The sequence below is a fragment of the Chroicocephalus ridibundus genome, chromosome 9, assembly GCF_963924245.1.
Source record: "Chroicocephalus ridibundus chromosome 9, bChrRid1.1, whole genome shotgun sequence".
Lineage (NCBI taxonomy): Eukaryota > Metazoa > Chordata > Aves > Charadriiformes > Laridae > Chroicocephalus > Chroicocephalus ridibundus.
In genome coordinates, this window is record NC_086292.1 from 21,187,505 (window position 1) to 21,320,497 (window position 132,993).

Here is a 132,993-nt window from a genome sequence, read left to right on the forward strand (position 1 = left end):
GCATCATGAAAATGAAATGTAGACGCCTATACACGCACTTCAAAAAAGCTAAACAGCCTCATTTTTTTCTTTTTTAAAGAGCAGAGGAAGGTTTCAGTAACTGCACCAGAACAGGGTATGTTTTACTAAGCCCATTGCTGTAATGAGAGCAGATGAATAATGGTTATTTCCACGCGACAGCTATAATTCGTAAGTTAATATAAAATGGGTTAGAGATCAGACAGCAGTTACTGGTCATCTAAGGACTCAAAACATCCGTGTCCCCATACTGACCATTTCACCTTCAAAACCCATGGCTTTGAAGCCATGAGTGGACAAGATCTTCCCCTACAGTTTAAAAACCTCCCAAAGAGCCCTGTGAGTCACCGGAAAACCACAATAAAATTAAGACAATTAAACCCAAGTATTTTGTCACCTACTTTCTGGCTAGGGCTTATACCACCTTTAAACTGATACATGCTCATAACAATTTGTATTTAACTTACAGCCTGGTGGCTTTCTCTAGAAGTGCAAAGCCAAAAGACAGCTTGCAGCTTTTCCTTAGTCAAAAAAATAACACGGCAGAAAATGCTTTCCAAGAGCTTACGTCCAGATTCTCTGCAAACAGCACAAATCTCAGATCTGGGGCCAGCAAAAATGTTTCGATGTAGAAGACTTCAGAGATGAGCCGGGTAGTTGGCTCTTAGGGAAGTGCAGCAGCAGCAAATCTCACAGGTGCCCACGGATGGGAAAACAACCACAGCCAAACTGCTTTCAAACCACCACTCGGGTATGAAGTCAGGCAGGATACTGCCCACCCGGGCTCGTTCCTGTAGCACGTAAATAAAGCGCATCCTTAAAATTCACTTTATTTATACTCAAACGTACAGCCCATGACAGCCCACGGTAATTGCCTTTGCCGTGACAGCATCCACCTATTTTGAAGAAACGAGACCAAAACTCAAGCTGCCTTGTTTTAGGTAGGAAACGCTGTGCAGCAATAGAGTGCATCCACCACAAAGACTTGAATTAGGAATGATACCAAATTTGAACAAATGGGGCCTATTACAAAAACCAAACCAAGTTCTCTGATGGTAAGTGCACGAGAATGACTGGTTTTACTTTTATGGCTTTGGCTCTAGACTACGGACAAGCTTCAGAAACTTGCTTAACCCAGATGCTACTTTTTAGCTCACTAATAGTCACAGTAAAAGCAGAGAACACACAGTAAATACAATTTTACAACTCATTTTACTTTGCCTCTTGTGAAAGGCATATTTATTTATCTGGCAAATTTTCCTGCTGGGAATTTTAAGCCAATTGTAGCTCCAAATTCTCTCAGGAATTCGTTTCCCTTTGAACATGTAAAATTCAAAAGCAGTTTCAGCCAACAGTTCTCTTTTATTTAAAGCATCCCATAAAAAATCCCAAACTTTAAATGTAAGATTTAATAGGAAGAACTCTTAAACAGAGCAGCACCAATTTCAATATGAGCATGAAATCTGGTGCTCTTGAGCCAGCAGATAACAAGCCACAAGCTGGTTTCTCTAATGGCAGTTCTGTAGTTTCCTCCCTCTGTGAAGGAACAGAAAGAAAATGAGTACTTTGGTGGCAGGAGGGGAAAACATCTGGGAGGCTGAGTTGCCATCAAGAGCATACCTGAACCTCACTTGAAACAAACTTTAGTGTAGCCAGCTCCTCCTGGTACACTAATGCTTGTCTCTCTTTATTATTAAAGTTGTGTAAAGCCTCACTTTTATGCCACAGGCGCTGTGCAAAAGCTGTCGCCCAGTACTCATCCCAGCTCAGCCAGGCGATCTGTCCCACACTTCAGTAACCTGGAAGGAACAACTACACGTAGAGGTGAGACTTTAAATCCTCAGACCAAAGATTACATTTTGGAAAGGATATTAAACGTTAACTACAATTACCTGGTATCTGTATGACTGCAAAAAGATATGGAGTCATTTTAGATCTTGTTAAATTGCAGGCTTAGACATTGAAAAGCAGCTTCCAGTGATGAATGTTTCCATATGCCAGTTAATAAGCTTTGAGTATTTCACCCATTAATCTGAGCGAACATCCCTTACTCATCTCCAGCAGGGTCAGTAGCGCGGCCATTTGAATGACGTGGCTGCAGGGACTCTCTGCTCAGCTTCAAGCGCAAGTCAAGATTTTGGGGAGCTTCTTTAAAACCTTGACATTCCCGAGAGAAGAATGGCTGCAAGCTTATAACCGAAGAGGCTGTTAAAATCCTCCATCTCATGTAATCCAGCATTTAAACCCAAACTCTGCAGAGCAGGAAGAAAGGCTTCACCTTGAAGAATCACCCATCCCCAAGCCCAGCAGATTCACAGCTAAACTCCCCAACAAGCTGCACGTGATCTTCAAGGGATGGAGAACAATGAGATGTGTGTTTCAGAGGGCTAAAAGAAGGAAAAGGTTTTCATAGAATGTTAATGGGTTTTTTTTTTCTTTGATAGAAAGTAATGGTTTGCCCAGCAAAAAATATTTTGGGGAAAGTTAGAGTAAGCGCAGAGCTGAGGCACAGGTAATGGCTTCAGAAACCCCTGTCCATCCTACAGCCATGGATTCGTGTGACCTACCAGTCCTTCTGCTCACATAAGCCATCTGTGGCCAGAGTCACAGCCAAACTGCTTATAAACAATATAAAACTTGAGAGTTATCAACTGGTCAAACTAATGTGATCTGCATCCAAGTAGAGAAGGCCTAATTAACAAGAAAGGAAACAAATGAGCTCGAGTTGTGCAGTTTTATTTGAACAAAAACCAGTGTCGATATTTTTAATAAAGTCTACATTACACTAAATGCATGTACATTTGTAAGAAGAAATCTTAGTTGTAAAGAAGGTGCAGGATAATATGTACAATCATAGTTAAGTTAAAAAAATTCACATTTTATATAGATTTACTTGACAGTCCTATGCTTTCGTGGTATATAAATGGTAACCAAAAGGGGTAACAAAAAAATATAATCACAAAGAATTTCAGCTGGAGGACCGTATAATGCACTCATTTTTCATATAAACTAGTTCACAGAATTTTTATTTGTCCTAAATCAAATTTTGGATATAATTTTTGCATTATTAGAATCAGCATGTTCAATGAGTATACTGATGTAAACATTTTTCCAATGGTGCCATTTCCTTCCATAAAAAAAAAAAAAAAAACAAAAAAACCCTGTATTTTATGCTGTAATCTGCTCTTCAGCTTTTACAAATTGGAATAATTACACAGGATGTTTTTCAATACATGGTAAAAATTATCAAACAGCAAGGGAGATATGTTCAAAAGACACTTTGAAGCTTTTCAGTCCACTTTCACAACACTGTAAATCTTACTTACAAACCAGAAGCAGGCAAAAAATCCAATAGTCCCTAAAATGAGAAAGTGAAAATGGTTAGTTTATCTTCCAGTTTGCTTCGAGAGAAAAATCTAACGAGTACTTCCCAGCAGGACAGAATATAACATTGTAATCCAGCTAACTATCCAGAATAACAGCACTTGTTAAATTTAACACCACACATTCATCCCTGGGCTAAGTTATTGATTTAGAGCAAAGATGACTTTTAGGACTGCGTTGCTTGATGTACATTTAAACTGCTGAAGGTGATGCTACTGACACCACTAGCAGGCACACAAGCACCATTTAAGAAACTGTTATACAAACAAAAAGTCAACACCTACCTGGCTTTTTTAGGTCTACAATAGTTCCCAGCCACCTATGAATTATGCCACAAAACAAGGCCTTGGGAAGAATCACCTGGCCCAGTTTTCTGTTCATCATGCTCTATTTATACTCAAGAACAGGGAACTTCTTCCTCTCTCTATCCCATTACTTTCTTTCGCTAAAGCAACGCTGTGAGCGCTGTAGCAGTTGGGAGCAAGCATCAAATGGAACTAGCAGTGACACAAACCAAAACACATCGTTTTGTGTAACGTGTATTCAAGCTGCGGATTTTCTTGTCACAGGTCACTACAGATAATAAAAACAGACACTAGTTTGGGCAACTGAACAGATTCATGAACAAAGAAATCTAAAGGCTGTTAATCACACAGACACCGTCTCAAGTGCTAAAAAAAGCCCCTGAGCCACAGCTGACGGGAGGCTGGGAGAAAATACCAGTATATGCTTGCCCTGTTCACATCCGCCTTCCTGGGAGTACTGCCTTTAGGGTGCATAGGTAGCAGACCTGTGTCTGGTTGGGTATAGCCTTCCTCATTTTCTTACCAATCCAGTTCTTTAGTCATCCAACCCAACAGTAGTAGGAAAAAAAGCCCAAAACCAAACACCAGAAGTACCTTCTGGAGGCACTCTGGACCACTCATCAAGTCCTGTGGCTCGAGTTAGCCCGGAGCAGAGTAAGACAATAGAGAGAGGAGATTACACCGGATGAGATTAGTCTATAGCAATTTTCTGGTTTTAAGCTGAAGAACAAATCTGTAATTTTCACCTCACAGTCAGTATTATGGGGCAACTGCAAAGACATTGCCATCACATTTATTTTTAAGTTATTTAAGAACTTAGTATGCAAGGAGACATTGAGACTCATACAATTAGTTAAGTCTTAAGACTCCAAGAGAAGTTCCTCGTGCTTTTACCCAGAAGTAAACTGCCATACGGATGTTAAGTCTTACCAACTGAAAAAAGGGAAGGTCTCATTTTCAGTTGAATTCGCTCTCAAAGACCCAGCAACACGCCAGCCCTGTGCCAGCCACACTACAGGCACTTGCAAGATCACGCACTCCACTCCTCTGGTGTTCCATTCATCCTTTTCTGCTTGTACAGCCCATGTTTAACCTCAGCTCCCATTTTTTTTTTCCACCATTTCATTGTGAGTGGTTTACTAACAAGAAGGTTCTTTATTAAGCACTTGTCTTTTCTACATTCATCCCATTTCTGTCTTGCAGCCCACATCTACGCATTTGATAAGTGAGGAACCCGTCTTTGGCTGCTTATTATCTATATGCCAATTCTTGTGTTCTTTGTGCTACCATGTATATTTGCAGTTAAAGGCTTTTTGACAGCCTACTATTATATGCCACAGATTACCCTTTCCCTCCAAGTTTGCAGTTATCATCCTCTGAAACAGTAGGAGATGGCAGATTTACTGCCGTTGATAAGAGATCAGACACCAACCACAGAAGGAATTTAATTCCTTTGTAGGCTTGACATCGCTAAGTCTTTGCAGCTTATGGTCAATTCTCACTCCTTCCTACTGTGTCCAATACTCCAAGATCAGCATTGTTACTCTAAGACTTACTCTCATGGTTTTTTCCTAATAATGGTTCTCAGCATCTAGTTGTTTTTATAATATAGCCCACTTTGAGCCTTTTATGGCCTTGGAAGTGATGTTTCTTCCAAATGTTTAACAGATGAGATAACTTAAAAAAAAAACCAAACAAAACAAAACCTATCTGCTGTTCTAGAACAAAATTGTAACATCATAACAAAAACATATAACTTTAACACAAGAATGAGATTTTCCACAGTTTTCTGAACATGCCATAACTTAATATGGGAACATACTCTAAATCCCCAGTATTTTCCTCCAATCCTTGTCACTGAATCTTTCTGATACACTAGCTTTCTATAAAACATGGCCTCATTCAGAGCAGAATCTGAAGACTTCACACTGTGAACAAGCATTTCATCTATAAACAGATTTTCACAGGTTTCTGTAACATCGATTTTCAACTTCCCTCCTAAAAAAAAGTCTGTTTAGCAAATCAAAGACCAAGTACCCCCTGCTCCTTTTTTAAACTTTATCAGAAATCTTGCCAATGTACTGGAACTAGAGTAAGATTATGTTTTCTAACACAAGCAGTAACTGGTAATGTTTGTCAGACACCAGGTTTTAACCATGAACTTAGAAGCTCAGGAGAGAAAGGCTAGACTCATCACCAAGATACCGATAATTAGGCCTTACCGGTACTGTAATTTCTTCTTCTCTCCCATGAATACATTTATACTACAAATTCCAGGTGTGGATAGCTCTATGGACCAGAAACTTCAAATAAGAACATCAAACTAAGGACCTCATCATCTGTCAAAATTACCTCTTCCAAATAGTACACTTAACACTCAAAGATCAGAATGGTTTAAAGGTGCTGGCAGAACCACAACTAGGTTGAAAATCCACCTCAAGAATCCAGCTGCAGATTAAAACTGAGAATTAATCACAGCAAATCAATCAGGCGTTTTTTGTGCTCTCATTTATTATTTTTTTTTTTTTTTTTAAGTAACATGGGCCAAACACTCAAGACTAGGAACTTCCAATAGCTCAGGTCGGGACAGAGTTGTGTTGATATTACAAAATCAGTATTAACAGACAGAAATGAGTGTAAGTTAAGGGCACGTTACTTATAAGCTGCTTTAATTGTACAGCTGGTTTACCTACAGGATTGCTTACGGTACTGCAGCAAAAACCTTTAGGTTTTTTTTGAAGAACGTAATCAACACAGTGCTTGGTTCCACTGAACTCAGAGGTTTTTCCACCTCAGACCTGGGCGTGCCTGTGATTCCACGAACCGCTAAGAAGCCCACAAAAGGTAATTCAGTCAAAAAGCTTCCCATTTTCTATACAGGAGTAAATATCCCAACCAGAACAAAGCAAAGGAATAACGACTGGGGAAGAATAACAACTCTGAACTAGTTTGGCTTGTTTGAAAATTCTAGCTAGAATATGTTTTCTACATTTCAGCCCATTTCACAACTTTGTCACTTGTTCCAAATTTTAGCACTTTATCCAGAAAAGCATCAACATACTGGATCTTTACGCCAGTGCTGACAAGTATAACAGGTCCTCAGATTCCCCTTTCAAGTATTTTGACTAAAGCCAATCTTAAAATGCAGGTAAGTGCATCATCAGTTTTCTGTAACTGTAGTTCTACCCAGTAAAATTGCCATTATTAGTTGCACTAGTTAAAATACAACCTTGCCACCTCAAGTAGCATGGCTTGAAACGTATTTTCTTTAAAAGCATACTCAGCTTTTCAATCTTGAGCATTTTTCTAAGCTCATCTTGCACCACAATGACAATCATCCCTTACATAAAATATGCTTCTCATTAGAACAGTAGGACTATTTAGGTAAGCTTTAGATAAGACCACCCTGGGATCTGGCTTATATTTGTTTCTTTCAAAACATGTTCAAACTGAAACCAAAGTTTTGCAGCGCTGTCTAGAAGGAGCACTCCTCCTCCGCTTACTGCTTTGCTGACAGACGTCAACGAACACAATGTGACAGGATACGGACAACTGATTTTTTTTTAAACCGTTAAAAAAAAATAATCTAACAGTACTTAAGTACTAAGTACTTAAAAAAAACCCAAAAAATCCACAAAAACCTCAAAACCCCCCAAAAACTTACCCCCCCTACTAGTTCAAATAGTTGAGACCTCTAAAATTGTTTTCCAATTGACCTAAACTCCTTTCCATTGTAAGTTTTATTTTACAGCTTTTATATGCACATCTCTATCAAACAACACAGCACAAAGATACCAAGCCTGACACCAATTCCTCCGATGAGACTGGAAAATCCGTTTGTTTGTTTTAATCAAATTTTATAGACTAGTTTTGTGGCTAATGTTTACTTTAACCAATCCTAACCACTCACCAGCTTAAATGAAATGAAAAGTCATCCGAACTGCACGCATTTCAGAACTTATTCTTGTGGAGTAGACCTTTAATTTTCTTTAAGTGGATGATCTTCGTATTTTAAGATTCTGCCTTTCTAATAAGCCCTACTAGTCTAGGAAACTGATGCCACCCTAGTGCACCGCAGCCCACTGTACATCCCTGATCATCCCAGGGAGCTACAGCTAAAAGATGGTTTTTGTGGGAGCTGTTTAAAATTCAAGAGCCCAGTTGTGAAGACGTCTCAAGTCATTTCTCTAGCCAAGCACCAAAATATGTCCGATATATCCATTTATACTTACTAGGGAGACACTGACACTACAGTTTTTTATCTTTTTGTCTTCCAGTTTATATACTGTGGAATACTCTGGCCTGCAATATATATGCTACCACTCGCTAACACTCAGCAACTGCTGTCTTATACACAGAAAGAAGATCTTAGACACAGAAAGCTAGCATCCAATTGGGTAAGGGAAAGTTATTAGTAAACTAGTTTAAATTCAAAATTAAAAACAAGGATTATTGCACAGAATAATACCAAAATACGTTAAGCTGACTGTTGTGCTCAATGCGTTTCTTCTAGCTTTATTGTTTAATGAAGAAAAAATAATTCAAAGCACGAACAGATTGTAAGAAAGCAAATAGAAAAGCACTCTGCACTTGGCTGATACTTCTTATGTACCTTAAAAGCTCTCTGTATCATACTGGTTTCAATCACCGCACAGTGGTGGGTGCTTCAGAATCTCGGATTCTAAACACAATCTACCCAGAAGATCAAAACTCAATTTTGAAAATGGCATTAATTCACAAGTGAAAATGATGTTCAAAAATAGAGGTCACTGTAAAGCAACATGCTTTGACTACGTTCAGAATTTTTTCGTCTCCCAGCATAAAATGCATGTAGTCACGTAGCTACCCCCATTCAACCACACTTATTATTTCTTGAAAGATTAGCTGCACTTTGTACCTTAAAATAAAATTGTCTTGTTTGGGTGTGCACATTAATTGTTAGATTTCACCGATCAGATTATATTAGTCGTTGTTGCCATACAAGCATTCAGTTCCTATTTACTTATTCATTATGATCTCTTTTGTGATGCCCACAGTAACACAACACACGCCACGTAGGAGGTATTAGCGCTGCCCTTTATATTTCTGTCACAGCTGCTGAGACCTAATAAGCAAGAACAGAGAAAACCAAAATACCTAGTGCTAACTTAAGTGGAAGAGATCAAGGTCCCATTTTGGGTACACACATACAGGAAGGCGGCTACTAATGCAAACAGTGTGGAAAGTTAGGTTAGCAAAACCCCTCACCTCCATAAACTTCTGAAGGACCGAACTCTTATTTTCCAAAGCAAGCGCTGTAACGTAGTATTTTACAAAACAAAGCAAAGTTAGGTGTCTTCTGCTTGAGTCATCTATCTAGAACAGCTTACATCTCAGCCCAAATATCAAACTAACTACAGAAAAGAAATTTATCACAGCATTTTATATTAGCAAGGATTTATTACACACTCCATATACTTATTATACCCATTACCTGTCTAGTGACTAGCTCTTCTATTAAACTTTAAAAAAAAAAAAAAACACCAACCAAACAAAAAAAAGGACCATATAGTAGCTTTCCTCATGAGCTATAAATGCACCACAGCGATCACTGTTGTGGTTCTATTTCAAAAAGTAAAGGAAAAAAAAAAGGAAAAAAAGACTGCAAAAGTAACAGCAGCACAGTTTATTATTGTACTTTCAGGGCCTCACTGGCCTCCACATCAAGAACTCCAGGATCAGCACATCTGAAGCTTTTAATACGATTTCAGCAGCTGCCATGACAATTTCAATTATCATTCTATATATGAAAGGGATATTTTTAATTCTACCAATTTGCATCTTGTAAGTGAAATTGAAATTGGCAGAATAGCAACTAACCTATGCTAAAACCCAGACACACATTAACATATTGCTTCAGTTTAAAAGTAATTAAAACAATTTAGATTATAGTTTGGGGTTTTTTTTTAAATATATATATAGATATATATTACAGCGAAAATCTGGAGCTTGTCTGTTTTGCCAGGATTTAAGCAGGGATTTAACTGGCAATATGCCAACTTTTTTGTTTGCCTTCTAATAATTAAAAATTAGAAGAATTAAATCCTCCTTTTTTTTTTTTACTCCTTTTTAAATTATTTTTTACTTTCTTTTGAAGAGACACAGGTCTAAATAACAAACAACAATAAAAATCTAGCAATAAGTGACAGTTAATGTTACTAAATATAATTTCTACAGAGTAATTGCTTTGTTCAAACACATACAGTATTTTTTTTTCAGTGTTTTATTACGAGCAGTGCTTTTTTTGCCTTGTATCAACCAGTATTAGAGGCAATAAAGATGAAAGAGGTCCTTCTCACTGCTGAACTGACAAACTTCAAGTCTGATGCTAAGACTTACTTTCTTATTTTACTTATTAACACTTACTTATTTTAGACACTCTTTTTTTAACTGCATCAAGGGAGTCTAGTGATGCATTTCATAAGGCCAACACAAAGTAATTACAGCAGGTCTCAATAATCAAGCAGAAATTGTCAAGAAGTAATAATACGAACCATCATGCCATCCACCAATGCCATGCCATTACAAATCTTTGGAATGAATGTAAAGGTTGGTTTGATGAACAACCCATTATACGTGAACTAGCATTTTCTCCAGTTCTACCACTCTAGTACTTCACGATGCTAAGCAGAGTGGGACATAAAAGATCTGACTTCATGTGTTAAAACTACATACACAACAGCAGCAGTACGATGAACACCAATATAAAATGCTCCTGGCTATTTTTAAGGGCCAGTACCCCTCAAAGAACTTCTAATTTCACCTAACGCACAGTAAATCTGGCACAGATTTCTCACCAAATCAACCCTGAAATTACAGTTTGAGTCAAGTGATTATGAACATTAGAGGAATCCTGTGGAAGACACTTAGTCTGCACGAGTAACACGAGAAAAGCTGGACTACTGAAAATGGAGAGCCATATTTCAAATAGGTTCCTCCAGTTGAGGTAGGTTCTTGTCATTAAGAAGTGGTGCTTAATGAGCAGGTAAGACCACCTCTAACAGTACTCAAACTCTCTATTGTCAACATTCACTTCCTTCCCAGCATCAACCTGCTTCACTTGCTAATAGTGAAAGCGGAAAACATCTTTTATTCTCCGTACACAGAGCGTAATTATCTCTGACTATAGAACTTCCAGAACCAATTACGAAATCCAAAATCAAGTTAAACACCTGACATCAAAGTGAACATGAATGGCACTTCAAAAATATAATGGTTTGAACTCACTGATAATACAATATACAATAAAGGAAAACTAATTATCCTATAAAATGTAATTTAAAGTCAGGAAAAAATCCCTAAAGAATACCTTACTGTGATGTGTGGTGTCACAAACCATAGAAGTAACACTGCCTAAAGAGTCATAAATTGTATTTAATGTTTCAGATAGTCTAAGTTTCACCTAATGTTTCTCATTTCAAAAATGGAAACCCCTGCATTCATTTTAGTTTGAAGACTGTACTTACCTGTGAAAAGGAAAAAAATCAAGACCATGATCATTGTGTAACCGAAGTATAAAATGGTGCTAGCGGTTCCTGTTATCTGGAGTTTAGAAAAGAAGTAATGAACTGCATAGATAAAGAGATAAACTGCTGTAAAGCTGCTGGTCAGGAATGATCGCCACCACCAATGATAATCCTGAAAGAACCAATAAACCATTCAGGAAGAGATACCACATAGACAAAAGAATATAAATAAGCTGGTTAAAAAAAATAACATTGTCTTAGGAAATACATTTAATTCTCCAAAATTTATCTCAAAAAAAGAAAAATTCCAACATATTACATAGCTTTTTTCTTTCTCAAAGTCAGCTGTATTGCTTCCACTATGAACATGAAATTATTCTAAGATTATGGCTGTTTATTTTTGCTTATCTGCTGCAAATGGTGGATTTTGAAGCAAAAGGCACATTCCAGAAGAGTGGCTGAGATAGGCATGCCAAGGGCTGACAATACAATCCATTCGTAGTGTCCAGCACATCACAGTATATCGAATACCACAACTCTATTTCGAACATCTTCCAGCTAAAAGTGGTATCTACATCAAAACTCTGCTCTTTACCTCTGCGCACAGATGGAAGTAGCACAGCAAAACCGTAGCTTCCGAACACGTAATTAGAAGAATTATAAAAACTAGGAACAGGAATCCAAACATGTAATACATCTGGTGAGACCTAAAATAAAAATAAAAAATAAAAACAAGAGTCTCATTTTTGGTTGAAGTTCTCAGTTAATGTACAGTGTCACACTGCCAGATGCTAAGCAAATCAAGAAAAACAAACAACAAAAAAACCCCAAACCCAAAAACCCCACACCACTGGGGTAACTTTGTCTATACCACTATTGGCCAATTCATAAGAAGTTTTCTTTACTTGAATGTAGTCTATAAATATGCATTCATTTAAGCTAGCAGTAATAAAACCACTGCTTTACAGAGCAATGCTCAAAGTCTTCAATTATGCTTCCCCTGAAATTAGCATCTATAAACCTTCACAGAGAACCTTTATGCACAATTTCCACCAGATTTTATCACTTCACGTCTCCGTTGAGAGGACCTTTAGCTTCCCTGACTCCCGCCTCACCTGTACTCTTCCCTAGTTACAATACCCACTTCCCTCCTCCCACTGCAGCCAAGTTTTCCAGGAGTCTGCATCTCCTCGCTACACCCAACCAGATGCTCTTCACTCCCAGACCAAACCTGACTCCAAGCCAAGGGCTCAGCAAACACGAAAACACTCACGAAAATAAATGCAAGGGAAATAATGTTGTTTACTTTTAATCTGGTCTTTCAGATAAGGAAAGTAACCAAATCAACTTTATAAAGTGATGGTGACAAATAATGCAGTATAAGATTTGACAGAGGGAGCACCGCTTGCACATTCCCTCCGTGCTTCCCTTCCGTAGGATAAACAATTCAGGAATTCAGTAATTTCAACTACAAAAGCCCAGAGCATACCTGTTTGTCAGCCAACTATGTTTTTCAGCATAGCTACATTACATGGTTTCTACTTTTGTTGAGGACTAACGTGAAAGGGTAACGTATCTAATATATTTGCATTAAAGAATTGATTTAGAAAACTGTTCTGTAAGAAAACTCAACATAAACAGAGGATACCTTATAAACCTGGCACCTTCAGATTAATCTTTTCCATTAGACAACAATATATTACACGTTTCATGTTTACATTGTGAAAGCTAAGAAAGATTGCACTGCTTTAATTTTCCATGCACCTGCTTGACTAGGTTTTGACAAGATTTAGGAGTGGTGTAGATGTTTCACCGGGCGTGGAGCCTTTGTTTTGCAGAAAGTGGAATCTCAAAATCTTGACCTGATTCTGATTTAACAGCTGAAACTGCTAGATCATATTAGTTTCATAAATCATAATATAGTTACCCAAGGGATTAAGCTCCACCTAACCACAACAGCATGAAAACAAGTTTGTGCTGTTCAGAGCCAGAAAGATAAAACAAGAAAACCGGACTCTAATTTTACACTTTGCAGTTGTCACGAAGAACAACTCGGTTTTTTAAATTCTAAGCACAGGAATAAACATACAGCTTCTGGAAATTCCACAAAAGTCTGCAAGAAGATAAAAATTTTTAAAAATTGGTTTATTCCTTATATATTCCTTATATTAATTGGTTTGGGATGTTCAAACTTACTGTTTGTTTATTATCAAACCACCATAAATAGAACAACAGCAACAAAAATTATACTCACCAAATGCTATTCAGAATGAAAAAAAGCTGAATAAAAATACAGCCAAAGGGCAAGATACCACCCATTATGATACCGGGCAACGGCTTTGTGAAAAAGGACTGTTCTGGAATTTGGCGAGGAATCTGGTTTGTACGAACTGGATGTTCAATAGGCTTTGGAAGAAATTAATATAATTAAAAGATAAGTTGTTACATCATAAATAAGATTACTTTTCCATAATATTAGCATCTAAAGATTTGAGGAGTATAACTTTATTTTCATCCATAAGCCATCACAAGTTACCAAACCAAAAAACTAAAAAATTGATACCCATTCTTAGGAAAAAACCACACATGCTTTAGGCATTCCCACTACTGGTCAGTAAGCAAGTCAGAACATGAAGGAAAGAAATCTGTTCAGTTCTTAATAACCAGCGCCCCCCAACCCCAACCCCGCCCCGCCCCCCCCCCCCCCCCAAAAAAAAAAACCCAACAAACAAACAATCACCTTTTTCTCAATTGTCTGGCATTTTTTCAAACTAGTAAAGTACAAATTGCAGTACTTCTGAAGTACTGCTTCAAAAATGAAACTGCTGAGGTATTGCTGCCATGCAAAAGGCAAGCAAGACCTCCAAGAGCACTATTAAATTTTCATTCTAATGAATGGACAGGAAAAAAAAAAGTTTAGCATGACATTACAAACATATATTCAATTTCAAAAAATCACAAAACATCAGTTTACTGTCACAGGGCCAGAGATGTTTCAATCCAACCAGAGTTTGTATGCTTAGGGATTCAGTGACTCAACTACAGAGGAGTGGTGTGTTTCAAACCTGTATTCATTGAGCCCTACCTTCTCTTTGAAGCCAAAATATGCACCAACAAAGGTTAGTGGGACTGAAATTCCAAACCACATAGCTAGGATAGCAACCAAGGTGCCAAAAGGGATGGCGGCTGAGGATCCTTTCACCCACAGAATGAGATTCATAATGAAGAAATCAGCAAAGACAATTCTGAAAAAGAGATCAGAAAAGATACTAAAATATTCAGGAAAGAATAAATACCAGTTAGAATGAAAAACCATAAACCAGTTAAAAGTCTGTATCAGAAAAAATATCTTATCTTCTTGCAATCTTTCATTCCTTAACAGCCCTAGTTACTTTCAGGAATAGTGCAGTTAATGTAAAAATGCTTGCAACATCCAACGCTTCTAACGCAAGCATCTATGGTAGAGACATTGAAATAAAGACTCTGGCACATAAAACCAAAGAGTAACAGAAATATTCCATTGTAAAAATCTATACAAAGAATGCAAAAAGATAAAATGAATGAAAAACTCCTCTTATCTGAATCACCATTCCTATTATTTGCCATTTGCCAAATGGCAAAAGGTATTGCCATTTAATACCTTTATTTAGGTCCTTTATAATCAGTAAATTCCCTCTGAAAAAACTGCGACAGCAAAATCTCCTGTTTAGGAAGCCAGACAACAAACATAGACCCTGCTGCAGCACGTGTCACTGCAACATGGCAGAAGGGTAGATTAAAGGGGGCTCTTCCCTACAACAAGAATCTTTGTATTAACAACCTCATGGAGTTACAGAGTCAAGTTGCCCACACCTTCAGAGAATTTAAATAAAGACTGCATCAGTCATGTCTCCAGACCTGCTCTTCCCCCCCCTCAGTTGAGCGCATCTGCCTGATGTTGTAAACATCCTGGGAAAACACTAGAAAACAACTCCGAGACATACAATGAAGATTTCAAACATCACATTCTGAAAGCAAAGCAAAACATACTGCAAAGGAATCCCATACAAAAGCCTGCTTCAGTTGCCGTTATTCATGGATTCAGAGATGCATCCCGGAAAATTCAGCCTCAGGAAGGGCCCCTGCCAAGTGCAACATTGTCTGTGTTTTGTTAAAAAAGTGCTCCTAAGGCAGAATTTAAACTGCCCTGAAGTGGACATGCATCCTCCACTGTATTTAATCTAAAAAGGAGGGAGGATGACAGCAATAGACAGGCTCCATTTTTCCTAGGAGAGGCCTTACACTTGCCAAAACTGTTTGGGGGAAGACACTTATTAAGTAAGCACACCCAAGCAAGCCTTGGTGCGAGCACCTTGTTGAACGAAAAATAGAAATCAAATCCATATTAGAAGTCTTGCTAATCTTTATCATCTGCCCAAGCTCATAACACAGACCCCACTTACCCGCTCCAAAGTTAGAAAAACATACTGCAAATAAGAACTCCCATCAGTCTACCGAGACTATGATGGCCTCAGGCTGTTTATGATATTATGCAAATTCACCAAACTAGCATAGCATAATCGAGACATCTGTTCCTATTCTACCATCCCCAATCATTTTACTTCCTCTGCGAAACTTAATTTATTTGGGAGTTTAAATGATCAGCACGATATTTCTTCCACTGATAAATATTTTCTTCTCTGTCAAGATAGTATCTAAATGACAGCAGGGAAACTGAAGCACATTCTGTTTAGAAATAACATTTCCTCATAGAAACACTACACTCAGTTGCTATCGAATGCATTACATTTCATTTGATGAAATTCTACTATACTCAAAACCAAATCATGTTTATTCGTTCTAGGCTTTTTTAGGGGGGGAAATACCCTAAGAAATTATTTATAACCTTTTCCTCAACCTTTGCCAAGGACATTTGTCAAAGGGTAGCAACTAAGAAATAAGCAAGACTTGCAGTTTTATTCCCTTTCTTCGTTGACCTCATTCTCATGGAAGGTCTTGAGAGCTATGAGAAAAGGAAAGGCAGGAGAGCCATCACCCTTCCCAAGCATGACAGCATCGGCCATAGTATGGTGCATGCTACAGCCATACCTGAAACCGGACGCTACCCACATTTATATAAAAATTATAATCCATTTAAGAGAATCTCTGCATTATTCTCACCCAGAAGCATACTAAACATCTACTGTTTAGTATAGCAGTATATAGCTATTTGCTTAAAGAAAAAATTTCTAAATTATATTTCCTGTGTCCTTTCCAGTAACACGGTTAGAAGACAACACCGAGCCTCTAATTAAGGTAAGAGAGGCTCTGCCTAAAGGGCTGTCTCCCCCTGTTTACAGAAGAGCACTACAGACACTTCAAAGTTACCACAAACGCACGTACTTCCTAACAAAGTGACTATTACCAGTTAAGACAGGATTACCTGGAACACACTGAATGCTGTGGTACCGAATTGGAGTTACCCCACCACTGTGCCTCATGTTCTGGAGCAGTGATTCTCAAAGGCTGTGTGACACTACCTTGCAGAAAAGTCACATCATTCCTCCTGTGCTCTCAAGCTGATTACAAAACTAGATGCTACGGAGCTGTGTTCTAGAGCACTAGGCTCTAGCTCCTCAGAATTCACTTTTCTTTATATTCAGACAGGCAACATACAAAAGAAACCACAATTTGGAGAACAAAGAAAATGATCCCACAAACAAGCATCATAACAATTAACTTTTTCCCCCCACACTCCTTCCCACCTCAGATTCATTTATACTTAAAAATAAAGGAAAGAATGAGGAGAAATGCTACTAACCCAGGGCAAAGCAGAGCTGTAAGCAAAACATTCGTCTTCCACTTCTCGCCTCTAAATGCTGACGGGGAAAAAACGAAAAACAATTTCAACTTCAAGACTTTTTCCAACTGTTTTGCAGTATGGCAGCAAGAAGCAGATTTGTTGGTTGAGACACCAGCTCCAGTCTGAGGTTTATATTAAGCCCAGCAATTCTTGAATTTAACCTGCTGTGTCACATTAAATAAAAGCATGTACTTACTTTTGTACATTCTAGCAGACACGTAACCAGCTGGAGTTCCCAGTAAGACCCACAATACAACCGCACAGGTCATCAAAGCACCACGGTTAGCAGGAGAAAGAAAACCAAGACAAGCTAGGACTAAAGAGACAAAAAGATTTAGTCATTTGTGGACACGTGTCAAAATTCCCCTGCAACACATATCACTGTACAGGTTTATCCCTTTCACTACGAGATATTTAAATGAAGACTATGTGCATAAGCTCTCACATATCCTCATCACATGATCATAGCCCTAACGTCACCGTTTCAATTCATGATAATGCATTATTTCCACCTCATCTTTTAAATAAAAAGTTTCTCGTAGCCAAAAGACTGAAAAATAAAATGTCACGAAGAGACAAACAATGAACCTGAACCAAATTTCAGGTTGAAAATGTCTGCTTCCAAAATCCTATAGTTCTGCTGCAAACACACATGGACAATACTTACACATTCTAAGTAAGAAGGGACATCTAATATGTGGCATAAGGGACATCTGAGAACAGCAGGTCTGGAGAAGCCGAAAACTTTAACAGAGCTAAGGGTTTTTTGTTGGGGAGGAAGTCGTCGGGATTTTTAGGTTCGGTTTTGGTGCTTTTTTTTTTTTTTTTTTAAAGGCAGAAGTCAGTGTGAAGACAGAAGATCACTTGCTTGAAATTCCACAAAAGGCTCTTAGCCACCAGGATGAACAACACTGTATGCAAGAATGTGCTATCTTAAAAATAAGCCTCTTTAATAGAAGACGGCTGCCTGCGTCCCAACTAATTGCAGAGGCCAACCCAGAGATATTCTCAGAAAGGGAGTCTGTCAGTGATCTCCAGTGGGAAGTTTTGTTTTTAAACAGAAAAAGGATTTTTTTCCCCCCAACAATTTTTTTTCTACACTACACTAGTTGCACAGGAAATTATTGCAGTTAAGTAAGTTACAAAGAGCTGTGATCAACACTGAAAGACAAGCCCACCAAGAAAATTCTATTAATATTATAGCATCATGTAATAAACAGAAAGAAAGCAGCTCCTCTATGAAAAATAAAAAAAAATCTGAATCAAACCTGGAAAGCAGAATTTAAAAGATATCTTCTGTAATAAATATCAGTAGACTTCCCAATTCTACTGTACAGTAAGAAAAGGAATGGCGATATACTTTACAGATAATGTATAATAAAACACCAACTCATGACAGGTTACAGCATCACACGTGTATACATCTATTTATGGTAGGCTCTCATTATCTCAGCGTTGTGTCAGTATTATTTCACTGGCATGCATTCTTGCTCTTATTTCTGCATGGCTGCAGGCTGTTGTGTCAAATGTATTAGATAGAAAGTGTTCTGAGAACATTAAAGCTTTGATTACATGTCTTTGAACTTGCATTACTGGATCCTTGGATAATTTACACCACGACAAACTGTTTTTGTTTGGGGTTTTTTTTTGTTTGGTTTTTTTTTGTTTTTTTTTTTTTTTTTAAAAAATAAACTTGTAAGAAGGAAGCTTCATTTCTGCAATCACGAAGAATCTGAATTAGCCCAGATACCACAACGCTTTGAACAACTCTGCTTACAACAGCATTACTGAAGATATTTAGATTATTATTATGAAACAGCATTATTTTCTTTTACTAAAGGACGGACTTCATTTCCAAAAGACGGCTTCTATCATTTGTTTAATAATATTGCATCTCTCAGACTACTGCACTACAAATACATCAACTTAATAAAGTTACTTACATAAAGTAATAAATGTCATAATGAAGATTTGCGTTCCTTGGCCCAAGAAGACAGACAGTAACATTCCCTTCCTTGGGGGTCTAAACACATCTCCATGAACCAGCTTCCAGCCAAATTCCTCTTGGGCATCTTCCTGTATAAAATCAACAATGTCTTTAGCAAAGATACATAATGCATCAGTGAATTAACACAAACAAGATGCAAAATACGTATTTAAAGTTTGATTAACTTCCAGTTTAGATCCAAAGACAGACTAATTGCATCTGATTCATCACGCATTGATTTTATAACCCCCTAATGGTTCAGTGAAAGAAAAAGGCAGGATTTATCAAGAAAATCCTCATCTCTCAAAGCAAGAAAAAACAAAACGTAATTATCCAAACCACATAACTTCATTCGAAATTTAAACTAAAACAAAGCATTCCATTTAATTTAACTTGGATTATAGCATTTCAGTCTAGTTCACGCATTTATCTTTTCTTGCTTCCATTACAAAGCACATCCCTCTCAATGACAATACTGGAAGAGAATGAAATGGTCCCTGAACTCCAGAAGAAAACCTGCTCCCTAGAATTACTAGGGGCAAGTACCAACACTCTTTGTCCCTCTGTCAGGGGTGAATGGATGGGTGGATGGATGGATGGCACAGGGGGGGAACCACAAAAATCCAACCCCTGAAGAAGACCACTCTCGTCTTCACAAAGTTAAAAGCTACAGGTTTCATTCAACCCAGGAATACCGAGTTTAGTTCAACGGACTGCTTACCACTAGAATTGTAGCACACACAAAATAGGGTAAGAAAATATACAGACCAAACTGGCAAATGACACAGAGAGCCTTAACTTGTGACAGATTATGTAGTTATATTTTTTTTTTTTGCTGAAAGATTATCTTTGTCTTTCCCATACTAATACCTCTGCTTGCATTTGTTGGCTAGAAATTACTCTCAGAAGTCTGATATACAAAAATTGAAAACTATTAAACACAAGATAACACTTGGATAAAAAAAAGAAAAAAAAATCCCAAAAAAACCCACAACACAAAGCCATGCCTGCAAAGAAAATGATTCCAGGTATCTAAGTATAATTCCAATGTATCAGTGCTCTGTACAGAAAGGTTTGTTTGGCTAAAGAAGGACGAAGACCACGCTTTCTTATAAGTTGTCACAATTAGTTCAAGTTCAGATGATGAGAAACTTCTTGAGGTACGACAGAAGAAAGACTTTTCCCAGGTAGCTGTAAGTAAGGAATGAAACTATTGAAAAGGTTTTTGCAAATCGTTACCTGTTTTCAAAATGGTGAACACCAAGCAGAAATAAATGCTTAGTACTTTAGTTCCTGACAGAACAAGGAAAATGTGCAAATTTGGAATGGCTGTTTTTAGATTTCTTATCAAAACCTAATCTGGCAAACACACTCAGAAGACCCCCTCTGGTTTTAATACAAGTTTTAAAACATACAGCTACATGGTAAATATCTTGGTTTAAGAAAAATAAAAAGAAACCAAGCTTGGCAGATTGAGTCCCCTGATTTATATCTTGTATGGGCCTACAGGCCAGAGTGTTCACCTCAAAGCTTGATTTTTAATAAAAACTTTCCCTTACAAGCCACTTAGTTATGAGTCAGAGTATTTTCCAGACTTTTCTTTAAAGAATTCAGCAGTATTTTACATTGCTAACCTTTACCATTCAAAGATGAAAATAAGAATTGTACAATTAATCAAAGTAGGAAGCTACACTTTATAGTTATAAAAAAAATAATTGAGGAAGATCTACAAAGATACTTTTGAATCTTGGCCAACATGCTAAAAATTACTGTAAGATTTTAAAAAAAAGTTTATAAACAAAGCCTCAAACCTCCAGTTTCATTTATGTGCCTGTAAGACCCAAGACAGGATTCCAAGATCTTTTATATGAATAAAGCATATTCTGTGGCAGAAGTAGGTGATACTGAACATGCTTCTTTTACATCATTCTGTCTTCAGGCTTCACCTTGGCTCTCACTACCAGCTAGGCAAATAAATAATACCATTTTGTAAACATGAACACAGAGACAACCCCACACATGCTCCTTAAAGATGTAACTGTAACACAACAAAAGTTCTGCTAATGCTTTTTTAAAGAATGTCAATTTTCACAGGGGTAACATGATCAATGCAACATTTATAATGAAAGCCTTGTAGGTATAAGTACCAAATTGTATGAATTTACCAGTGTTGCGTAATTCTCAAAGAAAAATATGTTACACATTTGTTACCAAACCCCAACTACCTAGTAATTACTGCACACCTGTAGTAATCCTCATCTGATCCATTCATTTCGTCTGTTTCTCAAAATACTCGTAACACAGATGCAAGTCCCCTACACTCAAGCAGACATGATCAAATAGATTTAAAAAAAAAAAAAAAAAAAAGAGACAAGAGTTTTGCCTCTCACTGTTGAAAAGATATTGACACGAATTCTCTTAAGTTCAGCTCAGGAATTTTCTCCTAATCACAAGACGCTAAAAGTAATCTAATGATTTCTAAACACTCCATTAATGCATGTCTCACTAAATCTACACCACACTAAAAGCCAGTTGGTATTAACTGAATATTAAATGCGCACACGAAGACCACAATCACTGGCTTGTGCATCTGTTTCTCTTCCAGTAGAATCACCAGCATTCTCTAAGAGTGAGATACTAATTTACTTCACCGCAGCTTCTTCAGCCCAGGTCCTCTTTTGCACAATTATTTCACACCTTTTTAAATCGGCTCCTTGAACTGCAACAGATCTTTAAGTCTCTTACAACTGGCAAGAAAATAAAAAATTGTGCTTTTTTTGTAAGTCACACCTATCCCTGCTGTTATGCATAAAAACCAATCAAGCTTCTACAAGTCTTGCTCTTTATCACATTAGGAATGACCAACTAATAAAGACAAGACAGTATAAGATATTGAACATAATTTAATTGAGAGATCAAACAGGAGCTTCACAAAAACAATCAGTTAAAGGATGTGAAAAATTCTTCCACTTTAATTACTGTCTGGATTTGCATTAACAGAAGATATTAAATATCAAAAACACAAAGAAGAATAAAAGTACTTTCAGATGTTTTAGTTAAAATATGAAACATTTTTGTGCATTTTGAAGTATTTCTTTATCCAGACAGACAGCACCAACAGTGAAAATGCAAACCTTTGTAGTATCTGACATTATTTCTCATCTTTGACGTGCAGATACCACTTTTACCAATAAGAAAGAGAAATTTTTACTCAGCCTTTCACTCACAATCAACTGGTCGTCTTTTTAACTTACAATCAGTTACATTCTCTTCCACCAAGACTCGCTACCCACTATAGGGACCTGCTCCTTTCCCATTTTAAGGAGTACATACTTCAAAAGAACTCACAACAGGTTCAGTCGAACGGCAACCAGCTCCAGTCACTACGTTAAGTCAGACAAACCAGCCTCAGATTGACACAGTGATCATCAGGAGAATTCAAATAAATAAATAAGTAGATCATTTATACACACACCAAGTAGTTCTAACGTATCTAGAGATCAGAAGTTGTGTTGCACATGAATTGCAATATTATGATTTCCTAACTGGAGACAAAGTACACAATTCTACCACACTTTCTAGCCACAGACAAAAGGCAACATCCATTTGCATTAGTCTATGTTAATCAGAATCCCTACCATAACATTTAGCATGACAACTACTGAACCTCAAACTAATTTCACTCCATTTTGATGCTTTTTGCAATAATCATCTGATACAGCGTTGTTTGTTTTTTTTTTTTAAATACTCTGCTTTATGAAGTTGCATAGCATCACACTTCTCATGAAATTCAGACCACAAATTTTCCAAACTTCACAAGTCACATGCGAGCACACTTGCTTTCTGGCCAAGCTATACTACAAACTACTATAAAGAAATACCACCTTGGAACTGGAAAAGTTACAGCAATTGAGCTTCCTAAAGCAGCATCATTACAACGGGGACAATACTTGGCTGCAGTGGTTTTAAGTCTGATCTCTTCAAGAGGGGAGAAAACCATTATCAACAAAAGTACACAAGTTTGGTTGTTCAGGCTATAAAACATGTTTTTAGTGAGAAAATATGCCAGAGTGGGTAGCAAAGTCTTTGCTTCTGTGCTACAGATGCCTCTGCAACAGATACAGCGCAGGTCCCGTGCTAAGGCCACATAATGTGACTTAAAACAGGGCTGCATTGACAAAGGTATCTTATATATAATCACAGGTTGCTGGAGTCAAAGAATCCCTCAATGGTTGATGCCAGAAGGGACATCTGGAGGTCCTCTTGTCCAAACCTCCTGCTCAAGCAGGGCCACCTAAAGCAGGCTACCCAGAACCACGTCGAGATGGCTTTTTAATATCTCCAAGGATGGAGATTTCATAAATAACACATCAGCTGCTTAAACCAGTGTCATACCACCAGCTACACGTCCCGACTGAGTCCACAATACAACCACAGGACTCAGGAGCAACAGCCACATCTTGATGGTGAACAAACGCCAGAATACTTTTCAATGTCTGCACCACGTCTTGTGGTTGTTGGTATATCATGAAAGCATTTATTAGGAAAAAAAAAAAAAAAAAAAAAAGAGAGGCTTTCCTTGGTCCCTTGAACAAAGGGACTTATATTTCAGATTTGAGTTTGCTCACTACCAAAAAGTTTCTGCGAATCACTCCACATACTTCTAAAACCTAAAGCTGTCCTTGCATATTACAAGTTCACCAAATGATGCTAGAAAAGTAAGACCATCACATCTGCCCGTGTATTCCTGCTGTCAGAAAAGATGAAATAGCAATAAAGCTATTTTTAACCCCCAGATACTTTACCATGTATCAAATTCCTGGTAGTTATACACCTCTTTAGACTGTATTCAAAACTAATCAATAGACATCACTATGGCCAGAATAACATGCTCATGTAAAAACTGTAAATATTACTCACAGAAGAGTCCATCTGGTTGTATCTTGCAATATCTTTATGAAGAGTCCTCAGGATGATCATAGCCACCATGCCAGATAAGAAGAGAACAATTACGAGGGAATTCATTATACTGTAGATAAAGAAAAAGTCAAACTTTCAATCCATTTATTCAGGGTTCAGGACATGCACTCCAACTCATACCACATGTACAGCTCAACTCCGAGGAACAGCCTTAGATATTCAGACCTTTTAGTATTTTCCCACCCACAGAAGATAAACTGTTTTAAGTTGTGTACCTTTATGATTTCTTAGGAGACAGAAGTGAGAAGAATAATATTTTATGATATATCGTTAATTCTCAAGACGGTTACAGATTGCTTTTATTTTCCTCCTTATATAGCTTAGAAGTAATTTCCCTAGTGAAACAGCTTTTAAAGCAGACTATCAACCAATGAAATCTACATGCCGTTTAATATTTTGTAGAGACACATTTAATCAGATTAGCCTTTTCAAACGCTTCATGCTGCAAAACATTAACATTCCAACATAAATTATGTAATTACTTGATATCATTTGCGTGGCACAGAGGGAAGAGCTTTTAATATACATCTTTTACTCATAAAAAAAAGCTGCTCTTTTTACTGTAAGCAGCTGCTGAGTACAAAACATGCAGTACACATGTACCTCTCGCTTGGCTGTTAGAGAAAGCCAGACAGTAACCATAAGAACACTGCAGAGCAGCAACATCTCATAAATTCTACAGAATACAGATGATAAAGTGAAATGATGGAAGCTGCTTTCCTTTCGGATGCTAACGGTGCATACCTTTGGTGAAATGCAATACTACAGTTGCTCCCAAGAGATGGAAGACTGATAAAAGTTACTTCACATATGAAAACAAGGAAGTTTTCTTGCCTGAAAACTAACAGACTTTGTTCTACCCACAGCAGAAGTCATATATCCCTAGAAGCACAAATAAGAACTCTTTGTACTCACCTGCAAGGTTATTCACTGAATAAATGCAAATCTTACCTAAACCACTGGATGTTTGTATGTGGCATGGACTCCAAAATATAGTCCCATCTGGAAGCCCACTTAATATTATTCTTTTCCTATAAAGAAATTAAATAGCAATTAATAGAAACAAGTACACATTTGTCGCAGTCTCCGAGAAGGAATAAAGCACAGCAAATCTCTCCCATAAACCTTCCATTCAGCATTAATATCTAAGCTTGGTATCAACCCTGGATGTCAGACCTCCCTCTTGCATTAATTCTTTTTCTCTCTTGAGCCTCTCAAAGAATATCTTGTTTATTGAAATCTGCTATATCCACATCTTCTACCTTCAACTGAAGCTTCACTAAGCCTCATCTTTCCATGATTCGGTATGTAGCTGCCTGCAGCTCCCAAATGCATGCTGAAAAAATAATCATGCCATCAGTACAAGATACTCCCAGCAGAGCACACTGATCTTGAAACTTAAACTTTGTTAAACATACTCTGTGTTTCTAGCTTCCCCTGGAATTTTTCTCTCTCATCATCTTTAATGTATTTAGCACGGGCTTCCTCACTCCCTGCCATAACGCTGCCTGATACAGGCTATTTTCCACTCTGATTCCTGGCAGACAACTTTCATTTCCAGACATCCCCGTAAAGGATATAACAAAGAGAAATCATCCAGCAACTTCCACCTTTGAAAGATGCTTCCATTCTCTTTATGTCCTTCTCTAAATGCCTCATGTGAGAGCTGTACAAGTGATGATTCTTTCTGACCCCAAAGCCTTGTCCTCTACAGCTTGTCTCATGCCACGTACGTCTGCTGTCCTGCTGCTAAATGCTACCTCCCAACTGGCATGAAGCTCTGCTGAACTTTTTCATTTATCCACCAGGTGGTAAGTTTGTACAATTAATTCTCAAAATTTAGACTATGTTTCCAGCCTAGAATTTTCAAGTTCCGATTCATGTTCTGGATGAAGAACACGTAACAATGAAGACCCGCACCAACACAACAAAGCAGCTGAAATGGCCCTAAGCTGCTCTTTATCAGCCCCATCAGTACTTGATCACAGTAGTTCACAGCTGATTGGGACAGAGTTTCAGAAGCTGGTTCTAAAGTGTGGTACTTGCGTACTAAACTGCTCACATTTTTGTATGCTTGTGTATTACACATTAGAGGCACGATTGTGTATACTTTTCATACACAGAGCTAAATACCTCGCCCATTTCAATCAATTAAAGCAGAGACCATAGCTTTCTCATCAGAAGTCACCTGCCATATTAGAAAGGACCATAAAACAGTTACACATTTTACTAGTTTATGTATTCAGGCTTATTGAAACTAATGTTCTCCTATTTAAAGATACTTTACCCTGATTAATACTCCCCATTTAAGTTATTTTGAAACTACCGATAAGAAATACAATGCATCAGGTATTATTTCAAATCAAGGCTAACAAATAAGCGAGAAAATAAGTAGTTTGGAAGCGTCTGGCAATTGAGACATGCCGAGTGCCATCTGCTGGAAGCGCTCCGACACAGGGCAGCTAAGCCTCACCTGCTCCACGCCTGAGAAAAAAAGAGTAGGTAACCCAAATGTGTAACACATTGCGTGAATAACCAAAGCTCACATTGCAATTCTAAATTGCCATTTATCATCAAGATTTAAACACAAATGTTAATAGACAGGAGGCTCATTCATGTAGTAAAATTAGAGAGTCTAAGGAGGACTGGGTATCTCAGGGGAAAAGTAACAGGATACAGAGCCTTGCACCTCAAGGTCACCAGTTCAAATCAAATTCAATTTGGTAGGATGAAAGCTGTTACCATATGACGGCTGCTTGACTGCCTGCACAACATAAGCTGGTGGTCTCAAGCCAAATCTTGTAAGATTGGTGCCTTCCACCAGAAAAACAACCATGCTTTTGGGACAGACTGGAACCAAGGTACCAAGGTTTGAAGCAGCCTGAATCAACTTATTCTCACCCCCACAGGGGGCTCACTTTCTGTGCTGGGGTAAAGACCCAGTTGCAAGAAAGCCTAATTTCCTCCTGTAAGTCATAACAGGCTGAATAAAGCATTAAAGTAAACAAAGATAAATGGACACCTACTCAAAAAAGCTAGTGAATAAAATAAAAACAACACGAAATCAGACAAAATCTGCAACTTCACTAGAAAAAACAGCTTTACTGTATGCTAAAATTACCATTTAACATAGAAGAGTCTCCAAATATAATATAAACATTTCTTCAACATGAGACTCAGTACCCTGACTGAACTCTGAAAAAAACAGAGCATACCTCAAGGAAAACAACTCTTGTAGTTATTCAACCTACTACTTTTCTATTGGCAATAAAACAGGGCAAAAAAGACTTTATTTATACGTTCCAAGTGTCACTTACACTACAGTAATGGAAAAGTAGTAGGTTTTGGGAAAACTGCTTCACACGACCATCCTTACAGAATTTACACTGCTTTAAGCCAGTTATGGCTGTTAGCAAATTATCCAGGTGTTTTAATTTCATCCTTTGGGCCAATTACCTATCCATGTAACAGATTCAATACTTACTTCAAATGTCACAGAGTAAGTGTAGATCAAATTCAGTTTACTGGTGAATTCTCCAGGAATCTCCATCGGTGGCCCTTCACAACTTAAGTTGTTCTCATCTGTATGTTTGTAGCTAAGGGGAAAAAAAAATAATAAAGTTGCATATGACCTACAGGATGAATTTTCACAAATTCTTTTCTAAGGTAATGAAAACAAGTTTTTATTTAAAAAAAAAAAACCAACAAACAACCAAGGAGAGCTATGTGTATCATTTTGTACCAGCTATTCAACTTCTCTGAGAACCTGCTTTTCTGTTCTTCTACCAACAAAGGTCGAAGATCTTAAAATATATTATTATTTATGTTTGTAGATAGAGATAACATGAGAAAAATAAAATCGCATACATAGTTAGATGTTATTATTCAGAACTTGGATCTTGGATCACTACCCTACATTCAACCAATATTTGTTCACACTTCTAGGCGTTTGAGAACATTGTAAACAAAGTTGTTTGCTAAGCATATGGGAGACGAGAACTGCAGAACTCTGAAAGGTCATGAGATGTGGTTTTACCCCACCCACTTTTCTGCCATGATCAGAATGAAGTCCTAGTCCTAAGCTAAAATACTGCTTGTTTAACAGGGCTGCAAAGTCTAGAAATCTATGCCTGGTAAGATGCTAAGTTTTAACACAAAATACCCTTTCTCTGCCATCATGCCTCCCCTCCACATTTAAACAAGACTGCATTACTGGTGAGGGACTCACCCTCAGCATGCGCTCGTCAGTAAGGAAGACAGAGAATTTCTTCACAGTTTCCCAGGGGTTCTCGCCTACCCTCAAGTTTCATAAGGGTGCTTACTTTATTTTTTTTTTGGTGGATTTGGGAGTGTCTTATTTTTTTTATTACTTTTTTTTCTTTTTTTTTTTTTTTTACGCTGGGACAAAAGAAGTGGCTGTGGGAACCTTTCCATTCCTATACAACTAGTCTAATTTCACCTCTTGTCAGTCTCGTGTACTCTGAAAAATATAGAGCAACTCAAAACAACATTCTAAAGTCCAAATACGCAAACTCTTCCCCGCAGTACCTTAGAAATACTGCAGCTATAGAAGCACCAAGTCAAAGAAACCTTAAGGTTTGCTTGAATTCACTCCTGTGAACCTCTTCTAACACTGAAAAATAGCTTCCCTCTCACACCCTCTTGGGCAAGTTGTATTTATCCAATTTAGATATGTAATTCCACCTTATATGTATTATTATACATCAACAACTAAGTCAAGCCACAAGATAATAAAAACTTTCATGAAAGGCCTAGGGTGCTCCAACCACAATTACCCCCCAACAGGAGAACTTCAAGGTTGAAGCAAACCACCCAGCAAATAACCAGGTCAGAGAATGACACAATTAAGGTTATGTGCAACCTAACTGTGCCCCCTTGTGGTCTGCGTTACTGGTGAAAAGGCAAATTCTCATTTTTCAACCATTTAGGATGCAACTGATAAAGCTTTAATCAAAAATGGAGAAGCTTGGTAGAATCTTCTTGCTACCATATCAGAGTAGAGGTAAGTGGAAGGAATAAACTTGCATTGCAAGTATAATTCACTAAAAATACACTACACCATTGCAACAGAAAAAACAAATATACACAAGTCCTGTTGTACCATACATGTCTATATGTCTTGAGAAACTGTGGTAGCACAATTTAAGAATGTGCTTAATCTCTGCAGAAAAGAAGGAAGAGTTTAGCTAAAAAGAAGCAACCTACTTTGTAATTTTATAAATGGACTGCAGTTTTCAAATATAGATAAGCATGAACTGTGCATGAACAGACTTGAAAAGAGGCCAAAGTAATTGCTTCAGTCTGTTTCTGACCTCTGAATTGCTGCATGTCCTCTCTGGTCAACACAGAAACACAGAAGCTACTCCTTAAGAAAATAAGTTTGTCTTAGAAAATTAGTTATCGCATTCTGCTGTTCTGAATACCAGTATTAACCTAATATTTCACCTATACCTCAGTGTCCAGACTAACACAGGAAAAAGTACACCTGTACAAATACTCTACATTCACACAAATTACATTTGGGAGGCAACACAGCAACAATAAGAAAGATGACATGGGCAACTGTTACTCAGTTAAAGGATGTTTTTCCGTGTATCTGAAAACGTGTCTTTTAAAAGAAAGTAATGCACACACAGATGCAAATCAATAAAAACATGAGAAAACTTTAACTGCTTGTGTCAGGTTCTAAGAGCCTGCATAAGCAATTTTTCCATCAGGAGGGACTCTGGAGAACATTTTAAAAGCAAAGTTAAATGACATTTACAGTCGTGGAACTCCTCTTTGTAAATATAGTTCCAGCCATGAACCAGTATACTGAAAGGTTTATCAGAACTCAAAATAACCAGTTCCTCAGAACTTACTGACACCAAATATCATTTCTAAGTTTGCAACTACTGTTAGGACTCCCTAGCACTAAAACTTGGTGCTTTAATGCACAATTACCTTTGCGGTCTCAGTCTTGCCATCACCAGTCTTGCACCAGGCCAGTTTTCATCCTTCCCACTATGGTACATGATTGTTATGTCAACGTGGTTGAAGAGGTAGAAAGTGTTCTTCTTGTTAAACTCGGACTACAAAATATCATCAAGAGATTGAGAAACTTCTCCAACACGAGAGGGCGCAAGCAGTCAAGAACTTTAAAATGAGACTACTGTCCCATGAAGGAGCAAGGAAGAAAGGGAAATACTTCAACATTAACTTTTTTTAACATACCTGTATAAAATATTTATATGTTTTTCTATATATTATATTATATAAATACGACCTACATAATAAAGCATCATATCTGTGCTACTAGTAAAATTTAAACGTATTTGGCACCATTTTTGTATTTATCACAAAAAGCTGCCAAAACAAGGTCAAAGATGTACTTATTTGAGGTACAAGTAATTCAGATTCACCATTCCACCCTCCCCCGCCCCGCGGCCCAGTCTTCCTGGTAGACACTCTAGCTACCAAAGCTTACAAACCAGGTTCTGCTTCAAAAACCTACCTTTCACTTTCAGTAGCTATTCTGCTTTGTCATCCCTATCCTTTGAGAATCTGGAATTATAAAGAACTATATAAAGCTCAGATGATACCAGAGTCAACTAAGTTGACCTGGATTTCCTTTTCTCCTCAACACTGTCATTGTTTAAAAAACTTTAATTTGAATTAGGGGACCAGGTTGTCAGACTTGCTAGTTGAATTTCCAAGTAAGAAAAATTGTTTATTATTTATTTATTGTGTATGGCAATTGGAAAATTGGCTAATATACAACTTCTGGCCCCACCCAGCAAAATATGAAGGTGTCTTACATTAAATTTGTCTGGATTCCTCTTTCACTATAATCAAGGTTCCCATCAGGAGAAGACCAGAATCATACCTGTGTCATACTATAACCCCACCTTTAGGTAACTCTTTCCTCTATTTCCAAAGTAACAGCTGAAGTAATAACATAGCTTATCAACTGCATAAATGCAAGGATGAACCATGCTGTGCCACTGCATGATAACAACCCCTTTCCTGCACCCATTTTTAAAGAGATAATTACGTCTGCTGGAATAGGTATTTGGGTATACTTCTAAAAGATCATGACATTCCCCAACTCAGCCCCAACCCAGGTTATAGTCATATCCATGGTGCTACATACTTATTTCCCCATGTAACAATCACCCTGCTAGTGCTATGCCATGCAACATTCTCATCACAATTAGAATCTACAGACTAAAACTGACACTAGGTGTGACAGGTACATTGGCAGAGCATCCACACCACAGCCAGCACACAGGATTTGCACAGCACTTCACGGATACACACTACAAGCTCCCTAAGCACTAGGAAATTCAACATTGCTGGCTATGTATGGTGGCCCCTGCCTAAAAAAAAACAAAAACCACCAACCAACTTTTCATCCAAGCTGCTGATTTTGCTACAACAGTCTTCTGTGTACCAGACAGCTTCCAACTCAACTTACATCAGTATCAATTTAACATAAAACCAACCTCGCATACAAAGTAATAAAGCTGGACAAATAACTGGAACAAGTAATTTAATTCACAGACCTAGACTACTATTTTCAATAGTCTAGGGAGTAACCGAGTTGGAAGGTGACTGCAGACAGAGTAAACTCAATGTTCAGGATAAATGCATCACTTCCAAGTAGCATCAGACCTGCTGAACACAAATAAAGTGACTGCACTGCATACAAGCAGTAAGTCACACTGCAGAGAGCTCTCTCCTCACCGAGAGGAGCGTGGTCCTTCACCCCAGGAGGGATAAAATTGTCTTACTATTATCCGTTACTGTACTAGTTCACCATGGAACTCCCAGGATAACTGACACATTTCAAATTGTTGTCAATATAATACTTTCCGTGTCACAGCTGTGTTTGTTATCTTCCAGCCATCTGGGAAAATCCTGACACATTTAACTTGTAAACTGTGCTAGACATAACTTTTGCAACTAGAACATACCGCTCATTTCTAGGTCTTCACTAGAAAGCTTCTATCTGAAATCGATAAAAGAAGGTGTTGCACACAAATACAACACGGACAAAAAATGAATGAGTAAAAGGATGGATACACACGAAGTTTCGGAACAAAACCATCAGCTTTCCACGGCTTTTAGACACCAATACAACTGTTTCATAGCTTTATATTGGTCAAAAGCTCTATATGAACATTTTTTTTGGACAACTGTACCAGTGAGATACTGCATACAGAAGCAGCATTCAGCTTTGTCAGTGCCCACATTCTGAACATTAACGGCGTTTACAAGGGCATCTGTTCTTTCTCAGGAAAAAAAAAAGATTAAAAATAAAACTGTAAATGAAATTACAACTGGTATATCAAAGAAAAAAGTTCAACCACTTACATTTATAACACAAGCATCTTTAACTCTACCATCTGGAGTAACAAAACATCCTATTGGAAATCCTGGATTACAGTACTTTTGTCCATCTTCCACATCATAGCACCACGTTACAGGCATGTTATCGATAATCCTAGACAGAAATCATCAAAGAACATGTCCTCAGAAAGGGATGCACCTTATTTCACACTGACATTTAACATTCATGTAATGCACATCGTTTTCAGTAGCACATACAAGATGCACAGTAGAAGACAACCATCACATCAAAGAATGAAGAAAGCAACCACTTAGAACATAGATAAAAATATAAAAAGCTAGCAAAAAAAACCCCAAAAAACCAGCCTCAAGCGCTCATCTCAGCTTACCAGTGATGCTGATAATTCAACTGCATTCCTTTCTTCAAAAAAGCCAGTTTGCTTTTATCAGCACTGTTTCCTGGGTCATATGATCTTGTACAAACCTTCTTGCATGTTTCTTGCTTTTTAAAAGTGAACTGTTAAAAAAAGCACACAGAAGAGTAATTTCAGTTTTGCTTCAAAAATCTTTTAGTCTTTTTTTCACGTAAACCTGACTTTGAGATACTTCACTTCCTTGCTCTAAGTTTCTAAAGCCAGAATTTCCCATACAACAGCTTTAACTTAAATGCCAAGATTTATGTATACCCAGCACCAGTAATGCCCTTTCACATTGCTAAAAAACTCTTCAATAGCCCAGATAAACTACCTCCACATAAACCCTGAGGATTGAAGCAGAAAAGGTATTGCTTTTTTCTTCTAGCAGTCTGTTTTATCGTCTCATTATCATTTCATCATCTGCTAAACCAGACTTTTAACTACACTTTTTTTTTTAATGTTTCATTTTAATTTTAGCTATGCTTCCCCCCATGGCAACTAAGTTTTAAGACAAGGCTGGCAAAAATGCAACAAGCTGCACAGCATCTATGTTTCAAGTGCAGACACCACCTAACACAAACATGCTTACATTTGTATATCAAACTTTTATTCCAACACAGTTCAGATTTACCTGTAAGCTAATGTACCTAAAACATGACTGAAAATTCTAACATTATCAAGGCCTGAGTGTTAACCAACAGCAGAGTATTTTCTAATTACTGCAGTGCACAGTCATTTCAAACTAGTAATTATTATAATACTTTATCTATTCAATGGATATCCAGCGCAAATGACCCATCATGCTAGTTTCTTGTAGCCAGCGGTTGTAACACTTAAAATTATGTTATCTCAGAGAGTCAAAGAAAGAGACTTCTAGGAGCACTTTACGCAAGGGAGGTAGCATCACCTCCTCAAAACTACTATGAAAAGATGTGACTAGGTCCTGAATGACTGAGCAGCAGCAGACTCAAACTCTGCTGCCTCTTTTTCTCACTGGGATTTGGATTATTTAGCAACCCTCACACACAAACATAGCCCAGGTTTCAGTTTCACCAGCAAATCCCAGTCTGGAAATTGCACTTGAACAGCATAGAGCTTTCAAGCATTAAGAGCCAGTGTTTGACCACATCTCCTTAATTACTAATCATTTTCCCAAGTTGACTGGGCAGCTTTTTAGAGATGCTACATTTGATCATTGCTAATGCAGGGCGTGAGACAGAAAAACATTACATACCTAATCTACAAAATACTTCCATACATTTATTTTACAGAAGATTTCAAGCAACATGCACCAACAATGAAAAACGCAGGTTTAGACAACAGATGTTAAGTGTGTACAAGCAGGGAAAAGATGAAAGTCAGCTCCAACTTGGCTTCCCCTTCCCACTCTGGAAGTTGCTCAATAGTACAATCAAGTATACGAAACAGTTCCTGAACCTGGGGAAGGGAGTGGGAGGGTTTTTGTTTTTCTTACATAAACAGTACAAAGATTATACTAAAAAATAAATAAATAAAAATATTCACGCAATCATCAAGTCTTCAGCTAGGTCTATAGATTACAGCCATCAGAATGACAGCTATCAAATTTAAACAGGAACAACTTCAAGGGATAAAATAACCTTATACGGAGACGATGCTATTCTCTCTCCAAACAGCACTTGTCCAAGATTTTCTGATGGTCTTTTCTCTTCTGTATCTTGACAGAAGTCAAAACTGGAAAAAAAAGTGGAAAAGATAAAGATTACCTTTAATTTTTAATTAACATATAACTGCAAATATCAGCCTAAAACAATTTCTTAAGTTATGTCCTTAACGTGGTAGTTTTCATGCTTCTTCTGGTGGGTCAGCTACTGTTAGTAAAAATTTGAGTGCCTTTGCAAAGAAATTTGGCAGGGATTATATAGAAACATTGCTATTTTGGTATCAATTTCAACCAAGATATATCACAGCTGAAGCATCTTTAACAAAATGCACGATACCTAGTCCAAGCACCCTTTCCAAATGGCAATTTAAACAAACAATAGAACGTTTCATATTAAGAAAAAGAGGATGCTACAGACTGTCCATTTCTCTTGTAAAAAAGTTTCAGAAAAATAACTACACCCCTTCCCTAAATGAGTCTTTACAAATAGTATTTAATGTGAAACATGTTCCAAAGAAGCTCAGTGGTTTTAATATTAATGTGCCACACTGCCAGATGGCATTCACCAATTCTTTTCAATTACATACAGTCTGAAACAGCTCGATATGGGAGAGAGAATGTAACCATTCCGGATCTTTGTTATTTAAACACAGGTAGCAGTATGTTATAAAAAAAAAAAAAAATCACTTATCTTCAGTAAATAACAGCAGTCCTAAACTAACCGGATTCCATAAAGTTTAATGCAAATAGAGACACTGTGGGTGTTTCAAGCTAGTCTCTGTTCTTGCTGCTAGTGTTGCACTGTACAGGGTAAGACCTGCAACACCTGCAAGTTTCTCTTTTCTGCATGCCCAACAGCAAGACTGCAAATCATATCGTGTATTATTGCTTAGTAGGCCTATAAATATCTGCAAAAGCAGGTAATGCTTTTCACAGACAAGAATCAAAATGAAAAATCAAGAATTAGATACAGAGCTTCACTGGAAAAAGGAAAAATAACAGTGACGCTTCTTCCAATTTCTTTTAGTTGCCAGAAACAAGAAACACAAAGCTCTCGTCTTCCTAGTTTTGACTAACAGGAAGAACTTTCAAACATATCAAAGTCAACACTAAATCGAGTACTCAGCTCAAAAAAATGCACCCAATAGAAAGCCAGCAGCCTTGTCTTCAACAATAACTGAGGACAGTCAGGAGGCACAGGTGTGGCCTTCATCCTTTCCACCCTCGTGTATTTCATTCCTGTTGCTGGGCACTGGATTTACTCTTCCATCTCTACATCCAAAATACTGCTTAAGAGAAACACTGGTACCCTATCAGGAGCAGCATCACTGCACTGAGAACAGAAAACAGGCTTCCCAGACGCCCCCAGAAGTCTGCTGCCATGTACTTACGCATCATACTCGTACGGCAGAACCGATTCCACCGAGTCCAGTCTGTTCACGAAGAGCTCGATGAGTGACTGAAACAGGCAAGGGCAGGGGGAGGAAAAGGATGAAAATACAGACTTGCAAAACCAAACGTGCGGCCGACACGAACCGCATGGCTAGCTGGCGAGGGCTGTCACAAGTTTGGGAGCTTGCTACCCCACGGGTGAGTTACCACAGACTTCTGACAGGCCCCGACCGCCGCCGCGGCGCTGGGCCACGCCGGGGCCGCCCTCCCTCGCCAGCGCCGCCGCCACAGGAGGCTGCAGCGAGGAACCAAGCACCGGCGAAGGACCCTCCCGGCGCTGACTGGAAAGTCCAGCGGGGAAAAGGGGGGGTTTTCGCCATAATAAAACACCGGGCGCACCGAGGGAAGAGAGCCAGGGGTGGCTGACTTCCCGGAGCAAAGGTTGCCGCCTGAGGGAGACCGCCCGGGGCCCGCCCGGAGCGGGCCGGGGGACACTCGGCTGTGCCCCCCCGCCCCGCCGCGGGGCTCGCCCCGCTGGGGGTTTCCGCGGTGAGGAAAGCGGGGGGGGGAGACCGCCCGCGTCGGGCCCTCCCGTGAGGGCTCTCACCTTGCAGCCCTCGGTCTCCTCGCCCTCCTCACAGAAGCTGACGGGCGCCAAGCCGGGCAGGTAGAAGGCAGTGCAGAGAGGTACCACCAGCAAGAGACCGGCCGTCAGCAGCCTCATCTTCCAGCCTGAAGGGGCGAAGGCACCATGAGCCCAGGAAGCAACCCGAACTCCCCAGACCAGCGCCTTGCGGAGACGGCCTCGGCCCAGCAGCGGCGGCAGCGTCACACCCGCCCCGGGGCCGCGGCGCCTGCGCGGTGAGGGGGTGAAGCGCTGGGCGCCATCTTGAGGCAGGGCACGCTGAGGCCGACGGCCCTTCTCCTCACGGAGGCCGCCGCTGGCTGCAGGAGGTTTGGGCGGGCCGTCGCCTCCCTCTCGGCGGGGAGGTGCTTTCTCTTCTTGCGTTCCACGTTCACCTCAGACCTTTTTCCCAAAGTCCCCTGTGATGACTCATACCATAACCTCTTTTCAGGCCCTGTCCCCCAGCAGAGAAAGACTTAGATTTTACTCGCTCAGAAATTAGGGGTGGAAATCCAAGATTTTGTATTGCAACCTTTATTTGCAATCCCATGACTTTCAAGAATTCTATTTGACGATTTTTTGGTGGCTGGTTCAGCAGCTTGTGATGTTTGCAGCCAACAATGGTGGGATGCGCACCAGTCCATGGTGTCCCGTGGCTCCTTGCCACCACAAGGCAGCCACAGCGGTGCAACAAATGTGATGCCAAGCTCCAGGCTCGCTTGTTGAGGTGGCAATGGCGGGAGCAGCACTCAGGGACAGCTGCAAAACCTGTCTGAGAAGCAGGGTAAGTACAAGTGATGGCTGCAAGCCAAGCTCTGTGCTACCATGGCAAGACAGATACTGCTGCCTAAGGCGTTGTACTAAAGCCGTTGCTGTCAGTACTGGGTAGACACCACCTCCATCTTCCTCTCTGTATTTCCCGTTCACGCAAGCTGTTGCTACTCTGGTTTCCAACCTGTGACGTTACATTTGTATTACCCCTGCAAAACCCCCATGTCCAACAATTTTACCTAACTCATCAATCAGTAGTGAGTTGCCCTTACTGTAGGACAGCACCAGGGAAAAGGAGAAAGAACAAAGGGTGCGTAATAGTTGTTTGTCTTGTGTCTTTTCAGCTGAGCCTGGAAAATGTGAGTTGTCATTTCAGGCAGCTATAGCTATGTCTTAGGGGCCTGCGATCCACTTTGTATTGCTAAACTGAAAGGAGACACAATTAGATCCCAAATAGGTGATTTGGGAAAAGCACGTTACGGAGTTCCAGTTTAGAAAGGCTGACAAAGTCAGTGCCAGAAACAATTGTTTTGTGCTGCTTTTATCCACTGTAGTCTGAGTTTTACAGAGGAAAAATGCTGAATTTCTATAAATACCTATCAAGTGACAGCTGCCTAGAAAATTGCTCTTTGTCATGAAAGTATTAAACTGATCTTTTCAGTTATTAGTTTTTGACTATGCATCTAAAGGGAATTACATTCCTTTTTTATTCATTCTGAATGAGTCTTATGTGATCAGGTTATTTATGTATTCATTAGTCCTTATCCCCCAGCTCTCCTGAACCCTTTATCCAGTTTAAACCCGAAGTATGATGAACTTGGTAAAAGGCCAATATGTTTGATGAAAATACGCAGCGTGGTACAAAGGGGATTCAAAGTACTGCCCTGTGTATGAACAGGCTTGTAGTATAAATTCAACTACATTGTTAAACATTGGAGGATCCACTCAAAAGAGTGACATTTTAGGTGAAAGCTACAAAAATTTTTTCATAAAATATTACCATCATGGAATGTTTTCCACCTGTCCCATCTAGTAGGCTCGTTTTTATGGTTATTGGTGAAAAGGCACAAAGTGATGAGTTTGTATCTATGCAGGTTTGTAAGTAACGTAATTAATTGCATTTCTTCTGCTTTTAAAAACGTAAGGAAAATTTTCTAAACTGTGATAATGCAAGGGCAGGTATATCTATGCTAATTACATAGAAACGGTCTTCTGTGTAAAGGTTGGTGGAGTTTTCCTCCTGTTTGTTTCCCCATTTATCCCATCTAAGTCTGTTTCCTATTATGTAGGTGCCAGTATTAGGACTTCTTGTTACTATCTAAATTTCCTACCAGAAAATTAAAAGTTGAGAGATCATTTGCAAAAGATACTGTCATGGCTTTCAGCCTTGAACTTCCTACTGAATGAAGCATAGGAGGGATTCTTTTCCATTCAGACTGCAGTTTCTTCCCTGAAGTCTTCTGTAGTTTTTCTACAAAAATTCAAACTTACAAAAAAGAAAAAAAAATGAGAGGAAGGGGAAGAATTACATATCCTCTAGTCCTCTAGGAAAAAGGTCTGACTTACTGAACTTGGAGCAAGACCATACATAAACTATGTAGTGGAATATAGTAAAATGCTGTTCCAGTTTGCAATGTAGACAGAATGCAGGTTTTGATAAGAAGCCTGATCATATCTTCTAGGACAAAGGATAGAAGAATTTGGCCCTAATACAATTACAGCAGTTATGTTCAACCACTGTTTCAAATGTAATTATGTTCATGCTAATGCCACCTAGCTACACACACAGTACATGTTAACAGAATGTTAATAAAATGAAGCCTGGAGTTACCAATAAAATATTATACTCTTCTAATTAGAGGAGCAAAAAGGGACTTTAGTTTCTATTTGCTTATCTTTCCAATTATCTGGGAGGCAGTCAGCAAATACACTACTATAGATCATAGAAGCACACAGAGACTTCGCATGTAGACGGAGACTATTTTAGCATGTTTCTTACAGGACTAACTATTCGCTTTAGTTTTCCCTATCTGTTCCAGGGAAGACTCTGAGGTTGAAATTCTTCTGCACTGAAACTAGAAATGGAACCTTTTTTTCATATGATAATTGGATGAGTGTCTAGCTATGCCATTCTCCAGCAACCGCATTGTTATCATATGCAGTGCCCTCCCACTTCGTTACCCTTTTCCCATGCACAGTAACAGCATCCAGGAACTCTTAGCATCTACGCTGGAAAGGTGATCATCTTTAAATACGTACTACAGTCTAGAGAAGTGTTTGAGAGCTACCTTCTTTTGTGTTCTCAATAGATCTGTGAGGTAGTCTGAAGCAATGTTGCCTTCTGCTTTCCCTAACACAAAGAACAGTTGAATATCAGTATCTGAGCAGAGGAGGCTGAAAAACTGAAGATAAGAGTTTGATGTTCTCTTATCAGGATGCGGCAGTTATGCAGCTCTTGTGACTGTAATGGCACTGGGCAGTACCAGGAGAGTCCATAGACTCTGTGTCACCTCTCAGAAATAAAGGTCTGTAGAATACCGCAAGGGAGAAGTCACAGAGGAGCTGAGCAACGTCCATCCCATGTGTTAGGAAAGTGGATAAGGCAATATGCTGGAGGACCATATTGTCTCCTGCGACTCTGACAAGACAACACAGTCTGGGAAATTACAACGCTGTTTCCGATTGCTTCAACCCCATGCATCCCCTCCTCCTCCATGCAGTCGGCACAACTAACGGTGTGGGAGGAAGTCGGGAGGGCAGTAGAATCAGACAGGAAAGACAGCGTTTTTTTTTTCCTTTCGCTCCCAGCAGGTTCATTGTGGAGCCCCCCCAGCTCTAGGGACGTCTCAAGGAAGACACGCTGTGGTATCTGTAAGGAAAAGGACCTTGGTATGTACAAGCAAGAGCCTGAAGAGGTACCAGGCACGTCTGCCTACCACATGGCATGGATACCTTCTGAAAAGCCCTAGGAAAAACCACCTGATGACCTGCCACGGCTGAGGCAGGTGCAGTACAGGAACACGGAGTGGCTCTGGAGACCAGCTCCTCAGGCCAGACAGGCATCCCTCGGCACCACAGAGCCCCAGGAGTGCGCAGGGCTGGCCCTGCATGGGGGGCTTCGCTTGAGGTTCTGTTCTAAATCCTCTGTTTAATCCTAGTGGGATTTCAGCCTGGAAACCAGGTGTATTAGATAATTTGCCTTGATACATCTTGGCACTGTTCCCTCACTGCACAAGGATGAGTCAGGAGCGATACGAAATCCTAAAACATGCAAGGAACCTGCAATTCCTTAGCTTTTGCATCTTGTATAAATCAACTTACTTTCTTCAAGGAGCAGGAAAGGGCGTTAGTTACAGGCCCTGGCTACCAGTTTCAGTGACCATGTGCACCGTGCCTCTGGAATTTTTATAAAAGGTAAGGGCTGGAGACAGACAGACTTGCAAAATAGCCATCCTGTTTGAAAACCACACAGAATACATAGTCAGACAGCTTCCCTTTTGGGTTTGTTACTGAAGTAGGTTAAAGAAAAATCCATTTTTGTTTCTGAATTAAAAGACTGGTAATTAGACTGCGGGACTCTAAGAAAACAGGCCTTGTTGAGTGGTTTAGGTAAGCTAAAAGTTCAAATTATGAAAACGTAGCTAATTTCTGTGTGCACAGGCTTCCTCCTAAACTTTTCAGCTACCAGGCTTAGTCAGCAAAATAAAAGAGAATCACAGAATGGTTTGGGTTGGAAGGGACCTTAAAGCCCACCCAGTGCCACCCCCTGCCCTGGGCAGGGACACCTCCCACCACACCAGGTTGCTCCAAGCCCCGTCCAGCCTGGCCTTGAACCCCTCCAGGGATGGGGCAGCCACAGCTTCTCTGGGCAACCTGGGCCAGGGGCTCACCACCCTCACAGCCAAGAATTTCTTCCTAATATCTAAATCTCCCCTCTTTCAGCTTAAAGTAATTCCCCCTCGTCCTATGGCTCCCCTCCCTGATCCAGAGTCCCTCCCCAGCTTTCTTGGAGCCCCTTTAGGGACTGGAAGGGGCTCTAAGGTCTCCCTGGAGCCTTCTCTTCTCCAGGCACCCCAATTGAACCAGCACAAAAACTTTGTGTTATCAACAGCATATTTCATTTTAAACTGCACTTATTTAAGTCTCCGAGGAAGGAGCACTGACATGCACATATATTAATTAACTAAAATCACCTTGAGACTGTTGTAGCTGGCCAGATTTAACCTCCCGCACAGACACTTCCGCAAGTTAAACTGACCCCATGGCAAGCGATTTCGCTTCCAAACTACTGACGCAGCCACTACTTCGGGGATCCCACTAAGGAGCGGGACCGGGAGCAGACAAAGCGGTAACGGCCACCCGCCGGGCGGACCCGGCCGCGCTCCCTCGTGGCGGCTCACGCCCCCCGCCCCACCCCCGGCCGGTGTAAGCCCGGTCCCCGGGCAGGACGGGGATCTCCGGGCCCGCGCCCCGGGCAGGACGGGGAGCTCCGATCCCCGTCCCGTCGAGCCGCCCGCCCCCCGGCCGGTCCCGCCACCGCGGCGCGCCGCTGCCTCCCCCTGCCGGCCTCGCCGCCGCCTGCATCCGGGGCCCCGGCCGGACGGTGACGTCAGCGGTATAAAGGCCTGCAGCGCCTTTGTTCGCCCTCATTGCGCAGTTGCAGGCCGGTGTGAGCGGAGGTGAGCGCCGCCCGGCGGGCTGGGCAGGCCCCGGGGCTGTGGGGAGGGGGGAGCTGGGCCCTGCGGGGCGCGGGTGGGCAGCGGCAGGTGGTGGCGCGGCGGAGGGCCCGGCCCGCGGGTGAGGGAGCTGTGCTGCACACGGCCTCCGCTACGGGCCTGAGGCGAGGCGCGGTGGAACCGGGCCTGCCGCCCCGTCTGTCTGGCCCCGCGGAGGGTGGGGGGAGCGGCGCGGCTGTGGTGGAGCGAGCGGAGGGGGGTCCCAACCGCGTGAGGCGCGCTGGCCGCCATTTTAGGTGCGGGGGGTTTTGCGCGGGGTCCCACCGCGTGGGCCTCCGTATCTTCGAGGAGGGCGAAGGGAGGACGGCGGCCGCGCCTGGAAGGTCGGACGGATAGTTCAAAATGGGGGTTGAGGTGCGTGGCTGGCTTAGCGCTGAGGCGGTCGTTCGGCGGCGGGAGGGAGAAGAGTCCCTGCCAAAGGTGGCCGCCATTTTGTGGAGGTGCCTGGAGACCGCGGTGGGTCTGACGCCCCCCTACTCCCCCCCCTCCGGTTCCCTGCTGCGGCCTTTTCTGTGGCCCGGCCCTCGCCGCCCGGGGCGGGGGGGCGGCTTTGTCCCGGTTCTGCTGGTGTGGCGGGGCAGCTGCGCAGGCCCGCCTTGCGCGCTGCTGCGGGCTTTCCCGCCATTAGGCTGGAGGGAGGCATGCGGGTAACGTTTGTCCACAGGCGCCAGGCGTTTTGCCAGGCATTTCGAGCTTTTGCTTTGTCTTTGTGTCTGGCTCTCTTTCTTTAGTCCTGCTCCCCGCCCCCTTGCCTTGGCCGCGGCCTTGCTGTGTTGAACTGCAGTGATGGTCTGGTGTCCGTTCAGGCTGACACGTTGTTTAGGCCAGGACTTTGGCGTGGTGTCATTGTTCTTTGAGTAATTTAAAGAATAAGCGTAATTTACAATACTGGCTCAAGCTCACTTTAAAGTTAATATTTTGTTATTATTTTGACACACTAAGTAAATTTCTTGAAACATCTGTGGCAGGATTTAGGGGGAGGGAGTGCTAGGATTACCATCAAGGGCAAAAAGACGGTAATCCTGAAAGACTTATTGTGTTAACCTACACTGCTTGATCTTACAAGAGTTCTCATCAGTGCTTTGTTCCACTTTTTAAAGTTAATCTATTTGAAATAGACAATATAATGCAAAGCATTAACTGAAGGCAGTACTATTAGTTGCTTCAGTCTAAAAATTTTTTTAATATTTTTTATACTTTATATGTCTTAATTGACATCTTGCTCAAGAAAATGCGCTTGTACTTTTGAGGAAAGTCGTCACTTATAAATCATGAGGCGGTATGGAAGTCTGTTGCAGTCTGATGTTAATAACAACCTTATGCTTCTAATAGGTCATTTGCAGAATCAAAATGGTTGAAGCAGATCGTCCTGGGAAACTGTTCATTGGGGGCCTGAACACAGAGACTAATGAAAAAGCCCTCGAGGCTGTATTCGGCAAATATGGACGCATTGTGGAAGGTAAAAAGAAAAAACCCTTGCTATTTTAAGATGCTAAAAAATAAAAAGCAACAACATAGCTGTGATGACTTTTTTAGCATTGATCATTTGAAATGATGGTGCTTTCGTGTCCTCTAAGAAGTTCTGAGCTTAAAAGGTTAAATAAAGGTTAAGTGTTGTTGCCTAATTACAGAAAAGGGTAACACGGCTTTATTTCTGCAGTGCTTTTGATGAAAGATCGTGAAACCAACAAGTCCAGAGGATTTGCATTTGTCACATTTGAGAGTCCAGCAGATGCAAAAGATGCTGCCAGAGATATGAATGGAAAGGTAGGAATTAAGACCAGTTACATGTCACCGTTGTTACTGACCAGCAATATCGATATTTGGGGTAAATAAACTAGTAATAAAGTTGGAAAGACAATGAGTTAGAGGATCCTGGAGACAAGTCATAACTTTAAATTTGGCAAAATGTCTCTGTGTCCATGAATCTGGAATCACTTTCTCATGATTCTGGATTTGACAGTAGAAAGTGAAGTCTGGCTATCAGTCAGTTATACTCACTGTTTTTCTTTCTTTTTTGATTGGTGATGGAGGGCTTTCTAATTGTCAGCTCTTCATTTTTGCATGTCTCCTGTAATGTTTTTGTTTTATCATATTTGAATGCAGTACTGTGTAAACTACACTTGAGGGAAGTGACTTACCTGAAAACTATTAATGTTTCCCTTAACATGGGTTTCATGTGACTTCCCAACTGTGCTGGAGTGCTGATGCGCTAACTGGTAATTTGTAGATATCCTTGTATATTTGTGAGTTGTATCATCAGTCTACCTGCCATGTTTGAGGAACATCTTGACAGTTTATGTGAAATAGCTTTGCAGTTAGCCAGCAATTGAATTTTCTTATGTATACCATACAATGCAATGGTATAACTTTAAGAGGAAATAAAAATTTAATGTGTATGTAATGTCTTTAAAAACCTGAGAATTTAGAGTAAAAGTTGTGAGATAAATACCAAGATAGTTTGTGATAGGATTGTAGGCTATTGTGATCTGTGTCTGTTACAGGATGTGTTTGAAAAGCTAGGTGCAAGTGTGCAACTTAATTGTCAACAGCTGCTTATCTTCAGAGAGGTGCTGTCTCTTTAGGCAGTGAAAGCTGTTGTCTTGGTTAACTTGAATTTCACTCTGGTCTCTTCATGCATAATCTGAACAGTTGGGTTAAGGTCATGCTGCATTGGCCTTTTTTCTAAGCAGTGTCTCTGAGATGTTATTCATGTAAGGTGAAGAAGCCTCTACTGATCCTGATTAACACTTGAGACTTTGATAGCTGTTTGTCTTCTTTAGTATAAGACATAGAAGTGGAAGAAGAATGTTAGTCATTGCAGTCAATAAGTAAAACATAATGGGTATGTGCACTTTAATAAGAAAATGAGCTTGCTGTAGTGTTCACAGTGAACACAAATAGTAAAACTTCCTTGTTTTGTGTTATAGCAGGCTTTCGGCTATGCGTACTTAGTTTCTGGGTGCTTCAGGACAACCTCATGACAACTAGTGTTATTTTCTTTTAAATAAGTTAGTGGTTTATGTCAAGGCAGACAGTGACAAGTCAGATAACGTCCTTTCTGTACCAGCCTAAACATCCTTAAAGGTGCTCCTTATATTGAATTTATTTATCCATTGTGTAGTTTGCTACAGTTATGAGGACTTGTTTACTGCAGTTCTTAAACACTGATTTCCTCTGAAGTAGTCATTACATTGAACCTCACCTAAGGTAACTTCAAGCACCAACAGCTAATTGTCAGGCTGAAAGGAGTTCAAGTCACTAATCCTGAGTGTGTGTGGAGTGCAGCTTTCAAATGAAAATCCCTCTGAAAACAGTCACCAGCTGTTCTAAATCTTGAATGTTGTGGCATGTGTTTGGTCACATTGGAAACATTCAGAAAAGTAATGCTTAGTAAAGTAACCAAATGAGATTGAATGTTTGTGGCTGAGGTAATGTCTACGTGTTCTGGAATGCACCATCTGCATCGCTGTCAAGAAATGCTACAAAGTACTGCCTTGTGTGTCATCAGTCTTACAGTTTCTGTCTTCCACACTACGAATCTAAAAACACCTTCACCTGCTTTGGCATTTGAACATCAAATAGTGTGTGAAAAGAACATCCTCACTGAGGATTTGGCCTAGAATGATGTTTTTAACATAAACCTGTAGGTGCTGCTGTGTATAGTTCCAGTTCTATACTGGTCTATCTTGGTTTGACCATGGATATGAAAAATGTAGATGATGTTCATGAGGTAGTCTCTCCTCATCTTCAGAAAGCCTTCTGGACAATAAGTACTGCTTGTACCTCAAAAAGACTCCGCATTCTGGATTGGAGGAGGAGCGATGTTTGAGGCATGCTGTGCGAAGAGATCATTACAATAAATGGGAACTTGAAGTTTTTCTGTCCATTTGGAAGTGATGGATTCGGAGTGCTCATGAGAATTTCAAGCACTTAAGAAGGAGCAGCAGAAGCCCTGTGCAGACAATATCTCAAGCAGTCTGTAAGGAGTTAGCTGACCTGTCTAGCCAGGGGGAAGAGTTGTGCACTGCTGGTGTGTTGCTCATTCTGTCATTACAAAGGAATTCAAAGTTGCAGCCAGTAGAAGAGGCTGACTTAGATTTCTGCAAGAGTAAATTTGTATTTGATTTTTTGCTTTGCAAATGTTCATGAAAAGCAAATATCCAATGTTTGCTTCTTTATGGGTGGGGGGAAGGAAGAGGGTTAATTATATTTCATGCTAAAATGGGACAAGCAGAGACTAGTCTAAGCTTGCTTGTTGAAGATTAATTTCCTTCCTGCAGAAAGAGGTCAGGAGATAATGGTTTTGGAGTGGGGGTGGAGATTTTTCACTTAAATTACTTTCCCTGCCGAATTGGATCAATGTTAGCATGTCTGAGCAGCACTGAAGAAATGTTAGAAGTACTTTATCATAGTAAATTATTAGCCTTCTTTAAGAAGAGAGTTAATTGCATGCTATTCAGGTCTACATCCTAATGTCACAAAATGCACATGCTTATCTGGACACAAGTGTGAATACTCCCAAGTCTGTAGTGGACATTCTGTGCAATAAGCTGTTTGCATGACCTTCTGGTTTTAAGTCCTGAAGACAAAATGGATAATTAAAGAGAGAATATGACCTTAGAGGAAACATCTGGGACAAGCCAAAGACTTAATTCCAGTGTAGACTTGCCAAGCCAGCTGGATTGTGTTAAGAGGTTGGAAGCAAATACTGCAACCCAAACAATAGTCTAAACTGTACTCAGCGCTACGGAAGGCTGTCTTCCTCTAATCAACAGAAAGTGTTGCCAGTTCTTCTGGTGAAGAAACAATACATTATGTAGAAGCTCAGCCTGATAAGAAATGATCTTCAGTTCTTGAATATATTTGGTGAAAGGAAGCCCACTTGATGTGCCATCAAGGAATATGTGGAAATGGTGGAGTCACTGCAGCATCAACAATAAAATGATCCATTGGAAAGGAAAGCCCTATGCGATGTCAGGTTGCAGTTTCATGCAAGTTTCTGTAACAGTTTCTTGGGAATACTTGATTTCTGCCCCAGGCCCAAAACTTAGCAAATTTCATTCATCTTTTCTGTTGGAACATGGAACAGTTTGCAGGACAGTTCTCTAATTCTGTTTGTGTAAGGTTCCTCACCTCACCTTACAAAGCTGTATAGCTTGTTCATTCCACGTATAGGAATTTTTATGATTGCCAATCTGTTACTATTCTTAGATGACTCATATCTTAAGTGAATTTCCTGCTTTTTAGCACCAAGGTGACTCCACTTTATGGTGCCCGTATGATATTAAAATGCTACTGTTAACACTCTGAATCAAGGTTAAAACACCAGTTAATGAGTGTTTGTGTTGACAGCTGATGCTTTGGGCTCATGGAAAAAAAATTCCTTACTCTGAGATGGCTTGTGTGAATTCTGTCTGTTCAGTGAGATGAAACCTTTCTTCTTTGGCCTAAGAACCTATAAAATGAAGTTGTCCCCCTCTGCTTTAAAATAGGACAAACTTTGACAAATACCTTCTGGTTAACAACAACAACAAAAATTTTCTTGGACCTAATAAAAAGGTCTTTTTGGACCTTGGGCGTAGCTTTTAAGACTGCTTGCATAAAGCAATTTCGGAAGAAACATATCTTTTGCCTGGGTAAGATGCATGAGTGCAAGGCAGAAGGAAATAGGAGGAGAAATTATAAGGAAAAATTACCTCCTACATATAAAAAAACAAAGAACTTGGATGCATGCAGGTTTTCAGAACCCGTGCTAGCAGAAGGGGATGGTATTTGATTTCCAAACTTCAAATAGGCTGTTGGGAATCTACCATGAAGTTGAGGACAGCAGTGGTCATGATGGCAAAGCTTGAGGCTTCAAGCCCACTGTTCCTGTTTTGAGAAGGATGACTGAGACAGAGGAAGGACAATGGCAAAATAACGAGATACAAACTGAGAAGGTCCAGATGCAGTAATGCTCCCACCTGGAATGTTTCAGCTTGTCATGCCAAAAGGCTTTTTGAGAAACATTCCATAAGTAAAATATTTTTATTGAGTCAAAGCCAAGACCAATATGATTTTGCTAGTATTTCTTAACTTTTTTTCCTAACAATGGATCAAGTTGGACCTGTGGATATACACATGGGTTTTTCAAACAACTACATATGGTGGCAGAATACATGAGATGCTAAAGAGGATGATTTCAGAGAGGGCTAGATTTCAGCAGAGAACAAAAAAGATGCGGGATCTCAGTAAACAACTATCACCACTTCAGAGTAAGACATTAATGGCAGTAATGTTCTTGTTCATTTATTGCATCAAAGAAGTGCAATAAACAACAGTTCCTGCCTGTATAATTCATCAGTCATCATAGCAGAGTTAAGTATTTAACTGCTAAAAGAGGCAAATAAGCTGTGTTTGCCAGGGTAGATGTGCAGTAACCTAAGGTCAGTAGAGCTTGTGATATTAGCTCTGCTATAATTACCAAATGTGTGGTGTCTGAAAGATTATACAGAAATTTGATTAATTAGGTTAACTTACTCAATATGTCTTACCACCTGCTCATGTTTGAGGTGTAATAGTTGGCTGCAGAGCTTCTGTTATTGCAGGTCTATATTCAAAGAAAGCGTCCACTTTTTTCCCCACAAAGTTCCCAAACAAAAAAAAAAACCCAAAGCACCTCCACTCTGGAAAAGCAAGTAATAGAGTAAATCGTGACGGTTAACCTTTCTTGAAACCCCAGCTTGAAACAGTAGAAAAGAGGGGTGAATTATCATATTCAGTCTGCTTTGTAGATGCTGAAATTACTTCTAAATACTTCAGCGATCATCGTTTTATCAGGACATCAAGAAAATGTACTAAACGGCCTCCCCATTGCCAGAAATCCCAACTGAAGCTAAGATACCTTCAGCTTAATCCTGTAACTACTGATGCAGTCCTAGTTTGGTACAAAAGTCCGTGGCAATTGGAAGTAAATTGGAGATCATAAATGGTGTTTCATTTACAGAATAAATGACATGGGGCTGCCGTAATCATTGGACACTTGTATTTTTGCTGAAAGTCCTTTCTGATGCTGCTCTGTTTTTGTTTTTTTCATCAATACCACAAGAATGAAGTACTGTAGAAATTAGGCCCAACATGCTGCTGAGTACATGGGGACTAATACTGAAGACTGAAATCAGTTCTAGAGTTGCTCTAACTGTATAAAATGGAAGCCCTATAATAGCGAAGCAAGAGGGGCTTAATTTAAGAAATACAAACGTGACTGAGCAGTAAGTAAAGCAGCTTCTTCTTTAGTCATTAGATGGGAAAGCAATTAAAGTGGAACAAGCAACCAAGCCATCCTTTGAAAGTGGTGGTAGGCGTGGGCCGCCACCCCCTCCACGAAGCAGAGGTCCTCCCAGGGGCCTTAGAGGTGGAAGAGGCGGAAGTGGCGCGAGAGGACCACCTTCAAGAGGGAGTCACTTGGGTATGTATTTACCTCTCTCATTATATACTTGGACAACATACAAGACAATCCCATTGGAAGATGACAATAATCCTACTGGAAAAAAAAAAGTCAAACAGCCGAATAGTGCACTCCTTGTTCTTTGCTAAAATGATGAAATATGGTCTCAGCAGTTTAGTCAAATTTTTGATTAGGCAAGTACACCTTAAGAAAAAGCTTTCAAATATGAAGATTCCCTTCTACAACTAACACTCCACTTGACTTTTGGCTATGAAAGAAAAGCAAAACTCCTGCCCTGCACATGAGGAAGGAAGCTTTCTGATACTCAAGTTGAAAAAGCGATTCTCTTCCACCAGGGAAAGGGAACTGCCTTTCATTCTTACTAGCGAGAGGTCTAAACTTATTAAATTTCAGGACTGATCCTTCCAGATCGTATTGGGAGTTAGGGAAGCGAAGCCTTGTTTGTTGTTAGAAAATAGTAGTGTGTTGAGTTGAAGCTTTCTGAAGTGGAAGGATAGTACATTACTTGATACTGGATATTCTTTAACTTTAGATATAGATATTTATTCAGAGACTTTTCAGTATCAAAACAAAACTGTTGCTTAAAAGAAAAAGCAAGCAGCACCTGAGGTAAAAAAGTAAAAGCTGTAATGCGGAAAAAAATCCCTGCAAATAGTGAAAACTGCTGTCTTGATGAGTCTGTGTAGTAGGTTCTACAGACTCTGTAGTGCCTCTGTTCCCTCTCTATGTAGGATCTTCTCTAGTATGTCTTCCCAGGTGGCTCTTGTCTTCTGAGAACAGTAACTTGTTGAGCACTTAAGCTGTGACTGATTACAGGTATCAGCTGTCTTTCTCCCTTGTGTCACACCCTGTGGCTTTTGAATAAGTTCTAAAAGACAGTTCTTGTCAGGAATTTAGGCTGTGGAAAAGTTAACTTGGTGGGCTCTCATTTCTGCCAATAGCATCTAGTAGTGGCCAAAACATAAAGGAAGGCTTTGAGGTCTAATTTTAAGGATTTACTGTTGCTCATGTAGTGGTAATAACAGTGTCTAGGTTATTATAGTTCAGGCTTTAGGGCCATACAGGTGAGTATCACAGAAATAACAAGTTGGTTCATGGCTTATCCTTCTAGGCTCTTCGAGGGGGCCACTTCCCATGAAGAGGGGTCCACCTCCACGAAGTGGAGGCCCTCCACCTAAGAGATCCGCACCTTCAGGACCAGTGCGTAGCAGTAGTATGGGAGGAAGAGGTAAGGACTTCCTGAATTATTTTGTTGCTTAGTCAGCTGTGGCACCTTAGTCTTTCTTCAGAAACTGTTGCAAATCATTGATTCTAATTTAAATCTGCAGTGCAGTAGTGCATTGTTTTTCTAATCTATTGGTTCTCTTCATACCAATATCATTTTGTAGCTGTGTATAACGATTTGGTATGACTTCATGGGTATGTTCCTTGCAGTGCTGCTTTAAAACTGTACAAATAGAAATGTAATGCATTATAAGCGTAGGCTACAGAGATGCTTTGAAATCATTATAAACAGTCTGCTATACTTACTTGCCTTGAGAGTTCTTTGTGTGGCTAAATGCTAATTAGGTTAAAAAATGTGGACTATTTCTCTTAAGCTCCTGTGTCACGTGGAAGAGACAGTTATGGTGGTCCTCCACGCAGAGAACCAATGCCGTCACGAAGAGATGTCTATATGTCTCCGAGAGATGATGGCTATAGCACTAAAGACGGGTAAGTTCTTTTACTAATTTAATTGACTTTTGATCCTGACCTTTTGAGATGTAACTTAGAGCTAACATCTCAATTCTTGTTTTTGTAGTTATTCAAGCAGAGATTATCCCAGTTCCAGGGATACACGGGACTATGCGCCACCTCCACGAGACTACGCATATCGTGATTATGGTCATTCCAGTTCACGTGATGAATACCCCTCTAGGGGATATAGGTACCTACTGTTGGATTTTTCTCCCTTTCATTTTATTCTTGCTGTGATCTTACTGATTTGTACTAAGTCTTAGTAGTCTTTCCTCCTATAGCGATCGTGATGGATACGGTGGTGGACGTGACAGGGACTACTCAGATCATCCAAGTGGAGGCTCCTACAGAGATTCATATGAGAGTTATGGTAAGAATTCATTTTGAGGATTATGTAGTAATCTGTGTCATAAAACTAACTGACTAGGCTGTCATGTTTTAGGGGGAAGTGGCACACTTTCCCCCCCACGCACAGTGAAAGTGCAATTGTTGGTTATTGTTTGATCATCTTGTTAAATAAGCTATAAGCTAAAGAAGCAAAGTCTACAGTTCAGAATTGCAACTGTCTCTGGAAAATATGGCTGAGTTTCTTCTCTAAAATAACAAGCTGTTCTGGAATACCCAGTAAAGAGCCTGCCTGAATAAACACCGTCTTCATTCCTTCAGAGTCTTTAAATCCACTCACTGCCTGATATGCAATCCCCACTTTAAATACCATTAACGTGGCAGATTATTGTAAGAACACCCCAATACATACAAAAGAGTAGCAGTAAACATTTAAATACAGCAATTCTGTAAATTCAGATTGAAATTGTTATATATAACTTATGGTGTTGCCATATTACCTGACCATTGACCCTGCAGGTAACTCACGTAGTGCTCCACCTGCACGAGGGCCCCCGCCATCTTATGGTGGAAGCAGTCGATATGATGATTACGGCAGCACACGAGATGGATATGGAAGCCGAGAAAGTTACTCAAGCAGCAGAAGTGATGTCTACTCAAGTGGCCGTGATCGTGTTGGAAGACAAGACAGGGGTCTTCCCCCATCCATGGAAAGGGGCTATCCACCTCCTCGTGATTCTTACAGTAGTTCAAGCCGCGGAGCACCCAGAGGTGGTGGCCGTGGTGGAAGCAGATCCGATAGAGGTGGAGGCAGAAGCAGATACTAAAAACACTCTTAAACTTTTGGACCAAGACAGATTACTTCTCAAAACAAACAAAAAAAGCAGCAAAGTGGAAGCTGTTCTATCTTTACTACCAGAGGACTACTAAAAGGAAAAGTTGTTTTTACCTTTTTTTATTGTTGCCTGTTAAGTTTTCCCCTCCATGACTTTTATGGTTTTGTGAGGAAAAGTTAAACCAATGTTTAATTTCATTATAAAATTGTTAACATTTCTTTCAAAAAGCAGATGTTAAATGTATAAAACTTGAGCTGTGTACTAGTGTTGTAACTTTCAAAGTAAAGTTTCCCTGAAATGCCACACTTCCCATCTGATTTTCCTCATGAATGGAACAAGCAGTTCTTAAGATCTTCCACACAACATCCAGCCATCTAACATGGAGATGGATTGTTCTACATGTTCAGCATCTCATTCTTAAACAACATATTGCTTGTGATTTGGAGGGTGGTGGGGATATTCCACACAAAGTTCATTTTTGCCTAGAGTTTGAAGTCACAGTGTTCCCAGTACAAAATGTCTTCTGATCCATGTGTAAAGAAAAATAGAGGATATCATTCACTTAACCTGAAAGAGCAAGTGGATAATACTATTTTCTGCCTTCCTACTGATTAATGGGGAGTTTGAAAAGATCTCCTCTCCAAATAAATCATGTACGTGTAAGTCAGCTACAGAATACTGTAAAAATAAAAAAAAAATTGACCAATTCCATCAAAGAAGCTGCAAAACGATGCTTACTCATACTGTTTCAAATTTTTGCAACTCTGTAGTGTTTCACTTTTAAAGGAACATCTTTGATTCCAAAGGAGAAAATAAGATAAGCAAAGTCGTCTTTCTCTCCAACTTCTCAAAGGCTTATGGCTTCATATAAACAAGTGAATCTTTCAGCATTCCACAGCTGATTTAAAGCATCAAATGCCTGTGAAACAGCAAAGATGGTAAGCAAAGCAAACTAGTTTTTCAGTCTAAGTCAAAATTGAACCAAGTTACCTTCCGCTAGTACAGTAAGACAAGCTGCACGTCATGGCAATGGAAGTGCTGTCTAGACTTTTTAAAAAAAAAAAAAAAAGGAAATGCTTCAATACATTAGAAGTTCTCCAAATTCAACATTTCTTCTTGGATAAAAGCAATTTATGTCACCAATTTTGAAACTAAAGACAATGCAGCTCACTGTAGACAGAATATTGCAAAGTAGGGTTGGGAGGGGGTATTTTGTGCCCAGTATCTTCCAGTGAAGATGCTTTAAAAGGCTGCATATCCTGTATTTTAATGAAATTAAAGCCTTGTCAAATCAGGAATTGGTTTAGATTGACAAATAGCAGCTCGGCAATTGGGAGTTTGAAGCAAGCCATTGCAAACTTGACGTTTAGTTGGATGCCTGACTCTGTTTAGTTTGACACTGCATTAACAGGGATATCTGGTACGTGTGGCAGAACCTGTGGCAAGTTCTTACGACTCAGGTAAAGCCATGAAGTTCAAAAGATGCTCTTGAATATAGTAGACATGAAGACCTCCAACTAAAAAAAAAAAATCACAAACCCAAAAGCTTTGTACTACTGTTTAGTCCTCAGTAAATTTTGTCGTTCAACTTATGAATTTAACATGGCAGTGCACCATTGAAAAGGAATGAGAATCCATAAGCCATGCAACCTGTCACTAAGCCATTCCAGTCCATTCCAAGCCAGTGAATCCTCCACCACTTAAAAGAGAAGTAGTAAAACTTGCAACAGAATAATCTGCAAACCCAAGCTTGTGACTTTTTTTTAAATGGGGGGGAAGGACTATAGTTTGACTTAGTCTGTAAAATGTACTTTTCTCAATTTGTTGTATCTTCTCTTGATTGCAGGGTGATAACTTCTAGAAGATGCCCGTGAAGTAATGCTGGTTCATCTGTGTTGATGGCAGAGATGAGTGGTGCCTGTACCAATGCGTAAGGTAAATATTATACTCGTGTAGTATCTGGAAGGAAGATTTCTGGTTGTTCTGTTTATAGATTTGGATGGACGTTCTTGGTGGCCAAATAATATTTTCAAGTTTCTGTTTGAATTTTGGAGGAGGAGGTTCAAATAGGTCTTTTAAGCCTACCAAGTTAGGAATGGCAGAGAGAGACTTCTCATCTGCAGAAATTGGTCCAATTTGAGTATGGTTGAACATAAAATAGGATTAAAAATGCGCTTTAAATCACGCTGTAGAGAGTACTTGGTTTAGGAATCTTCATAAGACCAGACCATAAAAATCTGAATTGCAATAATAAATGTTAGTATATACATTTTAATCAGTCTTGTTAAATGTCCAGAACATGCAATTTAGTGGTTATACAGAGTATAGTCTTTGATTAGTAATTAATCTCTGTGGAAGTCCTTGGATTAAATTGCAGACTTCCAGGCATCTCTAGAAGGGTTTAAGATGTAGGTCTGCTGTGTTTCATGACTTTGAAGCCTACCCTGTTAAAACAATTTTTCAAGTAGATGTAGGAGCAACTGTCTTCAGACTTTATGTGGAAGAGTGATTGCGTCTTCTCTTTCTCTGATAACTCAGAGAAAAAAAAAGTGGTAGTGGTTGTCATACTAATACAGCTTTTTGGAAAACTTCTACTAAATAATTGTTATTAAAAAAAAAAAGGAATAACTTTTAATGTGTGCAAAATCTGTTAAAATCTAGTCTATAGTGAAGGATAAGGATACATCCCTTTTTTAGGGGAAGTAAGCGTGTAAGGAGCGCGTGTACTTTTTATGTAACTTTTTGATTAGTTTTCAAAGTACTCTGTAAATCTGAGAACATATTTTGCTGTTAATTTCAAATATTGCTTTTAAGAAACAACTTTGAAGTGGTGAAAAGAAAAAACTGTGGTTGGTACAGTGTTTTTCGTCTAACACATGGTCACCGATTTCAGAGAAGTTCCATTTTGTGTGAAGGACAGGCTCTGTTGCATACTGTCTGATGTTTGTAATCTCAGTTGGCTTAGTTACTCTTTTTAGAGTCTCAGCAACACCAACTAAATACTGGTGCAATGCGTTTGTCAGCATATGCAGTAATATTTTGTAAATACTGCTGATAAATTGCTCGTGTTACCTTGGTAAAAAAGAAAACATACGCTTTTATTTCAGGGTGATGGATTGTGTTTCAGATCAAATACAGAATGATTGTGGGTATTTTCTGTTCCAAGTTATATATGCATATAGTTACATAAAATAAAAGATGCTGTCTGACCATCTTCTTATTTTTCTGTCACTTGATAAAATTTCCACCAACAAAAAAAGTGTTGTTTTCCTTATCTTCATGTGATTGTTGAAGTATAAGTCACACTTATCTAAGTGTGGTTGTTGAAATATTTAAATCACAAATCCTCCTGGAAAGGACACCATTTGAACTGTAGGCATCTTTTTAAAGATAAAAAAACTAACCTGTTTTCATTCAAAAATCACTTTTCATTTAAAAAATCACTGGTGTCAGTAGTATGGTACCAAAGTAAGTGGGTTAGGGAAATCTGTCTAGAAGTAAGCTCTTCTCCTTTGCTCCCCCACCAACCTGCAAAAATTTAGCAAGAGTAATTTTTTAAATTTGCAGTTTGAGGCTGATACATACACATCATGAATTCTTTAATAAAGAGATGGAATACTGTCTTTAGTAGGCAACTTTAAAATGTTTTGCCACATCATCATGTAAGTGTCGTCAGAATGTGTTCAACTTTTTTATACATGTGTGCTGTGTTAGCTTTAATTCTCTGTATTAGCTGGGAAGCTGAAGGTTAATTACTCCTGGGAAGTGAAAAAGCTTCTCTCTTTTGGAAAAATTAAGTGCTTTTTTTCTCCATTCACTAGATGCGTTTTGTCACTTACTGGTGGTAGCGGGCCATGTTGTAATTAATAAAGATATTAAAGGCACGCTTCTTCAGCCTACTCTGCAGCTTATAAACATTTCTAAATTCTTAACAGGCATGGTGCCAAAGTTAGTTCAGGGAGCAGTACATAGAACTTAACTGACTACGTGGCAGGACAGGTAATACTAATTTTGTAAAAAAACAAGGATGTAATTATACTAATCGAGCAAGCTGTTCACCTTTTCTTGATCACAAGTTTTATTTAATTTATAGCGGATCATTATTTACAGATTAGTACCAGTGTGTATACCAGTTTATTATAGGATTCCTGTGTATCGTGCTGGGATGGTCAAGAGCTAGTGGGGTTTTGTGGCAGGCAGAGTTTGGAGGGGCATACACACAGGAATTAGAGGGATTTATTTAGTACTTGCTCTGGAGACAACGTCGTACAAGAAGTGTGCGTTAACGCAAGGAGTCCTCGAATGGTTTTGATTGTTGTGGTTAGCTATTGATGTATTTTCATGCTGTTGTGACAAATTGAGTATAACCCAAATGTATGCATTGTGTATATAAAAACAATCAAATATGATTTAGCTTTTTTGTGTTTTGGTTTCTGAGAGTGTGCTAACTTGCATTTCCTTTTTTCAGTTATGGTGACAGAGGCGGCAGTGCAGCAGTGGATATGCGTTGGAAAATCAAAGGATAACAAACTGCAACTGATAAAGCTTGGCTTTTGAGCGTGGTGTTACACACTGTTTGTTTCAGAGGGTTGTGTTACCATTCAGGAATTGGTCTTTGAAAGGAGCACTACTAATCTCTTGGATATAAAAAAAAAATTCTCAGGTGAAAGTCAGTTGCTGTCTGCCGTAGCTAACATCTTCCAAGAGTCAGGAGTGAGCCTTTTTTTTGAGTGCATCAGTAGATTCTGCAGCAGAAAAATATTCCAGGATTGCCCTTTACAGAGGGTGCTTTCTGTTTATGTGAAAAAAAGAGCAAGTTACATAGAAGTGAGTTTACTCCTCTAAAATACAGAGGACTAAATTGTCACAAATTCTTTTTCACCAAGAAGCCGTGAAGAGTTTTACTATATTCTTACATCAACAGTTTTATAATTGTCCAGGCCTTCTGGACGAGAGGAAGGAAGTGTTGATGTACTGAGACAGTATTAGTGATAAATCCCCAGAATAATTAGTGTTCTTGTATGTACTAGCTTCTCGCAAAACTCCAGACCAGACCAGCATCTCTTGCAACCAGATGCTTTCCCCAAAACTTTGTCTTGGTTTTGGTGCATTTTTAGCTTACATATGTGTTGATGAGCCAATGTATAAGAGAGAAGTCCTTGGGCACCAGTATTTCATGTAGAAAACTGAACTTCTAATTGACTGAAAACAGTCATGGCTAATAAAGTTTATATTGGCTTATTCTGTGGTAGACATAAAATGATGTCATTTAAACAACTAACAGTTTATAACGAGGGGTTTCAAACAAGCTTTGGGTTTGGGAGTAAGAATATCACTTCAATCTTCAGTTGTGGACTGCAGATTCTAGGAGTGAGTCTGCCTGTATGTAGCAGATGGGTAGAATTGCAGTATTCCCAGAGCCAATAAATTCCTGTTAAACAAAAGCATTCCGGGTTTTGGGTTTTTTTTAAATTAAAAAACCTGTTACTCAGTGCCACCTGGCATGGTAGAAAAGATAACTAGTGTTACATACTGATGGAGGTTTATTGTTACAAAGTGGTCTCAGTGTATGGTGTGCAAGAAAGAATAATATGCTGGAAGATTAAGAGACTCATTTTTAAGCAGTATCTTACAGTCTGGGTACTGCTGTTTAGGCTAAACCAACTCATCCTAACTAAAATGTAATGCCAGCATGCGAGCTATCATATCAAAAAAGATGGTTACCTGCCTAAAACGCTAAATAACTTAAATAATTTGTGTTAGCTCATGCATGGACTCAGACTTCATCACTGAAAGTCAGTAGTTTAAAGCATCGGTAGATTCAGCAGCAGAAAAATGCTGCAGAGTTGCTCTTTGTATTGGGTGTTTTCCCTCTATGCTGGAAAAAGAGCAAGTTACATAAAAGTGAGTGAGAAAAGTATTTTGAAAACAATTACTCTAGAATGTTACCTGAATGCTGTTCTTCACTTGCTCCTGTTACCATGCTGGTTCTGATGTATCAGAGTCCTTTGTTAATTGGGTATAGACTACCACCACCACCCCTTTTTTCTTTTTTTTTTTTTTTTTTTTTAAACTACTGGATTAAATTATTGATGTAAATCAGACTGTAAATAAAAGTGTATTTGTAAGTTGGGGGTGGAGATTGACTGTGCAAGAGATGACTGATAATTCATTTGATTTGTCACTGTCAGCAAATAACCAGAGTTTTCCAGAGACCAGACCAGAAACTTCCTGGCTTGGTGGCTGTACCTTCATACCCTGGCTTCTGCCCCAGAATTCATTGTACTGTGGGGGTGGGTGAACAAGCTGCAACATTTCTAGGTGGGTCCTGATGTTCTTCTGAAAGATGGCCTTGAGGTGGCTGATGAGAAATCCCTTAATTTTGGGGGCTTTCTGAATATGCATCTGTCTCTAGGTCAGTCTTTCAAGCAGTTGGTAACTGTTGAAGATGTGGGAAGTATTTTTATTTAATTGTAGTTGCAACCGTTACCATGTGCTTGGGTGCAACAGCTGCCTGTGAAATAGTGGTGAAACTAAACCTGCCTGTCTGCACAAAATTAAGTTTGCTTTAGAGGAGGGAGTGGATGAAGTACTCTTTGGTGTTCAGGTTCGTAACACTGAGTATTTAATGAATCTGGTAGCATGCAATTTTCCTGATGTTGAAATACTTCTCTTGCTCTTTGCATCAGAAACGGGTATGTTCTGATGAGCTGGCTGCAGTGGATGTCTGCCATATACAAACGATTGTTCCCAGTAGATGAATGAGCATTACCAATGGCCTTGCCTACTACAGATTTGGAAAAAGAAAAAGCAAGCTACGAAAGCGGAGACTGCAAGTACTCGCTTCTACAAAATAGTAGTGCTCATGAGAACTGGAAAAAGGAAAAAAAACCACTAAAGTTCTTGTAATTAGTCATGAATTTGACATGTTTTGCACACATATGGGTAGTTGTAGATGTATTTCACCAGATGGCAGTGAGTTTTGTGATTTGGCTTCAGCCAGTGTTGCCGTTCGCACTGGCTGCAGCGCTGTGTTGCTAGTATTTCCACACAGCACAGGAGTGGAGCTCATCCCCGTGTCCTCGTAAAGGTCAAAAGCCTGTCTAACCCTGAAAGGGCAATTCTGATTTCTTACTGGTGGCTGTTAGAAATGGTCCTTACGTCGGTCCTACTACCAACCATAAGATGTGGAAAGTGGAGACACAAACCCATGCATATTTATTGTTTGTAATTATTCCTTTTGCTGTTCTGTTTCTCCCTACCCTTTTAAGTAGCCAAAGTAGTTTGAGAGCGCTGATGTCTTGGAAACAATTGCATCAAGTACCAGGGTTAGGAATTGGCTCAGAATATTGTCACTGAGAAATCCTGGTCTCTAGGGTAATCTGTTCCTATTTTACTGCTTCAGTCCATGATCTCTAGTTAAACTTGGGTGTCGTCAACTGAGAAAATTGCTTTGGTTTTCATCTGTTATGGGCAAAGGACAACTGGAAAGGATAAGAAAATTTGCAAGGTGACTGGAGCTTTCTAAATTAATACGACTAATAGCAATGGATAATACTGTCCCAGAGCAGGGTGAAAAATTAATAACTACTACGTCTTCATACAGTGGATCCTGAAGAGCTGGTGGAAAAGGACATTTTTATAGGACAAATGAAGTAGTTGGGCAGTTTCGTTATCAGTTTTGGATGACTTAAATTTATGAACTTTCCAAAGTTACACAGGATGTTTGTTTTCAGAGATTATAATCTCCCAAAAATCCATTTTGGATTGTGTACTTCTATAAAACAGTTGAAAAAGGGAGGTAAGGTATTGTTGGTGGAATAGCTATCCACATAAACTATTTCTATTTTCAATAACGTTGAAAACATGTAGTTAAAGGTCTGCTTTCACCATCTCTTAAAGTGGAGTGCTAGAAACTTTTATTAAAAAAAGTTTCTTCCCTTAGAGTAACAGAACTTCTGGTTCTTAAGATTTGGTGAGTTTCTGTGCCGAGCAAAGAAAAAAAAAAAAGTAGTTTCACAGTTGAGCTCCGCAGCAGCAGAGGCAGGAAGATGTAATCACGGATGTGGGTTCCAGCAAGCTGCTGCACAGAACTGCGCTGGCGGCAGAACTCGCCGCGATGAATCCCGAAGAGCAAATTGTAACGTGGCTTATTTCATTAGGAGTTTTAAATTCCCCTAAGAAAATCGTAGATGATCCGGAGGAGTTCCTGAAAGCTTCTCTGAGAGATGGAACGGTGCTTTGTAAACTCATTAATCGGCTTCTTCCGGGATCTGCAGAGAAGGTAACTCGTTAAGATGTATTTTGCTAAATACTGCCCTGGTTGGTTTGAGGTATGGTTTTCTTTGGTACGATGAGCAAGGATGGGTGTTCAGAGGTGGAATGTTTTGCACTTCGGTTACTGGTTGTATCTAACTGAGGGCAAAGTACGATTGTAGCTTTAGTTCTTCGATTTTGTCTCTACATCCAGAAAAGCCCTGAAAGGTTGCAGTTGGGTGAGTTACGCGTGTTCATGCAGTGGCAGGAAATACCAGGCCTACCAGAAATGAAAGTATCTTGGTTTTTGAATAGAAGGATATGCAGTTGGGCTGTATTTACGTAAATATCATTAATTATGGCTGTAAATATATTCGCTCTTACAGAACTCTTGCTGTAAAATGCTTTCTTAGTCAGGAAACACACTAGAAAGGCAGGTGAGGTTACGAATAAAGGGTAAACCTTGCATCCCTGCCGTCTTGAACTGCCCCGAGGCCAGCAGATCCGCTGGTACTGAAGCCGTTTCAGCCATGCGAGTGCCTCGCGTTACAGTTTTGCGAGGCAGATATTCAGACAGCCCAAAAGTGCGATAAGTAACTGCAGGAGAAAAAAAGGGAAGGAGTCCAAGGAGAGATAGGAAATGGCAACACAGAAGAGAGGCGGTTTAATTAAAAAAAAAAAAAAACAAAACCACAAACGCGTTCTCTACCCTGGAGAACAAGGAGCCTTTATTATGCAAAAATCACTTTTGCTAGCTCCTTATCTCTTCCTTCTGTGTGATGGTTGGGGGCAAGCGTGTTCTTAAAGGTCATGGGTTTCCCACTGTCCCGGAGGGCAGTGTCATATGTTGACATTCAGAAGGAGATGCCGACCATGGCGCTGTGTGCATCACTTCCTCCACTGGCTCGCTCTTCCTGCTTCGACAGCTTGCCTGCCGCCCCCATCCGCCCCCGTAAGAAGCTTCCCTAATTCAGTATAAAACGCACATGTCAATATTCATGCAGGCCTTCTGAATAGAGGCTATACGGAAGGTAGTGCAATGAGCTCAGTGGATTTTCTTTCTTTAGTATTGCCTGGAACCTAAAAATGAAGCCGATTGCATCGGTAATATTCAAGAGTTCCTGAAAGGCTGTGCACCCCTTAAAGTGGAGGTAAGTCAACTCGCGTCCTTTCTCTCATCATTGTAACATTGCTTTTGAAATCAGCCTTCCAAAAGGCAGCCAGATACCAGAGGGACGAAGTCCCTCGTGTTTTGTATTAACATAAATGAGAGCCTGGGTAATTCGGTGTTCTGTCTGGAGAGTTTGGAAACGGGAATGTATTGACTGTGAGCTTAACAGATTCCTTATCTCCTTCTGAGAGGAGCCCCGGGCAGAAATGCGTGCAGCAGTGGCAGGAGGTCCGTCTAACCGGAGTCAAGCAGCATGGACCCGTTCACATATTTTTTTAATTATTAGCAGGGATTGCAGGTTTTAGCTTGCTTTACTCTGAAGCTGAAATATTCTTAATGCTGCAGTGTTTTTCATCCCCTCGCAACTGTTGCGTGACATTCTGCCAAACACGTAATATTAAATTGATCCTTGCACGTAAAAATACTCCTAATGATGACAAAAGACACCTTTTCAGTGGCTATTCCTGATCCTATCTATGTGCTGGTTATTATCACAGATAAGATGTTTTAGCATATGCTTTAGCATAGCTCAGATTTGCAAGATCAGAGTCTAAATGAATCCCTTAAGAGTTCAGCTAATTTTTGCCTTCAGATTTTTTACTAGAATGCATATGGATTTTAAATGTAAAGACTTCCGTATCACAGGAAAAAAGAAACCTGTGAGTAAGAGCCATCACTCTCGTTTGAAATATGATCGACATGGTGAAAAAAATACATATTCTGAAGACAAATTCTGCCAGAAACGGGGACATTGGGCATTACACAGCACCCAAGGGCATCCTTGGGCATTACAGAGAATATTCATGCACCGCGGTGAGGGAAGTCCAACCCGTGGTAGCTCTGCTCCTGCGCTTTTCCTTTGAAGGTCTAAACAAACGAAAGAGCCTTTCTTCTCCTCGGAGCTCTTTAGCTAACCAGCAGGAAAATCTGCTCGTTCCAGAGCTGTTTCTCTAGCCCGTTGTTTCCCAGGAATGCGCTTCTCGGAGCCTGCTGCCGCAGCCCGCTTTTCAGAGCAGATATATATAGACTCACTGAAGGCCTATCGGATCAGACATCGCTTGTGCTGACCATGTGATTCCCTCCGTTTTTCAGAGAGTTTCTATTTGAAAACTAAATCATAGTGGTTGTGGTGGAAAATATTAAAAAATAGGAGTCTTAAACAGCTAAAAGAAGGGACAAGGGAACAGTCAATGGTTGTGCTTTAACATCTCACAGTTTTGGAAGCCAGTTCTGCAATATTGCAGTCGGACTCCACGATTTTCAGATGATAGGAACTAGCGACAATGTGTGTGCCCAGCTCTACATGTTGCTCCAATCCTCCCTGGCCCTTTTCTTCCTTGGTTTTAATTTAAGAAAAGGTTTCTGACTCCTTTTTTTCTTCTAATTTATAACCCACTGAATCTTTGATGTATTCTGATCCTCCAGTAACTCCCCTGGTGCTTGTGTGGTTGCCCCCGTCTTGGTTGCTGTGAAAGGAGACCTCAAAAGCTGAATAAAAGCTCGAATCTCTCAAGCTCGAGTTTAAATTTTGCAGTGAAATGAAAATGATTTCTTTTTCTAAATGATTTTTCCAATCATGATCATTCAAAAAATGATTTTTTTTTCCAAATTATTAAGTCATATTACAACGCCAAATAAAGACAGGAATTTTGCTTCTTCCTGGCTCCTCTCTTTAGGCTCGGGCAGAGGAACGCCCGAGGTAGGACAGCTGAGATGGTGGCCAAGGCATGGCCCAAGTCAGAGTGCTCATGCTTCCCTCTGGCTCTTCTCCTTCCCTATTCCCAGCTTTTCCAAGCGCTCTGAAGGCAAAGCCAGAGGAGACATGAAAACCCTCTGCTGTCTGTTCTTCTCAATGCTGCCCTGTTCGGACCCTCTTGGCAACGAGACTCAAAGAAGCCTACCTAGAGGTGGTCCTCCCTCATGTCTGGTGCTTGGTTTGCCTTGGGAAGGGCCACTGCCCTTCAGAGGGGGTTTCTCTGCAGCACATTTACTCCAAAAGCATGTTTGGAGCATCAGAACAGGCAGGGAACTTTCTGGTTCCAAGATCCGTCGGCAGTGACGTTGCAGTGACCTGGTCTTGGTCTAAGGAAGATGAGCATAGGGTAGCAAATGTGCTCTGCTCCAGCATGCTGGCTTGAGAAAGGGGTAGTGTGAGGAAAGCTCTTGGCTTAATCAGTTTGGATTCCCTGATGGCCATCCTGCTGCTTGCCCACACTTTGGATTTGACAATAAAACCCTAGTGCTTCTGTCAAATTCTGCCCTCCTCCAAGTGCCACAGAGAAACTCTTGTTCCTTAACATGCAGAAGTAGCCTGGGACTGCCTCTGAGCCACTTCTCCTGTCTTGCGACCGACGAGTGCGTGTTAAGGTCAGAGATTCTGTTCCTGTTGCAGATGTGAGCAAAAGAGGATGTTCTGAGGAAATTCAGAGCTCACAACTTCTACTCTGGATACTCACTTGTACTAAAGGCCTCGTCCTGGGAACTCAAGCGTGACAAACTTCACACGTGACATTAAACATCCCGTCCCAGCATCCCGTCCCAACATCCCATGGCTTCCTTGTGCTTTGCCAAGGCAGTGGCCACCCTCGTACTGTGCTCTAACTTGGTTCTTGTTTCTGCGGCAGAGGTTTGCGCAGCAGGAGCTGAGTACATCCCTGAGCGTTGCTAGCGTGCAGGGCAGGTGGTCGCTGTGGAAGGCAGGGTTTCCAACAGCATTGGGCTGAAACCCAGGTCCCACTTTCCACTGAGCGGGCGCTCCTTCCCGATCTCTTCCAGCGGGAAGAGCATGCGAAGAGGTTACTCCTGCAGAGCTGCACGTACACGCTTCCCTCCCACCCTTCTTTGTTGTCCTGGTAACTCAGTCTTAGGAAGTGGAAGAAAGACACAGCAAGGCAAACGGCACCTTCTTCCCTCTAACGGGAACAGTGAAAGATTTGGACATACTGGAAGGGAGGGAGAAGGACACTCCGTGACCTTCCTGCTTTGAGGTGGCTCCGTTAATTGCAGCAGCTCTACAGGCTAAGTTTGAGCTGGAGGAGTCCATCTCGTTGCAGGGTATAAATACCCAAACTCTTCCTTAGCTTCAGCCCAGGACTGAAGCCTGCAAAGATTTGCTGCTTCGAATGCGTTAGCCCTAAAAAAAGAAGGCAAGCAGGGAATAAACACCTCCTTCTAACTAGTCAAGTGCTGTCATTAGGTGAAACAATAAGACTGTGTCTGAAATTTTCTGACTGCTTTTCAGTGCTAGAATTTCACCCAAGTCATAAGAACATCTGTGAGCCCAGCTCTGCTGAGACAGAGGATTGGGCAGAGGACGTGGGCACCTCTTTGGAGCTGAACTGTCCTTGGGGGTGGTTCTTTGGTGGTTTGGACTGAGGAACGGTGCAGATGACCTGACTGTGCTTCATTTATGCTGCGGCTACAAGCTCTGAGCTGCCTGTGTGACCCAAGATCTGGACCAGTGAGTGAGGACCGGTGAGGCAGTGGCAAGAGGGTTGAGGTGGAAAGCGGAAGGCAAAGAAGTTCAGGCCTGGTGATCAGGTAGAGTCTAGTTTAGAAGATACGGGCAAAAGATGACATGATAGAGAGCAGGCCTGCAGAAAAGGACTTGGGAGTACTGGTGGGTGAAAAGCTGGACATGAGCCAACAGTGTGCGCTTGTGTAGCCCAGAAGGCCAATCGCATCCTGGGCTGCATCAAAAGAAGCGTGGCCAGCAGATCCAGAGAGGGGATTTTGCCCTTCTACTCTGCTCTGGTGAGACCCCACCTGGAGTACTGTGTCCAGCTCTGGAGCCCTCACCACAAGAAGGACATGGACCTGTTGGAGCAGGGCCAGAGGAGGCCACGGAGATGCTGGGAGGGCTGGAGCCCCTCTGCTGCGAGGACAGGCTGAGAGAGTTGGGGGGGTTCAGCCTGGAGAAGAGAAGGCTCCGGGGAGACCTTCGACCTGAAGGGGGCCTACAGGAAAGCTGGGGAGGGGCTGTTGGCAAGGGCATGTAGCGACAGGACGAGGGGCAATGGTTTTAAACTAGAGCAGGGTGGGTTCAGATGAGACATGAGGAAGAAGTTCTTTCCAATGAGGGTGGTGATCCCCTGGCTCAGGTTGCCCAGAGAGGTGGTGGAGGCCCCATCCCTGGAGACATTCAAGGCCAGGCTGGATGAGGCTCTGAGCAACCTGATCTAGTTGAAGATGTCCCTGCTGACTGCAGGGGGGTTGGACTAGATGGCCTTTAGAGGTCCCTTCCAACCCAACACATTCTAGGATTGTATGGTCATGAGTAACGAGAAAAATCAGGTAAAAAGCTCCTGGCCTAGCTTGTTAGTCTTTGCTTTTACTGTTGACACCACTGTGCATGTAGCAACAGCAGCTCGATAGCTGAGCATCATTTACTGCTGAAGAAGCACAAGACTTTCATTCAGCAGCAGCATTTTATTGCTAATGTGACCACAAAACTTCTGGCAAGGGGATGAATTTTGTGAACTAAGAATGGTATCTGCAAGATACATCAATAGCTGGATTAAACCTGACTGTCCGGAAGGATCCTAGAGCACGCAGCATGCCGTTGCCATCGTGGGCAGAACTGAAGCCCTTTCTGCAGTTGGAGGTGTTTGTGGCCTTCACCGATCTGTTTGTACTTGGATGGAGGTCTTGAAGGCAAATGAAAAGTCATCACCCCCTTGGCTCCCCATCCATGTGCTCCCAAAGCACACGTTGGCTTCTCTCCTGGTTTCCTTGCTGGGTCATGTCAAAAGTGGAAGCCCCAGCCCAGCACTGACCAGTGCAGGCACTAGTGAACGGTCACGTCTGCATTCAGAGTGACCCAGTGTCCCAGGTGTGGGGGTCTCTGACACCCCTGTGTCCCTGTGTGGGGCCGGGACCTACAGCCGGGTGTCACCCTGGGTGCCAGTGCCGTGCTTCCTTCCCTTTCCAGACTGCAGCCTGCTGTTGCGCCGAGGTGTCCGGGGATTTCTGCGCTCCCCGCAGCAGAGTGTTCCCCGAACAGATGGGCACAGGCAGCAGCGGCGCCGTGCTGGCCATGGCGGGGACATGCCGTCTCTGAGAATCCACTGCCTCCACCCAACTGTGCCTCAGCTGCAGGCCCTTCTGCAGCCTTTCTCTTCAGTGCTGCAGAAACGCTGCAATTACCACTTCAACAGCCTGGATTTTCCTTTCTTTTCCTACCTTTTCTCCCTCATTTGTCCTATATTTTTTCCTGTTCTTTTTCCTTTCCCTTTCTTTTTCCTTTCATTTCTTTTCTTTCATTTTTTTCCTTTCCCCCTTCACTTTCACCTTACCCCTCTTTCTTGATTTACTTTTTCTCTGTCCCTTCCCTCTTCCCTTCCCCCTTCCTTTTTCCCTTTCCCTACCCTTTCTTCCTCCCCATCCCTTTTCCCTTCCCTGTCCTTTTTCCTTTCCTCTTTTTTCCTTTCCCCATCCTTTCCCCTTCCCCCTTTCCTTTTTTCCTTTCCCCCTTCCCTTCCCTTTCATCTTACCCCTCTTTTCTGGTTCACTTTTTCTCCTTCCCTTCCCTCTTCCCTTTCCCCATTCTTTCTCCTTCCGCCTTTTTATTTTCCTTCCGCCTTTTTATTTTCCTTCCGCCTTTTTATTTTCCTTCCCCCTTTTATTTTCCTTCCCCCTTTTATTTTCCTTCCCCCTTTTTATTTTCCTTCCCCCTTCCTTTTTTCATTTCCCCTTTCCTTTTATCCCCTTTCCCCGTCCCTTGCCTTTCATCTTACCCCTCTTTCCTGATTCACTTTTTCTCCTTCCTTTCCCCTAACCCCCTTTTTTCCTTCCCCCCTTTTTTCCTTCCCCCCTTTTTTCCTTCCCCCCTTTTTTCCTTCCCCCCTTTTTTTTCTTCCCCCCTTTTTTCCCTACCCCCTTTTTTCTTCCCTCTTCCTTTTTTTCCTTCCCCCTTTCCTTTTTTCCTTTTCCCTTTTTCCTTCCCCCTTGCCCTTTTTCCTTCCCGCTTCCCCTTACCCCTCTTTCCTCCTTCACTTTCTCCCTTCCCCCCCCCTTTCCCCATTCTCCATCCCTCTCCCCCCGGGGGCCCTCCCCGCTCCTCCCATCCCTCAGCGGCCGGCGGGGCGGAGCGGGGGCGGCGGCGGCGGCGGCGGCGCCGCCTGTCACTTCCCCTTCCCTTTCCCCTTCCCTTCCCCTTCCCCGCTCCGCGATTCGGCTCCGGGTCAGAGCCGCAAGCGGCCGCCCCGCACCACCGCCATGCCCCGGGGCTGCGCTCCCTCCCGCTCGCCACCGTGAGTACCCACCGGCACCCCGCGACACGCACACCGCGACCCCAGCTGCCCGGCGACACCCCCCGAGGACCGGCTGGGGACACCGGCGGGGTGTTACCCTCCCCGCGCCGGGTGCGGGGGGCTGGATGCTGCCCTCGTTTTGCGGCTCTGTGCGTGTGTGTATTTGGGTGTGAAAGCCCCACCGTGGGGTGGGGGGTGTCCTTCCCCTGTCTCTGTCCCCAGGGCAAAGCTCTCCGTGCTCCCGCAGCCCGGTTTTCACCGGGAAACGCCGGCACCCGTGGGATCGCGCGGCTCCAGCCCCTCACGCTCGGGTTTGGGGGAAAAGAGTCGCGATCGCCCCCGTTTCTGGGCTCGGAGGTTCGCCGGGGGTTTTGTCTAACCGCGTTTTGTGCCGATGAAACATCTCAGGCTTGAAAACACAACGCGGCTTCCCCTAACTTTTCTCCACCTCCCATCCCGGCGCTGGGAATTTGGGTGCTGGGTGACTTGCTAGATGCCCCCCCCGCCACACACAAAGGTTTTGATTTCGGCGTCCTTCCCGAAAAGCCGGCTGCTTCGTCTGGTCTCTGCCCCGGAGAGCACCGGCCTCTCCTCACCTTCTGGCTGTCTCTGGAGGAGGATCCGCGGTGCAGCAGTGCAGGTTTTCTCTCTCCTGGTGCGATGCCCGGCGGAGCAGCCGGAATCCTTCCCCACGGAGAGCCGCCGTCTCTGCTTCTCGAAGGAGGAAAAGCATTTTAATGGAGACCCTCTGATGACAGCCTTGGGTTTTACTTGCGTCTTCCATGAGCTAAGAGTGAAAAAGCCTTCCCCCCCCTCTATTTTTCGTCTAGCCTTGCATCTTGTCTTTTAGTTAAGAATGGAATTCTGGATGGATTGCACTGGGAAAAGTAATTTTTAGCTTGTAAATGAGGACTTTTCTTTATGACGAGTTTATTCTGGAACAAGCTGCGGAGTACATTTACGTTACAGTAGCTGATCCAAAAGAATTTTCCACGTAGCCGTTGCTCCACAGTAGCAATTCCAGGCAATTTTGCCATGAAGAAAAGCCCTGAAAGGTTATTGCTTGCTTTCGTGATAGTTTTTTGGGGTTTTTTTTGCATCTCCCTCCTGCCACCCATTCCTCTGGGCTTCCTCAGTCTGATAACTCCGAGCTTACAGCATTATTCTGGGCATTGAAGGGTCAGGGATGTATTTTGCTGCTTTGGTCCTTTAAAAAAAGAAAAAAAGAAAAAAAAAAAAAAAGAGAGATGCCGTTCATTCAAGGCAGGACTTGTTTTTCTGGACTTGCTGAGGTGGAAGGAAAAGGGTATGGCTGAGAAAATGACACACCAGGGAGATGCACGCAGACGTCCCAGCCTCGCTGTTTACTTTCCCCTTCTGCGTGGCGGGAGGGTGAAGGCGGGTTGCTGCAGCCTCGCCTCCTCCAGTGGCTGCCAACGGGGTCAGCGCTCGCCCGGGCTCTCCCGTGCCGTCTCCCTTTCCACGGAGACGCTCACGTCGCTGCCGAGGGCTGGAGGCGACGCTCAGATAGCACCGGCTGCCGTCGCAGGGCAGGAAAACTAGTTCACGCACCAGTTGGCAGAAGGGATGGGGGCCGCGTGGTCCAGAGGAGCAAACCCAAAAGGGCGCGGGTGGTAGATCGGCGTGGGAACAGCCCCAGGTAGGTGGGGACGTCCCCAAAATGCGTAGATGGGATCGGAGCTGCGGAGCTACTGGTTTTAATACTTGCAATGACAGCAGGCTGGCTGTTCCCCCTCTCAGTGTGGATTAAATTTCTTTAGGGCAAAACCTTTCTCCCAGTATGGAGCGGCTGAGGCGAGTTTTTTAAAGATATTCTCAGCAAAGAGCAGCCTTTGTGCTGCCCCTTTTGGACTTGGTGGCTTGTGCTGATGTGTGGGGAGGGAGAGATGCCGCGAGCATCCCGGGCTGCGGAAGGGGCTGTCCCCCTTCCTATTTGCAAAATGCCAAGCGTACCCAAGGAGCGATACGCGGAAAGCAAGAAAGGGCCGTTTTAAAGGGCAGTTCTACCCTGAAGGTAATTAACGCTCGCGTACTTATTTAGCAGGATGCGCTCCAGTCCATCAGAAGTGTTTAAGTAGACAGTGTCTGCCAGGAGAGCCTTAAAATCATCTTTCCTGTTCTTTGGATTCGCGGATCTGTAGTCTCCATCTGCAAGACAACGTGTCTTTGAGGACTGGCAGATGGTGCCTCGGTGGTACCAATAACGGGGGCTTTTTTGTGTCGCTTGTCTTTGCTTCGTTAATGGTAGGATTTGTACAGCCTGCATGAAGCGGAGGGCGTTTCTCGCGTGTTAGAGGGGATCGCGGTGTTTTGGAAACTCAAATTGCCCCCTCATTGTGCTGGGGGCGATTTCGGAAGGGCTGGGCGTACAAGGTCCCGGTTACCAGTCAGAGAAAATAAGCCCTTGCTAACAATGTATATCTGTCCTTGCTGTTGAGGTTTAGGAGCTCGAAATTGTTTAGAATGGAGTCTTTGCACACGAAATAACCGGTTTTGGCTTCCTGTGAAAAAATGCAAATGCCGTATCGCAAGAGCAGAAAATTCTGTGTGTTTGTTTCTTCTGCTGCGGAAAATATGTGTGTGTGTGTGTGTGTTTTCAATAACAAAAATAGCAGCAAAATCTTTCCTTCCCTGGAGGCAAGCAGTAACCTTCGCTGTGATTTTGAGGAGTCCCTTCCCTGCCGACAGCACTGATTTCTCCCAAGTGCCGCCGGGTCCCCCTGCCCTTCCCACGCCGCCTGCCACCGGCGCCCCAGGAATTCCCTTGTTGTAAAGGAAAACGGGATTTGCCAGCCCTGAACAAACACCCTTTCCCTGCGGAGACAGGCAGGCCGCTCCGTCCTCCCTGTCTCCCACTCCCTGGGCTGCTCAGGTGGCTGGAGCGAGACCTTTTGCCCCCGACTCACCAAATTTGTCTTCCGCAGGTGTTTGATCCACATGATTTGTACACCGGAGAACGCTTCTCCAAGGTCCTGAGTACATTAACAGCTGTAAATAAAGCTACTGAAGGTAAGAAAAAAATGGGTTTTTTTTCATCTCGTATGTATGCTGGGGTGGGTTGGTTGGGTTTTTTTTGTAATTCTGAGTTTATGGTGATTTCAGGAGGCTCGGCAAACTGTGCTGCCGGCAGCGATGCCTGATGCCGGATGGCGGAATTGTCATTTCGTGCTTCTTTCTGCCAGCTCTGGGCTTAGACGTGGCGTTTCGGGAGTCGCCGTGCGCGCTTTGCGGCGCTCGATTGTCGCTTTTACGCGAAGGGACCTCTGCTCGGTTCTGACAGCGTTGAGGGAGCGTGAAGTAGGTCACCATAAAGCAGCCTCCATGTAAATGAGCCTTCACCTCCCCAAATGCAAATAGCGGATTTTAAGTAGTGCGTTTTAAAGCCGAAGAGGAAAAACAGATCCATCTGCATAATATCTTTACGGAATGTCAAAACAAACATCCTTGCCAGATGCTCGGTCAATTGTATTGATGTTTCGCTCCCTCCTCTCCCCGGGTCCCTGGAGCAGGCTCCCGGATTTGGGAATCCAGCTGATGGCTTCTCCTGCCTCCTGGGGTGCGGGAGCCGAAGCAAAGCAAATCAGCTCCTCTCCTTTCCATCCCAAAAGCGTAGCGGCTCCCTACGAGACTGCTTTAAACTGATATACAGTCACGCAGGGCTGTGGAAGAAGTGCAGCTGGGAGGGCGACGGCCGCGTGGTGCTCGGGAGGGTGAGAGGAGCAGGGTCTCAATCGGAGAGGCGAGGAGCAGGTCTGCGCAGAGCCAGAAGGGGCTTTTGGGATGGAAAAGTGTTTAACGGCCCCCCTGTCACACATGCAGATTTGCACAGAGAGTCCTGCGCACCCCACAGCATCCAGCATCAGGAGGAGAGTTTGGTTTCCCTGTTGCGGGTTGCGTTTTGGGCAATTAAAAGGAGAAAAATTCAAACCCCAAACCCACGATTTTCCTTTCATGGGGAGATTTTTCTGTCGACTTAATGCGTTTTGCCTAGGTTTGGGTTGCGGTGGTTTTCTCACTTGTTTCACTTCTCTTTCAACCGAGTTTTTGCTTTTGAGTTCTCTTCTGCCAGTAGAGAAGCTGCTCGGGTGCTTGACGAAACAACCTCTTTGCTGGGGCTGGACCCTCTCCTCCCTTTTTCCTCTTTTTTGGTTCTGCCCTGATGCAAAGTTTTATAAAATCATATATATAGATATATATAAAATATATATACACTATATTTATACATTATATAAACTATTGTATGAATTGTCGTGTATGTGTTATATAAACAGCAGCATATACATAATAATATAATAATATACGATGTATAGTGATATATATAATGTAGTATAATAATAATGGTACATATATGTGCACAAACACACATATATATGTGTGTGTACAGGCGTATGATGCTGATCTGAAGAAATACAGGTTCTTAGGCTGTCTTTGTGCCAGCAGCTCTCTCCCTACAAGCCAGCGATGGTAATTCGGGCTCGGCACATCTCCTTACAGCCTCCTACCTCCCGGTGCCATGGCGGCACCCAGTGACCCCGCATAGAAAGCTGCCACGGTTCAATACGATGGGGGGGTACAAAATGCAGGTTACCTAGAGCATCCTTTGCAAAATGCTGCCGTTACAGTTGACGTTACCTTCGTTATTCCGAAAGCAAAAGGAACGAGAAGCTTCCCTGCCTCTGCACTTGCCCGTTCCTGGACCGGAGGGGTGTGATGGGGTGTGTGTCAGCGGGGCGGCGAGGCCGCGGTGCCGTCTTCACAACGGTCCCCTTCTTCACAGCCCCAGCTCGATTCTTGCAGCCGCCCATGTCCCTGCGTGGTCCCTGGGGGAGGCTCGGGACGGGGCTTTGCTGGGGAATAGTTTCTATCAGACGTTACTGATGGGGCTATAGGGAAGCCGGGATCCACTTGGTTTCATGGCAAACATCTGTTCGAACATATGCTTTCTTGGTTTAAACGTTAAAAAGCGCAACGCCTGCGACATAATTAGCTGCTCAGGCAGAGAGAACCCTTGGGAAAAGCACAGGGTAAAATAAATATATGTCTGAAATGTTTGCTTTTTGGTGGCTTGGCCATGTTCCTGAGACGCAAGAGCCTGTGTCCTCCAAACCGCCGCTGCAGATGGTCCGGTTTGTCCGTCTCGCCAGAGGCCAAGGGCTGGCTGGAGCATTGGGACAAGCCTGGGACCGGCTACTGCAGTTCCTGCCGTGGCCAGGGCTCCGGCACGCCACCGCATCCCGACGCCCGCAGAGCTGCTGCATCCCGCCAGCCTTGCCGGAGTCAGAGGGAAGTAGGTGACAGCTAAGGAAACGCCGTGGGAATGTGTTTCTGAGCATCCATTTGAAGTCCAAATCCTCGCGTCTCTGTGGATCTTGTTATGCAAATAGCCAGCGGCATCGTTCGTAGCGGATAAACTCAGGGTTCAGCAGCCGTCCGTCAAATAACAGCAATACGGAGCGTGGTGCTTTTATCTGAAAGAGAGGGCAGGGGAGGAAAACCAGCTGTGCTGGCTCAGACGGGGCTCGGCTGCCAAAAATAGTGTAGGAATGTGAGCAGAAAACACAGTTATTTTAACCATAGTTTAAGCAACATATGGCGGCGGCGTTCCGTGCTGGACCAGGCATAAAATAGGACGCTGTCATGATGCAACATAAATGATACGCTTGCCTGCCAAACTGTCAAAGTCAGTTTTACATTTGTTTCTAGGTTGCTGCAGATATTTATAAAAGCTTTGGAAGATCGGGAGGGGCAGGGAGAAGCATAAAATCTACAGTAACCGAGTCATTTCCGTGGGACTGTTGCCGATGGCTTGAATCAGCGGAGAAGTCTGGGCTCGCGGTTTACGCCCTCCCTTTTTAGAAGGAATCAGGGGAAGAACATCTCGCGCTGGCAGTCGGCCACCCCTCCTGGCCCGGGAGTCGCCGGGAGCAGGCGAAACCGCTCCTGCTCAAATATCGGGATGCTGCAGAACCAAAAAAAAAAAAAGGAAAAAGACAACAACAAAACCCCCACAAAACCCCACCCCAGTCTGTGTTTGCAAAGTGGGTTTTCCACGCAGGGGGGGGAGCTGGGAATTCACCGTGCGGTCGTCAGGCAGTGAGTGGCGTGGCGAGCAGGGCGAGGGAGGAAACGGACTCCCTGGCGGCACAGGAGATGTAATGTGAACGTCGTCCGTCGCTGGAGCGTGGAGCAGTGCGTGGGGACGGCGTGGTTGGGAGGTTTGGAAGGCAGCGGCGCCTGGAAGTCGTAGTCATGGACCTGGTCCCCATTGTGCCAGGCGTTGGAGGGAAGGCAAAGCAAATCTATGCTCTGAGAGCTCACAGTCTGTGTTGCTCCAGGTCCAGTCTAAGGATGAGGTGTTTTCCTATTCAAACAAAAGTCCTCTGGGGAGAATAAAAGCCCAGCTGAGTTCCTGTAACTCCCACCAGACTTCCCCTTTGGAATGATTTTTCCATGTTGACATTCAGACTGGAGGAGAATTGGGGAACGGCAGGCTTAGACATCGTGTTTCCCGATTCCTGCGCACGCTTGGTGGCTTCCTCGCCCTCTTGCAGCGTTTTCAAAGAAGAACCAGAGACATTGAGCAGGGGACTTGCACACCCAGTGCGGTGATGCCTGCGGATCCCTCTTCCCTGTCCTCCTTTTGGGGTCCATGGACATGCTGGGTCCACACCGCAGGTGGGAAACAGCAGCTCTGGAATACAGAAACGTTCTTAAAACTAAAAAGAAACTACGAGGCAAGTTGTAAAAGTATTTCACAGTTTACGGAAATGATGGCATCTGCTGTTGCTTCATTTGAGCAGCATGGCACTTAGAAAGGAGGTGATATGAGTCGGTTGGTATGAAGTACAACAGCAGAGAAGTACTGGGAATTACTGGGTGGCTTCAATCCCATGTTTTTACAGCATCCAAGCAGGATTCTGGGGCTGAGCGCTGCCGGGTCCTGCAGGAGCTGGGACTGCTCTTGGTGACAAGGCCACTGACTCAACCTCAACACAGGGCAGTTGTGACCAGGAAACTTTTTGCCCTCTGGCAAGTTTGTTGGTATTAATAGAGAAAGAAATCACTAATTGTGAAAAATAGGTGTGTGTCAGAGCAGCAGCGTTATTTCCAGCGTGGGGCAGGTGGTGGCAGGAACAAGCCCAGAGACTAGTTTGCAAAGTGAGGAGCTTTGAAGGTGCGAAGGAGGCAACTCCAAGAGCTGCTGGGACCATCTGAGCCTTTCCGTGGGCTGTCCATCTCCTGGGGGTGACACTCCTGTCCTTCCTCGGCGCCGTCTGAATCCCTCTCTCACATGGTTAGTGGCAGCGGTCCACGAGCAGTCATCAAAATTGTGCCCAGCCTCTTCCAGCTGTATAATGAACCCAGAAGGACTTATCTAAATAGAGAAGCGATTGTGTTGACCAGCTGTTTGGCATTCTTCCCCGCTCGGCGGGGGAGCCCACGCTGCAGCTGCGGAGGTGACCTAAGTACACTTGCTTGCGAGCTAGACTTTGAAACACCTTCAACAGTGCTTACTCGGATCCCAGAAACATTCCCAGTTGAGCAGCGGTGGGTTGAGTATTGTTCTGGTTTTCAGTTTTAAGGAGGATTTCAAAAAAATGCTGTGATCGGATGCGTGGCTGCAGAGCTGGCATAACCTGGGGGTGCCTCGGGATCACAGAATCCCAGACTGGTAGGGTTGGAAGGGACCTCTGGAGATGATCCAGTCCAACCCCCTGCCAGAGCAGGGTCACCCACAGCAGGTGGCACAGGAACGCCTCCAGGCGGGTTTGGAATGTCTCCAGAGACGGAGACTCCACCACCTCTCTGGGCAGCCTGTGCCAGGGCTCTGCCACCCTCACAGGAAAGAAGTTCCTCCTCATGTTGAGGTGGAACTTCCCATGGTCAAGTTTGTGCCCGTTACCTCTTGTCCTGTCGCTGGGCACCACTGAAAAGAGCCTGGCCCCATCCTCCTGACACCCACCCTTTCAGTATTTATAAGCGTTGATAAGATCCCCCCTCAGTCGTCTTTTTTCCAGACCGAAGAGACCCATGTAGTTCAACTTCTTCCACCATGGAAGGGTTGACCCAGCCCAACAAACCCGTCCTCACTGTTGACTCAGAGTACCCACGCTGGAGATGCAGTGCGCTTGCTGCCTTGCTCTGATAGATGCTCTTTCACCTGCTGTGCCCTGTTCTTGCGTTCTTTACAGGCTTTACTCTTTGCTTTGCCATGGTGCAGAGGGAGTGTGGACAGTTGGGTAAAACTCAGGTGTCGTTTTTGCTTCACCAGATCAGCCGTCGAAAGGGCCATGTTCGCATCTGTCGTCTCTTAGCTCTGCGGCTGGAGGTCCCCACACCGACTCCAACGGCACAGCTTCACAGTCAGCGAGGGTGTTAAGGAGGCAGTCCAAGCCCGTGGTATCCTTCATTTAACATCTCATCAAGGGTTTGGTGGCTGCGGGGGTGGAGGGGGGTGTGTGGTACCTCTGGGTCGAGCACGCTGGAGGGCTTTTTTCTCCCCTGATCTCCATCATGGCTTTGCTGCCCTGGCTGGAGAGAGTCTCGTGGCTTCTCCAAAACTCCTCCGTGAAATGAGACCAGCCATTCTGATCCATCCTCCGTTGCACTGGGAAACTAAATTAATGCTTGGGAGGGACCTTGTGGTCCTCTGGCAGAAGTGCTTACACAAAAACAAGGCGTTATTTGCTGTTATAAAGAGCTATACTGAAAAAAACAGCTGTCACAACAAAGAAGAACAATAGCTTTTCCCAGTGGCTTCTGCTTTTTTGGAGTATTTACTGATGTTTTTCCATGTTTCTTTCCTTAGGAGATGACCGAGAATGGCAGTCATCAGCTGGTGGTAAAGGCCAGGTTCAATTTTAAGCAGACCAATGAGGATGAACTCTCCGTTAACAAAGGAGACATTATTTATGTCACTCGGGTTGAAGAAGGAGGCTGGTGGGAAGGGACCTTGAATGGAAAAACCGGCTGGTTCCCAAGCAACTACGTCAGAGAAATCAAATCCACCGGTAAGCAAATTGCTTTCAAGGGCTGATTGAATGACAGGGGTATAATGCAGTGTGGATCCTCGTGCCTTTGGGAAATTGCTGCTATTTATGAAGGGCCGTTTGCGTCCTTAAAGCAGCAGGGCTAATGGAAAGACGAACGAGGCCAGGCGGGTAAAGCCTAGTCTTTCGCATGAGTTGTTTGAGAGCTTCTTCCTCCTCTTCCCCAGCGCGTCGTGCCTTTCTCTTGCTCCGGGAGCGGGGACGTTGCCGGAGGATGCGTGAGACCCCTTTGTTGTGGGGAGCTGCCGGGTCATTCCAGTGTCTGAGCACGGAATTAGCTTTTTGTTAGAGACCTCGGTCAGGCCACGTGTTTGCCTTTGGTCCTGCCGTTCCTGGCAGTGGTGGAATGGACGCTCACGGTCGCAGTGAGGAAACCGACAACTCTGTGGCCACAGGGGACGGTCCCCTGGTTTTGTCCGCAGCGATGGCTGGTTTCACATTTCCCCCCAGACGTTTCTTCTGCTGTGGTATTGAGAAAGGAAGAGGGAGGGGACGATCCATCTGACGATATCTGCCTTTATTGAGCTTTGTCTTGAGTGTCCTTAACGTTTTCTGGGATGTGATTTTAACCAGATGCGGGGTGGTGATGACATGAAGCGTGTCCTTGGCCAACTGCCCTGTAGCGTTACATAGCCGTTCAAGCAGGTTGCCCCGTTGTGCTTCCGAGGCCATCCTGTGACAGTAAACTTGTTTTGTTTTGTTTTGTTTTTTACAAAATCTAACTTTAATTCCTTAACGTGCCTTGAGGGCTTACCCCAGACAGAGACCTGGTGTGCGCTCGCTGCTGGTTTTATGGCTCGGGATCAGCCCTGGCCTCAAACACTGGGGGTCTGCAAAATGTCCAACCCCCGTTGGACATCCTTGCTCCCACGCTCGCAAGCAAAAAAGCAAAGAATAAAATTAATGAGCGAGTGCTCAGAGTTAGGCCAGTTTTTATTTCATTCTAAATGAAAAAAAAAAAAATCATTGTTAGGATAGCTCCTCTCCCACTGTTTCCCCCGGGGAAATGGTGTCTGAGCTGGAGCAGGGCGTTGGAGCAGAGACTGAAGGCTTGTCTGGCGCAACCTGGGAATCGCTAATTAAGTCAGCGAGTGGAGGAGAGAAATGCTTTAAAAAAAGGGAGGGCAAACTTCAGTCCTGCAGGGAAAATCAGATGGGGGTCGCATGAAATAACGGCACCGCATCGAAGCGAAGGACAAGCCTCCTGTTGATGCTGATGTAGGAGCCCATCCGATGTTCTTTTTATCTGCCGAGCTTTTCCCTCCAGCACCCGTTTCGTATGGGAGGAGGGTTCGTTCCCTTGTTCTCCGCTTGCTCAGGATGGGTGGTTGTGTTGCAAACGATGGATGCGGGGACCATCAGCGAACCCTCTCCTGCCCCGCGACAGCTGCCTGGGGGCTGTAGTCCAGGGAAAACCCTCGCTCCAAGCCAGCAGGAGCTGCTTTCCTTGCCTCCGAAGTGTGAGCTACCTGTTTTTCAGCAGTGTCTGTACCTCCGCTGTGTCCGAAGCTGCCCTTTGGGTGGAAATAACTAGCTGTGTGGAGCAAAGCTTTGAATGAGGCACGGAGCTCCCGGCTGGAAGTGACAGGAAGCTCTCCGAGGGCAATAATTAGACAATACGTCAAGCTGCGGTTTCCAGGGGCTAAATTTATCAAATCTCGAGCTTCTCCCCTGCTATCGGTGCGAAAGTAATTGCCTTCTGTGAGCGATTGCAGGGAGAAAGGAGAGCGAGTGGCTGCTCTGCATGGCACAGGGGTGTTGCCGACCTGTTCCACTCCGGAGGGATAACGGTGCCATGCCCAGAGAGCTGGCATTGCCGTGGGGCAGGGAAGGGACTTCCCTAGGGCAGGAAAAACGGCGCAGGGACTTGTGGCTGTGCCTGTGTGTACCACGCTGGAGGCATCCGCAGGGGTTTAGGAGACGCAGGAGGAGATGGGAATTGACCCCCAGGTTTGCGTGAGCTTTCTATTCGTTTGGAGAAGGGTTTTGCATCACAAATGACTGCGGGGGTCGGGGTTCGGCATGACGAGTGGCCTTGGCTTCCAGTGCCTCGCGAATCACCTGGAGCAAAACGCTCTATCCGGCATTTCCGATGAGACACCCAGTTTTACAACCCAAGTTTTGTGGGCCGGGAGAAGGCACGCCGTCGCTCCCAACGGTGCCAGACGCTGGGCTGCTGCCAGGGATTTCAGAGGGAACCTGTGAGTTAGTTGGCAGGGGCTGCGCGGTGCCTTCCCTCCCCTGCGTGCCTTCCCTTCCCTCCCGGCGTCTCTGAAGCCGGCAAACAAACCCCGCAGCTGCAGTTTTGTGTTCGCAGGGGTGAAGCTGCGTTTGCTGGACATGACGCAGTAGTGACTTTTCCCACTGGAAAGCCATGTGCTGGAATTTATTGATGGTTTTTGTTGTTTTTTTTTTTTTGTACAGATAAACCACTCTCTCCCAAAGCATTAAAAGGACTTGAAAGCACTCAGCTGACAAAGAATTATTACCCTGTGGTAAGTTTTAAAGCGCTGATCATACATTTTAATAAGTAGCATATTATTAATCTTCCAAACTGACTCCTTCCCTTAGAAATCATTGAAGCAGTTTATAACAATTGGGGATGCGACTCTGTGTTTAAACGCAGCTGTTGCCGTTTCCTTCTTGATTCAGGGCTGTCGAGGCAATAATAAACCACAAATGGAAACTTGCTGCAAGGTGTCAAAGGGAGAGAGTCAAAGTAAGCGATGGAGATAAACGTAGCAGAGGTGGCGGCGTTGGGATCAGTGCTGGGGAATAAGGCACGATGTCTCTGGTCCGGTCCTTGCCATCGGCTGCAGGCTGTCTCCCGTTGATAAAGATGGGGAAATAAGGTCACGGCGTGAAGCAAGCCAAATTTAGGGCTGTCATCCGAGATCCCTTTCTTGAGTTTGGCTGGAGATGTGACAGCCCTGTGCCTCTGCCCTCGGCGAAGGGGCAGCGGCTGCAGCTCACAGCCTGGTGCGTTGGTGTGGCTTTGGGGCAGGTCAGCCTGCCAGGCTCTGAGCTGCGGGTGGAGAAGCATCACCTCCTCCGCCGTCCGGCTGCTGGAGCGGTGATGTCTGGCAAAGCGGGGCTGGCCCCTTCCTGCCGTGTCCAGGCTCGAGCGAGCCCTGTGATGCGGGAGAGTTAAAACGCCCGCATGTGAACGGCCCTGCCTCTCGGCGCCGGGGGCGAAACCTGCACATCAGCACATCTATATTTCAAGCAAAGCAAAGCAGAAACAGTATGTCCAGAGAGCTGGAAAACCACCTCCACTGTCTCCAAAGCTCTTCTACATGGAGAAACCGTAGCGCTGACGGGGAGCGTGCAGGCGGTGGGTTTGCCTACCCAGCTGCCAGAGACAAACTGGCTGCTGAGATGGATTAGCAGGACCAAACCCAACCCGGCACGTCCTGGAAGTGGCGAGTGAGCTGTGCCCTGGCTCGAGCTGCGGCAGGAGCCCTCCTTGGTCCGGCCACCCTTGCGTTGAAGTTGTCGCCTGCCTGGGTGCGAGCGGTGCTGCCGGGCTGCATGCTCAGATGGTGTGTTTGCCTACCTTGCATGCAGGGTCAGGCACGAGCCTCTCAGAGGCCAGACACTCAACTCCAGTCCGAGCTGACGTTGTCCTCATGCTTTGCCAGAGAAGAAGGAACAGCCCTTAACACCCGCTTTCCAGGCCTCCCGCAGTTTGCAAAGTAAAACCCTGAAATTGCACCCCCCAGGGCTTTCCTCAGCATTCTGGGTTCTGCATGAAGGAATGTAATTTGTGGACTTAAAATACACTTCCATGCTTTTCCACACTTGGAAGCTGATGTCATGTTCCTTTGACTAGTCGCTAGTGCTAAGATCTACTCAGTGCTCTGTCTCTCACCCTAGGTGTTGCAAAATATTCTGGAAACAGAACGAGATTATGCGAAGGAACTACAGTCACTTCTGGGAACTTACTTAAGACCCCTCCAGTCTTATGATAAGTAAGATATAAGGGCGTCTGAGGTGGAGACAACCCTGTAAAATCGACCATAGTTCGTTACTTTCCTGCTTTTGAATGTTTAGGGACTGTTGCTGCTCTTCTTGTAGAGCCTCTGTGAACCAGAAAAAAAAAACCCACGTTGTACGGGTTTCTGCTCTTTCCTCTTCCCCAGTGGTTGTGCAGGCGTTGGGCTGTGTTAGAGCTGGGCGTTTCCATCTGCTGGCCGGTACAACCCATCTGCGAGCTGGTGTGCGGCTCTCCCGGCATGCATGTTTCCCGGTGCTGTGCCTTGCATGGCTTCTTCCCTTGTAATTTGCCTTGTTGTGACTTCTCAGCCCCGAGCGGCGTCTCCTCCTCACCTCTTCATTTCGCACGCGGCGCCACGTATTCTCTGCGCTTGGATTGCCTCTCGCTACATCCAGGCTGCTGCTGAGCCAGGAGCGACTCCCCTGTCTCCCCGGCTGCGCAGCCACCGGCTTAAAGTACCTCTGTGCTTGGGAAGAGCGATGCCGGGGCAACCGGGGGGCTTTGGCAGGGCTTACCTGTGGAAATAAGCTGATGTATTTGCCATCCGTGCCAGGGAGTGATGCACAGGCAGCACACGCCATCCTGTCCCTTGCCCAGGCAGCGACGGCATCGCGCCGGTGCCTCTTGGCATATTTCCGGCGATAGTTTCACCCGGTGTAAAAGACCCGGCGCAGTTGGCTTCACCTCCCGCTTATTGCTTTGCCTTTACAGTCGTCTCTTCTGAATGCCGCCGGCTCGGCGACCCTGTCCTTGCAGCTGCGTTTGGGGCCAGGGTCATAGAATCATAGAATCAGAATGGTTCGGGTTGGAAGGACCTTAAAGACCATCTAGTTCCACCCCCCTGCCCTGGGTCCCTCTGGCTGAGGATGCTGCAGGAGGACCGGGCAGCCCTGGGGCACCACGGGCGGAGGGCAGATGTTTAGACATTGTCCGGAGAGATGTGGGAAAGTGATGTCTTAAGGCCTTTGTATTTAAATCTCTCCTTCCTTCCCCAAATCTTCACGTGGGATGTATTTAACTGTGGAAATTTCATGTGCTCGCAGCCTTGTAGGCGGCAAAGGGCTTAAATGAGGGCGGTGCGAGAGTGACTGGGAGGATGGCAGGAGCCAGGCACGTTAGCTTTGGCTAGGAAAAATCCAACCTCGCTCAAGGAACAAAGCAACCCCTTCCGGAGGGTGCTGCTCGGTGGGACCCTCCTCCCGCAGGGAAACCCACAGCATGGATCCCTGAAGACAAAGCTGCCTCTGTGTCTGTGCACACACCTCCCTCCCCACCCCTGGCTCACATCCCATCTGTCTGTGTCTATTAAACAGCTAAACATCTGAGAAGATTAGCGTGATTAAGTGATTAAAATCCAATTAAGATAATCCTTGACAGCAGACATCTTCTCGGGGAAGCTGTGGTCTGTAGCTCGCAGGTCATGAATTTTGTGTTTTCCCATGTGCGATGGGTGGTGTATCTGGGGAAAGAGAAATTCCTGGGCCTTTTTGGAAGGACTGCTTACAGATACTATGAGGGTACTGCTAAAAGCAGCATCTCTTTGATGATAATTGGTGATTTGACTCTTCTAGGCTCAGCGCCGTGGACATCGCGTCGTTGCTGGGAAACGTGGAAGAAATCTCTGCATTTCAGCAAACGCTGAACCAAGCCTTGGAAGAAGTTGCAAAGTAAGCTCGTGCCGTAGCACTGAGGGTGTTAAACCGTTAAACTGCAGCTAAAAATAATCGAGAGACCCATTCATTAATGTTCCTCCTGGCTGCTCTCTTCGACTTGTTAAATATAGAAGAAAATAACAGGATTGAAGAAAGGCAGCAGGTAGTGCTTTGTCGGGAGGGAAGGTAGAAGAAATTCTGACATTTCTACTGTTAAGGCATCTGCTGAATGGAAGCGTCACTAGACCTGACACGGAGGTGTCACTAGACCAAAGATGCAGACACGTGTAGGGTGGGAGATCTGGTGGGCGTGAAGACGGGGATTGCCAGGAAGCAAAGAGCAAATTATTAGAGGTGATGGTTTCCCTGGGGGAGGTCCTCGAGGAGGACACGTTCAGCCTTAGGCCACCCTCTCCTTTGGAAGGGCTGAAAAGAGGTGGGGAAGAGACTGAATATTGGAAATATATTCAGGCTGTGGCTTCCCTGTCTCTCTCCACCTCCTCTCTCATATTCGTGGGCAGCCCAGACGGTGGGACCACCCCTGCGTTGCACCCAGCGCTTCCCACAGCATCCCAGCTGTGGGTCTGCTGGTGGGACAGGACATGCTGGGCACACCCTGTCTGTCCCAAGCCGATAACGGGTTGTGATACTCACTGTCTGCACCGCAGAAACCCAGTCCCAGAACAGGACCTCCTTCCTCCTCCTCCTCCTCCTCCCCAAGCGGCAGGTGTGGGTGTTTTGCTTGGGTGACCTGGGAATGTCCCTGTGCAGCGGGTGGTTCCTGGGCACGTACCTGAGGGTACCGTAGCTGCAGGGTGCGGATCAGGAGGCTGAACATTGTGGCTGGTGTGTTGGCGTCCGTAGGCTCCCCGAGAACCAGCAGCGCGTGGGAGGCTGTTTCATGAACCTGATGCCCCAGTTCCGCTCCCTGTACCTGACGTACTGTGCTAACCACCCCTCCGCAGTCAACGTCCTCACGCAGCACAGGTGAGTGACAGAGGAGGAGGTCCAGACTGAAACCCCTCCTTCAAAAAGTTGCTTTGATTATTAATGCTTGGCTTGGCATGGCTTTTTGACCTGGACTTTTGACAACAGGGCAAGTGGGATAACGTGCACTTGGGCCACAACAACCCCATGCATCGCTACAGGCTTGGGGAAGTGTGGCTGGAGAGCTGCCTGGCAGAAAAGGACCTGGGGGTTCTAATTGACAAGCAGCTGAACATGAGCCAGCAGTGTGCCCAGGTGGCCAAGAAAGCCGATGGTATCCTGGCTTGTATTAGAAATAGTGTGACCAGCAGAAGTAGGGAGGTGACTGTCCCCCTGTACTCGGCACTGGTGAGGCCACACCTTGAGTATTGTGTCCAGTTCTGGGCACCTCAACATGAGAGATATCGAGGTGTTGGAGCGAGTGCAGAGGAGGGCAACGAAGCTGGTGAAGGGCCTGCAGAATAAATCTCATGAGGAGCGATTGAAGGAGCTGGGACTGTTTAGTTTGAAGAAGAGGAGGCTGAGGGGAGACCTCATCACTCTCTACAACTACTGGAAAGGACATTGTAGAGAGGTTGGTGCTGGTCTCTTCTCACAGGTAGTTAGCAATAGAACGAGAGGGAATGGCTTTAAGCTGCAGCAGGGTAGGTTTAGGCTGGACATTAGGAAAAAATTTTTCACAGAAAGAGTGGTCAGACACTGGAATAGGCTGCCCGGGGAGGTGGTGGAGTCACCATCCCTGAATGTGTTTAAGAGTAGTTTAGATGTGGTGTTGGGGGATATGGTGTCGGGGAGAACTTTGTAGAGTGGAGTTGATGGTTGGACTCGATGATCCCAAGGGTCTTTTCCAGCTTGAATGATTCTATCATTCTATGGGATCCTGCTGCTGGGAAAACTGCTGGGGCTTTGGGCTCTTCAATGTAGCCTCAGCTCCAGCATGGAGACAACTCGTGCTGCTTGTCTTCGGAGTGGTCTCACAGGTCCTGTCCCAGGTTGATGGTTGGACTGGATGATCTGAAAGCTCCCTTCCAACCTAGGCGATTCTATGATTCTATGACTCTCTTACCTTGGGTAAAACAGAGGTGACTTCAGCCCTTGCAGTAGCATCTCCTGTGACTGTTACTTGCTAAAGGACCCAGATGCCGTGTCAGGCCCACTGCCGCAGTGCTTGCACGCTGGCAGAAGGGACAATGTTCCCCTGTGGCACTACGGTGCGGGGCACCTTGTTGCAAAAGTAGGGTGGTCATCAAGTCACCCGGAATTACCCACTTTAACAGTTGAGCTGCTGTTCAAGCAAATGGTTGATTTGCAGGGTCGTTGGTGGATCGCAGTAATAACAGCTTCCTTCAACATGTCCCACTTGAGCAGACACTTGAATTTGTATAATGTCATGCTAAAGAGCCTGCCAAGCCAAAAGGCTACAGCTGTGTCATCCCTAATGCAGCTTAGCTGTCCTCCCTGCAGCGATGGGAAAGCAGGACCCCGGCCACACCGTTTAGGTCTTCCCATTCTGTACTGGGAACTCGCAATATATTTACTTACCTGCTGAAATCCAGCTTTAATTCAGCCTAATGAAAAGCTCGACTCCTGTAAATGACTCATTCATGTGCTTCCTCCGTCTGACCCCTTTTCTTAAATCAGTCAAACAACCAGCTTTGGCAGATGTGCTGACAGGCACGAGCCATGTTTTCCAGAGCGATGTATGAGCTTGCAACGGCGTCACGGCTCCCAGCAGGGTCCCTCCACCACGGCACAAGCCTCTGAAGCCCCCCTGGTGTCCACCAGACGCCTGTCCCTGCGCCACCTCGCCGTGCTGGGGCACCGGTGTACCCCAGAGGCTGTGCACACTGACACCCGCCACCGTGCAGCATCCTCCCTGGGGACCGGGGTCGAGCCTGGCTGGAGGCTGGCAGCTCCCTGCCCACGCTGCTGGCTTTGCGGTGGGGGGTGCTCAGAGGGGAAGCTGGACCGCCTTTAGAAAGGCACAGCTCGGAGCAGAGCCCCGGCCATCAGGAGAGCGTGGGAGGCAGCAAAACACAGCCCTCGGCGGTGGCGAGCCCTCCTCCTTCTTCTTGTTGTTGTTGTCTCTATTTATAGCGATGAGCTGGAGAAGTTCATGGAGAGCCAGGGTGCGGCCAACCCCGGCATTCTCATCTTAACCACGAGCCTCAGCAAACCCTTCCTGAGGCTGGATAAATACGTGACGCTGCTGCAGGAGCTGGAGCGGCACATGGAGGTAGGTGGGACGTGGGGCTGCCGGGCAGGCCGTCTGCCCCTCCATGCTGCCAGAGCTGCCCCCCAGCTCCCTGAGCTGCAAAAGGAACCTCTGCCCCTTGGTATTTGAGCACCACCTTGCTAAGAGCACTTTTATCACCCCTCCAAGGAGGTGTCCTACCTCTGTGGGACATTATCTACCTTTCAGGTTAAAAGTGGGGAAGCGGTGGAGTCGGGGATGCTGTGGGAAGGCGTTGCCTGCCCTTCACCCCAGCTCTTCCTCAAGTCAAAGCGCAGTTCAGGGTCAGGCTACAGCTGGTATTCATTTGCACAGCAGGCAGTAAATCAGTGTTTTTATCATCGTTTTATGAGATTCCTATCCCCGGCTGCTCGCTCCTGCAGCTCGCAGGCATGTCCCCACCCCAGGCAGGGGTGACATCCATGTGGCAGCAGACACAGGGGCGGAGGAGCCGGTGCCTGGGAGCAGGGAGAGCAGCAAAGGGGGACGCAGGCTTCCTCGGCGGGCGGCAGATCTGCTTTAGGACATTTCCCCCCCTACTCCAGGGACTCTAGAGCTCTCTGCCGCTGGAGCTCTGCTGCTCGCCCGCTGGCACGCTCCAGCCGCAGGGATGCAAACCTCAGGGGTGGTACCAGGAACTGAAGAAAACAGGAGCAACAGTCTATTTTTAACCGGGTTTGCTTTTTCCCCCCCTCTTCCAGTATTAATTACCAGTTAATTACTCAGCCCGCTTAGGCATGATCATCCAAATCTGCATCCCAGCCAGAGGATTAAAACCTCTGTGCTTGAGCTGGGGGTTTTTCTGCCTAGGAGAGGGTGTAAGAGACTGTACTACAGACACCGTGGTGTCCGGAGGGACACGACAGACCTGTCCTGTCCTGCTCTCGCCTGGCTGGGCTGGGCTGCAGGGACTGGGCTGGGCTGGGCCGGAGCTGCCGTGCCTGTAGAGAGACAGCGTAGGTCCCCCAGCAGGATGCTGTATGGGGGTCGGTGGTGGCTCTGGGGACACACACATTGCCTGTTTCTCTTAGCCGAGTGTGGGGGTTTTGTTGCATGAACCAGTAGGGTTGCGGCTTAAGCTGCGATGCCGTGGGAAGAGTATGGGTGCGCGCAATATAGCTGTGTGGAATATAGATGTATGCGGTGTGCAGGTATAGCATCGCATTCCCTGCGCTGCTGCAGGTCTCTCCAGGGCAGCCCTCCTCCCAGATTCAGATGTGAGCGATCCCAGGCAGCCTCTGGCAGCTCCATCCCAACCTAGACACCTTAGGATTTGCTTGGCATGAGGTCTGGATGGTGAAGGTCTTACGTAGGGCCTTAGATGCCCAGGAGAAGGTGCTGGGAGAGCGCTAGCATGCGGCTGCAGTTGGAGGTAAGGGGCAGCATCCTGCTTCCCCCTCCCTGGCCCAGGAGCTCTCTGCTCAGACCCGCTCCTCCGTTAAACCTGGAGGTGAAGCTCCCATTGATCCTCATGGAAGTGGCACCCTCCGTGGGGCAACGGCTGGAATACCTTGCGTGCCGATGGAAGTTGCCTTCCTGAAGGTGAAACCAGAAATCCACCCTGTGCCTCTGCCTGTTTTGGATCGATTTTCTTTGCGAGCCGAGGTTGTTGGAAGTAAAATCCTACCTGCTCCTGCTCTGGCCCACTTTAACACTCCTTAAATCGGCATCAATGGTTTTGCGTAGCTGCTTGAAACCACATCACCTTGAACTGGGTGGTGGGGAAGGTCCCTGGGGGGGCTTTGTCCCCCTCCTGCAGCCCTGGGTGCCGTGCTGGGGCAGCGGGTGCTGCTGCTGGTTCCCTGAGGGATTTTTCTCTCCCTTCACTAGGAGGCGCATGCAGATCACGAAGAGGTTCTGAAAGCCGTCACATCCTTCAAGTCCCTTGTGGTAGGTGGCGATTCTTAAAATAGAGCGCTCGCTCCATTTCAGGGCTGCGTTTCGCGAAGAGTGAGTCAAGCCTGACATTTGGCTCCTCATTAGCAAAAAAAAAAAAAAAAAAAAGGTCTTTTGGAATGGAAAAGATGGGTTATAAAGAATCTTAAATTTCAAGTTTCAAGCCTAGAGCTGCCCCTCTGGCTGCGTGTTTCAGCAATTCGTGCCGGCTCCGTGGTCCCGGGCAGCAGAGACGGAGCATCTCTGACTTTCTCCTCTGCTGCAGAAAGCCGCGTGTGGGTGGTGCTGGTGGTGGGGTCCCTTTCATCTCCTTTTGCCTCCATACCCTAGTCGTTTGCCACCTGAAACTAGACGGCCCCTTGCTCACGGAGATGAGCCGTGAAAGGTTAATGCGGGTGTCTGACTCAACAGGAAGGTTCCCTCCGAGCCCATTGAGCGACCCTTGGTTTGGTTGAGGTTTGCTCCACGGGCATCGGGAGGCTTTGACCGTAGCACAGATAATTTGTGGCTCCGGGTGCCGTGGCCGTTGGTGGGGAACAGAGCAAGTGGCAGCAAAGGGATGAATCAGGGATGATAAACCTATTTCTGTGAGCTGTGTCACCTAACACCCCTCAAAGTCCCGCTGCACCGAGATGAAAAAGAGGGGGAAAAGCCATCTGCGTGCACAAAGGTTTTACCTGGCAGAGCTTTTTTTGGTTATTAAAAAAGCGATAGTCTCTCTCGCTTTGTAGCCACTGAATACCTTTCACTACAACCACTCCAGATGTGGTCCAACTTCCTTCCTTAGTACAGCAGACGTGAGTTTTTGGTGCTTTGCAGTGCAGATAAAAGATGGGGAGGAGAAAGTTCATAGAAAACAGGAAAGGGCGATCATGTTACATTTACTTAGAAACTCAGCTCCCTTTCCATCTATTCTAGTAGATAATAGGGGAATAATTCGGTTAAATTACCCGGTGTCATTAATCTTTAGGAATGCTCGTAAGTGATGGACAGGTTTACTTGAAATGTGTGCTTGGGTGCTGAGTAGTTTAATGTAATTATGATACAACTCGAGAGGTTCAGTGTGGATTTGAGGTTAGACGGGCAGAGATGCCCCTCGCGACAGATGCGTGGTTCCATGGTAGGACCAGGGGGGGACCGCAGAGCCGCTGTGATTTGCCATAGTGCCTCTGCACACACTGGGGTGGATTGCTGTGGATTTTCTGTGGATTCGTATCCAGGGAACATGGGATTCAGACACTTGGGGAGCCATCAAAGCACACAACAGTTGCAAAACCAGAGGAAGCCCTGGAAGTTTGGTTCAAATTTGTGTGTTTTCAGACTAGACCCCATGCAGCCTCTCTCTTTGAAGATCTGGATAGTCAAAGTGTTTGCAGGACAGGAGGAAAATCTCTGTCAGAAACAGGGGTTTGGAAAAAAACCCAAGCAGCTGGTGAAAACTGAGCCCGGGTTTATCTTTGCAGCAGTTTTCCCTGTTGGTAGAAGGGTCAATTAAAGCAAGTCTTGTTTGGATCTGCAGGGCTGTCTTTGTCCAGTAGGTGTTGTCCTCTGCTTGGTGAAAGCTGCTGTAGGACTGGATGCTCCTTGGAGCTCTACCAGTCCCCAGCTGCCGAGCATCGGCGCAGTTTTTTAGTTATGGCACCTTCAAAAGCTTCTTTTTGTGCTCCTCTGCTGCACCGCTGAAATATCGCGCCACGTCCTGCTTTTGGGTTTGCAGATTTGGGTTAGAAGATATCCACCCATCTGATTCATGGGGGCTTTGCATTGCTGCAAGTATAACTCTCTCTGCTATTTGGCCCAAAACTCAACGGGCAAAATCTCTCTAAGCAGCAGCAAAATTAGAGACGTTTAACTCTGCATCTGTCTTGGTTTGGAAAATGTGACCCTATACTCCCCGAGGTAGGACTGGTTTGGAAAGAAAACCTTGCTCAGTGCAGTTTGTAATTTCTTTGACATTTTAATGTATTCATTACTTCATAAATTGCTAGGGTATGATTTTTTTTTCAAACAAACTTTGTGTAATAGAGCCAAAGCAGGCTTTCCTGACCCCTTGATGTGACCAGCCCTGAGCCCGTGGGGCTGTTGGGAGCATTGTGGGTGAAACCGTCTTCGTTGGGATGGTTTGGGTTTGCGCCTGCCCTTTGGCTAATGAAGCGCCCCGCTGTGATTCCCAGTCGCAATGCCAAGAGCTGAGGAAGAGGAAACAACTGGAACTGCAGATCCTTTCGGAATCCATCCAGCGCTGGGAAGGAGAGGACATAAAAACAATGGGAAACATCATCTACATGTCCCAGGTTATGGTACAGTGTGGGGGAAATGAGGTGAGTGCAGTGATCCTTCTCCTGGCTAAAGACATGTTGTCCAAATACCCCCTTGCTCATGGGGTCAGTGATGGAAGGTGGCACCTACTCTCGCTCCAGGCCAGCAAAGTCCTGACAAATGGGGCCTACTGGAAGGATGGGGAGGGACTTTTTACAAGGGCATGTAGTGATAGGATGAGGGGTGATGGCTTCAGGCTGGAAGAGGGGAGATTTAGGTGAGATATTAGGAAGAAATTCTTTGCTGTGAGGGTGGAGAGCCCCTGGCCCGGGTTGCCCAGAGAAGCTGTGGCTGCCCCATCCCTGGAGGGGTTCAAGGCCAGGCTGGACGGGGCTTGGAGCAACCTGGTCTGGTGGGAGGTGTCCCTGCCCAGGGCAGGGGGTGGCACTGGGTGGGCTTTAAGGTCCCTCCCAACCCAAACCAATCTATCATTCTATGAAATAATGCTGACAAATACTTTTACCTGGAGAGGAGCTGTGCAAAGGGATTGTGCACGTCTTTGGAGTCAGGCCCCCCAGGGGCTTAGCTTCAGCCCTTTGGTGACACATTTTTCAAGCAAAAGAAGTATCTCGGTGTCATATAGCACATTAATTTCCCTCTTTTCCCCCTGTGACTTACTCTGAGAAATGAGAGTGACCTGAAAGTGTGCATTAGCGTAACCATTCTGCCACATCCTGTGCACAGCGCGGTGGCTGCTGTGATGTCCCGCTCCAGAGCCGACTGCGCTTTGGAAATAACTGGAGGGATTCCTGTGCCACTGGTCCTAAAGCATCGCACCAGTGCTTGCTACAGACCTTCACCCAAGGTGTTAAAGCCATGGTTGGTGTTTGCTGTGTGGGAAAGTGCCTGCTGTAGCAACTTTTCCATGGGAAGGGAAGACAAAGGCCTGTAGAGTCTCATCCCCAATTCTTTGGGTGCTGAACTGCTGGGGAACATAAGGTCTTAGTCTTTGGAGGCACTCAAGTCTTTGGAAGAGGACGTCAGTCATATCGTCAGGATTAGCAGGATGCAGACAAAACACATGCAGGAAAAGCTTGTACAGAAATGAGCTGCTGAAAATGGAAAAAGCCAAAATAATTGGCTTGGGGGTGGTCTCTGGAAGGCTGCGACTCCAGCTGAAACAGGTTCAGTTTGCTGGAGGAAAGTACTTGTGATGCATTCCAAAGTGGCCTGAGCTAAATTCTCATCCCCGCAGGAGAAAGAAGAGCGATATTTCTTGTTGTTTTCGAACGTTTTGCTGATGCTGTCTGCAAGCCCACGGATGAGTGGGTTCATCTATCAGGTAGGCATGCTCAAATTGAAGTTGCAAGGCGTTAGGTGTGAAAAAGGAAATCAGATAGCTCTTATCAAATTCAGAGCCTCTGCTTCCTTAAACCTCTCTGTTGTGATGCAAATGCCCCAGGGCTTGGTTTTACCATGCAATGCCAGGACACTTAGTGCCTTTGTCCTGCCAGCTGGTTAAACAGCATTTGGTAAGTGTGAATGCAGTGAAATTAGAAAAAAAACCCAACCCTCGGAGCACAGTTGTCATACGTGTTCTCAAGAACCTTGTGTGTGTGTGTGTAAGGTGTCCTGACCCAGCTGTAGGGTTTTGCCCCACATGACCAGCCAGCCGGCTCTTGGGCTTGGGCCATCTCTGGAAAATACTTCACCACTGCAAAGAGCCCCAAATTCCCACTCCGTGACGCCCCCCCCAAAACACTGCATTTCTTGTGTTTTGCCGTTTGAAAGGCTGCAATCAGGCTGGTGGGATCTTGGCTTTTCTCCAGTTGCCTGAAACCATCCATCCCCTCCAGGAAAAGGATGCTCTCCTCTTGTGTCATTTGTCCTATGCAAGGGTGATGAAGGACACAAGGGTGATGAGGGACAGGAAAGATTCGGGAAGGATTTTGGCTGTTTGTTTTTTTAGACTTAAGGTGAGCAGGCGGTTCATCATGCAAAACAGAGGGACAGGGAAGGCTGTCAGAAAAAACAGGGGAAGTTCATCCTCCTGAGTTGGTTGTAACAAGGGTTTGCACCTAGTGAAGGGAAAGGGCGGCGGATGAGCCAGGGATGACTCAGTCATCATGGGAGCCTCTTCTCTGAGGCTTGACCTAGTTGTGCAGGGAAATCTAGATCCATACATTAAAGGAGACTCTTCCCACAGCCTGAAGCCTTCGCAAATTAGTTTTTAATGAGAATTCCCAAAGAGAATGGGATCAGCAGAAACAAGCAGAACAACGCCTGCCTGGAAGTGGGTGCAGACACTGACGACTCCTCAATTTTCCTAGGGAAAGCTGCCTTTGACGGGAATGACGCTGACAAAGCTGGAGGATGCCGAAGGGAATGAGCACGTGTTTGAAATCGCAGGTCAGTGTGGCCCCTGCCTGGGGACATCCTCCCAGTCTGAACAGCAGCTGCCACTGGATATGCTGGTCCTCCTCCCTCCACCCACTGCTCCACACTCTTCTTTTTGCTGTTTTACCATGCATGGTCGGAGTTGCTGAGCATCTCCCTCTGGGTTGAGGCAACCACCTCCCAGTGCCCTTCAGCTCTGTCTCTGGGCTGCTTTCAGAGACCGTAATGTTTGACAAGGGACAAATCTCCTGCCAGGGCTGGTTGTGGCTCCAGTAGCACTGCTGTGTGCCATGCATTCCCTGTCTGCGCCTGGGGTCCATCCCGTGCAGCTGTGAGCACCTTGTTTATTGACAGATTAATGGCTCTGGTCATCAGATAGCTTTCCTAATGTTCCTCACAATTTTGCCCTTCGATTTCTCTCATTGCTTGTCGCTATACACAGTTGTCATGCACAGTGACTTGGCTGCAGCGCAGCTATTTGCGCTGGTAGCATTTGGTGTCGGGGTCCTGTCCATCATGGAAATGTTGCATTTGCTTCCTTTTAACATTAAATAATTCCTCACACATTCAGCTTGCCAGTTCCCTTGGCTTTTCTGTGCTGCTCCCACACTGGCAGGATCGGGCAGTCACGTAGAATCACATCTTGGCCGTGGCCTTTTTGCAGCCAGTGGACTTTTCAAATTGAGGAGCCACTTGCCGCTGTGCCGAGTTGAGCTTCACCCTGTGTTTCCTCCCGGCTCTCTGCCAGCTTGCTAAAGATGGTTGTTTAACCCTCTGCCGCAGGGAACATGACAGAGCGGATCACTGTCTCCTGCAGCACCAGCCAGGACTTGCAGGAGTGGCTGGACCACTTGCAAAGGCTGACCAAAGGGACCTGCAACACCGTACCCAAGACGCAGTCCTGGAGCGCTCACTCGGTAAATCTCCCCCTCCCCGGCCCCTCTGCTGCCTGGGGTTCCTCCGCCCTGCCCCATCTCGCTTTTTTTGGCAATGCATCTCGATATTGAGGTAACGTGCAGAGCTGTATAAGACACAATCTGCAGTTTTGCTTGTAACCTTGGCATGCTTATGCCATTTTACAGGTATCCTGCCCTATTTTTGCTGCATCGTAGATGTCTCGAAGGGGTTGACAGTGAACCCATGTCCATCGCCCTCTGCTACTCTATGTTGTTTGGTAGCTCACAGTCTCCATTTGCTTCCCCTCTATTTTCTCAGGCATTTAGTTCAGCCGGACAGATCCGTGGCCCTCTGGAACCTCCGAAAATCCTCAAGCCCTGGAGCTTGAGCTGCCTCCGTCCTGCTCCTCCGCTCAGACCCTCGGCCGCGCTGAGTTACAAAGAGGTAATTGTCCCACTTGCCCGCAGAGCACCAGGGTTCCATGGCAATCTCTGGTGCTTGTCTCCACATTTCTTATCCCACAGCGAGGGCACAGAAGTTTAGGTTAACGGGGAGGTGGAGAGAAATGGCTCGGCAAAGTCTTGTCCCGGTTCTGGCAATGGATGCTTGTCGCCGCAGCTGGCAGGGGAAGCAGGAGCACGTGTGTTTGCAGGCTCAGCCCCGTTCCCCGTGTTTGCTCTGGGCTCTTGGATGTCACCGGTCCCACAGCAGCCTGTCCCCGCAGCCTTGCATGTCCCATCAAGCGCTCTCCTTCAGCAGTGCCGTGGTGGAGCTGCCTCCCCACCTCCTCCTCCTCCTCCTCCTCCTGCCTTGGTCTGAGCCATGGGTGGGAGTTGGGACGTGCTCCAGCTCCAGCATCCCCCAAGCTGCAGGATGGAGCAGCAATGCTGCACCAAGACGAAGCGGAAAAAGGCCTGTTGGTGTTTCTTGTGTCTTCCGCCCCGTGTTTCGGTGGCTGGAGCAGGGCTCCCTGTGGCAGCCGTGGGACTTGACCCTCCTCCACCACCCACCCCGGTGTTTTACACACCCAGACCCTGCCAGGAGGCGGCACCCGAGGGATCGCTTCCCCCGCAGAAACCCCGAGCCTGGGAGGGAGGGGGCGGCGTGGGGAAACCCAAAATACAACCCAGCTCCGATTCTCACCCCCCGCTGTAACTGCAGTGCTCTCCTTCCCTACCTCACATTAAACTTTTGGGATTACTCACCAGTACCTTGGGTAACGTTCCTCTTACTGAATGAGCACTCCGGTTCTGAGTCAGACGCCTTTCTTGGTACAGCAGCCCTGGGAGCGTCACTGCCCGGGCTCCCAGTGGGGATGGGGACGGGGAGGGAGGCTCGGACCCCCTCAGCCCCCCCAGCCCTCAGGGATGGAGAGCCCAGCAGCCGGGGGGGCTGGGGTTCCACTGCTCCAGGCAGAGATTTTGGGTAGCCTCATGGCATTTTGCAACGTTCATTTCTTAAAATTTGTTAAACGGCGCATTCCAGTTTGGGAATGAAGTTGTTCAAAAACCAGCCAAGCAGACTGGAAACCACCCTTAATCTTTGCATGGTTCAAGTCCCTAACGTAGACTAAACCCTTTCTTGCTTGCCTGGTGAATTAAAATATAGGAAGAGACTTTGAATTAGAGGAGAAAATTTTTCTGCGTGAAAGTGCAGGGCTGACACTTGTTTATAAGGTAGGCCAAACCCACAGATTGAGTGATATCATTAATAACCACGGTCCTGCGCAGTTTCTCAGTTGTCCCCTGCCTGCTGCGCGGGGCAGGAGTCAAACTCGCTGTGTTGAAACCAGGCGAGAGGTTTTTGCTGCGGAGGCCGAGCCGGGGGGGAGCCCCGGGGACCCACAGCGTGGTTTTCATGGGAACTTGGCCACCTCGGTGGAAACCCAAAGGCGCAGGGGTCCACCAGAGCTGGAGCACAGCCTGGTACGCAGTGGGTCCAGCCTGAGCCTGGGGGCAGCTCCCCGCTCGGGGAGGGACTTGTGGATGCCACCCTGCGATGACAAATGTGGAATAAGTTCAGTTGTTATCCCCAGCACAACTGCGTCCACCTCATCCCTCCCTCCGGAGTGCTCAGTCACTAAGCAGAACTCCTCTTTCACTGTATTTTTATTTTAATGTAAATTAGGGCACAAAATAAACTATGCTAACAGCTCGATTACCTTCCTTTGGTAGTAGGAAAGCTGCAAGTCACCTTCCTATGCTGAACATATAACGAAGGGATACAAGTCTCAAAGGTTATTGGCAGGGAGTGGGGGAGTTTGATTAAAAGATTAGAGAATTTCAGACATCCAGTGTCACTTTAATTGGCTTCTAGCAGTGTAGGACGGGATGGCACAGTCTTGTGCATTTCCTCGTACCTAGCTGTGCTCAGGAAACCCCAGAACCTGCGTGCGTACCGCACAGCGCTCTTGTTATTTCCATCGAAATTGGGTCATTTTTCCTGTTGTGTTTCCAGTAATCATTTGAAATGACAGAGCAGGTGCTGTGGGTAAAGCATTGTGTCCGGATTCGGGTTAGCAAAGTGAAAAAGATTTACGGACAACTTCTTTTTCTTCTTCTTTTTTTTTTTTTTTTTAAGTGGCCTGCTTTGCATTAGGAGATGGGTTTATAACGTCAGGATTTGGGATTCTGCAGGAGAGCCGTGCGGCTCCCTGTGCCGAGCATCCCAGGGATGGGGACCCGCAGGACGCGCCGGCAGAGCAGGGGGATGCCGTTGCCTCCTGTGAAGGATGGCAGGTGCCCTCTGGGAGGGTGCCCTTGGAGAAGATGGGGTTCTGGGGGATTGTCAGCAGGGTGGGCAGAGCATCCCAGAGCCGGGTCGGGTCAGAGGGCGCAGGACTGAGCGCAGGAGCAGCCCCCCAGCTGCCTCCCAGGGCTCGGATGCAGCCGGGCGCGCGGGGCGGCTGCAGCATCGCCTGGCACCAAGGGGTGCTGCCGTTTTTGAGCACCGTTCTCTTAGGCAGCCAACATCTCCAGGAAGCTGCTACTAACCAAGGAGGCATGTTCTCTATTTCGATGTGTCCGGAGCGTATTAATGCCCACTTGCCATGTATTTCACATGTAATTTTTTTCAAGTTCTGCATGACACCGTGCTCCTTTGCATGTTGATAGCGCTCTAAAACCAGGTCAGAGGGTGTGCCACATTAATCGCAAAACTAACATTTATGTGTGTTTTAGAATTGTGGATTTAATGGACTTGGTCAATAAAAATCATCAGTCTCTCACACTCATCTTCTCTTTCTTTGCATATTCATTGTAGAGGATGTCTTATATCTTAAAGGTAAGGGTAGATACATCTCTTTGGCTTATTGCGGCAAAGAACGCTCGTTCCTGTTCACGCTTCTTGTGCTTGCATGACCCTAATTTTGCCTGGCTGTATCAGTAAGTTATCACGAGAGTCCGTGGTGACTGGCAAATATATTTTGAGATGACTCTCAAGAAGGATTTTAGTATTATAAACTTCCTGGCATGCCTCTTCTGCCGCTTACAATCCGTATTGCATGTAACCTACTAATACACTAATTCTCTCAAAATCAGCAAGACTTGTAACTCAGTGAAGGAGGTAAAAGCTTGTGTTTCTTACCTGTGGAGTCATAGCCAACACTAACTTTGTGTGTATTTGTTCGTTGTCTGTGTTTGTCTGTGGGGGATTTGTACTCTCAAACAAAATCATTTGGAAACAGTGTCATTTGCCAACCATTTTATGTTAGAAATCAAATCGAGTCAAGGCAATAAACAACATTATAGGGTTCCCTGACAAAGACCCCGGAGCTGGTAAGCAGACTAAAAGTGCTGTGAATGTCTTTGAATTCTTTGGCTAAAGCATCTTAGCCGAGAGTTGAATCCGCTAAAGGAGCTTGTCTTGTCCCAGACCTGGAGTTACAATTCCCAGGGCTGTTCCAGGGCCACAGCTAGCCCATGGGAAAGGCAAAAAGCATCATTTCCCCCAACTTTGTCATTGTCTGCTTTGTAGTTCTCTAATGTGTTGTGTGTAACACGGGTAGCTGCGTTCAGCTGCGCTGCTCCGCTCTTCGAGCTGCCTTTGGTTCTGGTTAAACACAAGAGTCTGTTTCTCTATAGGATTCCAGCAAAAGTCCAAAAACAATGAAGAAGTTTCTTCCAAAAAGGAAAACTGAAAGAAAACCGTCTGATGAAGAGTTTGTTATTCGGAAAAGTAAGTGTTGGGGTTTTTTTTCTCTTCTTTTTGGAGGTTTGTGTGTACTCGGTGATCTCCGCGGGACGTTGAGAGCAGCCTTTCTTATGGTGCGGGATGCGCCAGGATGCTTGTGTTGTGAGCAAGCCTACACGCTGCCGAGCGCAGGAGGCTTCTGGAAGCGCCCCGCTCCTCAGCCTCTGTCACATCCCCTGCCAGTGACGACGGCCAGGAGTCCTGCCACCCTCCTCGTGATCCTCTGGTTGTGGGTGGTCTTGTTCTGGCTGCGAAGCCAGGGAGCTACTTCCAAGGGGTTAAAAGCTGCATCAAAACTGCACATCAATGGGCATCAAAATGTGTCGGAGAGCTGGGACAAACCCTTAGCTGGCTGTGCCAGCAGCTCCTGGAGCAGTTTTCGTGGGGGACCAGGGAACAAAAAAGGACCCCATCCTTGCAGGGGGTGTTCACCTGCAAAGAGGGATGTCCTGACAGCTCCCTGAAGTCCCCTTGGGACACTCCTCGGGGGTTTTACATGAAAGGCCCTGGTCACCCAGCGGTGAGCTGCTGCGGTGCACAGCCTGAGGGTCAGTCGTCTCCCTTGAGAAGACAGTGCTGAGCTAGGGCTGGACATGAAGGCTTCATGTTGCCAAGTCCCACTCTGATGCGGCTGTGCCGGACCCCCCCCTCGCAGGGCTGCTCTGCTGCCCCATCTCCTGGTCATCTCTACCCCCAAACTCGGGTGAGGGGGGGTTTTGCTGAGTTTTTGCTGAGTTTTTGCTGAGCTGAGCAGCGAGAAGTGCATTTTCACACCATTTCATCACGGTACTCGATGCCACGGGATGGTGCAAAGGCCAGAAAATATAAAGGACCTCAAAAAGGAATTAGGCAAAGTCCCAGAGACGGTGTCAGTCAAGGAAACAACAGGGTCTTCTCTTCGGGGACTTGGGAGCAAGATGATGCCAAAAGAACTGTGCTTTTTGTGATAGCTGTTGTCTGTGGTCTTTTACAGGTACAGCTGCGCTGGAAGAAGATGCTCAGATCCTGAAGGTGATCGAGGCATACTGTACCGGGGCAGGCTTCCAGCAAGCTCTCAGCTCAGGTGGGCGCACAACCAGATTTAATTTAATTCTTAAGACTCTGCCTGCAACGCTGATAACCCCTCTGGGAAAAAAAAAAACCAGCTGGTTGCATCATACAGCAACGCGACTCATGCTAGGAAACTGTGCGGTGTTCAATCTTCAAGATAAGGGAGCTTCATCTGCCTAGTGGTTTAGTTGCCATTGTTTTTCTTCTAAACACAGAGGATGAAGCAGGTAGGAGGGCAGATGAGACACAGCTATTTCACCAGCGCTTGTTAGGAATTAAGCAAACCTAGTCCGTGCCTGTGGCTGTCAGCACTGAAAACCTGATGGTAATCTCGGGTTGCATATAGCTTTAGAAAGGAAGCATGAATATTATCTCTCAATCAGCTGCGTGTTTAAGAACAAGCTGCTTCATGAGAACCTATGTAACATCTTCAACTCTGGAAATATAACTATTTGTCATTGCTGGTGAGATGTCAAATTAAATCACTGAGCTATCAAATAATGGTACGTTTGAAAAAAGAGAGGCCGCGTTTCTTCTGAGAGCTCTTGACCCTAGTCGAGTGATTTCATTTATAAGTCATGATCATAGAATCATCTAATGGTTTGGGTTGGAAGGGACCTTAAAGCCCACCCAGTGCCACCCCCTGCCCTGGGCAGGGACACCTCCCACCACACCAGGTTGCTCCAAGCCCCGTCCAGCCTGGCCTTGAACCCCTCCAGGGATGGGGCAGCCACAGCTTCTCTGGGCAACCTGGGCCAGGGGCTCACCACCCTCACAGCCAAGAATTTCTTCCTGATATCCAATCTAAATCTACCCTCCTTTAGCTTGAAACCGTTACCCCGTGTCCTGTCACTACACTCCCTGATCCAGAGTCCCTCCCCAGCCTTCCTGTAGGCCCCCTTCAGGGACTGGAAGGCCGCTATAAGGTCTCCCCGGAGCCTTCCCTTCTCCAGACTAACAGAGCTCTAGTCGCAGTGAGCCCTCTTGGAAAACTTTCCACTTGCTGCTTTGGCTCCCGGTTGGTGGGACGTGGAAGCCCATGTTTAACCATGGCAGGTCCCTGGTGGCTGCTCGAGCCCCCGCGTCCCTGGCCTGCCCCAGGCTCCCAGAGGGCCGCTGGCTACCTGGTGGCATGGGCATGCGAGGAAGTCTCCCTCCTTCTCCCTGACGAGTAATTCTCCTACACAGGCTCCCGTAAAGACTCCATCCCCCAAGTCCTTCTTCCCGAGGAAGAGAAAATCATCGTAGAGGAAACACGAAGCAATGGCCAGACCGTCACGGAGGAGAAGTAAGCGTGGCTGCTCTCCGCTTGCACATCCCCTTATTGCTTCTTGGAAAGATGTTAAAAATGAATGCCCTCTCCTTCTGCATCCCTGCAGAGGGGCCAGGCTGATGTCACCGGCTGCTGCCTTAGGGCTGGCGAGAACCACTGGGCTATTTCGGTGGCTATTTTGTCCCTTTTTAAGAATGGATCCGCCTTCCCAGCGGCTCTGACATGGCCATAGCCCTCTGGGAGTCTGTGTGCCGGGTCCTGAGAGTCACGGAGCTTTTCCGCATGCAGCTAATGGGGGCAGGGAGGACAGAACCAAACAAGTGGCTTTTTTTTTTTTTTTTTTTTTTCTTTTTAACTCCTGACATACCGGGCTGCTACCCCTGGGGACGCCCCCGACAGCCAGGGGATGCTGTCTGCGAGTGCCCCCAGTACCTTCAGCATCTGGGTGACCCCCTTGATCCGCTCCTTTCCAAACCCAGACAGGGCATTCCTTTCATGCTCGCTTTTCTGGCAGCATGACTTCAAGGAATCAAGGCCCTTTTACAAAAGATTGCTCAGGCGTTTCCAGATGTAAAGTCATTGTTATTTATTGCAGTAGCACAAACAAGGAAGCCAAAGCCACAGATCTTTGTTGATAAGTTGGAGATAGCAGAACAAGATATTTTTTCTTGAGTTTTGAGAAGAGAGCCCTGAATTTTGGACCGGTGGCCTATAAATGCCCTTGGGCATTTCCAGAGTCTCCTCACGGGCAGCAGCCATAGCTGCAACCTGAGGTTTGCAAGGCAGAAGCTGGAAGCACCTTCCCCATCAACGCCTCGCTCACAAAAGCTCCCGTGCTGTTGCTGTTTTGTTGCCTTCCAGCTCTTTTTATTTCCTTTTTATTTCCTTTTGGGTTTTTTTGCATCTCTTTTCGCAGGAGCCTTGTTGACACGGTTTATGCACTGAAAGATGAAGTCAAAGAACTGAAGCAGGTAATTCCAGTGGGATTGTTTGTGCTGGCTGCACCGGGGAGTTGTCTTTGACTGGTCAGTGCGCAGGAAAAGTCTTGCCAATGCTGGAGCAAGCCTGCAGCTCCCTGCATCCATGTTTTCTTCTGGTTTAGCCCCCTCAATCAGCTCACCACGTCACCATGTGGTCCCTTGAGCACCAGAGCCAGCAGGAGGGAAGGAGTAGTTGGTCTTTGTGGTAATGTGAAACTTTCCCCCTACTCTAAAAGCTGTTTTCAACTTGACTGGTGAATGTGGATGGTTTCCAGGAGGATGCTTCTGCCTGTGGAAAGTCACTTGGACTTCCATGCAGGTCTGTAGGGTAGTAAGGGTCTACCTGGGCAGATCGGACCTGTTGTTCATAGAATCATAGAATATGTTGGGTGGGAAGGGACCCCAAAAGGCCATCTAGTCCAACCCCCCTGCAGTCAGCAGGGACATCTTCAACTAGATCAGGTTGCTCAGAGCCTCATCCAGCCTGGCCTTGAATGTCTCCAGGGATGGGGCCTCCACCACCTCTCTGGGCAGCCTGGGCCAGTGTCTCACCACCCTCATTGGAAAGAACTTGTTCCTAATGTCTCATCTGAACCCACCCTGCTCTAGTTTAAAACCATTGCCCCTCGTCCTGTCGCTACATGCCCTTGCCAACAGCCCCTCCCCAGCTTTCCTGTAGGCCCCCTTCAGGGACTGGAAGGGGCTCGAAGGTCTCCCCAGAGCCTTCTCTTCTCCAGGCTGAACCCCCCCAACTCTCTCAGCCTGTCTTCATAGGAGAGGGGCTCCAGCCCTCAAATCATCCCTGGCCCCGCTCCAACAGGTCCATGTCCTTCTTGTGCTGAGGGCTCCAGAGCTGGACACAGTACTCCAGGTGGGGTCTCACCAGAGCAGAGCAGAGGGGCAGAATTCCCTCTCTGGATCTGCTGGCCACACTTCTTTTGATGCAGCCCAGGATGCGATTGGCTTTCTGGGCTGCGAGCACACACATTTTTGGCTCATGTCCAGCTTTTCACCCACCAGTGCCCCCAAGTCCTTTTCCGCAGGGCTGCCCTCTATCACGTCATCCCCCAGCCTGTATTGATAATGAGGATTGTCCCAACCCAAGTGCAGGACCTTGCACTTGGCCTTGTTGAACTTCATGAGGTTTGCTCGGGCCCACCTCTCCAGCTCATCCATGTCCCTCTGGGTGACATCCCGTCCCTCTGGCCTGTCGGACCTCACCACTCAGCTTGGTGTCATCCTCACAAGCCAGCAGTGACCTGTTGTCCACGGGATGTCATCACCTCTGAGCCACCAGGCAGCCAGGCGCACGGAAGTACCTCATTGTACAAAGCATGTGGGCATTAATTGCATCTTCGTTCCTTTCTTTTTCTCCTTGCAGGAGAACAAAAGGATGAAACAGTGTTTGGAGGAAGAGCTGAAATCCAGGAAGGACTTGGAGAAGCTGGTTAGAAGGCTGCTGAAGCAGACGGACGAGTGTGGCAGGGAGGACACGGGGCGCAAGTCGTCCCTGATCGCTTGAATTTGGGGAGAAGCTGCTGGCAGTGGTGTGTGACCTCAGGTGTTTTTTTTTGGGGAAGCGGAACTGGATCCTTTGCCTCTTCTTGCTCCTTATTTTGTTGGGTTTGGGAATTTTGTTACCAAAAAAAAAAAAAGTCATAGAGGAAAAAAAAAATAGTTTTTCTTCCATCCAATAAGGAAATAAAGCAGAAACAATCCATCACAACTAAACCAGTAAGCAAGCGGTCCATGATTCACAATTCATCTGCAGCAACTAATACCTCATCGTACCTGCTACTGGGAGCAAATACAAACTCTGCTAACGATTGCCGCTCACCGAGGGGTTGGTAGCAGTTTCCTAGAGGAAGCTTAAGCACTTTTTAATGCTTTCATTCTTTTCAAAAGCACCGGTACCTATTTATTGAATGAAAACATTATCGAGGTGGCATTGAGCAGAAACCAAAAAGCACCATGCTCCTCTTTTCAGATAATCACAACTGGGGAAGCTTTTTCCCATCCACCTTCTTTTTTTCCCCATTAGTTGACTGTAGCGAACTAGAGCCCAGCAATACTGTGGTTCCCGTGTGTGGCCTTGATACTGATTAAAATGTGCAATTAACACGAAGACGTTTGAAGTCCTTGGGGAAGCCAGATCTGGAGCACCTGTCAGAGCGCATGGGAAGGTGTGTTGCACCCTACTGCCTCCTAACAGCTCGTGATTAGCGCAACAGGTAATTGCTGTTCTGCCCTCCCCGCCCCATCCCTTTCCTTATGCATGACCTACAACTCCCAGCCCCTGCTTTGTTTTCACATGGAGTGTCCAGGTATCGTATGAGTTTAGAGTTCCGCTGTGCTTCCCCTTGCAGCACAACATGCTTTTCTCTGTATGAAATGTAAACGCTGCTTGACGACAAAACCCAAGCCCCAAACGTGCTGGCTCCCCGCTCCCTTCTGCCCGCCTTAGGCTCTCCGTCGCTCCTTCCCAAAGGCTGGCAACGGAGCCAACGGCCACTTGTCGTCCCCGCCATCGCCCCCAAAGGGGCTTTCGGCTAGGAAAAAGGCACTGTCTCTTGGGCTAGGAAAGATATTTCTGTTTATGCTTTGACAAGAGCTGGAACGCTCCTGGGGCAAGGACGTGCGATGCCCTTCCAGATCCCAGCACAGCTCCTCGAACACAGTGCACAGGCAACATGCATATGTATCGGCTGTCTTCATCTTACTCGGTGTTACTCCCTAGTTTAGAACGGACGTTTTCCTTCCTTCCTTAGCAGCATTATAAAAGTAACCTTCTGGTAAAGTTAAGGCTAAGTCGTACGTGTATCCCAGGGCAGCGTGGTCCCCGGGTGTGCGGACACACCGCAGCTCGCTGCAGTCGTAGCGTTACACGGGTCATGAAGGACAGAAGAGAGGCAATAATTACAACTCCCTCCTTGCAATTAACATTTAGCCAGAACATAGCAAATGGTGTTTGAGGAGAGCCGGACTCCAAAACATCACAAGGAGTGTAAAAAGAAAAACCCTCTTTAAATCGAAGCTGTTTCTAGGATAAAACAGGGGTCTTTTTTGCCCTGGCTACATTTGCTGTCTCTGGAGCATCCCAGCTGGATGGCAGCTCCCTGCATCCCCACGCAGGCACACAGATGGGCGGTTTGCTCAGCAGTCAAGCCCTCCTGTGCTGATTAATTGTTTTCCAGGATAACGAGCTTGGCCGTACACTGAGCAGCTCACGCTGCTGTTGCGGGGGGGCCATGCCCAGACACCCCGGCACTCTCTGCTCCCACTGCCCGCCCAAGGCTGGGCTGGGGACCAGGCTGGGGACCGGCTGGGGACCAGCACAGCCAGCACAAGGAGGCAAACCCAGGGCCATTTACACTCCGAGGAGAGGGTAGAAATAATTCCTCGCTGCCCCTCCCTGGTTTAGTTGAAACCCATGCTGTGTACATATGCATGTTTGTAAGATGTAATGTGACGGAGGGCGCACTGGGACTTTTTGGATCAAGCGTTTGTCAAGAGCTAGAAGCCAAAAAAGACAAGAAAATAAAATTAAAAGGAAAAGAAGCCATGCCGGATGGACAGCAATGTTTCCATATTTACTTTGTTTACAGTGCTTTGTAAATAGGTTCCAGTGAGTCTGTCTTTAGATGGATGTTGTGTCAGCTGCCTTCCAGTTTATCTTTGTCATGTAGGTTTATTTACTGTAACTACTTATGCAAGTTCAACTTTTCTAACATGTTTTTATTTTGAACAGTTTTTTAATTGACATTTTCAACAAATAAAGAAGGATAAAAATCGCTTCTTAGCTCTCGGGGCTGTTTCCTTTGTTTCCACCACGAAAGCAAAGCCCGTGCTTGCTGTGGCCATCCCTGATTTGCCCGAAATGCTCATCGCTGCATCATCCTCCCTCCCATTTAGCAGCTGCTGCCAGGGATACTGGTGCGAATGGTGATGCTGGCGGCCGGACTGTGGCTCCCACCATCACCCAGAGCTGCGGCAGGGAAGGGCGCCTGGTCCCAGGGGAAGGAGACACGTTTTCATCCCTCAAGCCCCACCTGAGCTCTGCTGACAAGGATGCTTCATGGAGAACTAGCTGCTCCCCTCTGCACCGGCAGCTTGCTGTAGATAAGTGACTTCCTGCCCCTTTGAGATTATTTTTTTTATTTTATTTTATTTTATTTTTTAAGTTAGTGTGTGTCTTTTTTTTTTTTTTCCTGGAGATTAGGTGTGGTGACAGGATTTCCTTTGGTCTACCGCTTGGATAAGACCTCTCCTGCATGCTGGTATTTTTAACTCTTTGGTAGAGATGGGCTGTGCTCTCAGCCTGCAGCTGAAGTGGGAGGATGAAGGGCAGGAGGGACGGACCCTGCTCTCCCTCTCCAGACACAGCAGTCAGAGCGGGAGAAAGACCAGGCAAAAAAGAAACATTGGCCTTGGGTGCATCATGGAAAAACACCGGAGCCTGCCAGGGAGCCCGCTTGAACCCCAGTGGTACAGAATCCCAGACTGGCTGGGGTTGGAAGGGACCTCTGGAGACCATCCAGTCCAACCCCTGCCAGAGCAGAGTCACCCACAGCAGGTGGCACAGGAACGCCTCCAGGCAGGTTTGGAATGTCTCCAGAGACGGAGACTCCACCACCTCAGCAGCCTGTGCCAGGGCTCTGCCACCCTCACAGGAAAGAAGTTCCTCCTCATGTTGAGGTGGAACTTCCCATGGTCAAGTTTGTGCCCGTTACCTCTTGTCCTGTCCCCAGGCACCACTGAAAAGAGCCTGGCCCCATCCTCCTGACACCCACCCTTTCAGTATTTATAAGCGTTGATAAGATCCCCCCCTCAGTTGTCTTTTTTCCAGACTCTTTTTCCAGACTGGGACTCTTCAAGACCCAAATCCCTCAGCCTTTCTCCATGAGAGAGGTGTTCCAGTCCCCTCCGCATCTTGGTAGCCCTTTGCTGTCCCCTCTCCAGCAGTTCCCTGTCCTTCTGGAACCGGGGAGCCCAGCACGTTGGGGAGTTGTTGCAGAGACAGAGCGGGGCCACGTCCGGACCCGAGCACCCCAAAGCCTGCACTGGGCAGAAGAGCAAGGAGGAGGCATCCCCAGGCTCACTTTGGAGGGGGCATCTCCACTCCCGGGTCCCCGTGAGGCCAGATCCAGACCAGAGACCCTCCATCTTGCTCTCCTGCTGAAGACAGGGTCCCTCTGGCCCCTTCTCGTACACCAGCTCCCAAACAGCCCCTTTGCACAACCCAACTCCAACACAGGCAATGCCAGCATCCTCCGAGCAGCGGGGTTTGGCTCCAAAAGACCATTGATGTGAAAAAAAACAGAAGAAAAACCCCAACAGCTTAATCTGTGCAGCCCAAACCGCAGCCGCGGCTGGGGATGCCCTCCCTGATGGTCCCCATTTGTGGTGGGCTGCTCCCACCACCCGTCCCCGTGCGGCATCACTCCACAGCACAAGTAATCCCGAGCCCAAACTTACATGGGGGGAGAAGTGTCCCTCGCCCCCACGCGCAGGTGAGTGCAACGGGTTTGGCCTCCTAGAATAGATGGAGACCCTGCCAACGGGGATCCTGGCCAAACAGGGGAAAGGGCTGTCACCAAGCAAGGGGTGACAAGGTAAGGCTGCCACCCAGGTACCCAGTGCCTACCTGGGAAGGGGCATAAAAAAATAAAAAGACCCCAAAGTAGCGCACAGGGATGCTAGGAGGGCTTGTCACCTGGTTGGCCACCGTGCAGAGCCACGTGGCATGTGGACAGCCACCCTCAGGGCAGCCCTGAGCTCAGTGCCACGAGCTGGAGAGACCCCACTTGGAAACTGGCATCCCAGCCTTTTTTAAGGAAAAAAAAAACCAAACCAAAACAAAACCCCAAAATCTGATTTCCTATACAAAACTTAAAAAAATTACGTTTCCCAATGAGCTCAATGTGTCTTGAGCCGCGCAAGCACCTCTCCCAGCAGATGACCATGCTGCTGCGTGCTGCTGCCCCAGCTCATCCAGGCCTACCCCCGATGCCAGCCCTGCTGATGTCCCCCAGGTACTCATCACCTTCTCATCCCCCTCTCCCTCCCTTACTCAGACAGAAGAATGAAAATCAGTTCAGAAACTGTAAAATCCACAGCCCGAGGAGTGACAGAGGCGCCCCACATCACGGGAAAAGTCAATGTATTGACGACCTTCAAACTTTCCATGGGGAGAGGAAACCTGCACCCGCCGTGGCACGGGGCAGGGACCGGGGAGGAGAACAAAGCTCGGGAGAAGGCCACGGCTGGATGGCAGCAATCGCATCTCCTCCCCTCCCACGCGCTGCCTCGCGTCTGAATCCCACGGGCTATTTTTGGCAAGCGAAGAAACAGAGGCAAGAAAAAAAAAGCCCCAGGAGAGGCAGCGGTGTGGGCAGGGGGGGGCGGCGGTTGGCATCTGTCATCCATTTGATGGTTGGACTCGATCATCTGAAAGGTTCCTTCCAACCAAATTGTATGATTCTACCTTCTGCTCTTGCTGCAGAAGTTATTGAGCTGGTTTATGCCTCTTTGTTTGCTTGTTTTCTTCTCCCCTCTTCAATTGTTTCCCCCAGTCGCGCAGGAAAATCTATTTCTCCATGCGATTTGCAGCTCCCGGATCCTCTCTCGCTGGTTCGGGCTGGCGATCGCAGACTGCCTCAAACCCTCTGGCGGGCGCTCCCGGCCCCTGAAGCTGGGGGGCCACGGGGGGGGCGGTTTGGAGGCTGTGCACTGATGGCGATTTCCCCTCCCTCGTGACAAACAGCGTTTCTGCTCCTGAAGGTTTTGGGCACCCGAGAATGGCCACGCACATGCTCCTGGCGGCTCTCCCTGTCTGCTCGCTCCCAGCCAGCTTTTTCCCCTTTCCCAGTCCGTGCCAGTTTGCAGTGGCTCTGGTTTCTCCAGTGGCTCCCACCTGTATTCCCACTGGGGCCAGGCACCTCCAGTTCCCCACGGAGGGCCGGGGGTCTCCAGCCGCCCCAGCGTTGTGTCCGTCAGCCCATCCCACAGGGGCTGGATGGGTTTTGGCAGCGGTGGGGATGTGGTGGGAGCCAGGAGGTGGCCGCCCAGCCCCTGCCGCCCCACACGCAGCGGCTGCAGGATCCCACCTCGTGCAGCATCCATCCCTCCGCTCCAAAGTGGAGACATCCCTGTGGGCAGCATGACCTGGCTGGTGGGAATAGTCCTTTTCCAGCCAGGTGTCCTAAATCCCCTTAAATTAGCAGCAGCCCTGGTGCCTCCCCAGGGCAGGGGGGGTCCCCGCTCCCTCTTCCAGCCAAAATGCCCCCGGTGCTGCCTGGCCCTGGCACCCCAACATTCCCCCAGGGACGGGGTGGGATGGCTGCCCCGGGAGGCCGTTGGAAATGTCCCTGCTGCCCTCTCGGTCCCCAGACCCCAGGTAGGACCCAGTGAAATCCCAGTGTGTCCCAGTGCGGGGTTGAGAAGGGTGAGCAGCGTCTAAAGCATACAAAGCACCCGATCTCTTAATTCGGGAATTGTATTATTTGCCATAGTTGACGAAACCCCAGACTCAGGAAGGGGGAACTGGGAATGTCAAAATATGCTGCAAAACATGGCTATGGCCACACACAGTTCACAAATACAGTTTTACAGTTTTAGTTAAATAAATAGTTTTTATACATGGTGTCAGACAATAGTGGTCCATTCCCTGGTGAAGTTAGGTAATTTTGGAGAACAGTCAAAAAAATACATGTTAAATTATAGTAAAACCAGACCGTCTCTGAGCTCTCCTCTGCTGGCTTTGGGAGGGGCCCGTGCCGGACACCCGGCAGGGCAATGAGCTGTGCAAAGACTGCCCCGTCCGTCCCCGCAGTGGTGGCACTTGAGCACTGTGTTAGGACCAGATCTGCAGCCTCCAGCCAAGTAAAACCTAAGAGCTGCCCAAATCTGAAAGCTCTTCTGCTTGCAAATCTACTGGCTTCCAGGAGTGCTGCCCAACCTTTGCGCTCTGAGAAGTGTGACCTGTACAGCCAAGTGGCTTGCCACCTTTGGCATCTTTAGATGTTTTTAAAAAATGCAACATAGAATCATCAAATGGTTTGGGTTGGAAGGGACCTTGAAGATCATCTCATTCCAACCCCCCTGCCCTGGGCAGGGACACCTCCCACCAGACCAGGTTGCTCCAAGCCCCGTCCAGCCTGGCCTTGAACCCCTCCAGGGATGGGGCAGCCACAGCTTCTCTGGGCAACCTGGGCCAGGGGCTCACCACCCTCACAGTGAAAAATTTCTTCCCGATATCTAATCTAAATCTCCCCTCTTCCAGTTTGAAGCCATCACCCCTCATCCTATTATCCCACTCCCTGATCCAGAGTCCCTCCCCAGCTTTCCTGTGTCCCCTTTAGGGACTGAAAGGGGCTCTAAGGTCTCCCGGGAGCCTTCTCTTCACCAGGCTGACCACCCCCAATTCTCTCAGCCTTTCCTCACAGAACAGGAAAGGTGCTGCTGTGGACACATTCTCACTGAGGACAGCCAGAAGATGCTCTGCACATACATCTCGAAGGCCTTGGAAAGAAGCGGTCGGTCCTGCCACTCCTGGACTTTCCCAGTCCTCCCCAGGGAAGGAGAGGTCTCAGAAGAGGAGACAGGTCCAAATTGACAGTGGTGGCCAATGTCCCTTCCACAGGCTAGTGAAACAGTCCACAGGCAGAGTGTCCCCTACCTGCAGCAGTGGGAGGAGGACAGTCGCGCAAGCAGATTTGGTTCACCAAGAACAGAGCACCACCAGCGCCTTACCAGTGGTCTGGGTTGAAATCAGTGACCACCCCTCTGATGCAGAGCGGTGAACCTGGCCAAGACAGTGTCACCCTAAGCAAGAAGGCTGCTTGAGTTTCATAGCTAGGCACGGGTGGAAAAAAGGGGGTTCTGGAGATAAAGCAGACAGTTAGGGTGGCAACAATGCATCACCAGCAGCTACCACGTAAGGACAGCACTTGGCTGATTAATTCCTTTAGGGGAGACGTTCCTAAGCCGTTTAATGTTTTTCCGTTGATGTTTTGTAAGCAGATTGGTACGGGAGATACGCATGAACCTAGCTTGGCTGGAGCACCCTGAGCCATCCTACATTCTTAGGAAAGAAACGTTGATGGTAGAATTTGCTAAATAAAGCTCTCGTGACATAATGGGGACATCCACCCTGCCAGGTGTGTGGGGCATGGTGGACCCAGACACACAACACCAGCATGTACCAAACCGTTGGCAATGAAAGAAAAAAGCAAAGTGCAAACAACAACAGCTTCATACTTTGTTCCATTTGTGTTCTCAGGGCCCCTTGGCCCTCATTAATAAATAACAAAATATACAAATTAAGAAACAAGAAAACCAAAGAGGCAGAGGAACATAAATACGGGAAACAGGGAAAGCCACTTTGCTCAACAAAGTGGGGCTGGACCCCCAGCTCGGGGCAGCCCCCTCCTCACTACAGCTTGAAGATGCCAAAGTAGGTGCTGCCATGGTTGTAGTTCACTCGCGTTGAGTCTGTCACGTTGACAAAGACCATGTCGCCTTCCCGGAGCTTGAAGACACCTCCCTCCCGGATGGACTGGAGGTCGCAGAAAGATGTGGAGGTGCTGTGTGTGTTTAGTCCCTTCAGCAAGAGCCGGTCCTCTTCCATGGGGAGATACAAATAAATATAGAGGGTGAAGGGTGCCGAAGTGGCTGCCTTGGTGCAGAAGCTGACTTGGGAGTAGATGTAGTAGAGCCCTGCTTCCTTCACCTTCAGTTTCCCCTCCTGGTAGGATATCGAGTTGTTGTTCATGGGGCCATATATCGTCGTCTTCCACTCTAGCACTGTAGGGGGAAAGCGTGGCAGGTGAGTTGGGAGAAGGAGATTTTGGCAGGCTGATTTTGGGGGCAGACCCCACTGATATTTGGCATCATGGCCTCTATCTGCTGCAGGGTGTGGGGGTGGGTCCTGCCCACCCCAGGACACATCCCCAGCCCCGCAGGGTCCCCTTCCCCGAGGCCAGGACATGTTTAACCCGAGTTTCTGATCTTAACACCCTTGAATCGATTATGCAAGCAGAGAAGCATTTTGCTTCCTTCCTCCAACCAAGAGGAAACGTTTAGGTTAGAAGATTGCACACAGTTGCCACCATGGGCCAAACACCCCCCGTGTCCGCCCCTGTAGGTTTGCTATCTCCACGGCTTTCGGTGGCACAGCCTCCAAGCCCTCAGAGCACCGACAAAACACACTGCAGCTCCTGTCTTCACAGGCACCCATCCCAGGGCACATAGTTTTTCTGAACTAGGTGCTGCCTTTCTTCCAAAGTCCTTCCTCCACTTGGCCTTTGGAGAAGGCAAGACTTTGCCAAGGAAAATACATGTCTCACACTTTCAGTCCCTGGAGGGTGCAGAGCTGGAAGGGTTCTGCATGGCAAGGTCTGTCTCCCATCGCCGGGACCACTACCCACACAGACCTGCTACTGGCGTGGCTTTTGGGGAACTATCGGTGTCACCATGAACACGCACTCCCACTACAGTCGGTGCAGATAAGCCAGCAGAGACCAGGAAGCCATGGCCATAGGGGCTGAGCTCAGCTACGACCTGCGGGAGGGATTTTTGGACCTCCACCTTCCCCATCCTACTGAGACACCTGCGAGAGCACCAGGGGTGAGCACCCCAGCTCCATGGGGAATAACGGACCGTCCCAGCCCAGACTCCCAATCCCTGTGGTGGGGTGGCACGGGTGGTCCTGGGGGAGCCATGCAAGCCCGTGGTCCATCCCCATGGATCCCGCAGGGATGGTCCCTCTGCTCTCCAGCGCCAAGATGCAGAGCCGAGCTCCAGGCAACTGCTGCTCTCGGCGCAATTTCAGCCTGCTTTATAGGCTCACCAAGTGCTTAAGCCGGGAGCTTTAAAACACAGCAAGTTTCTCACTTCTTTGATCTTATCTAACACTAAGCTTTCCACAGGTAGACTGAGCCCTGGGTGAAATGCTGCGTCAGAGATGGAAAGAGCAGTTGCCGATTACTGGCAGTTACTCCAGAATTAAATCAAACGTGCTCAGATTGCGAAATCCTTGCCAGATAGAGCAACTGACTGACCTTGCAGACTCTTAACTTGCTTCGGTCATCCTTGCTCTTGCAGGACGTCCCTTAGCTCGGGCTACGCTGGGGGACGGAGCTGCGAGAGCAGCCACCGTCCGTGCAAAGGGATGCACAAACGCAAACGGACTCATGCCTTTCTCAAACCTTAAACGGCGGCCGTGGCTGTGAATAAGTGCGGTTTAAGTGCTGTGAATAGATCAGGTTGGAGCTATTTGTGGTGTGGCTGTAAAGCCACCAGCCAGCCCGTATTGCTGCCGGGACCAATGGTTAAATCAGCAGGTACAATATGCCAGAATACGGCACGATATGCGGCAGCCACCCCGGCAAGGCACGGCCAGGAGGGCAAAAGCCTTGCGTTTTGGGTCCCAAAGAAATGTGAGAGGTTGGCTTCCTTAAATATGAAGGAAATAGTTTTTCCCCTCATAAAAAACACCATAAAGATGAAGCCATTGTGGCGCATTTCTAGGAAGGCATACATAAGGCTACTGAGGATGCCCGGAGCCCGTGTGGCACAGGTACACGTGGTGACATGACCACTGGGAGGTCCACTGTGCTTTGGGGACACGCTCTGGTGATGGAGTTGTGCTGTCCCTGTCCCAGCCCCTCCAGACCCCCGGGGCAGGAATGCCAGGTCCGTCCCGGGACCACACTGCCGTGCCCCACTGGCTCCCTGGCCAAGGCGGTGCCGAACCCGTCTGTCTTACCTGAGACGGACTTGCTGCTCTTCTGACCTGCCAGGTGGGCTGCGACCGGCTGCCTCTTCTCCCCTGCAATTCCGAAAGGCCGGTGTTATCAATGGCTTGGCACCCACTGTCCCCCCGCCCGGCCCCGGGCAACACAGCTCCTCTGCAGGGACCGTGGCACCTCCCACCCTTAGGATTTCTCTCTGGGCCAAATCCAGCTCAGAAGCACAGTCTCCAAAGTCCCTCCCACAGCAGGATCTGGCCTCTGCTCAGCAAAGACACTCAGTCACCTTCGAGGGATAAAGCCCGCGGAGGTGACCGTGCCACCTTGCCCACCGTGGGAACAGGACCTGGATGCTCCTGCTGCTTACCTGCCACAGCCGTCTCGTTCTTGTGCATCAGACGGGGATGCTCATGGCCTGCAATGAGAAAAGGCCATGGATTTAGTTTTGGATTCATTTTCATCGGCTTCAGGCAACGTGGTGCCCAGAGCCGCCCGCCCCAGGGAGACAGCCATGCCCAGTGCCAGCCCCATGCCGTGCCCAGTCCTACCCCCCGGGGAATGCTCCAAACCCTGACCCCTTCCCCTGCCTCTCTGCTGTGTCCTGGGGCACCAGCGGGTGTTGCAGGGTGAAGGAAACCCCTTCTCAAGCCAAGCTGCTACTCCTGCCCCCAGCAAGCCACCTGGGAACTCACCTCTCTGCATTTCAAACTTGGGCTGCCCCTTGCTGGCTCCCCCGTCCTGCAACAACAGCAAAAATATATGCTTTTTTAAAAAAAGATGTACAAATCAAGGATTTTGAAAGCCTCTGTGTGAAGGATGCTCTGGCCATGGCGCAGGTTGGTGCTCTTTGGCCCCAAGAGGTCTCGGCGGAGGGTACCCGGACACGCAAAGTCCCTCCAGCACCTTCCCCAGCATCACACGCGGCCGCGGGCTGAGCAGCTGTTTGCAGCAGCAGGGCTTACGATCTTAGGTTTTATGATCTTAGGTTTTATGCAATGCAAAAGATGAGATGGGGGAAGTTTATTTAAAAAAAATAAAATAAAATAAACAAATAACCATCTCCTTTTCATGTAAAACCATGCCGGAGAGCCATGCTGTAGATGCTGCCCAGCAAACTGGGTACATCCCTGCCCCTACAAGAGGGAATTTTCAGGACTGCAGAGCACGGTCCATCTCAGACACAATTTTCTGTTGCCCGTTGGGTGCTGATGCAAACCTAAAGGTTTAGCTGAGGCATTGGATGTCACCAGGCTGCCACAACGAGGAAGAAATGTCCCTCTCCTGCTTTCTGTGGCCAGCACAGCCCCTCCTAAAGCACGAATTCAAGGGCCGAGCAGGCTGAGAGCACCCCATCCCTGGCTGGGCTGCTCCAGGAGGACATTCCAGTGCAGGTTGGATCTTTTGTACAGCATCCTCCTCCTCCTCCTCACTGGCTGCCAGGACCCATGCCACGTGGCCCGAGCCTTGCACTGTCATCGACAGCTGGGCAAAGCGGGCCAAAAAGTGGTCCCAGCGGCAGGTGGCCACAAGCATCTTCCCAGCCACCCGGCGTGGGATCGGAGCAAGGTGCCAGACTGCAGAAAAATCATTGTTTTTCAGACCGGGATCAGAGCGCAGAGCCCGAGTGGCTGCAGATCCACCCCTCCCACTGCAAAGCCCCGAGCACCCCTCGGCCACAGCTGGACGTGCTCAGACCAAGACAGTTTTGAGAAAAAAGAATGGGCAAGATTTTTCAATGCTATCAATATAGTGTGAAAAATACAGTGTAAAAAGAACATAGTGTAGAAAAAGGGCGTGTGCTATGCAGCCCCAAGGTACAGGGCACCCATGGTTTTCAAAGAAAAGCTTGGGGTGAAGCTGTGTGTGTGCCTGGGAGCCCCCCTCTGCCTTCAACGGGGTCTTTGTCTGCCCAACAGCAACGTACCTTGCACTGGAGGTTCTGGAAGCCCTTTAAAACCTTTTCACAGTCCAATAATGTCGACTTCTGACCTTCTGCCGTCTGACATTTCTGTACTTTCCTCAGGAAGATGTAATCTTCATTTAAGCTCAACACGTCTTCCATCTGCCAGTGCGGGGAGAGAAGAGAGGGGGGAATGGGATGTTAGTGGGAAACCTGCAAGGGCTGGCAGCAGAGCCACCATAAATCACAGCCTGGAAAGCTCAAAGTCGGTGGTTCAGCATCGGGATGAGCAGGGCAGAGACACTGCCGGTACCAAACGCTCCCACCGACATCTGCATCCACCGGGAATTGCACCCATGGGGCTGACCCTGCTTGGCTGGGTGAGCGGAGGATTGCTCAGGATCCCTTCCTATTTTCTATCACCTTGATCACGAATATAAATTTCCCACTCTGCCTTTTCCAAAGGGCAGCTGGCAAATATCCACCCGCTTGCACCTGCAGACAGAGGTGCGGAAATCTCAGCGAGCGGCTTCTTGCTGCTCCTGCCCCAGCAGCCCCAGCAGGCAACTGGGATGCGCAGTCAGCCCTGCCATGCCCTGCCTGGGCAGGGTGGCTTGTCATTTTTTCAACTAACTTATTGGCTAAAAGAGCTGCCGGGAGATCAAAAACGACTTGTGGGTTGGGGCTGAGTCCTGCCGAGAGCTTCAGGTTGAAAAAATCAGGTTAAAAATATCAGAAAGACAAAAAAAGAACAAATATATATATATCTGTATGTGTGTATTTATATATATATACATATACACACACACTGATTTTTGAAATTACACCTGTTTTTTGTAAAAACGTAAGGTTCGATTAAGTGGTATAAAGACCTCCAGATGGGCATGAGGACACACAGCCTGGCAGAGCGCTCAGGGCAGGCACCGCTGGGGTGCAGAATGTCGGGTTTGAAGCCCTGTCCCGACCTCTGAAGGCAGCTGAAATCCTCCTGCCACCCTTGACTGCGTCTCGGCTGCCTCTGATCCTCCTCCATGACCCCAGAAAGCCCCGTTTCACTCCTCCGGGGACCCTCTGCTCCCCTCTGGCTGCAACCCCCCTGCAGCAAAGTCCTTTTCCAGGTCCCTGCCTTTGTAGTCCCTCGAGCTCAGGATTGCTCCCCACCCTTGAAAATCAGCAGACACCCCCCTAAAATTTCAATATAAGTTGAGACAACACATTTAAAAATCAATAATGACGATCTTAGCGTTGCATCCGGTAAGGAGAAGTCATTCTGGGTTTTAGGTGCATCATTTCTTTAGCTGGTAGTTTTTTCTGGTTGGGAGGAAAGTAGCTTCAGTTTGGGGATTTTAAGCATTGTGCAGTGCGGCGGCGGTCATGGCAATCTCGAAAATAGCTTTTCAGCTTTCAATTTTGTTAGTAAATATTGTCCCACGTACAGGACAGGATCACTGACACTGTGCTGCTTCAAAAAAGAAGACCGGGTACTGAGATCCACTCTTTTCTTCCCTAAGCAGAAAGGCAGCATCTGAAGTGAGATTTTGGTAAAATTCACACATGCAAATACTAAATTTCTGGACCCCTCCCATCCTCACCATTAGAGTCACAGTGCTGCCAAGGGCTACGGCACCAGAAAAGCCACCAAGGAGCCTAAAATAGCTACTTGTGTGTTTAAGCCACAGTCTCCTCTCCCCCGCCTGGCCATCGGCTGCCAGGTTTGCCATTAACGGCTCTTCTTGATTGATCCATTATTGTTGTGTTAATGAAGGGAACAGATCTCTTCCTCAGCGTACAACTTAGCGGCAAATTAAAGCAGAAATGAGAACAGGGGTGTAATAAATGCCACTCCCGCATCCATCCAGTGGCCAGCATCGTCTTCTGCCATATTCATCCTTTGGGCGAGCACATCGCTCCGCGGCTGAAGGCAAATCGCGTTAGTGATCCAGCAGAGACAACCTGATTTCTCTACTTACCTTATCCATCTTCATGTGAAGATACAAACAGAAGAGTACGGTCCCAATCGTCTGTGCTACAATAAATACAGCAAGGAAGCCCATGAACATTTTCATGGTGCCGGGCGAGGTGCTGCCGATGGGTCGGGGCGTCGCAGGGCTGTAGGGTTCGTTCATCCTCTGTGCACGTTGCCGGGGCTCCTTCAAATGCGCTGCTTGCAAGTAGCATGAGAACTGTTGTGTGAGCGCCCGCTGCTCAAGGATACAGGTTGCAGCAACCTACACTTCCTGGAAAAAACTCTTCGTAGTGGGTAGGTTTGTTCACTACCGTCTCCCACAACAAAAAAAAAAAAAAAGGGTTGCTTAGACTTTCTTCTCTGGTGCACTTCCATGCTTTTTCCTACCATTCTACCAGAAGCAGAGAGAGTTTCTTATTCCATATATTCATTTTTGCCCTCAAAACCCTCCAGACGATGCCCGTGTTTTTTTCCTGCTGTGGGTGAAAGTTTTGTAGCAATGTGTCTTCAAAGAAATGAAGACCATGAACACATGGGCAGAGCTACTGAACAGCCCTGTGGGTTGCCAGGGGCTAGGAAGCACTTAGGAAATCAGTTGTTTCCCAAAAGGAGAAGAAAGGTTTTTTGCCCTCGGTTTCCTTCATGAGGAGGATGACTTTGCAGTGAAGATGCTTGACTGAGGCAGGCGGGTTGTGCCGGTCTCTGGCCTTCCCTTGTGCTCCCCATGGATGAAGTCTCTGCAGGGGTAGTCTGGATAATCCTGGAGAAAGGAGTATCTCTATGGGCACCGCGACCCTGGGGTGGGCACAGCTTTCATGCTCAGACAAGCGAGAATTTGGGTCTTGGTTCTTGGCCATCATTTTGGAGACCTAACTTTTAAGCAGCTTTCTTGGTACCCTAGTGAGGTGCTCACCCTCCACCCAAGGGCACAAGCCACCTCAGACCCTGTCCCTGCTTACCCGTGTTACCTGTATCTATATATTTGGGCATGAAAAGGGCAGCTGGGGATGCTGGGCACTCCTGGAAGCTGCTGACCTGCCAGCATCACCCCATGCAACTTTGGGCAACCCATGTCTCCTCTATGCCCTCATGTCTCTTGAGCCGGCAGCAGGGAGGCAAGATCCTGTCCCCAAGCTCTCCAGTCATCTGACGCTCATGTGGCCATGGACACTGATAAAATAATTCAGGGTAAATGCAGAGGGATCCTCACTGCTTGCAACAGGAGACAGACCACCTTTTCTCCATGTAAAAAAGGAAGAATCTGGGTTTCTGCTGGGCGACAGAGGAGGAGGGCTGGTTGCTGGTTTGAAGGCAGTCGTCAAGCCGTCATGTAAAGTTGTTTTGAAAGAAGCATGCTAAAGGCGAGGTTCTTATCAGATGTGCACGCAGCAAATAAAGGGTTGGATCCTGCTAGAAGCAGCGAGGCGCTGAGCAGGGCCTCCTCTGGGAGAGGAGGGTTCTCAGCACCTTCTTGGGGCTGCTCAGAGCCTCGCAGGATGGAGTCCAGCATTCGCTTTTGCTACCTACCCTCTCTCTCGCATCCTGTCCTGTGTGGTTAGGGCGCTGTGAGCTGCAGATGCAAAAGCTGGTAACAAAGCACAAACATCTCTGCAGCCAAGTCGGAGTTTGACCTCGGCAGGTCACCGTGTTCCTAAATATAGCGTCCAAATCGCAAGTGTGGGATGGCACCAGGGTCTTCGTGGGCTGCAATTCAGTGGCTGGGCAGAGGACAGCCCGTGACCGAGGCCATGGCTGGTTCTCTGGAGTCAAGTCACTGTCCTGGGGACTGTCACCCCTCCGTGCTGGGGATGTCCAACTCACATGCTCAACATGCTTGCTGCCCAGCCCCATCAGGAGCATCCTCCCAGCAGCAGCTGGGAGGTGACCCAGCTGTGATGGGGATGCACCGTGTTGGGTCACAAAAGGGGATGGAGACCCTTGACATTGCTAGGATTTGGACCTTGGGCTTGCAGCCCTGCTGTGCGTGGGACCAAGCCACTGCTTTTAGTCCTTTCTATCTTAAAATTGGCATTATCTTTGGAAAGAGCAGCCCTGGCCTCCTCACAGGGCTCTGGTCTGACACCGCGTTCCTACACAGTGTCCCTGCCATGGTGAGCTTGCCACAGACAAAAAGCCATTTCATGGTGGACATCCCCAAGGACATCCCCCACAGCTGAGGGCCACGAGGCCATGGTGGGGAGCAGCTGCCCAGAGTCCTTGCCCCATGCCTCAGCCCCGTGGCACTCACCATCATTTTCCAGGGCTCTTCAGAGTTTCCTCTAAATTTAACACTCATGTTTGGGGGAAGTCTCTACATGAGAAACCAAACGACATGAGAATTCATCACTTAATACTTTCCCCGAATCCTGAGTATCGGGACTGAGGCAGCTGATAACGTGTGAAACCACAGCAACGAGCGGTGCAGAGCGCAGCAAGTGAGGTTTTGCACAGCTATTCCTGAGCCCTGGCTGTCCCCGGCAGACAAAACTTTTTCAAAGCCGTTTCTGGATAGCCACCCGTCACTGTTTCGCCGAAATGAGAAGAACCTGTAGGTAACGCCGGAAACCCCGAGCGCATCATCGGCTCCATCACACACACCTTGATGGGGAGGACGGAGCTGGCAACAGCCTCAGAAGGACACCCGGGTTTGGCAAGGAGGATGGGGAAATGCTCCAGTTTTGGGTACCCAGCACAAAACATCACCAGAGGGTTGGCCAGCTTGTGCTGTAAACCAGGAAATTGAGAGTCGCTAGTCACCGGCACCCTGACGGGAGAAACCGGGTGGAAAATATGACAGCGGGGATCCTGGCAGAGGTTCGTCAGTGGGGAGGACAGGCTGGCAGTTCCTCTTCAGGAAACCATTGCTCCATGTCAGCAATCCAGCCCCTCGTCACCCCGGCTGGCGGGGAGAAGGCCCTCGGGAGCCACCTACCTTGCACCACCAGGTCCTGCAGCTGCTCCGGCTGGAGCCCGGAGTCAATGCCAGTAGCACCAGATCTACCAGGGGGTGCCAAACAAGGTCTGGGGAAGGTAGAGCCCCATCAGGCCATCCCACCACCATCACTCTTCAGATCCAGGCAAGACAGAGCTGCCACATGGCGTGCGGTGCTCTTGGTCCCTGGGGACATGGTCTGTTGCTACCTTACTGCTTCACATGGATGGTAGGGATGGGGGAGGAAGACTCAAAGTCCTCAAAGCCCATGTTATCCCATGTCAGGGCCAGGTAGCAGCATGGTTGCACATCCTTGAACATTTCACCGCTGTAGGAACGTGGTGGGGGGTGTCGCAGAGGGGGGACACAGCCTTGGGGAAAGAGGGAAGTGGTCCAGAGGGATGATGGGTAACAGATAGAGGACCCAACACCTGAGGGAAGAGTCTGCCTGCATGGGATAACTCCAGAGAAGGTGAAGTCCCACCTTTACCTGGTGATGAGCCCACCACCAAGAAACCAATGGGGTTTTCTTTCACCCCCAAAACCCTCTGAATGTGACCATACCCATCCACTCGTGAACCCCAACTGGCACAGTTCCTCCAGCCAGACAACCCCCGGGTGAGACAATGGGAAAATGTGATCCATCGCTTGCATTCCTATTGACCTAGTTGCGGTATTTCCGCTGATCAGCACATTGTCTCCACTTGTACTCGGCGCTCAGGGTTTTGTTTACCGAGAAAATATCCGGTTGCCTACCCCGGTGATCTGTCAAAGGCTGGGAGCATGTCTGAATTCAGCAAGGTGAAAGCTGATGAGAAGAGAGGGATTTTTTTTTTTTTTTTTTGGGTGCCCGCTGCGGTTTCGTGACTAGCTCTTTAAAATGTGCTGCTCACGCCACATGCTCTTGACAATTAACAAAAGCTGGGCCCTGTGCAGTACTAAGAACAATACATTCAAAAAGAAGATTTTATTCTGAGTCACAAAAGGAGTTTGCCTGCGATGCTGTGGGAGTGATACAGAAGGGAACCTATGAGAGAAACCTAAATTAGCTCCTTCAGCACACAGACCATGGGCAGAAGGGAAATTTGAGCTTTTCCACCATTTGCTTTATCGCTTCTTTAGATGTTTCCCTCTCCTGCATCCTTTGAGCTCTTGTGTCTCCAGGACAACCCTGTCACCGGAGAGGAAGAGGGAACAGACATAGCTAGACCACCACCAAAAACATCACCAGCATCCGGAGAAGGAAAGGTTGCGTTGCAGTTTCCGTTCATTTTTTACCTTGGTATGAATGAGAGAAAGCTCTTGGAGCCCAGAGCAGCAATAGGCAGCCTCAGGAATAGGAGGAGGCTTCAATCCTTGTGATGGTCACGTCTCTCTGTGGAAGCGAAGAGCAGAAGATGGTGGTTGTAGCCACTACGGTGGTAATGGCAGGCTGCAGCCCCATTGCTTGCTGTGGCCCTCAGCCGTGGAGACACCCATGTGGAGGTTCAGCAAAAAGTTCCAAGTTCCAGCAGACGTGAACACGAGCTGTCCCAGGCTCCTGCTGCCCAGCAGGTAGATCAGAGCAGGGTGTGGAGCACCATCTCTGCTGCATTGTCCCCAGAGATGTGAGGGGACATCTGCCCCTTCTCTACCACCCTCCAGAGCAGCAAAGAGCAATGGGAAAGAGCTGCAGGGGGTGGCACTGGGGTGGTGCTGTCCCTCTGAGCCGCCCTGCTCCAAGGGCCATCATCCCCTGTGCCCTCCATCCCTCCTCACCACCCATAGATGCACCCCAAACCGGCTTTTCCCAAGGGGACCGAGGTGGATGAAGAGCAGGGAAGGCAGAGAAACAAGCCCCAGTGACTCCGTGGAGGATGGAGGGCCCCGAAGGGCACGTGGCTCTCCTGCCACCTCTGGGCGGCAATGCCAGCCTTGCTGTGCTGAGCCACGGAGAGCACCCGGCCTCTAAACTGCTGATGCTAAGCCTTCACCGAAGCCGTGAAACCACAAATCGCACTAGAAACTTCTTGCTGTGACGGGCTGCACCTACTTCTCCTGGCTTCCTAAAAATAGAGCCTGGTGCGGGGAGCCCCCGCGGCCCTGGCCCTGCCAAACAAGCCCCTGCTGCCTGAGTCACAGCGGAAGGCAGCGGGAGCATCCCGTGCGTCCCCTCTGCGCTCCAACCAGTGCCGAAAGCAGCTCTCCCCGGCACGGGGCGCGGGGGCCCGCGACCATCAAAGCCGCAGTGAAACACCCTGGCGAGGCTCTGCCCTTTCATGTTGCGAAAGGAGAGAGTAGGAGCGGGGGAAAAGCAAAACCCGCGGGAGGCTGCGGGGCTGCCGACGCCAGCGGCTGCCTCCCACGGCACAGCGCCAGGGGGTGGGTGGGGAGGGTCCCGCCATCGCCTCTGCATTGCCCCTTCCTCCCACACCCGCCCCCTCGAGACAGGACCGAAAGGCAGTCAGGAACATGTCTTCTGCATCCATGTGGGACTCACAAACAAAGCAAAACCCTCTGGAGGAGAAGGGGGACACTGCCATTCCTCCCCACGCTGTGGGGCTGAGCCCCCCGGCAGCTGCTGCTGCAGCTGGCTCCAAGCACTTGCCACGCTCCACGGGGCCAAACCCAGCCTTGCCAAGGCAAAGTCACCCAGCCTCGCCTCCCACCGCCCCACGAGGGTCCCCGGCCACACCGGTGGAACATGCCCATGGGCCAGGAGTTGCATTGTGCCCTAAGGAAGGTTTCACAGCTCTTGGCCAGAGTTCAGGAGGTGATGCCACGTACAGCATTGGGATGGGTGTGACCCCAAGGATTTTGGGTGGATTTTGTCATGGGAGGTGGGTGAGACACAACCCAGATCACCTGCTGTCTTGCACAGCCTTTACCTCCAGGGCTCAGTCTCTTCTCCCAAGTAACAAGTGATAGGACAAGAGGAAACGGCCCCAAGTTGCACCAGGGGATGTTTAGGATGGATATTAGGAAAGATTTCTTCACCAAAAGGGTTATCAACCATTGGAACATGCTGCCCAGGGCAGTGGTTGAGGCACCATCCCTGGAGGTATTGAAAAGACGGGTAGACATAGTGCTTAGAGATATGGTTTAGTGATGGGTTTTTATCAGAGTTAGGTTGATGGTTGGACTTGATGATCCGAAAGGTCCCTTCCAACCTGGGCGATTCTATGATTCGATGATTCCGTAGCCGGAGGTTTGTAGTGAGCTCTCGGGCTGGCCATGCCTGGTTACCCCTGCGGGGCTGCACAGCACCGACACATCTTACAGAACATCATCTGGATCCTGATTGGAAATTACTGAGAGATGTGCAATCTCCCAGGACTGATTTGGCAGCCACTAATTTAATCTCCTGCATTAAACCACAAACCCTCTACCAAGGCAATATTAATGCAAATTACTCATCTTTTTCAAAATGTCACATGCAGCGACCTCCGTAAGGCTCTCACCAAAGGGCTTCCTTCGCCACTGTGAGGATCATCTCAATGGCTCTTCAGTGTGTCCCCTCTCAGCCTGCACTGTCATTTCTCCCCTCGCCCTGCGTTGACCTTTGTATCCTCTGGGAGGTTGTGCTCGTCCCTCAGGATCACTGGGATCCTCTTGGGGTCATGGAGAGCCCCAAGGTGGGCAAGAGAGGGGTTGGACTAGATGATCTCCAGAGGTCCCTTCCAACCCCTATCATTCTGTGATGCTGTTGATGATGACAGGAGACGAGCCAGCAAGGGTGACGGGCAGCCAAGGAGCAGTGCTCTGACCTTTGGGGAGGAAAGCCTCAGCCCCTGCCTGGGAGTAACCATCCCCATGGGGAAGGTGGCGCCTGGGGGCAGGAGGGAGCCGTGCTGGGGTGGAAACCCGCTGGCAGCCACGCTGTCTAGTAACGCTCAGTCTGAGAACCCAACCAAGACGATCCGCACACGGTCGGCGGCAGCAAACCCGATCTCGAATCCCTTGCAAAGCAACGCAGAAGCAGAGCAGCGTCGCCTGCGCTGGCATGCAATAGATACTGCAATGGTAACCCACAGCCCTTTCCTCTCGGCGCTGCAAGCTGTGGTGCTCCGCGCCAGGCACGTGGGCGTCGCGAGGAGCCTTCTCCCTGCAGGGTGGCAGCCCCGCTGCTGCTGCAGCAGGGTGGTGGGAATGCTCGCCCCAGGGACAGCTTTGTCCTAGGCTCAAGCCTGCAATGGCTCGAGCTTTGGGGCGTCATTTTGCTGACAAATCCATCATAAAAATCCCTGGGAGCCTGCAAGAGACACGGCAGAGAGCAGATGCTAAAACAACTCTGCCATCTACTGACTTCTCCAGTTCCCCTCCCTGCCCGGTCTGTCCCTCCATCCCTGCTGCAAACAGACACCTGGAAAGATGATGTTAAAAATAAAGGGCCTCCATGCGGGGCCGTGGCGCCGCAGGTGACGCTGGAGGAGTCCTGCAGTCAAGCAGGCGCGTGTCTCGCCTGCCGTGCGCCCTGGGTACACGGGCACGGCTCAGGATAGTCCTCAGGCTGCAGAGCAACCGGCTTCGTGGGGAGAAGAGCAAACCAAAGCTGCAAAAGCTGCTGCCAACATAATCACAGAATGGTTTGGGTTGGAAGGGACCTCAAAGCCCACCCAGTGCCACCCCCTGCCCTGGGCAGGGACACCTCCCACCAGACCAGGTTGCTCCAAGCCCCGTCCAGCCTGGCCTTGAACCCCTCCAGGGATGGGGCAGCCACAGCTTCTCTGGGCAACCTGGGCCAGGGGCTCACCACCCTCACAGCCAAGAATTTCTTCCTCAGGTCTCATCTAAATCTACCCTAACATAATAATGGTCTTGGTGCTCAGGCCAGGGACAAGACCTGCTTAAAGAGGAGAGCAAGTGCAACTTCCTGTAAAGCAGTGATGTTTCAGGAATTTCTCCATCTGAACAGACCTCAGGGGCAGGTTTTCCTCTGCGTGTCCGTGGGAGCAGTGCTTGGTGGCACTTGTCTCCTGCAGGTCCAGCCGCCTCTGCTGTCCCCGCAGCCCCTGGGAGCCGGGCCAGAGCAGAGCCCAGGGCTGGCCTGGTGTGTGCTCAGCCAAAGCGCTGGCAGCCGCCGTGGGGAAGAGCAAGTGACAGCCCCAAGCCAGGCTGGTAGCCCCGATGCTGTGACCAGAGGAGGTGCAAAGCCTGCCCTGGGCTGAGCTCCGACCCCAGGCAGGGTGGACGGCACCCCTTTTGTAGGAGCTGTGCACAGAAACCTGAGCAGCAAGATCAGCTCGGCACCACCTCGCTAAGTAAAATTAAAAGGAAAAAACACACCCAGAAGTGAAACTAGAAGAACATCCCTGGTGCTATGGAAACCATCCTGCCAGCGTGGGAAGGTTCCTCCTGGGCTAAATCCCGGCCACTGGGTGCTGCTCCCTATTTCCAGTGCTGCAAAGCAAAGGAGCTTCAGCTGCAGAGATCAGGGGAGACACGTGGCCATAAGGACAAGGACATCACCACCCCCAGCCTGCACCTTAGGGAGTGCATGCCTGAGCAGCGCAGAGGCAGCTGTGTGTGATACGTGGGAGTGTTTAAACACACCAGGAATTCATTTTCTCTTTTGCTTTCCTCCTAGCAGAGTCCCGGTGTGCACCACGCGTGCAGGACCTCTATGGCTGGAGGTGGCTGGTGGACCAGCACACCACGCTGCTGGGAGCACCATCGCCTCAGCCCCAAATGCCCGGCCCCACACCAGTGGTCCCAGCGGCTTGGGGCGGCTTCTGCAGGGGAAAATGGTGGCAGCACAATGACAAACGTCGAGCTTGCATCTTGGCAGCCAAGGACTGCCTCTCCCTGCAGTCCCTGCTTCTCTGAGGAGGAGTATGGAGACTTCCCATGGCAATGCTGCTGCAGCGGGATGGTACTACCAGAAGCATCGACATGAGGGTCTTTAAGATGTTTCTCTTTCCAAACAGTGAGAAAGTTAAAACCATGGTCGCTGTGCAGCCGAGCTCTTTATTTTCCCGAAGACTTTATTTTCCCAAGGGAGATATTTCCTTTTCAACGCAGGTACTAGAAGCAAAAGGCTGTGTTGCAGCTTGAGCTCTCCTGCGCACTGTCACACCATGTCTACCATGGCCAGACACACTCATCACCAGGAAGACCTGCTTTGAATTTTTTTGGGTCACTGCCCAGAGAGATGCAGGTCTCCAAACACCCTGCTGAGCCGTCTCTCCTCTGCATCCTTCCTGCAAAGGGTGCTGCGTGCTTGAAAATAAGCAATGAGGTCAACAGATGTGTCCACGCATCACGCCTGGGGACGGTACAGCATTGGATATGCCAGCTCCAGCATCCCCCTCTGTCCTTTCCAGCCTGGAGGAGAGGCATTTCCAAGAAGTGGCTCCAGCCTGGATGAAACACAGCCCCAATGCGCAAGCAGGACATCTCCCGTCCTTCCAGGAATGTGACAGCGGAAGATGCTGCAGCCCCAGCCCCTGTGTCCCGCTGACGCTGGGAGCAAATCCGCTGCAGTTTCTAGGTAGAAGTCACTCTTACCAGCAGACACAAGGCGCTTCTCAGAGCTTGCAGCCTGCAGCCTGTTTGCAGAGGGCTGAGAGACCTCAGCTCATCTCACTTTTACCACAGGGGCCAGGCGTGCACCCAGGTGGCTCCGGCAGAGCCCCACACCCGGCCCCGGCCCCTCTCGCTTGGCGATGTGGGACCTCTACTCTGGCTCCTGACCCTCCATGCTAGGGCCATGATGGGCTGGAAACCCCCTGGGAAGCACTCTGAGTGTGTCGGCTGTCTTCATCCTTCCCAGGGGTTTCCCCTAAGGTGTGGACCAAGTTCCTGTACAGCTACGGTGGCTTGGCTCAAGCACTCCGTTTTAGGAGGGGATGGGGCTAAAAAACTAGAATTAAGTTGATCATCCATGTGCAGGTCCCCCAGGACCAAGTCACACCAGAGGAACAAGCTTCATCTGGAGAAGATTCCTCCAGACATCTCTCACGTGTAACACTTGGGAGACAGAGCTACGTGCCCCATGGCTGGGTGCTGGTTATGGGTTCAGGGGAGACATCCCAACGTCAAATTGCAGAGCTGCAGGAATTCAGCTCCCCTGGTGGTGCCCAGGCTCAGCACATCCCCACCTCCCCTCACATGCCACTGTGCCACCACGTCAGCTGGTGAAAGTGGACCTGGGGACACGCAAACCCTGCTCAGGGTACACCTTTTTCTTTCCAGAGCAGGTCCTCATAAGCCCAGGCTGGGGGAGACCCTTCTGCTCTCTCGCTTGAATGAGTCACCAAACCCCAGAGACTGTAATTCCCTCTTAGGAGAAAAGCAACTCTCATTTTAAAGCGGAAAATCTTTGGCCCAAAAACCCCCTGCATGCCTGGAGGGAACTATTACACAGAGGTGATGCAGTCAGAGAGGTTTGCACACCAAAATGGCCGCTTGCTGCAAAAAGTGAAAGAAAAACCCCAAACACCCTCTTCAAGGAAACCACCCAAATGGCACGAACCATAGGGACAGAAAAAAGGACCGTTTCCCCCCCACCAGTATTCAAGGAGGGGAAGAAGAATGTGCAGATGTCAAGAAACTATCACCATTTTGCTGAGCCACAAGAAAATCTATTCACGTAAGCATTGATTGTTGTCAGTCCTGTGACAGTAAGTTGGGGGAACCGCAAGGGAAACCAGGCTAAGTGGTTGAAGAGAAAGGAAAGTAAACCCAGAGCACATCCCAGCCCGTTCCCTCAGCATCCAGCCTCCCTATGCCCTGCCTCAGGCCAGGAGCCACCAGGATGCAGATCCTGTTGGCCTTCACCACCTGAGCATCTAGGTGGAGAGATCTAGAAGGCAGGACACTGGCTTTCTCTTGCTGCCCCTGCCCGGTTGTTTACGACAACTTATCTAAGTCAACTGGTCTCAATTTCATCACTGGTGAAACGAGGCAGCTCCGTTGCTGGGAAGAGTGAAGCTGCAGAGATGGAAATAGCCAAATGTATTCAGTGGAGACAGAAATAAAAAATAAAACCACTGTGACACCTCTAATCTTCAGAGCAATGTTATTTCAGAGCCGATTGTATCCCGAGGTGGGGCCACAGGATCTGCAGATCCCTTTTTCCCCAGGTCAAGTCTCTTTTGCCTGTGACAGTAACCGGTGCGTGATCTCCCCGTCCTTACCTCTACCCGTGAGCATCTCTTACCTCCTCCCCGGGTCTCGCTGAGCAGGGGGAGTGAGGGAGCAGCTGGGTGGGCGCCTGGCAGCCAGCCAAGGTCAACCCACCGCAAGGTCCCAGCCCTCCCACAGCCCTGTTCGCTTCCCACGCTGCAGTGCACTTGAGGACGAGCACCGCTGCCCTTCCTGCCTTCCTGACCAGCGAATTCACCCTAATTCTCAAAGAGCTGAGCTGAATCGCTACCGCTAATAATTACATAGTGCTGTATTGAGTTCCAGCTCTGCCACACATCCATCCCCCCCCATCTCTACTAACCAGCCCCCCAGATCGTGAAGGTGGCTGTGGCAGTGCCACACGGCGCAGGGACAGTTTCTCGGTGACAGCCTGGATTCGGGGCAGGAAGGCGAATTCCCCCCGATTCCCTCCTGCGGTGCGTGAAATAACAGCAGAGCGCGCAGGCTCTAGGGTGGTCGTCAGCATCTTGGCAAAGGGGACTCAGGTATTTTTTTCTTTCATTTTGCAAGGCAAGAACATCAATGGAACTGAAAGTAGGTTCACACCACAGTGCCTACCCGTGCAAAACTATAACGAACCACAAAACCAGGCAATTACACAACCTTTTTTAGTGTTTACCAGGTTCATTTTCCAAGCACCGGCTGCTACTGAAAACAGCCTCAGAATACTTTAGTGGTAGAAATGACCTCTTGGTCTGCAATTGCTGGAAAAACCACTGAGCTTGTCCTAGAGGGCAGAAGCACACGATTCAGGTCTCTAAGAATGAGCCCCGGTCTTCAAATAATCCTGCAAATGCTCAAAACACTTTTGGTACAAACCCAGAGCTCTCATATCACCTTTCCTCACATACCTGAGCTCAACAAGAGAAAACGTGAAGCAAGTTTTCCTCCTGGCATGGCAAGGATGGACAGGCATCTCCCAGGAGTTTGGAGCTTGAGGTCCACGGTGCCTTGAGGACCACATGGAAAGGTCATATCTGGATTAACACCAGAAAATGTAAATCTCTTAGACCCAACTATGTCCCTTTAGCCCATTTCAGGAGCTGTCAAACACTGTCCGCACCAAAATCCAGACCAGGTTCTCCAGGTTCTCTTTGGTCGCAGCCAAAGATAGTATCACACATGGCATCTGGCAGAGGATAGCACGGGTAACCACAGAGACCACCACAACGTCTATGTGATGTTCCCTCTTCTACAAACCTGCTAAAATAACTAGCTACTTCTATTAAAAATCTCACTGAAGTGAAGAAGGTAAGAAGCACGTTGCAGTACTCTTTCCGAATAACAGGCTGTGGGAGCCCACCTGGACATGTCGGCGTGCAAGCCATCCCAGCTGTGCCATGGGATCTGGAGCAGAAATCATCTCTATCCATAAAGAATGGTTGAGGCCAAGGCTGTGTGTACACGGAGGTGTGCAAGGCAAAACCTCACTGCGCACAAACCTTGTGGACCTGTGCCAGCTCCGGACACGGTGCCCACCTTGATGCAGGGACACTTTTCCAGGTCTGAATAGGGATAAGGCCAAAGAGCTCTGCAGTGACCAATTCCTTCCTCTGAGATTTCCCTCTCCAGCTGCATGTAAGGACTCAGGAGGAAGCACAACTTACAAGCCCTTCGCGCAGGTGGGGACATGCCCACCCCTTTCATGGCACAGGAGCATGGCCTGGAGGGTCGCAGGGCATCCACAGCTTCTGCTCCCATGTCCTCACAGCCTGTGGATAACTGGTGTTCATGGGATGGGTCAGCTTTCTCCTCCTTCCCAGAAGGAGAAGTAAATTTCTTCCCTAAAGGGTGCCACTACAATCCTTTGCAACGTGGTGGCTTCTGTTGGGTGGCAAGGCGCCAGCGAGTCATTCATAAAATTATGCCTCAGGTAAGAAAAAGGCCGGAGCTCTGCATGGGAAATGAAATGCTCTTGAAATTACACAGCTGCCCTGGGGATATTAACATGCAAAATTAATGAAGAGCCCTGGAGTGTTTCATTCATCAGCCAAGCGTACAGCCTCAGTGAACACCAAGCCCCAACGCTCAGCAGCTCTGGGACTTGATTAAGGCCAAGGAGGCACTCAGCGGAAGTGACTCCTGAACTGCTGTGTCCCTACGGGTTTGGTAGTGGCAGGGCAGAAAGTCTCACCTAGACTGGCAGCACATTGACCGGCAGTTTTGGATCCCCCACACAGCGTTAGAGGATGCGGGATGGGGTTCCATGATGCCACCATTACATGGGTCCAGGGCTGGATGACAACAGCAGAGCAGCCCAGCTGCAGCTCAGGAGACTCCAGGCATAAAAACCATCCTACATTAAAATCCAAGATCCAGTGCTCACCTCCAGGAGTAGCTGATAACCAAGGAAAATAAAGACCCACCTTGTGCCCATCAAAGTTTGCGACTTCCTACACTGGGGGTGCATCCAGAGAGCTGCGTTTAGGAGACACCTGTGCATACGGCTGCCCCCGTTGTGCCCCTGAGCTGGGAACACCACGGCTTGGTTACACGCTGTGACAGAAACATTCGCTTTCCCTTGTTTCACCTGTCTGGTTGATCCAAGCCGCTCCACAGTTTTCATTTCCTTAGCAGTGGGAATTCACCAGTTTTGCTGATGCAATACAGTCGAGTAGCACTGGAGAAGAGAAGGCTCTGGAGAGACCTTTGAGCCCCTTCCAGTCCCTAAAGGGGCTCCAGGAAAGCTGGGGAGGGACTCTGGATCAGGGAGGGGAGCCATGGGACAAGGGGGAACAGTTTTAAACTGAAAGAGGGGAGATTTAGATGGGATATCAGGGAGAAATTTTTCACTGTGAGGGCGGTGAGCCCCTGGCCCAGGTTGCCCAGAGAAGCTGTGGCTGCCCCATCCCTGGAGGGGTTCAAGGCCAGGCTGGACGGGGCTTGGAGCAACCTGGTCTGGTGGGAGGTGTCCCTGCCCAGGGCAGGGGGTGGCACTGGATGGGCTTTGAGGTCCCTTCCAACCCAAACCATTCTGTGACTCTACGATTCTTAAAGCTAAACCTGGTGGGAAATTTGCTTCCCACACTGCGCCGTTTGACGGCAGCTCTGGGACATGGCAAGGCTCCCCAGGAAGCAGCGAGAGCTGTGGGAGGCAGGACCTTTGGGAGAATATCTGGCTGGCATGCAGTCTGTTACCGGCTCCTTTTGAGGACCACGGCATGGAGCATGCATGAGCTTTGCATTATCCCTCTTCCACTGGGCATTGCAGGTGGCTTTTCCAAATATCTTCTTGTTTTATCATCAGGCAAAAAGGTAATATTTGCATTCCTTGCCTCAATCCGTTTCTTATTCTTGTGTCTTCTGCTGTCTGCACAACAAATGTAATGTTCAAAGGCAGCAGCAGCAGCAGAGCGTGGCAAATGTTCGAGTTTTTGGGATCAATGAGCATCTTTTCATTCTGGGCTTCCACGCAGCAGATGAGCCTTGTCCTGATGGAGCCTCCTGGAATTACCACACGAGCATCATGACGTGCCATTTGTCACCCAAGAGCTGCACCGCGTATCTATTGCAATCGCCAGCAGCACGATGAATCCGCCCACAAACGAGTGACAAACTTAATTGCACGGGTGCTAACACATTGCATGTCCTCGGGGGTGCAAAGTACCGTTAATAGCACTAATAATCCCAAAGTGCTACAATACGCAAAAGCAGCCAGAGGTGCCCCTTGCTCTTTGCTCCCACTCTCCTTCTGCCGCAGCTGCGGAAGCAGCACTGGGCAGGAGATGAGGAGCAGGGAGTTGGGCACGATGATCCTTATGGATCCCTTCCAACTCGAGATATTCCATGATAAGAGAAACACCCTGCAAAAGGGAAGAGACACGCGCAGGGTTTGCATGGCGCAAAGGCACGGAGGACTACGCACACGTGGTGAAAACCGGCTGCAGCTGAAAATATACATCTAACGAGGCCAGGCCAAGCGTCCTTCCTGACTGAGCCGTATCGACACAGCTGGGTTTCCCAGGGTAGGAAGAAACGAGTGCACACCCCAGGAAGAAGAGGCGTCCATCCCCTGATCCTGCCACCCAAGTCCAACGCACAAGCTCCGCACAGGCTGGAGCGTCCCTGCGGACCGAGTGGTCCCAAACAGCAAAATCACCAATATGATGGTTTTTTTCAAAGACAGCAGAGCTAGGAATATATATATTTTTAAAAAAAAAAAGAGATTTCGGGAGGTCTAAGCTCTGAACCAGGCCTTGAAAAGAAACAAAGAAGAATGGATCATGTTTATCCAAGGAGTAAACGGCAGCACTGAGCGTTGAGGAAATGCAAGACCAGACTCATTTCCTACATGGGAAAGAACAATACCTTCTTTCATGCCACAAAGACTTGAGGCTTTCAGTATTTTTACTGCACACCGGATGACCGAAATAGAGCTACTTGAGTTTAGAGCCACCAAAGAACCAGCCTGAAGTTACTGCAGCTTTGGCTGAGGTTTGAGAAGGTGCTCTTGGAGAAGCGCAGAAACAAACCAAACCCAAACGCAGCCTCGCCAGAAGGGCTCTTAGTTTCACGTCAAACCACGTTTGGTCACTGAAAAACCAACCACTGACAGTTTATCAGCTGCACGATTTACCCAAACCTACCTCTGAATAATCGTAAATCATAAAAGTAGCTGTCAGTGGAGAGGCAGCCTCAGGAACACGCATCAGGAACCAACATAAGAGCTTAACAAATCCTGCAAATGAATAGAATGATTTGACTCATTTAATTGCTTAAATCAAGCCAAAATCCAATTTAATAACACCCTTATCCACAAAGAATATGTCACAAATAACGCATCAACAGAAATACGTGTTTAACACAAAGAAGTCAAACTGGTTCTGCGGCAGATGCTCGTTTACATATGTATTGATTTAATTACAGATTTCTCTCCCTCCTTTCAAGACGGCTAAAAAAGATCCAGAACACAACCCCAGAACCGCTCGAGCTGAGCCAGCCTGACTAGATGCACTAATTTTTTTCCTTTCGGCGTGCCTGCAGAGATGGGCAACACTTCTGCTCTTATTGACACAAACAAAGTCAGCGGCAGGGGCAGGGCTGCCGCGGCTTACGCTCCTCGTGCACCCAGCGAGCGCGCGTCAGGCTTCGCAAGCAGAAAAGCCAGAATCAGGCCAGAAGATCCTCGGGTTTTTGGTCTGCATTCAAGCAAACGCTGCAGCTGCGCGTATGAGAGCCGAGGGGGATGGGTATGCCCGGGGGAATAAACCTGGCTCTGGGTTCCCGCGCTCCCCAGTCTGCAAAGCCATGGAAAGCATTTTTCCCAAACAAGGAGGAGGGGTAGAAAAGGCTCTTATTCCCCTGAAACCCCTCCCTTCCCAAGCATTCGTGTGTGGAGACGGGCAGCAATTCTCATTAGTCACTCTTATATGGTTGTTTTGTGCCCTACAGCGCGTCAGCGCAGGAAATCTGCCCAGAATAAGGCCAGCCTGGG

General features: G+C 46.7%; 4 protein-coding genes and 1 non-coding gene across 16 annotated transcripts; 3 read left to right on the plus strand and 2 right to left on the minus strand.

Moving 5' to 3' along the window:
* Window positions 1-2,738: 2,738 nt before the first annotated feature.
* Window positions 2,739-36,697, minus strand: LOC134520566 (transmembrane 9 superfamily member 2-like). The gene is made up of 17 exons (XM_063346124.1): window positions 36,431-36,697; window positions 35,823-35,890; window positions 34,409-34,502; window positions 32,763-32,890; window positions 32,398-32,527; window positions 29,986-30,113; window positions 27,506-27,617; window positions 24,973-25,052; window positions 23,962-24,070; window positions 18,998-19,130; window positions 17,251-17,370; window positions 17,013-17,070; window positions 14,298-14,457; window positions 13,467-13,618; window positions 11,808-11,919; window positions 11,213-11,384; window positions 2,739-3,376 (listed from the first exon to the last, which is right to left on the minus strand). The coding sequence occupies exons 1-17, from the start codon at window positions 36,545-36,547 to the stop codon at window positions 3,309-3,311; spliced, it is 1,941 nt and encodes a 646-aa protein (XP_063202194.1). The 5' UTR covers window positions 36,548-36,697; the 3' UTR covers window positions 2,739-3,308.
* A 5,098-nt stretch (window positions 36,698-41,795) lies between these two features.
* RBMX (RNA binding motif protein X-linked) lies at window positions 41,796-58,396 on the plus strand. Of its 7 annotated transcripts, XM_063346286.1 has the most exons (11): window positions 42,203-42,309; window positions 43,288-43,414; window positions 43,616-43,722; window positions 49,234-49,405; window positions 50,517-50,633; window positions 51,004-51,118; window positions 51,207-51,332; window positions 51,409-51,512; window positions 52,007-53,261; window positions 54,170-54,258; window positions 56,792-58,391. In XM_063346286.1, exons 1-9 carry the CDS (start codon window positions 42,298-42,300, stop codon window positions 52,312-52,314), a joined length of 1,188 nt encoding a protein of 395 aa, XP_063202356.1. In that variant the 5' UTR covers window positions 42,203-42,297; the 3' UTR covers window positions 52,315-53,261; window positions 54,170-54,258; window positions 56,792-58,391. The 7 variants fall into 7 exon arrangements, with proteins under 7 accessions (XP_063202358.1, XP_063202361.1, XP_063202360.1 ...); XM_063346288.1 differs by lacking the exon at window positions 42,203-42,309 and adding an exon at window positions 41,796-41,898 and having other exon boundaries at window positions 52,007-54,258; window positions 56,792-58,392; XM_063346290.1 differs by lacking the exon at window positions 52,007-53,261 and having other exon boundaries at window positions 42,194-42,309; window positions 51,424-51,512.
* Window positions 43,473-43,545, plus strand: LOC134521242 (small nucleolar RNA SNORD61). The gene has a single exon (XR_010072699.1). It is a non-coding gene; the product is annotated as a small nucleolar RNA SNORD61 (small nucleolar RNA).
* A 1,664-nt stretch (window positions 58,397-60,060) lies between the features above and the next one.
* ARHGEF6 (Rac/Cdc42 guanine nucleotide exchange factor 6) lies at window positions 60,061-104,676 on the plus strand. 6 transcript variants are annotated; one of them, XM_063346278.1, is made up of 22 exons: window positions 60,063-60,607; window positions 61,647-61,730; window positions 70,947-71,031; window positions 76,295-76,422; window positions 76,832-77,033; window positions 79,497-79,567; window positions 80,949-81,043; window positions 82,641-82,736; window positions 83,586-83,708; window positions 85,806-85,944; window positions 87,772-87,831; window positions 90,012-90,158; window positions 91,352-91,438; window positions 92,427-92,505; window positions 93,277-93,410; window positions 93,709-93,834; window positions 96,652-96,672; window positions 97,473-97,566; window positions 98,555-98,644; window positions 99,820-99,919; window positions 100,821-100,875; window positions 102,266-104,676. In XM_063346278.1, the coding sequence occupies exons 1-22, from the start codon at window positions 60,443-60,445 to the stop codon at window positions 102,404-102,406; spliced, it is 2,322 nt and encodes a 773-aa protein (XP_063202348.1). In that variant the 5' UTR covers window positions 60,063-60,442; the 3' UTR covers window positions 102,407-104,676. The 6 variants fall into 6 exon arrangements, with proteins under 6 accessions (XP_063202349.1, XP_063202348.1, XP_063202350.1 ...); XM_063346279.1 differs by lacking the exon at window positions 96,652-96,672 and having other exon boundaries at window positions 60,061-60,607; XM_063346280.1 differs by lacking the exons at window positions 60,063-60,607; window positions 61,647-61,730 and adding an exon at window positions 67,895-68,001.
* Window positions 104,677-109,241: 4,565 nt separating this feature from the next.
* On the minus strand, window positions 109,242-116,756 carry CD40LG (CD40 ligand). The gene is made up of 6 exons (XM_063346401.1): window positions 116,505-116,756; window positions 114,559-114,696; window positions 113,327-113,372; window positions 113,002-113,049; window positions 112,652-112,714; window positions 109,242-110,688 (listed from the first exon to the last, which is right to left on the minus strand). The coding sequence occupies exons 1-6, from the start codon at window positions 116,658-116,660 to the stop codon at window positions 110,318-110,320; spliced, it is 822 nt and encodes a 273-aa protein (XP_063202471.1). The 5' UTR covers window positions 116,661-116,756; the 3' UTR covers window positions 109,242-110,317.
* Between the last annotated feature and the right edge of the window lie 16,237 nt (window positions 116,757-132,993).

Coding starts and splice junctions, on each gene's coding strand:
- LOC134520566 (XM_063346124.1), bottom strand. CDS start 36,547: ATGAGGCTGCTGACGGCCGGTCTCTTGCTGGTGGTACCTCTCTGCACT. Junction 17,371..18,997: donor TATGACATTTATTACTTTAT/GTAAGTAACTTT, acceptor TTGTCTCTTTAG/TCCTAGCTTGTCTTGGTTTT. Junction 11,920..13,466: donor TTCATTCTGAATAGCATTTG/GTGAGTATAATT, acceptor TTTTTATTTTAG/GTCTCACCAGATGTATTACA.
- RBMX (XM_063346285.1), top strand. Junction 43,723..49,233: donor CCAGAGATATGAATGGAAAG/GTAGGAATTAAG, acceptor CTTCTTCTTTAG/TCATTAGATGGGAAAGCAAT. Junction 51,513..52,006: donor AGATTCATATGAGAGTTATG/GTAAGAATTCAT, acceptor TTGACCCTGCAG/GTAACTCACGTAGTGCTCCA.
- ARHGEF6 (XM_063346278.1), top strand. CDS start 60,443: ATGAATCCCGAAGAGCAAATTGTAACGTGGCTTATTTCATTAGGAGTT. Junction 83,709..85,805: donor AACGTCCTCACGCAGCACAG/GTGAGTGACAGA, acceptor CTCTATTTATAG/CGATGAGCTGGAGAAGTTCA. Junction 98,645..99,819: donor CCAGCAAGCTCTCAGCTCAG/GTGGGCGCACAA, acceptor TCTCCTACACAG/GCTCCCGTAAAGACTCCATC.
- CD40LG (XM_063346401.1), bottom strand. CDS start 116,660: ATGAACGAACCCTACAGCCCTGCGACGCCCCGACCCATCGGCAGCACC. Junction 114,697..116,504: donor TTCACATGAAGATGGATAAG/GTAAGTAGAGAA, acceptor CCGCACTGGCAG/ATGGAAGACGTGTTGAGCTT. Junction 113,373..114,558: donor TCCAGAACCTCCAGTGCAAG/GTACGTTGCTGT, acceptor CTGTTGTTGCAG/GACGGGGGAGCCAGCAAGGG.